At 42.0% G+C, this 144179-nt stretch overlaps 1 protein-coding gene and 1 non-coding gene across 2 annotated transcripts; one reads left to right on the top strand and one right to left on the bottom strand.

Moving 5' to 3' along the window:
- The first annotated feature begins 16405 nt into the window (after positions 1-16405).
- On the top strand, positions 16406-16478 carry Trnaa-cgc. Its single transcript has one exon. It is a non-coding gene; the product is annotated as a tRNA-Ala (tRNA).
- Positions 16479-67008: 50530 nt separating this feature from the next.
- LOC124620177 lies at positions 67009-135480 on the bottom strand. The gene is made up of 4 exons (XM_047146847.1): positions 135406-135480; positions 126046-126069; positions 86366-86539; positions 67009-67128 (listed from the first exon to the last, which is right to left on the bottom strand). The coding sequence occupies exons 1-4, from the start codon at positions 135478-135480 to the stop codon at positions 67009-67011; spliced, it is 393 nt and encodes a 130-aa protein (XP_047002803.1).
- Positions 135481-144179: the final 8699 nt, after the last annotated feature.

Below are 144179 nucleotides of genomic sequence, written 5' to 3'. Positions count from 1 at the left end.
TGATGCTCCCTAACAATTTTTATTTGCTCGCTAACAGCTTTCCAGCTTGTTAAGTCATCATCAAGTGACTACTGAGTATCATAACCGCAAATACAGTAAATCGTGGCAGACATGAGTATTAGGTGATGCAGCAGCGATGGTACTTAAAACTCGGTGCAGAAGTAATGACGTTTAAAACTTACGTTGATAATAAATACAAACTGCATACAAAAAGAAACTGTCACATTTAAAAAACGGATTTTGCTGTTGAACTTTTTTAGTGCTCTTATATATGTTTACATGAAAGTACTATACACATAGGGGGAAAATGGACAAACCGCTGATAGTAGAAGAAGCCGGAACTGGTTAGTGACCAAACAAAATTATTGTAGAACATCAAGAATGTGTGTATTTTTATTCTTATAATCATATACTACCTAACATTGACAGTGAAGTGAATGAATGTTAGTAAATTTTGTGTTCAGCATGTCGAAAATAGATATTTTAGTTGGGGGACGCTTTCATTGCTGTGCATTTGTTACCCTTTTCACGAAACGGGCAATTATTTGAACGAAATTAACATTGGTAGTAGAGGCCTTCGTCCATCACGTACTGGGTCCCCTAGGTTGCAGAAATTACTGGTTTCGGAATATCGTTTCCATACACAGAGGTTGGATAAAAATATGGTAACAACAAAAAGACTTTACCACGCCTAGTACAGTGTAGGAAACCCGGTGGAACTCAAAACAATTTCTATTTCATGCGGAATGGATAAATACACGTCCTGTTTGGTTTTCAAGGGAATCTTACACCATTCCTCCTGCAAAGCAGTGGCAAGTTGAGGTAAAGATGATGGAAGTGGATAATAAATACGAACCCTTCACTAAAAAGCGACCACAGATTATGGTGGCCAGGAATGATGCGAAAATTAATCCTCGTGCTCACAAAACAAGTCTTGGATGACATGAGATGTGTGAACAGGGATTCTGTCGTCTTGGAACACAGCAAACATTGTACCATGGAATAGATGTCATCAGTCAGTATGGTCATATAATCCTTTGCAGTAATCTGAACTTGTAGGGTAACCCTGGGGCCCGTGGAATACCACAATGTGGCTGTCCGTATCATCACCGCACCCTCGCCATGTTTGACTCTTGGGACGTAAACTCGGCTAGAAGTTGGAAACAGTGTGAAGCACTACTCAAACGACCAAATGACACTCTTCCATTGCTCAATACTCCGGGCTTTATGGCTTCAGCATCACATTTTCTGTTATGAGCATTTGCACCACTCATGTATGGTTTTGGAATTACAGCTCGCGCTGTCATTCGCCATATATGAAGCTGCCTTCGTGTTGGTTTGATGGTGTCAGGGTTCACAAATGCGACTTTCAGTTCTGCAGCGAATTTTACAGCTGTTACCGTCTTGTATTTCGTCACAATCTTCTTCAATGGCGACCCTCACGATCACTCAACACAGTTTCGCCAGCGTTGTGACTTAGCACATGATGTTTCTCCGCTACCCCTATGCCTCCTACAACACAAAACACTTCGGCTCCATTGGTTACGTAAGCAGCCACCGTAGGAGCACCAACAATTTGCCCACACTCCGACATAATGTACCCTCAGCCACACAAAACAAATCAAATGGCTCTAAGCACTAAGGGACTTGACAAAATGGTTCAAATGGCTCTGAGCACTATGCGACTTAAATTCTGAGGTCTTCAGTCGCCTAGAACTTAGAACTAATTAAACCTAACTAACCTAAGGAAATCACACACATCCATGCCCGAGACAGGATTCGAACCTGTGACCGTAGCGGTCGCTCGGCCCCAGACTGTAGCGCCTAGAACCACACGGCCACTCCGGCCGGCTGGGACTTGACATCTGAGGTCATCAACCCCCTAGACTCAGAACTAAGTAAACCTAACTAACCTAATGACATAACGCACATCCATGCCCGAGGCAGGATTCGAACCTGCGACCGTAGCAGCCGCGTGGTTCCGGACTGATCACAGCTACACAGTACACTGCTCTGACCACCAGTGGCAATTGCAGTATATTGAGGACATTGCACAGATGCCGTTCCTGCTCAGTTATAACATCGCAAACCTGGAAGCTTGGCTAGCATTTGCATTTTTCTTCAAGTGTGCACTTCTCGCCGTTTCTGTATTTTTGTCCATCCCCAGTACATCAGAATTTCCAGGAGCTTCTCGTAGCTAAGTTTCTCATCATCTACCTATATATATGCGACATTGCTATGATCCCAGTAGTTGTGAGTTTATCACTGACGGTAAAGACTGTGGTAACAACAGTGGAACAACACTTGAAACCGGAAAACTTGTGCATGCCTGTTTCTTAGAGTAAATGATCGTAAAGCGTGCAGCTCTGTTCGATACATTTTCTGCACACATTATGGTTTTATGCATGGATTACGAGTCATATTAGTGGCTCGTCATGTCGATCAGCAGTTACAAACATTCACTGTAGTTTAACTGTTAATTTTACTCAACTGCAGTATATTTAACGATCCCTCGTGACACTACCATTGTGGTTCAGGCACGTAACGTTTATGTGCGCGCAATTAAACCTATGGACAACGACGTGTGCGGTGAATTTTCGGCGGAACAATATGGCCGGTGTATTTAAAAATAGCTAGAGGCATGCATTATGTAAATGAAATGCAGGAAGCCATTAGGAAAATGAGAGGCTGCAAGGGGAGAGTAATAGCTGCATACTAGCAGATGTTTCCATAGCGAAGGGGAAAAAGTAAGGAAAAACTTGCTTCATATAGCACCAGAGAGTAAGTACGAGTATTAAATATACGAAAAAATTTATCGCCACTGTATAGAGTTTACAAAGGAAAAAAGAATGTGAACGCTAATAAACACTTGGTGTTAAACAACCTCTGACAATAAAGTTCGGGAAATAGTCCTGTGACATGAACATTGACGAACTATAAACTACAGTTACCTTACTGTCAATCGAAATAGTCACCTCCCATAACAATGCATCGCTGAGCTCTGCGATACACGTCCTGGAAACTTTGCAGGAAGTCTTGGGATGGTGTTCAAAAGCCACGTCATGTTTCGTTGGATGTCAGTAATATCGTCAAATCTCTTTCCTTTCACAGTGAGCTTGAGTTGAGGGAATAAACAGGAAAAAATCTGGAGGATTGAGATCCGGCGAGTATGGTGGATGTTCAAGTTGCACCACTCCCTTTTTGGCCAGGAACTGTTTGACGATATTGGCTGTGTGTGGGAGAACGTTGTAGTGAACACATTCTCCTCTTCCATAACTCCTCGCTAAGGATTTGTCGGACGAATTCACAGTTCATCTGTAGTTCATCCGCTATCATGCGCACAGTTAATCGACGGTCGTTCGTGATTAATGCCCTCACTTTCTCAATTTTTTCGTCACTGACGGCGATCAGCGTCAGAAACACTTTCCCGGCCTCCTCGAAAACGGGCGAACCACTCTCACACACGTGATCTCAGTAGTTATCGTACAGTATCGCGATTGTTCTCTGCCCTATGGTTGCCGAAGAAGTTCTTGCTGATATTTATGGAAGACAACAATTTCCATCTTCCAAAATCACTCAGAAAGTTAAGGAAACCTTCATCCCAGTTTCCTAGATTTTGGTTCACTGGTGCTTGAAATCTTTTGTCGCAAGTACATGAATCCTCGTGAAGTTTTGTAGGTGTTTCTAATAAGGCTTTTTACGAGACCCACATTAGGTAAAACGAAAGCAGACTTTTGTCCAGACAGTAGCTCATTCCCAACAGGTCATTTTCTCTCAAAATAATTGTGTTTTTTATGTCTCTGTTTTCCTGCTCGCACCAAAAGCACCAGCGCTTTTTATACCCTAACTGCATGCCGAAAAGAACTGCAATTATTTTAAGACCTCCACATGTACTCAATTTGTGTTTTTCTGACTATGTAGGTGGAAGCAGCAGTTTAAAGTTCTCCTAGGTTTCTGTCAGTTTAACTGCTCGAGCAATTGGAACAGAAGGAAAGTCATTCCCATTATGCAGAAGAACTACTTGTTGACTACTTTTTCTGGAATCTATGGAGTCCCGCGGTAGTAGAGTGTGGCTGCACAGAGCAGACGGTGGCTTGGCAGCTGGTCAGGCCCTGGTGCCGACCATGGAACTCCAGTCAGCCAGTAGGTGGCCCTCCAGCTGGAAGGCACAACTGTAAGAGAGAACTGGACTAAGGCGGAGGCAGTGCCTAGTAACAGCGGTCTGGATGAACCACGTCAGATCGATGACTGCCGTGAAGTATCTCTCAGAGTTGGCTGCATATGGTGACACGCACAGCATAGCTGACACGCGTAGTTCAGTTCTTATGGTGGCTTGTTCCACCCCTGTTTTGACAGGTTACCGTTCTTCATCATGTAGACCATAGAAACGGCACGGTGCCAGGCACCACGTGTGATAATCCTGATAACCGCTGCTAACGAACTTTGTTGTGTCGGCCACGAAGGAGCCCTGCCATCGGCGTCAAAGTTGGCCTAAGGATAACTCGTCTTGCTCTAAGGCGGCCATTTTTGCTGTGTCAGCGTGGCCCGCCTGTATATTCTTGAAGAAGAAAACATTTGCTGCTTCGCGTCTCCTTGGCCTGTCTAAGGCTTCTTGCGTCAACCCACAGGGACAGCCGGTTACAAATACCAAGCAGAGGTGCGACTTCCTGACAGCTGATTTAGAGATGTTCAGTTCGTCGCTCCATTGCAACTTGTGACAACAACAACAACAATGACACGCTACGGCCGCAGATCCACTACGTAACGCTGCCTGCTCACAACTGACTGATGGAATACACATCTGTTGTTTAGAATTGGTAATTGGAGCTGTCAACGTAGTTGCCGCTCGGACGACGCTTATAAGTCTGGAACATAATTAATCTCTTAATTTTTTGGATGGGCAATGTGCAAACACCTCAACGTTGAATTCTTTTATTCAGCGTGAGACCGACTACACCAAACATTCAGAAAGAGTAAATATGTCGAGAATACAGATGAAAATGTGAGAATTTTCTGACGAACCCAAATAACTGCATTTTTGTTTAGTGGAACTCTACAAGGTGTTTCAAAATTCCTGTTACAGACTTCTAGACGCTGCAGAGCGGGCTTAATAGATAAAGTTTTGATACGCAACCCACATCTGGAAGTTTGCCATTTGGATATGAAATAAGTTTTAAGATCGGATGACTTCCGAAACTCTCGCTTCACGGTACTCACACAAACAGATGAAGGTGCCGTCATCAGTGCCTGTTGTAATTACGACATCACACACCATCTTCGTCTGACTACAACAACGGCTGTGAGAAACTGGTACGTTTCCAACTAGCAGCGTTGACTGTGGTGCTCCAAGATGCACCGCTCTCTCAACCTCGAAGAGAATGTCCCTTGCCACATGGAAGGTAACTGGATGTTGAGTCCTCGAAGCACTTCCCAAGCTGAGAGCTCCTGTAGAGCGCACAGGTCAGAGCCTATTTTCTCCACTGCGCGTTTATCATGAAGTGGGGGATTTGAGAGTGCATCAATCTTCAAACTTATTTTACATCCAAATTGCAATTTCCAGAGATATATTCCATATTAAAACTATATACGAGGGTTGGAACTTTAATAGTGGCATCTATTTATTTGCACCTTGTACAAAATAGATACGTTTTTCAAAGTTTTACTGACCTTCAAAGTAGTCACCAGCATTGTGTATAACCCGTTGCCAGCGATGTGGAAGTCGTACGATACTCTTAGCAGTGCCAGTTGTGTTGATAGTTCGAGCGGCGCGGTCTATTGCACTATGAATTTGTAGCAATTCTGAAGTGAATGCCATGAAGTGTTTTCTTCAGTTTAGAAATCGAGTTAAACTTACGAGGGCTTAAGTCAGGGGAGTGCAGTAGGTGGTGTAACACTTAGCAGCCCCATCAGTCAAACAAATCAGTAACAGCTTGCACTGTACGTGCTTGAGCATTGTCCTGCAAAATGATGGTCAGGTCCCGCACGGTGTGGCCGAGAGCTTCAAGGCGCTTCAGTCTGGAACCGCGCTTCTGCTACGGTCGCAAATTGGAATCCTGCCTCGGTCATGGATGTGTGTGATGTCCTTAGGTTAGTTAGGTTTAAGTAGTTCTAAGTTCTAGGGGACTGATGACCTCAGATGTTAAGTCCCATAGTGCTCAGAGCCATTTGAATTGAACTACTCCTGAAAAGTGCTCTCCCGAAATTTCAATAGTAAATCTCTCCGTGATGCACAACATCTCTCTTTTAACGTCTGCCAGTGCAGTTTGTTTAACATCTCCGTAACGCTCTCTCACAAGCTAAACGATCCCGTGACGAAACGCGCCACTCTTCGTTGGATCTTCTCTAACTCTATCAGTCCTACGTGATAGGGATCCCAGATAGATGAATCGTACTCAAAAATCGGGTGAACAAGTGCCTTATAACCCATTTGTTTTGTGGATGAGTTACATTTCCTTGAGATTCTTCCGATAAATCTGAGTATGGTGTCTGCTTTTCCCACCATCTGTTTTATATGGTCATTCCACTTAAGGTCGCTCTGGATAGTTACGCCTACATATTTTACGCCAGTCGCTGTCCCAGCTGTTTGTCATCAATAGCGTAGCTGTACAGTAGTGGATTTCTTTTCGTATGTATGCGCAAGATGTTCCATTTATTTACGTGCAGGGTCAACTGTTTAACCAAATTGCTTTTAATTTCATTAAAGAAGAATAATAATTATTGCTTTTAGTTAATTAATTTGCCTCTCTTTAACTGTCTTCTGTAAGTACGAACTTTGTTGTAGAACCTCTCTCTTATTTACGTGTGGTAATAAAAAAAATTCACTTTCAAAAGAATTACGTACATTTAAGAATTACGTGAACTCATATTAGCTGATTAAGAATATTTAGTTGAGAATTAATTCCTTTACATAATTCGGCCTTGGCACACATTTTCTAAATGCAGTGGGTTTTTCTTTTGTTAAATATTTACTGAATTCTATACCGGCGTTAGCTATGGAACACAAGATTATCTCTATTAGCAGAAAATGGTTAATTATTGCCAAGCCGACATTTAATTATCACTGATCAAACCTACTTCGCTATACATTTAAGTTATTTGAAAGAACCAAAATTGTTAAATTTCAATGTTAACTAACATTAACTATCCGCCTACGAATGCACAAACGTATAATTAGTTTAAAATTCATCAGTCTCAGGATCACTGTAAAAGAAGAACAATTTCTTAATTCACTGTTAATTTTTATCTATCTGTTCCCGATTTACGGGTTTGGTTGATTCTTCCTTTAGCGGAACAATTTTTTAAATGTGCCGCCGCTGCAAATCGATCGGTCGCGGCACAGCCCAGCAACACCGCTAAAAATGCTGAAAATTCTTTAAAGAAATTTTATAGATGACATGGGCAAGCTAATTTACATTAATAATACACACTTTTGATAAATTCTGATATATTTAGATCAAACAATAATTGAACTCACATTAATTTGTAACGCCTCCTCTAATGGCGGCTAAATCTAGACAGAGACAAAAGAAGTCTACCTATTCATAAATCGCTTCGACACAGCTTCCTCTCGCATTCAGCTCTACACAGAGAAGACCAAAGAATACGCTGTACATGGTTCTTTTATACTACTGGTGACTATTAACATTTCTTTGTAATTTGACAATATTATTCTCCTCTGGCTAAATTTCACATCTCTGTTATCGCAGATACTGACACATTTCACAATCACATAATAAATATAGAAAAATTACTATCCTAAATACAGAGAGAATATTACTACAAAAATATTACGATAATAACAAATGTCTTTTACACAAAATTCAATAATATTTTTTGTTCAATAATTACGGTATATACAACTTGCTCAGAGCGGCTTATATGGTACAAATAAACTCTTGTTCATTAATAGCGTGAGTTTGCCAGGGAACGTTACATTCTTAAATGTACGTAATTCTTTTGAAAGTGAATTTTTTTTATTACCACACGTAAATAAGAGAGAGGTTCTGCCAGAGTCTGCACCGTTCATCAGTTCTCTGCAGGTCGTTCTGCAAATTCTTACTATCTTTTGGCGTTGCTATTTTAGTATAAACAACTGCATCATCAGCGAATAGCCTTAAAGAGCATCCGACGCTTTCTCCTAGATCACTTACACATATTGTGATCAGCAACGGTCCCATCACATTTCCCTGTGGTACTCCGGATATTACCTTTACCTCTGTCGATTTAGTTCCGTTAAGAGCGACGTGTTGAGTTCTATCTGCAAGAAAGTCTTGAACCCAATCGCTTGTAGTTTTTTCATTAAACGGCAATGCGGGACGGTGTCAAAAGCCTTACTGGAAAGGAACACGGCATCAGCCTGAGCGCCGTTGTCCATTGCACTGTGGATCTCATAGAGGAACAGAGCGAGCTGAATTTCTCAGAATCTCTGTTTGCGGAATCCATGTTGATTTTTATAGAGGAGCTGTTCATTGGCCAAAATGGTCATAATTCTTGAACATAGAACATGTTCCATAATTCTACAACAGATTGACGTCAGCGATATAGGTCTATAATTGTGTGAATCTATTTTACGGCCTTTCTTAAAAACGCGAATGGTGTGCGCTTTTTTCCAGTCGTTAGGTACCTTTCGTTTGCTTAAGCGATCTACGATAAATTACTGCTAGGAGCGAAGCAAGTTCTTTCGAATAATGTTTATAGAATCTTATAGGTATCTCATCTGGTCCTGAAGCCCTATACTTCTAAGCGATTGTAGCTGCTTTTCAATTCAGCGATCTGTTATCTCAATATCTACCATTTCGACGTTCGCACGACGATTGAAGGAGGGACAGTGTTACGATCTTCCGCGGTGAAACAACTTCGGAAGACCGAATTCAGTATTTCGCCTTCTCTCTGTTATCTTCCGTTTTGGTGCCGGTGTGACCGCTGAGAGAGTGAACAGATCATTTCGACCCACTTGCTGATTTTACAGACGACCAGGGTTTTACTCAGGTTGGTTGAGAACCTCTTACTTTCGAAATCATTGAACGCTTCTTTCATTGCTCTCCTTACGCTCATTTTCGCTTCGTTCATATTTTGTCTGTCAGCTAGGTCTTGAATCTCAGATGAAGTGCTCTTTGTTTACGCAGCGCTTTTCTAACACAGTTATTAAACCATGGTGGATCTTTCCCATCCCTTAAAACCTTACTCAGAACATATTTGTCTAGGACATATTGAACGATGCCTTTGAATTTTTTCGATTTGTTCTCCACATCTTCGTCCCCATCAGCGAATATTTGATGCTGACTGCTGAGATATTCTGAAATTTGTATCCTGTCACCCTTGCTGAGCAAATATATCTTCCTACCTTTCTTAACATTCCTTGTAGGACCCGTCGTCATAGGTGCTGTCGCAGCCTTATTATCACTGATACCTTCCTCTACGTTAACTGATGCGATAAGTTCTGGTCTGTTTGTTGCCAGGAGGTTTAAGACGTTATCCTCACGAGTTGGTTCTCTATCTGCTCATGGTAATTTTCGGACAAGACATCCAGAACCATGCCACACGGTTTCCGGTCTCTGGCACCAGTTTTGATGGCATAACACTCACAAGTGGCACTAGCAAGTGGAAGTCACCCCGTATCACAACGGCATGATCAGGAAAATTACTAATGATACTCTGCAAGCTCTGTCTGAAGCGCTCTACAACTACAGATCCTGACCCAGGTGGTCTACAAAAGCATCCGATCCCCATTTTTGACAGTTCTTTGATACTCAATTTCACCCGGATTAATTCACATACGAAATCCGCGAAAAACCTCGCTAGATATTATCGAATTTTTTACTGCAATAAACATGCCGCCACCATTGGCGATTAACCAATCGTTATGACAAACATTCCAGTCTGAACTTAGGATTTTGTTGTCATTGACGTCTGGCTTCAACTAGCTTTCTGTTCCCAGTACTATCTGTGCATTATAACATTCAATAAGCGATACTAATTCTGGGACCTTTCCTTGGATGCTCCAGCAGTTTACTAAAATCATATTAATCTTTCCTATCTCTGATCTGCGAGTAACAAGATTCTCTGAGGTCGCTGTGGCTGATTTAACAGGCAAATCGTGTTGGCTCCCAAGGGAGGGGTCCTCTAACCTACATAATATGCAGCAATATACAGACCACCTACTGGGGACACAGACATATTCATTAACCAATTATAAACACTGCTTAACATTCTTTTTACTGAAAGAGCCACTGTAGTTGTCTGTGGGGATTTCAACATAAATCTTATGAATGAAAGTAGGCTAAGAAATCAATTCCTAAATGTAACATGTAGTTTCAATCTGTTTCCACACATACACGAACCCACAAAAATAACATAAAATATAAACAGTCTTATAGATAATATATTTTCAAATATAAAAGGCGCAGTAGTAGAAGTAACAAATACTGATTGGGGATTATCAGACCATATTGCTCTTGTCCTCAAAATTTCCTTCAATGCCATTGCAAGTAAAACAGTGTACTTCATGTATAAAACAAAATTTTCCACTGAAAACTGTGTAGAATTTACAAATATCCTAACTAGTGAGTCCTGAGCTGAAGTTCTGTCCCTAACAAATACGAATGATACACATAATACTTTTTCTTCAATTTTCATGGGATATTTCGAAGTGTGCTTTCCAAAGAAACTGTCAACAAGCACATCACATCACAATACAAAGCCAAGTTCCTGGATCACAGCTGGTATCATAATTTCTTATGGAACCATAAAGAGACTAAATTCGAAACTGAAGGCATCTACTGATCCAGAGTTCATAGAATATGTTAAGAATTACAAGAGGGTATGTCGAAAAGTAATTGCCAAGGCAAAATTTAAGAATAATAACAACTAAATAAGACAGTCTGATAACAAATCAAAAGCCATATGGGGTATTGTGAAGATTGAAACAGGAAAGAGATGCGAAGAACAGGATATCATTCTCAAAAACACACAAAATGTCAATATTAAAAAAACAAGATTTGCCAAATTACATCAACAATTATTTCATAAATGCAACAACTTCATTAAGCTCGAAATTTACAAACCAAGAGAAACCTGAAATTCCAAAAGCTGCTAGTAGCATGAGGATAGATCCAACAGATGAACATGGAGTGTTCAAAGTAATAAAAAGCTTGAAAACTAAAATGTCAGCAGGAGTAGATGAGGTGCCTGTTTATATCATAACAATGACAGCTGCACAAATCGCAAGGCCCTTGACATACATAGCCGACTTATCATTTAGTGAAGGAGTATTTTCAGAAAAGATGAATATGTCAAAAGTGAAGCCATTATTCAAAAACGGCGACAAGCATAAGGTAGAAAACTATCGGCCAATATCCCTCGTTCCAGCATTTTCCAAAATAATAGAAAAATTAATGAAGCACAGAATCAACAAATATCTAAATGACCATAAGTTACTAAATAGAAATCAGCACAGCTTCCAGGCAGGTAAAAATACAGAAACAGAAATAATGTGCTACACTGAACAAATAATCGAAAATCTAGAAAAAGACAACAGCTTAGTAGGAATAAATTTAGATCCGTCCACATTATCTGACACTGTCAATCATGGCATTCTTATAGAAAAACTGAAAGCATTAAGTATTCATGGGACAAGGAAGAAGTGGCTTGAATCATACTCACAAAACAGAACCAGATTGTAAGTCAGTATTCTGGGTCCCTTATTGTTCCTTGTGTATATAAATGACTTTCAACCTCAGATGGAGCAGCAAAAAGGGTATATCATTTGCAGATGACACTAGTGTGATAATAGGTGCACCAAAGCAAATGCTGCAAACAACTACTGATCAAGTAATAAAGAATGTCCACACTTGGCTCAATGCAAACCGGTTGACATTTAATGCAAATAAAACAAATTATATGCAGTTTGGGAAAACATGTCAAAATATAAATCTTGATCTTTTGATGGGTGACAAGGCCATAGACAAAATTGCTCGGGACTCATGTAGATGAAAATCTTAATTTTAATAATCATGTGATGAAACTTGTGCAGAAACTTAACTCACCCTGTTTTGCTCTTAGAATTATTGCAAATGTTTGTGCTGTGGAGGGTGCCAGGATGGCATATTTTGGCTATTTTGAGTCTCTTGCAACATATGCAATTATATACGAGGGTTATTCCAAAAGTAAGGTCCGATCGGTCGCGAAATGGAAACGACTATGAAAATCCGATAAAGCTTTGCACAGATGTGTTGGGTAGTGTCTCTAGTATAACCCCAGTTAGCATCACGTCGCTCTTCTCATTTCTGAGCTCGCAGTGAGTGCGTAAAGATGTCTAGAAAATAGTGTCTGCCGCCAAGTACGAGGGCCTGGTGAGAAATTTCGCCTGAAGCTATGCAGCCAACATTACATAACTGTCGTGCTGTTTCGTCTTCACGACAATTCTCAGCCGCATTCTGCAGGGGCAATGAAGATGCTCCTGCATCGTTTTCAAATGGAAATGTTAGATTACCCACATTACAGTCCGCAATTGTCTCCCCCTGAGTTTCATCTCTGGTCACATGAACCACTGTCTTTGAAGACAACATTTTGACACAGACAACGAGGTGTAGGCCAGCGTGGAGAATTGGCGGAAAGCACTGGCGGCTGCCTTCTATGATGAGGCTATTGAAAAGTTGGTACAACGCTATGACAAAAGTCTAAGTCAGAACGGCGACTACGTAGAGAAGTAGCTGAAAGGTGTAGCTAATTGTTACAAGTAAAACATTTCTGATGTTCACTGTGGTTTCAATTTGGCAATCAATCGGACCTTACTTTTGGAATAACCCTCGTATATATATATATATATATATATATATATATATTACTTTTTCTTCAATTTGCATGGGATATTTCGAAGTGTGCTTTCCAAAGAAACTGTCAACAAGCACATCACATCACAATACAAAGCCAAGTTCTTGGATCATATATATATATATATATATATATATATATATATATATATATATATATATATATACTTTCTGGTGTTGGCAGTAAGTTGTAGAGTTTCTTTTCATCAATATGGCTCACGTGCCTTTGTGTGTGTGTTCTTTTTGTTCGCTGAGTATGGAGTCCTGTGCTATTTCGAGTACTCGATTGATAAAAAAAACTCTACAATACTGCCAAGTACTCGAAAAAGCACAGGACTCCATACTCAGCGAACAAAAAGAACACACACACACAAAGGCACGTGAGCCATATTGATAAAAAACTCTGCAACATACTGCCAACACCAGAAAGTTAGACGATGAAAACAGATTTAAAGTAGAATTCAAAGAATTTCTACTTGAACTATGTTTTTACTCAGTAAATAACTATTTAGGCCAATAAATAATTCTGATAATGTTTATATTAAGGCAAAACTGAAAACACTGTCTTCCATCCCCTAAAGTACCTGTTAAATTCTTTAAATCTGATCGACAGCTGTTGAGTGTGGTAAAATCTGTACTGAATTATTGTAGTGAATATAAGGGCTTCCTGTTTAGGGAAGACAAAAGTAAAGCCTTAGGGCAAACAGACTATGCAGTTACAATACTGTTAGTATACGTGTAGAAAAAGTTGTATTACTGTGTCTTGTGTGACCAAGTTTTATTCTTTGTACATTTTTTGTACAATTTTGTATGTGTTATTCTTTGTACTACTTAATGTAAAAATTTTTATATTCCTTTTGCACAAATTGTTCCCCATAAATTTACATGTACTTTCGGACAACATCCATACAATTTTTTTTTTGTCTACGGATGGACAAATAAATAAATAATATAAATGAAGTGATTATCATTATAAGATCACAGTTTATTTAAGCGCGAGATAAGCCATTGCAAATGTGAACAGCTGGTACATTAATAAGTAGTGTAACCGCCAGAATGTTGAATGCAAGCGTGCAAACGTGCATGCATTGTGCTGTACAGGTGCTGGACGTTAGTTTGTGGGATGGAGTTCCGTGCATGCCGCATTTGGTCGATCAATACAGAGATGGTTAATCCTGTTTGTGGATGACGCTGGAGATGTCGTCAGATGATGTCCAATACTCCAGTGCTCTATTGGAGGCTGCTCTAGCGATTGAGCAGGCCAAGGCAACATGCAGACCCTCTGCAGAGCATGTTGGGGTACAATAGCGGTATGTTGGCGAACGTTACCCTGCTCGAAAAGATTCCCTGAAATGCTAGGATGCTGTTTAAGAACGGCAGTACAACAGGTCGAATCACCAGACTGACGTACAATTTTGCTGTCAGGGTGCGTGGGATGACCACGAGAGTGCTCCTTCACTCATACGAAGTCGGACCCCAGTCATAACACCAGGTGCAGATCCAGTGGGTGTAGCGCGCAGACATGTTGGTTCCAGGTCCTCAACTGGTCTCCTTCTAACCAACGCACGACCATCACTGGCACTGAGACAGAACCAGCTTTCATCAGAAAAGGCAATAGACCTTCACCTGCACTTCAATGAGCTTTCGCTTAACACTCCTGAAATCGCACGAGATGGTGGTTTTGAGTCAGTGAGATCCACGCTACAGGGCATCTGGCTCGGAGGTGCCCTTGAAGTACCGATTTGTAACAGTTCATTGTGTCGCTGTGGTGCCAACTGCTACTCGAATTGCTGCTGCAGATGCAACACGATGCGCCAGAGCCATTCGCCGAGTACGATGGTGTTCACTCTCGGTATTGCCACGTGGCCGTGCAGAGCCCGCTCTTCATGAAACCGTACCTTCCCTTGATAATCGCTGCTAGCAATTATGTACAGAGGCTGCATGCCTGCCAAGTCTTTCTGCAATATCGCAGAAGGAACATCCGGCTTCTTGTAGCCCTATTACACGACCCCGTTGAAACTCAGTGAGGTGTTGATAATGGCGTTTCTTTCGCCGTAAAGGCATTCTTGACTAACATCAAGTCACCACGTCCAATCTCAAAGGCAATTAACGCTCACAACCGTTTCAGCACGTATTTAAAGCACACCTAGTGTGCGTCCTGATACTGGCGCTACTAGCGCAACTGTCATGCAGTTGGTACGAAATCTTAACAGACATCATCTTACAGGTGTAGAAACACGCCTACCAATTTTCGTTTACCTCACACAGCTCCCTCTTAGTGCTGCGATTTTTTTCCGTCAGTGCTTTAAGCTATCTAGATAGTTTTATTCAGTAGACACTGGACACAGCCTATTTTTTGTACAAGAAGATAGCTGGCGCTTGAAGATCTAATGGGAACTGCCGAGGGTATTTACTTTTAGATTCACTGGAGACTTTGACAAACTGTGAGCACTCGAAAGAATAGCCCATAAATTGGGTGGAAGTGAGAACTGTTATAAAAAAAAAATAGGCACACAGTAGTGGGTGTTACGTCGCTTGTTCGTTATTCTGATTTGTCTTCCATCAGCTGGTCGGCCATGCAGTTCCACTGACTAATTAACTTCTGTCAGTGTCCGCTGATTTTCTTGAATGACAGGCGAAACCAGAATTGTGCAGTCCGCGCCACAGTGAACCATGACCGATATTCGCGTCAGCAGACTGTTCTTGCCTGATTCTCTTATGATGAACAGAGCACCCACGATCATATCTGTGGCCGAATTGCTGCCACTTGCACCACGAAGTTCACTCTCAGTTTCGTCAGCAGACTCCTCACTCCAGAGATCGAGAATCATTTATAAAATATGCGTCGTCGTATGCAACTGCTTTCAGGGGAAAACATGAAATTATTAATGTACAATTCATCTTCCACCCAGGTGAAATCCACTGAGGTGCACAGGAAAATGTTTTAATTCCTCCCTTTCATGAAAAATATAAATTCGTAATACATTTGTTTATTTCGTTGTATGTGGCTGCATGTTAGCCGTTACTCCTTCCTATAACTAGTTTCTAATTCTCTAAATGTGATCTTGCATACTAAACAATGGCCGCCCAAAGTGGGGCTCATAAAAAAAATCAAAATATTTTGACTGGAAATTATAAAATGTCATAATAGTAGTCTTAGATAATAATTGTCAAATGATTGCTACCGAGCGAGGTGGCGCAGTGGTAAGCACACTGGACTCGCATTCGAGAGGACGACGGTTCAAACCCACGTCCAGCCATCCCGATTTAGGTTTTCCATGATTTCCCTAAATCACTTCAGGATTCCGCTGTTTGGTCCCCTTCCCCAAATCAACCTACCACATAACTGCCCTTTACAACAGTTTACAACAGGAAAGCCGAACGAAGTGGCCGAGCGGTTCTAGGCGCTACAGTCTGGAGCCGCGCGACCGCTACGGTCGCAGGTTCGAATCCTGCCTCGTGCATGGATGTGTGTGATGTCCTTAGGTTAGTTAGGTTTAAGTAGTTCTAAGTTCTAGGGGACTGATGACCTCAGATGTTAAGTCCCATACTGGTCAGAGCCATTTGAACCACCGAGCGAGGTGGTGCAGTGGTTAGCACACTGGACTCGCATTCGGGAGGACGACGGTTCAATCCCGTCTCTAGCCATCCTGATTTAGGTTTTCCGTGATTTCCCTAAATCGTTTCAGGCAAATGCCGGGATGGTTCCTTTGAAAGGGCACGGCCGATTTCCTTCCCAATCCTTCCCTAACCCGAGCTTGCGCTCCGTCTCTAATGACCTCGTTGTCGACTGGACGTTAAACACTAACCACCACCACCACCATTTGAACCATTTTTACAACAGGAAATAAGGTCCTTTAGCAACATCGAAAATGCTGTTTTCACAACGTGATAATATTGTTCACTTGATTAAATAATATCCAGACAGCACTGAACCCGTAAATCCCTGATTCTTTAAAGAATCGAACTCCCATGTAATAAACAGCTTCATTGTCTGATTACGATATGAGTTAATGTGTTAAATATTTGACTTTAATAACGTAAGTGAGAAAGAGTTTGGAAAATGTTTCAGATTAGCCTCAAAGTTTACTGGACGTCGTTAAGTGTTCTCATTATCAAACAATGGATGAATTCAATCTCGGTAAGTTTAAGCAACAGCTATTTTTGACCGATCTCAATGTTTATAATATCATGTTTCTCGAACTATGTGTCGTAAATTGATATAATTTTGCAGGTACATTCAGTGATATATGTGGGTGCTATCTGCAAACTGTGTTGCGAATAGCGTCGGTACTAAAGAAGTAGTAAGTTAAAACGCAATTTCTGTTGCTGAAGTGTTAGTGCACGTGCAGCGAAAAGTAGTACGGGATACAGTAATTTCCTTCCATCATTTTGTGAGGGGTTTCAGCGAGAACAAGTTTCATAGAGGTTTGTAATGACGTCTAAAATTTGTTGGACGTCACTAATACTGCATGAAAAATCCAGGTATCTGCGCACCGTCAGTTACTTTGCTTCAAGACACACAGTTTCTAATTGACGTGTGTTATTATATAGAACTTTCACCGTAAGGTTATACCTCTCAGTAATGGTCTCGGGCTTTTCTTTGACTGACGCTGAAGTTCTCGATTCCAGCCGCGGAATTGGTTGTCGTCTTTCTGGCCTTACCCTGGCCGTGCTTTTTGCACCGTCTGGCCCTGGCCAAATGGTGGTGTGAAAGAAATTTTACAGAGTGGCCCCCTTATCTTTTGCGTAAAAATCTGCGGAACCTCCAGCTGGATGGTGACTTCAACCGCGTGCTGTGTTCTGTTGTTCATCCCCCTCGTTTTAATTTTAATTGTGGTTTCTACGAATTGGTTCGCACAGTGTGTCTGAGGGGCGTTTGGGAACATAAATTAAAACGTTGGTGACACAGGTTTTTTTACTGAGACGTCTTGTAGCAGACTTGACAAGCTAGGTTTTATTTGTCCGATATTTGTGTCATCAGACTCTTACAGTAATTCCTGCGCCTTTCACTGATGACGATGCAATTGCAGCGACTATCGATCTCGCCCGACAACCAATGAAATACTGTCGTGCCCAGTGGGTGTTCGACGTTTCCCATCTCGCTAATAGGTCCGTTGATGCCGTGATTGTTGCTGAGTGGGAGTTTCGCCTCCGTTCGGAAGAGTGTGACTATCCTTATTGGGATGATGGTCCTGAGTATGCAAGGCCACGAATCCGTACAACCCTGGTATGTTATTCTGCTGCAAGGGAGAGAGACTTTCGGAACAGGTATGAGTTTTATTGTACCGTTCTTCGTGAATTATGTGCACGAGCAGACGACGCCCCTCTGAGGACCGCTGATGTTCGGTGGTTCAAGGTTAAGTTGTTGCTGATCAAGAAGCAACAAATGGAACAGTTGAGGGTGAAGTCTAAGCCACGTTCTCTCGTTAACAAGAAACTGACATCCTTGCACTACCTGTTTCGCCATCACAGTCTCTTATTTCCTTCCTCACCGCACATGTCGGCTGGCGGTACACTACTCAGGGTGATGTGACTCAAGCTTTATGTCAATACTTTGCACAGATGTATGCAGTGGGCCCCCCTTCCGATGCTAGTGTGGCTACATTCGGTGAGATGATTACGCCTCACTAGATAGTTACGATAGCGGATTTTAGGAGGATGAAGTGTCAGACTTTACTGCTAATTCACCCTCCTATGGTCCCGACAGCCTTCCAAAAGAATGTTATTTTCATTTGTGGCATCTCTTTTGTTCTACTTTTACACTCATTTTAAACAAGAGTTTGGAGCGAAAGTTCTGCCCGTGAGTTTCTAGGTGGAGAAAATTGTTCTCATTCCGAAGCATCACGGTCGTTTAATAGCGGCTGATTCTGGTCCCTCCACGAAACTCCGATTTGAGTACAAACCTATTGCACGCGCTGTGAAGAGCAGATTGTCCTTATTACTTGGTCGTGTGAGTGGTAAACATCAATTTTGTGTCCCTGGCTATGCAATTTTGGCAGAACATAGGGTTGTTGTTTGGTGGCGACACTTACATCTTTTCATTGTACATTTACCTTCTTAGATTTTCCTACGGCATTTGATAGCATTAGTCACGTGTATCTCGATCGCCTGTTGGAGATTTCTGGCAAGTGTTGTTCTCTCTAAGTTGTACAAAAACATTGTGGCGTCACTGGTGGTCAATGGACGGCTGACACCGCCGGTTGTTCCATGTCGGGGAGTGCCTCAGGGCAGTCCCCTCTCTATTTGTTTGTCCTGTATCTTGAACCGTTTCTGAAGCAAGTTGCTGATCTCTTATGAGGTTCAAAACTCTCAGGAGGGAACGTCAAATCTGGGTGTATACCGATGACGTGGTTTTCCTCCTTTGTCGAAGTGAGGAGGTCCCCTTTTTAAAAATGATAACTGATGGTTATTGTCAAATTGCAGATGTGCGCTTAAATGAATAAAAATGCAAATTCCTCAACTTACGCGGAGTCGAGGGCGCTATGCCTTCTTGGACAGGTTTTGTGCATCAGCATACGTGTTTGGGTGTTGTCGTTGATCGTTGCCCACTGAAGATGGCGGCTTTAAACTGGAAATCTGTCACTGATAAAATTCAGGATGGCGTTCTGGAACGTGAAAGACGGCTTGGTTACTAGTTTGCATGAAGTGCGGATTTTGGATACCTATATTTTGTGTAAGGCATGTTACATCACGCAGGCCTTATCCCTTCCAAAATGATAGTGAAAATATTGTGGCAACTGTCAGGCCGATTTATATGGAAACGCCACGTATGTAAACCATATTACGAGATTCAGACAAAACCGCGCGGAATGAGGTATGTCCGTCTCAGATGTCACATGCAAAGAGTAGATGTTGTATGTCCGATACATGATACTGACCATCACCCTCAGTAGCATAGTATTAACCTCGTGACTCTTTACTCTCGTACAGCCAGTGAGTCTTGCTTCGTTTGTTGACGTAGGTCGCATTCATTTCAAATTGCGTCACGTTCGGGAATTTTATATTTCGGCGAGCTATCTGGGGGACGAGATCTTGAGGCAGCAAGTGGTCACGACAAAATTTCTGCTTGCTCGCAGGGACGGATGGTGTGTCACAATACCGTCGAACGGCTATCACCTCTTGTTCGTTGGAAGATTGTAAGGATCAACACCAGTCTCGTAATTAACACGATGAAATTAGATTTCTCTTGGTACAGTCATTACTAACTTATTACCTATTAATGAAAATCTACAACGAGTCTGACTTAATGAGACTGCTTCATGTTGTCGGTGTGGTTCCTTGGAGACGCTCCACCGCAGATTTACCTGCACTGATCACCTGGTGACCTGCCTGTGGCTGCAGAGTCAACTTGTTTTCCCCACCAGGAGTTCTGTTACTGCTTAAGCTACCGACATTTACCGTGATGTGTTTATTGCTCATTTTGCACATTTTGTTGTTGCTGGTATGTGTGGGTGGGGGGGGGGGGGGGGGGGGTTGGAAGGAGAGGGATGATTTTTTGAAGTTCCAGCAGTACATGCTCACTGCACATTGGGACGCTTCGCAATTGCCACGTTAAAATGGTTCAAATGGCTCTGAGTACTGTGGGACTTAACATCGGAGGTCATCAGTCCCCTAGAACTTAGAACTACTTAAACCTAACTAACATAAGGACATCACACACATCCATGCCCGAGGCAGTATTTGAACCTGCGACCGTAGCGGTCGCGTGGTTCCAGACTGAAGCGCCTAGAACCGCTCGGCCACACTGGCCGGCTTGCCACGTTATCGAGATAATTTTGCTAACATGCTGAATCTCATATTTACCAGACAGTGTGATGGTTAAGGTGGACAGCGGGTGAGGCCCTTATCAGACAGAGATGTCAAGGTGTCCTGGCGGGGTATATGAACCTTATCATTTTTCGTTTCTATCTTTGGCAAGCTGTTTCGACTATTGTGTCCTCTGTTACATGTAAGGGGGGGGGGGGGGGTAATCACGTATAGGCAAGTGTTTCGTCTTTTAGCTGTTTGTTGCTGCAGTTTCAGATAAAAAAGTGGTCTGCGCACTATAGCTGAAAAAATCAATTAAAACGTCGTGGGTCCTGAGTTCGAAAGTAGCAGCTGCTTAATTTTTGACTGAAAATCATCAGTAGTGAAGTCCAAAAACTACCTGCATAAGGAGTCACTCTCGTTCTGTCTACGGCCTCGAAAAGTGTGAAATTTCGGACCATGGCTCAGGACACTCTCTTGCCTTTGGGGTGCGAAACCGCCCCGAGAAAGCGGAAGAATCAGCAATGGTTAGCGACATGAGGACGCAGAAGGCAACGGAAATCACTGCATTAAAGACTTATAATGTGTATTCGCAGGACATGTGGCTTGCAATAAAAAACAAATATCACGATGAACTCTGCAATGGCAAAATATTCCCGATTAACTCCTATTCGAATCTCCTGGAGGGGACTGCTAAGGAAAGATAACCATGAGAAAAATATGGAATAACCAACATTCTACGAGTCGGAGTATGGAAAGTCAGAAGTTTGAGCTTAGTAGGAAAGCTAGGAAATCTGAAAAGAGTATTGCAAAGGATCAGTCTAGATATAATGGATATCAATGAAGCGAAATGGGAAGAAGATAAGGATTTCTATCAGACGAATATAGGAAATAAATTAATTCCTAGTTAGTTGCAAAATATTTTATTTAGCTTATGCTGGTCGTATTTCTTCACTACATTCTTGTTTCCGCTACTGTGTCATTGTCAAGCGTAAGTGTTGATGTAGCTTACTTATGCATATGTAAGTTTCATAAAAAGTTGTTTTAGAACTTTATTTACGTCTTGGTGGAATGATGTTCGCAATGCATCTTGGAGCAGATATGTGTCTGATGACAAATTGTATGAACAGTGCTATTTTTGACAGATAAAATGACAGTTCTCATTCCTATGCTGCTTTATGTTTACAGTGTAATCGTGTCTCTGAAGGTCAGAAATGGTGGTTGTGTGTCACAGACATTAGAATTTCAACCCAGGCATAGCGCTCAAACTCTGCGAACCACACACAAAAACTAAAACATTGCTCACACATAAAGACATAACACTGAAAAGAAAAGACAAAGGGAAAATCAGACCAACATACACTACTGGCCATTAAAATTGCTACTTCGCGAAGATGACGTGCTACAGACGCGAAATTTAACCGACAGGAAGAAGATGCTGTGATATGCAAATGATTAGCTTTTCAGAGCATTCACACAAGGTTGGCGCCGGTGACGACACCTACAACGTACTGACATGAGGAAAGTTTCCAACCGATTTCTCATACACCAACAGCAGTTGACCTGCGTTGCCTGGTGAAACGTTGTTGTGATGCCTCGTGTAAGGAGGAGAAATGCGTACCATCACGTTTCCGACTTTCATAATGGTCGGATTGTAGCCTATTGCTATTGTGGTTTATCGTATCGCGGCATTGCTGCTCGCGTTGGTTGAGATCCAATGACCGTTAGCAGAATATTGAACCGGAGGGTTCAGGAGGGTAATATGGAACGCCGTGCTGGATCCCAACGGCCTCGTATCACTAGCAGTCGAGATGACAGGTATCTTATCCGCATGGCTGTAACGGATCGAGCAGCCACGTCTCGATGCTTGAGTCAACAGATGGGGACGTCTGCAAGACAACAACCATCTGCACGATCAGTTCGACGACGTTTGCAGCAGCATGGACTATCAGCTCGGAGACCATGGCTCTTGTTCGCATTGACGGCACTTTGAACAGTGGACGTTACATTTCAGATGTGTTACGACCCGTGGCTCTACCCTTCATTCGATCCCTGCGAAACCCTACATTTCAGCAGGATAATGCACGACCGCATGTTGCAGGTCCTGTACGGGCCTTTATGGATAAAATGGCTCTGAGCACTATGCGACTTAACTTCTGAGGTCATCAGTCGCTTAGAACAGAAGTAATTAAACCTAACTAACCTAAGGACATCACACACATCCATGCCCGAGGCAGGATTCGAACCTGCGACCATAGTGGTCGCTCAGTTGCAGACTGCACGGCCACTCCGGCCGGCCTTTCTGGATACAGAAAATGTTCGACTGCTGCCCTGGCCAGCACATTCTCCAGATCTCTCACCAATTGAAAACGTCAGGTCAATGGTGGCTGAGCAACTGGCTCGTCACAATACGCCAGTCACTACTCTTGATGAACTGTGGTATCGTGTTGAAGGTGCGTGGGCAGCTGTACCTGTACACGCTAATCAAGCTCTGTTTGACTCAATGCCCAGGCGGATCAAGGTTGTTATTACGGCCAGAGGTGGTTGTTCTGGGTACTGATTTCTCAGGATCTATGCACCCAAATTGCGTGAAAACGTAATCACATGTCAGTGTTAGTATATTTGTCCAATGAATATCCGTTTATCATCTGCATTTCTTCTTGGTGTGGCAATTTTTATTGGCCAGTAGTGTATATACCAACAACATACTTAGGCAACATTTCGAAAAAAAATGGACGAACTGTCGAAGAAAGTGAACATAAAACTAGCATTTTGCGGCCAACAATAATTTAAAAATAAAACTAAGATCAGAAAAGACAAATGCACACATTTATTCCAGTCCAGGCGTCTGCAAAATTTCATGTAACGACTGCACTAAGTTTTATATTGGGCAAACGGGTTGGTGCTTTACAATTCGATTTACAGAACGTACAAGAAACTGTGAAAGCAGTGACTAGAACACATCGATAATGGTTTAAAAATTCTACATGCAATCCCTAAAGGCCCTGCCACAATCTAAACGCGTACAATTGCGACACTCCCTCTCTCTTTTGGTATTCAGTGCAACAGCAGCGCTCCAAGTGGACAGAAAGGTTCATTTCTCAGTACGATATAGGACGAGTGTTAATATTTTTGTTTACATTGATTTGTAACGTAATTTTTTACAATGAGGAGCATATGTGGTACCATAAAAATCGGCACTAACTAAAAAAATCATTCCCCATTTTCTTTCACTTGTTTCTTAAGGACCCTAGAATGTATAAAACTATACGTTTCAGGATAGTTTATTTATGATTCTTTTGTAACATACAGATACTTACTGAAGAGTGTCGTTTTATTTTAAGAACGCCGGCCGGTGTGACCGAGCGGTTCTAGGCGCTTCAGTCTGGAGCCGCGTGACCGCTACGGTCGCAGGTTCCAATCCTGCCTCGGTCATGGATGTGTGTGGTGTCCTTAGGTTAGTTAGGTTTAAGTAGTTCTAAGTTCTAGGGGACTGATGACCACAGATGTTAAGTCCCATAGTGCTCAGAGCCATTTGAACCATTTTTTATTTTAAGAACAGAAAATGGATAGTAAACAACACAATAACTGACCTTTTGCAGAAAGACGTCTGATATCTACCCACCAAAGTAAAGTTTTGTTCGGTTCACTTCCATGCAAATCACTGAATGCTGAAAGTAGGAAACTTGTATGGAATGGAATAGCTGCATTATTTAACGCACCAAATAAGCCACCACAATTGCAGGCGATGGGAAAACCACACTGACGTGATAATAAAACGTCAAAATCAATAAACTGTTGCCGAGCAAATCCAAAATTATTGCTGCATGTGAGGCACAAACGGCAAGAATAATCAAAATATTCTCTTCTGAAGCAAAAATAATTACATTTACAATATTCCTCTATGTGAAAGTCGGGTGAAAAATAAGAATGTGCGAATCATTAGACCTATTAAGTGTCAAGGTAAGTGCCTATAACAATAAGAACAGACACCAAAAGGAATATACGCTTCTCATGGAGATGAACTACTTGTTTATATTTTGTTGCTTGCAAGCTGTAGTTACACACAAATTCGAAAGTATTTCTTGATGAATAAGCTGTAGTTTATGTCACTGAATCAGTCAGATTCGAAAGTTTTTACATTTCTTTCACGATCATTCATGTCTCTTGATAATTTACTAATACTTGGAACGCAAGATGAATAACTGTTTCCTTAAGTAACTAGAAAATTACGGGTGGTCTTCTCGCCGCTAGGGGCCGTAATGTCGTTTCAATTGTCAGCCGGTAACAATTACGAAGCAGTGAGTGTCGTGACTGTACTTGTCAGACTCTGGCCTTACGGCTTTACTACGAACATTCTGGAAGAATTAGAAATTTACACACGTACGATAAAATATCCCAACAACATCCTTAAACAGATTTGAAACACAAAAATTATTTAGAAATTTTTATTGAAAGTTTAGAAGAAGAAAATGAATAATAAACCGCATGCTACACAAAAACAACAGACTACCATACACAACAGTTAATTACAAAATTCTAGTATCTATGATTCACAACCACCATCTCTGAACTTCAGAGATACTATTTACTCTGTAACGATAAAACATCATAGAAGCAAAAACTGTCATTTTATCAGTCAAAATAGTATACAGACAAATTGACGTGATTCTTACACTTGTCACCAGCCAAATACCTGCTCCAAGTTGCATTATGAACGCCACTCCATCTTGACGCAGGTAGACTTGTAAAACAACTTCGTACGAAACATACATAGACATTCATAAGTAAGCTATGTTAATTCTAACATCAATAGGTAAACTTGACAATGACATACTAGCTGATACAAACTCGTAGTGAAGAAATACGACCAATGCAAGCTAAATAAAATATTTTGCGGCTAATTGGAAATAAATTTACATAAAAATCTTATGTTTTGACCTCGTATATGCTGCTGCTCCAGCAGAAAAGGAATATAATCTCAACGGCAGCAGAAAGCTTTATAGCGGGATTGGGATTCGTCATGGATAGAAAAGTAGGATAGAAAGTGAACTATTTTAAACATTAGATTCTACAGCAAACCAATGCCAACAACGATAGTTCAGGTATATGTGCCGACGTCACAAGCAGAAGATGAACAGGTAGAGACAATGTAGGAGGATATTGAAAGGCAGATGAAAATCTAATAACCGTGGGGGATTGGAAAGTGGTTGTAGAGGAAGGAATGGAAGAAAGGTTTAGGGGAGAATATAGTCTAATTAGTAGGAATGAGAGGTTATAGGCGCTTCAGTCTAGAACCGTGCGACCGCTACGGTCGCAGGTTCGAATCCTGCCTCGGGCATGGGTGTGTGTGATGTCCTTAGGTTAGTTAGGTTTAAGCAGTTCTAAGTTCTAGGGGACTGATGACCTCAGATGTTAAGTCCCACAGTTCTCAGAGCCATTTGATTTTAGACTAGCCACGAAGAATAATTGCGCAAAGAAGTGGGACAGAGAAGTACTGAGGACTGGAGGGACGCATTAGAAGATCGCTAAGTACGCTGATACTGCGATAAGGAATATCATAGTTGGAGGTTCAGTTGAAGAGGAGTGGACATCTATAAAAAGAGCTGTCATAGATGTTGACAGTCAGACATGAGTCGAAGTAAAGTAATAGGTAGAAACATTGGGTAACACAAGAAATACTTCAGTCGATCGACCAAAGAAATAAATACAAAAATGTTCTGAGAAATATCACTTAGGACTGAAATAAACAGAAAGTGCAGAGCAGCCACGGCGAAATGGCTGCAGGAAAAATGCGAAAAACTCGAAAAGAAATGATCATCGGAAGGACAGACATAGGATATGGAAAAGTCAAAACAGCCATCGATGAAATTAAAAGCGGAGGTGGTAACATTCAGAGTCCGATGGGGATTCCACTGTTAAACGCAAAAGAAAGATGGGACACATATATGGAATGTCTCTGTTAGGGCGTGAACTTGTCCGATGACTTTACAGAAGCAGAAACTGGTGTTTACAAGGAAGACATAGGGGATCCAGTATTGCAGTGAGAATTTAAATGAGATCAGGAGGCTAAGATCTAATAAAGCAGAAGAGGTAGATGGCATTCCATCGGAGTTTGAATCGTTGGGAGAAACGGCATCCAAATGACTGTTCAGGCAGATGTATAGAATCTATGACACTGGCGAGTACCATCAGACTTCCAATAGAATATCTTCCCCATAGTTCCAAAGATAACAAAGGCAGATAGGTGCAAAAGCTATGCCTCTGTCACCTTAACAGTTGATGCATGCAAGGTGCTGACAAGCGTAATATACAGAAGAATCGAAAATATTTGCTAAACAGAGACGTATCTGACTGAATCTCAGTGTTTTATGGAAACGAAACGTGGATGATAAACAACGCAGACAAGAAGAAAATAGAAAGTTTTATGAAGAACACTGTAAACTGGATTGATGTGTCGGATATCTAACTAAGAATGATTGAGGCGAATTGAGCAAAAGGAAATTAATGGCAGAACTTGACTAAAAGGCATACTGATTGATAAGGCATCAAAAAATAGTCAGTCTGGAATGGGTGAAACGGAAGTAAAAATTGTAGAGGGAGACCAAGGCATGACGACAATATGCAGTTTCAAATGGATGTAGTTGCAGTACTTATACAGAGATGAAGAGGCTTGCACAACATAGAGTAGCAGGAAGAGCTACGTCAAACCAGTCTTAGAACTGAAAATCATGATTAGGCTATGTCCTGTTAGGTCAAGTATCTGTCAAACTCCTTCATTGAATGCTGAGGGTACAGAGTAACATTTCTATGTACTTGTTATTATGTTACTAAATGTTATTAAATATTATCGGATAACATGAGTAGTCCTTTCCCTTATACACATTAGGGTACTGTTGTAATTCTTTGGAGACTGCATACTCCTATTAAAATATAAGCAGTCTAAAAACAACTTTCCTTTTTTTATTTTACTTGAGCAATGGTGCCGTAATCCTAAATCTAGGTCGTGTTTCTCTGTTTTTTGTAACTTGTTCTAACCCCACAATTAGCACCAGAGCTCTGCAATCTCAGAAATATTTTGTGACTTATTTACGATATGATTTTATTTTACAAAAATGCTAGTCTCTCATTGGTGTCTTGTACTCACTCTCATCTGCCGTAGCCGCCTCAGTGAACGGATGTAATAAAATTTTGTATCTTACGATGTTAATTTAGATAAACTGAACTGAAATAATATGAATATTTACTTTTTTCATTTGTATTACTTAATTAACTTCTTGTCCTCATTTAATAATTTTTAATGTTTTTCAGCAATTGTTCGCCGTTGGCTGTCTTAATATGATGATACAATGGATCCGCTGTCATCGTCGCAGCCTTAAGTGCTCACAGCACATTCCAGAAAACGAACCTACGTTCATTTAAATACACAAGAATGAAATTCGATGCCGATTTATAAGAGTAATTTTATAGCAAAGTTAATTCTCACGCACAAAATTAATTAATCATCTTTGCATAGTCACGCATCATAGCGTTGAAGAAAGGACTACAATAAATAAGGGCCTCACCGATTTTCGTCATTCATCTCATCATTATAACCCTTTCTTGCTTTTATGTACACTACATTAAATATTAATAGCTTGCTAAAGCGAAAGAGCGATTATAGTATATGCTGAATAGCATTGTTTCAGTGTAATATTCTACACCATAAGTGGACACTTATTCGTCCTATGTTTCAACCATTAGAGCAGCAGAAAGATGCCTAATATGTGTTGAAATGAAATATTCTATATTCCGTCTGCCATTTGAGCAGCGTATAGGCGTAAAATTATGATTGACTGAATGCTGTCAGACCTCTGTTGACTTGACGCATATTTTTCCGATTGGCTGATAATGGATGCTTGCAATGATTACTAATAGAATGGAATATCAGAACAAAAAGCGTATGTCTGTGTTAACCTGTAGTAGTTAAAACGTTTTTGATAGCATGCATGAACACATATTCAGAAAACAAACTCGAAACATCGATAGTGCGAACTATGTATTATCCTCTTTAATAACCTCGTGATCGACGGGAAGTTAAATTCGTTTATCTAATTAAGGAAGTCAGTTACGGTATTTATTGCCAATGATCATAAAAATATTGAATATCTATCTGGCAATGACAGGTGAAACAGAAGAAATATACACGCAGCGCCCGATTCGGCTAGAGATTTTTCTGTTACCTGAGGTTGAATCTTATTATTTGGCAACAAACACTAGCGTTAAAAACTGTTTATTCTTGTTAATGTTGTTCTAGATATTGGACTGATACTGAAATCAAAAATATGTAATTTCACCTGGTAGTTTCATTCCTATATTCCTTAAATCCTATCTTCTTCTTCTCTCTTCTCGTTCTCCTCCTTCTCTTCAAGCCGATGACTGGGTTTACAATGTGTTTATCTCAAAAGATAGCCGCTTTACTCCCTTATACCCTTTCCTATCTTTGATATCTTTCATGCAGTCTAGGCATGTTTTACACTTTTGCTACGTCCCTCTGTACTGCCTTCAAGTAGGCTTCCGGAGAGGGAACAAGTGCAATCCACGGTATCTTCAGCATTCTCCGACGACATCTCCAAGACCTATACTCTTTTCCTTTTTGCCACATTTGCCACTTACTTTCCAGCAACAACAGGGATTTTTTAAAAAATGCAGGAAGTGTTCTCAGCTCGACAATTGTTGTCCTTCCCGTGATGATTCCGCTCTTGTTCTTGTGACGTGGTGTGCGGCACAGCTCTAGATGTACTGACCTTTCCTCCCACAGATATGTATCTAACCTTCAGAACTTTTATTTTGTTTCTAGTTGCTTTCACATCTCCTGTATCACAAACTTGTTAATTACACGAAATGAGTCCTATACCTGTCTCTCATCTTTAGCTCATAGAGCAGTGTTAAATGTGAATATTTTCTCTTATCGATATGCGTTTTTTAGCTAAACAATAAATGAATGTCGTGTATCATCTGATGCGATCATTCGGGTTGACACCAGCTAGCTGACTTGCGTCTCTTTGTAACTGCTTGTTTAGTGAAGTAATTTCTCATTTGATCTCATTAAACTGAGCGGACTGTGTTCTAGACCTTCCACTGCAGAAAAACTTGAGGTAGGGGTCGAGAACAGAACCTAGGACTTCTACACAAGTAAAAATTGACGACAGTCGCTAGAAATTGCTGTCTGCCATGCCGCCTCAAAAGAAAAGAGGAATATTAGGGAAGAAAGTTCCGTCGGCAGTGGTGTCATTAGAGCTGAAGCCCAAGTTCGGGTTGGGGGGTTTTTGGAACGAAATCGGCTGTGTCCTTGCAAGGGACTCAGCGCAGCATTAATTTTAAGCGATTTAAGGAAATAATCGGGAACCTAAATCGGGGTTACTAGCGAACCTACGAGCTGCTGCCCTCCGAACACAAGTCCAGTGTCTTACCACCAGACAGCAGCCACTCCTGTACACATTTTCACTCGTTGCTGCCGATTCCGCCAAATGTGCCGATGCAGCTGGCACCAGCAATCCCTTCCCTTCCATCTCCTCCCCCCCCCCCCCCACCCCCCCTCCACCTTCAATTTACATATAAAGTAACCAGTATATCGCGGAAGAGGTTTATTGTTAAATTGACAATGAAAGTACACAACTTTCCATTCTCAGTCCTCTACGGGTTAAAAGAAGCTGAAATAAATAAATATATTTTTTAATGTTATTACATACATGATTAATAATTATTGTATTAAAAATGCTGGAAGCCACAGCTGTCTTTAAACCCGACGACGGTGAAGCTGATAAGGAATGTACTGCTATGTGCTTAACAAAAGAGTATGGTTGGGAAAGGATAATTTGAGGGAGGACTGGCCCAGAAATTGCTGTTGTTTTTTGCTTGGGGAAGAAAGAGGGGGGGGGGGGGAGGAAGGAGCTGAAAATTGGGGAGCAGTTATGTAAAAATGTTTACTTTCTGGCGGAAAATTTGGGTTTAACGTGCGTTCGACAACGAGGTCGTTAGAGGTGGAGTACTATCTCGGATTGGAAAAGGGAAGTAGGCTGCGTCCTGTTCAAATAATCCAGTTCGCATTTACCTTAATCCTTAAGCCGCTAGGAAAATCCCACAATTGTATGATTGGAAATGGATTTGAACCGCCATCTTTCTGAATACGAGTCCAGAGTCTTACCACCCCTCGGTTTTGTGAAACGAAGCCGTCATAACTACGATGGATGTTAACCACATCTACATCCACATCTACATGGATACTCTGCAAATCACATTCAAGTGCCTGGCAGAGGCACCTTCACAATTCTCTATTATTCCAATCTCGTACAGCGCGCAGAAAGAATGAACACCTATATCTTTCCGTGCGAGCTCTGATTACCTTATTTTATCATGGTGATCATTTCTCCCTATGTAGGTCGGCGTCAACAAAATATTTTCGCATTCGCAGGAGAAAGTTGGTGATTGGAATTTCGTGAGAAGATTCCTTCGTGACGAAAAACCCCTTTTCTTTTAGTGATGTCCATCCCAAATTCTGTATCATTTCAGTGACATTCTCTTCCCTATTTCGCGATGATTCAAAAAGTGCTGCCCTTCTTTGAACTTTTTCGATTTACTCCGTCAGTCCTATCTGATAAGGATCCCACACCGCACAGAAGTATTGTAGAAGAGGACGGACAAGCGTAGTGCGGGAAATCTCTTTATTAGATCTGCAACATTTTCTAAGTGTCCTGCCAATAAAACGCAGTCTTTGGTTTGCCTTCCCCGCAACATTTTCTATGTGTTCCTTCCAATTTAAGTTGTTCGTAATTGCAATTCCTAGGTATTTAGTTGAATTTACGGCCTTTATATTTGGCTGATTTATCATGTAAGCGAAGTTCAACGGCTTCCTTTAAGCACTCACATGGATGAATTCACACTTTTCGTTATTTAGGGTCAACTGCCAGTTTTCGCACCACACAGAAGTCGTATTGCAATTTGTTTTGATCTTCTGATGACTTTACTAGTCAATAAACGACGGCGTCATCTGCAAACAACCTAAGTTGGCTGCTCTGATTGTCTCCCAAATTGTTTTGTATATAACATTATCTTGGGGAACGCCAGAAATCACTTCTGTTTTGCTCGATGACTTTCCGTCAGTTACTACGAACTGTGACCTGCTAACAGGAAATCACGAATCCAGTACAGGCGATGTTCCATAAGCACTCAATTTCACTACAAGCCGCTTGTGTGGTACAGTGTCAAAAGCCTTCCGGAAATCCAGAAATGCGAAATCCATTTGAAATACCTTGTCAATAGCACTCAATACTTCGTGCGCGTAAAGAGCTAGTTGTGTTTCACAAGAACGGTGTTTTCTAAATCCGTGTTGACTGTGTGTCAATAGACTGTTTTCTTCGAGGTAATTCATAATGTTCGAGCACAATACATGTTCCAAAATCCTGCTGCGTATCGGCGTTAACGATATGGGCCTGTAATTTAGTGGATTCCTCCCTACTTCCTTTCTTCAATATTCGTGTGACCTGTGCAACTCTCCAGTCTTTGGGTACGAATCATTCGTCGGGCGAACTGTTGTATATGATTGTTAAGTATTGAGCTATTGCATCAGCTTGCTCTGAAAGGAAGCTAATTAGTATACAGTCTGGACCAGAAGACTTGATTTTATTATTTGATTTAAGCTGCTTCACTACTCCGAGGTTATCTACTTCTTGTTACTCATATTGGCAGCTCTCTTGATTCGAATTCTGGAATATTTAGTTTTTTCTTCTTTGTTGAAGGAATTTCGGAAGGCTGTGTTTAGTATCTCTGCTTTGGCAGCACTGTCTTCGATAGTATCTCCATTGCTATTGCGTAGAGAAGGCATTGATTGTGTCTTGCCGCTAGCATACTTCTTATGGATTTGAGCTCCTCCTGTCTATGCAAAATTCCACTAATGCTAAATTTTTTGCCAAAATATCTTTGGGGGACATTATTTGAGTCACCAGTCGGTATTATTTTATTCAAATCATCAATACGAGTCTTAGTGGAACTCTTACTGTTGGTCGTATAAATTGTCAAGGTTTGTTTCATTGTCCTTCTCATTACGTACATGGTCCTCCCATGGTGAAGGGGGAGCAAACACTGACTATGACACTAATATCTTGGAAAAATGTATGACCAAGAAATGTAACATAAGAATCTTGTAATTTGTATACATCGGCAGATCTCAGTTATCACGACCCTGTCGGAATTTTTCCAGGCTCGCTATATTAGGTCGCAGTGCTTCCTTACTTTTCCAACAAACTTTCCGTACAGCTAATCTCATTAAATATTCCCCAGGGATTCTATGATGACTGTTTCTAGTGAGAAAATCGATTGTTAAGAGGTCACGAATTAAAATTTATTCAAACACTCAGTAAACATGAACACTTTTGATAAAATTCAGATTTTCAGTCTGAATTTGCTACCGATCGTTTCCACAATGAAACATAAGCTCGACTGATCGCGGCATGGACATGGTGTAAAAGCTTTAAAACGGCTACCGAGCAGTGTCGACGAATGCACTGTCCAAGCTCAGCTCACTCCCTCCTGGCCGAGAACCTAACTGCAGCTAACTCGCACCACAACAATAATGGTCTTTTGTCAATAAGCAAAGATTAACACACTGGTAGCCACGGGTACAAAATGCTTAATGTAGAACTTCATCGATGACTATGTAATTAACATACGGCAAAACTGGAAAATGGAAATGATCGTATGGCATTGTTGGCCGGGAGACGCCATTCTGGGGAGTTCGGCCGCCGTATTGCACGTCCTTTGTAGGTGACGCCACTTCGGTGACTTGCGAGTCATTGATGATGAAGGACACACAACACCCAGTTCCGTGCCGGGAATCGAAGCAGGGCCCCCTGCGTGGTAGGCGGTAACGCTACCGCTACGCTACGGAGGCAGACTCATACGGCAAATATATTACCTTGTGAGGACACTGTACCCTCACACAGTTCCATAATTCGTTCTGCGAAAATTGTTGCTGACAGAGAACGTAGAAAACAAAGGGCGATTAAGTCCAACAATAATGGAATTTAGGGTAGAATGTAATAATTTGTTTCTATACCAGGTGCTAGAGCCTGCAACTGTCTTCTCGTCTTTAAAAAGACATAAAGTAAAGTACCAGTTCAAATGGATGAAATGGCTCTGAACACTATGGACTTAACATCTGAGGTCATCAGTCCCCTAGACTTAGAACTACTTAAACCTAACTAACTTAAGGACGTCACACACATCCATACCCGAGGCAGTATTCGAGCCTGCGACCGTAGCAGCAGCGCCTAGAACCGCTCGGCCACAACAGCCGCCAAAGTACCAGTAACTGGGATATTGCTAACTGCAGGAGTGAACTGAGGACTTACAGCGAAATGACTTATCCTTGAGTACCAGAGTTTAATTGTCAATTAAACGCAATAATTATAAATTGCCAGAGCAGCTTGCCACCTCCCTACACTGTCCCTAACTTCAACTTTTATCCCATTATGTGCGATATCGATGGTACATTCATTTAATTCAACATTTATGTCGCAAATATGTACGGGAATGCTGCTACGACAATCTGAGTGCGAGAAACCCTTGGCTTATGCAAGACAACAGTCAGGGGTGCTTCCTTGAGTTAACCCTCGCTCGAACTGTTATCCTCAGCTAAGTAGTTGAAAACCCTCTGAACCTTCAGTTTTGATGGGCGAAGCCGAAAATTACCAACGACCCGCTGTTGAGAAGTGAGTGACTCAGTCGCTTTTAGCCCTTTTCGACTGACGCCGCCGCTGCTGGCGCGTGAGTAGCGTCTCCATGTGAGAAGAGCCTGTGTCGCCATTACGTTCCCTTTTTTGCACAACCCAAGCTGTCAGCACTGGTTAGACCCTTGATAAATGACTACTAGGGATCTCTAGCTGTAAAACAGCGATTTTTTCTTCCAGTGGTTTCTGTAGAATCTTATATTTAATTTTACAGACAGACATCAATAATAACATTTTACAGAGATCCCCTCTTTGTGTTGAATAGATGCGGAAGGGATAAGACACGTTATTCCTTAAAATCACAGTAAACAGTAAACAACTATCAAATGTACAAGACAGAAACTCCTGTTGCAAGCAGGCAAAGGAGTCCAAATTATTTATGCAAGAAACAAATGATATTTATTGCCACTGATTGTGAAATAACTTCAGTATATAGCAACGCCTCCCAGAAGCATAGTCCGTCTCGAGGTTCCATCGCTTCCACTGTTCCTCTCCCTCGTGTCGCCACAGGGAAGGAAAAAGGAGGGCAGGCGGGGTATTGCGATGGGAGAAAGGCAACGTAAGTATAGCTTCCTCCCCTCTTTTGATAGTATTTTTTATATTGTACCTATACTGAACTGGAGTATTTATACACTTGCCTAGAATACCACAATAAATATTTTAATAATAATAATCGACCGTGTCGCCTTTTATTTGTGGGTGAGGCAACGCCTGAAGGTAATATTCAAGGAACAGAAAAATCTATCTGATTAGTAAAAAACATAAGACATAGAACTAGAAACTTATGTACTTTTTGTTACTCGTATTTATTCTTTGCTTCGAGCGTAACATCTGATTATACTTCAGGCACGCTCTCTTCTTAAGTGATACGTAAAATCATTTCAAGTATTTGTTTCAAATGGCTCTGAGCACTATGGGGCTTAACATCTGAGGTCATCAGTCCCGTAGAACTTAGAACTACTTAAACCTAACTAACCTAAGGACATCACACACATCCGTGTCCGAGGCAGGATTCGAACCTGCGACCGTAGCACTCGTGCGGCTCCGGACTGAAGCGCCTAGAACCGCTCGGCCACCGAGGCCGGCTTCAAGTACTTCCGGAACATCAAACAACAGTTATTACCCCTTATGTAATGGCGGATAACGATGAACAGCGGCGTTCGTTACAATAGTGACTGTTTCTTTCAACTACTAAATGTGGATTTTCTTTGGAATCTTCTCCGTTTTCGTAAAGAGAGGGACAATACTGAACACCAACAGAGTAAATTAAATCTCTGTTCAACACATCGTAGATGAGAATATCTTTACATGATAATACCTAAGGATGAGAACCTTGCAGCGTTTGAGGCACAAAATAAAACTGAGATATTACCTAGGACTATATTTGATAGAAGGCGTAAATATCTGGATCTGAGAGACAGAGACAGTTGCTGATCAAGTCCTAGAGATAGCCTAAATTATTTGTTTATAGCGCTTTGTTCACTGCCGTAGATATTTTATTTTGTAATGATGTTTTATTTTGTAATGGAATACCTGGATGCAATGAGAATGTACGTACACCCAAGAGACATATTGGAGGACAAAATGCACATAATAAAAATGTTTCAGTGTTAACAGTTTACAGGTGTACGGCACCCTCTGCAGCAAGACTACGCACCAGCACGCAGTAGCCGTGTTGCCCCAGTGTTAACCGGATTCCTTTTTACGTGCGTAACATCGATCCGCTTCAACCGCCGGCCGATAAATTCCGCAGGCTGCCGGGCGAATGTGTTCCCCGCAGTGAGGGCGACGGCTGCGGCCCGCCGCTATTGGCGCTGCATTCGCATTCCGGCTGATGAACTCGGCGCTGATAAAATATGGAGAGCGCGTTTGCAAATTAACAGCTCCGCGGGTGAAAGCGTGCGTGAGACCGCCGCAAATGGTCGACCGTAATTAAAACCGCGCCGCCGCTGGATAACGCTCGCACATCATTCAGTCACGTCATTGCGTTACGGATGAGAGCCACGCTTTCTATTTCCTTAATAGCCTCAAAAAATTTATATCATGTTACATTGCCAAGAGAGGAGGGGGCTGGGGAAGGGGAGGGGGGGAAGAGAAGGCAAAGATACCGGATGTGGCTGCAGCTGTTCAAATGTTGTAGCGAATCTGTAATGGCATCTAGTATCACTGGAGTTGTTTCCAAGGTAGGAAACGTCTGCAGAATGTTGTTCATACATTAGAAATCTAAACAGCTAGCTACAGATGCTAAGTATGTATTTGGACCGAAAAAATAACCATCAGAAAATTCGATGCCCATTATACGGCAGTGTTTCCGAACACAAAGTTGTGTGTAGGTGGGCTTTGTGGCTATGTACACTCCTGGAAATTGAAATAAGAACACCGTGAATTCATTGTCCCAGGAAGGGGAAACTTTATTGACACATTCCTGGGGTCAGATACATCACATGATCACACTGACAGAACCACAGGCACATAGACACAGGCAACAGAGCATGCACAATGTCGGCACTAGTACAGTGTATATCCACCTTTCGCAGCAATGCAGGCTGCTATTCTCCCATGGAGACGATCGTAGAGATGCTGGATGTAGTCCTGTGGAACGGCTTGCCATGCCATTTCCACCTGGCGCCTCAGTACGACCAGCGTTCGTGCTGGACGTGCAGACCACGTGAGACGACGCTTCATCCAGTCCCAAACATGCTCAATGGGGGACAGATCCGGAGATCTTGCTGGCCAGGGTAGTTGACTTATACCTTCTAGAGCACGTTGGGTGGCACGGGATACATGCGGACGTGCATTGTCCTGTTGGAACAGCAAGTTCCCTTGCCGGTCTAGGAATGGTAGAACGATGGGTTCGATGACGGTTTGGATGTACCGTGCACTATTCAGTGTCTCCTCGACGATCACCAGTGGTGTACGGCCAGTGTAGGAGATCGCTCCCCACACCATGATGCCAGGTGTTGGCCCTGTGTGCCTCGGTCGTATGCAGTCCTGATTGTGGCGCTCACCTGCACGGCGCCAAACACGCATACGACCATCATTGGCACCAAGGCAGAAGCGACTCTCATCGCTGAAGACGACACGTCTCCATTCGTCCCTCCATTCACACCTGTCGCGACACCACTGGAGGCGGGCTGCACGATGTTGGGGCGTGAGCGGAAGACGGCCTAACGGTGTGCGGGACCTTAGCCCAGCTTCATGGAGACGGTTGCGAATGGTCCTCGCCGATACCCCAGGAGCAACAGTGTCCCTAATTTGCTGGGAAGTGGCGGTGCGGTCCCCTACGGCACTGCGTAGGATCCTACGGTCTTGGCGTGCATCCGTGCGTCGCTGCGGTCCGGTCCCAGGTCAACGGGCACGTGCACCTTCCGCCGACCACTGGCTACAACATCGATGTACTGTGGAGACCTCACGCTCCACGTGTTGAGCAATTCGGCGGTACGTCCACCTGGCGTCCCGCATGCCCACTATACGCCCTCGCTCAAAGTCCGTCAACTGCACATACGGTTCACGTCCACGCTGTCGCGGCATGCTACCAGTGTTAAAGACTGCGATGGAGCTCCGTATGCCACGGCAAACTGGCTGACACTGACGGCGGCGGTGCACAAATGCTGCGCAGCTAGCGCCATTCGACGGCCAACACCGCGGTTTACTGGTGTGTCCGCTGTGCCGTGCGTGTGATCATTGCTTGTACAGTCCTCTCGCAGTGTCCGGAGCAAGTATGGTGGGTCTGACACACCGGTGTCAATGTGTTCTTTTTTCCATTTCCAGGAGTGTATTATGAAGTATATCTTTCAGTCACTACTGGTTATGTGGGGCTTTTTTAGAGTGTATCACTGATATACTTCTTACAAGTACCAATACTCCATGCATTTTACACAGTCCAGTCACTGTAATGTGACCACCTGTCAAAAGCCTGAATGACCACCTTTTGCAGTGCGGACTGCTGCGAGACATGCACGAAGAGAGTCAATGTGGTGCTGTAAGATACCGACAAGGTTGTGGACCCATACCGACTACAGTTTCGTGGACAGCTGCGGTGGGTTTGATTTGGTTTTTATCAGGGAAGCAAAAACAACATTGGTCAATCCCGCTGCTGCCCGCACCATAACAGAGTTTATTGTGCGATATCGTTCCCTGTTTCTCTAGTAAAGCCAACAAATACCGTTGAACAGTGCAAGGAGATCCTTTACCAGTGCTTTGCTAGACACAATTTCTTCAGGTCTGGTTGATCCGAATATCCTGTGTCTCTTAATCTCTAATGCCTCGCATTTCAAGATCAAACGTTATGCGGTTTCCTCGCCCACACCACATATCCCATATTTGGAGGTGTTTTCTGAAATTCCCATGGCCTCAAAATAGTCCAACCATGAATTTCATTTCTGTCCTGGTCAAGCCCAGGACTGAGAGACTTCGCTTAGGACATGGCTTCAGCATCAATACCTTGTAATGTTTTTTTCTTTTGGACCTTAGCTCAATATTCTACGTGTTGTCACCTTGTTCAGAAAAAAATGTTCAAATGTGTGTGAAATCTTATGGGACTTAACTACTAAGGTCATCAGTCCGTAAGCTTACACACTGCTTAACCTAAATTAACCTAAGGACAAACACACCCATGCCAGAGGGAGGACTCGAGCCGCCAGGAACAGCCGCACAGTTGTTCAGCCTCGTAGTTTTATTTTGATCATCGCCTTGGTGATTTTCAGGATAGATCCGTGTCCAATAAATGGTGTCATCGCCTCTATCCTGGCCAACCTATCGGCTTGCTCATTCCCACTAATCCCTGAGTGACCAGGCACCCACAATAGGTTTACCCTGTTGCTTTCCCCTCGCTGCAGAAGGTCTTTGTGACATTCTGCCACGATCTTTGATCTTATTGCAGAGGTTGCCAGCGCCTGCAAGGCTGCTTGGCTGTCTGAATAAATGAAAATTTACGACCTCTGTAGCACCTCCGAAAATTCTCCTCCACGCTCACTTTGATAGCAGATATTTGTGCTTGAAACACAGTGGCCATCTTCCCTACAGAGACTGCACTCTCCAGCCTTGGCTGCACTCCGTATACCCCGCCCCCTACACCTTGGTCAGTTTTCGGACCGTCAGTGAACCAGACTATGTCTCCACTACCGAGTCGAAATTTGTTCTCCCAGAGTTCTCTATTTCCAATTACTACATTGAAAGGCTTCTTCAAGCAGCTGGGAGTTGTTACATAGTCGGCCAGCATTTCGCCTACCATACCTATGTCTACCTCGCTCGGTATTTTAGTGTGAGATCCTGGATACCCCAGTGAGTTACAGTTTTTGCCAGTCTTTAACCTATGTGCTCCAGCTGCTGCCTCCATCTTTACCCACAGTCACAGGTGTAATGGGGGCTTGTCCAGCATTGTTCCCATCCCAGCAGTGGATGTGCTGATAATTCCGCCTGTAATGGCTAAGCATGCCAGTCTCTGCACCTTAGCAGCCTCCTTGGCAGCTACCTGCTATTCTGTCTTTTCCCACTACACTGTAGCCCCATAAGTGATCGTAGGTCTTACTACTGTGTTGTATATCCAGTACATACTCTTGGGGCTTAAGCCCCAGTTTTTACCACAAGCTCTCCTGGTACTCATTAGAGTACCTATACTTTGGAACAGGTGCTCCTTATGTGAGGGATCCCTGATAGTTTCTCATCTAGTGTTACCTCTAGATATTTCACTATCCCCTTCACTGGTAGAGTTTCACTGAGAATCTTGAGATTCCAGTACGTGTGTTGAATCTGCTTCCTCGTAAATGGTACTACAACAGTCTTCATAGCACTGATCCTTGGATCATGTTTCCTGCACAAATTTTGCACAATGTTCAATGATTCTCGTGCCATAGCTCAGACGGTACTTGAAAATTTGCCAAATATTAGTATGACAAAATCGTCTGCGTATTCCTGGCAAAAGAACTGTCTAGAGTTTAATTCTAAATTAGTTCATTCACCACAAGTTTCCACAGTATAAGGGACAAAAACTGGTTCAAATGGCTCTGAGCACTATGGGACTTATCTTCTGTGGTCATCAGTCCCCTAGAACTTAGAACTAGTTAAACCTAACTAACCTAAGGACATCACACACATCCATGCCCGAGGCAGGATTCGAACCTGCGACCGTAGCAGTCGCGCGGTTCCGGACTGAGCGCCTTAACCGCGAGACCACCGCGGCCGGCTATAAGGGACAGGACCCCTCCTTGTAGACAGCCTCTGGTGATGTGGATTACTATTTTTTCTTGCAGCATGGTGGCTTCTACCTTTTTACCTCTAAGGATGGCTCTAATCCACTTGTAAATCGTGGTCTCCAAGCAATACATCTCTGCTGCCTTAACCATGGACTCGAAGGTCGTTTTGCTTAAAGCCCCTCCGATGTCCAAGAAGATGCAGAGGGCTGCGGTGGATTTGTCGGTTGAGGATCCATAGCGCTAATAGATCCATCAAGGTGATTCCACAGATTGTCGACTGGATTTTAATCCAGAGAGGTTGGTGGCCAGAGGATTTTGGTAAACTCATCCCGGTGCTCTTTGAACCACGCACGTCCACTGCGAGTTGTGCGGAACTTTGCATTATTCTGCTGGTAAACACTACAGTGTTTAGGAAAAACAAATTACACGTTGGAGTGAAAATGGTCCCCCAAGATATACACTTCCGTTGATCCATTGTGCCCTCCAGGTCACTCGGGGAATGCCACGGAAGCATTCCCCAGACCATATCGTTCCATCCTCGTTGCAGGGTGTTGCCTTTGAGACGTTTCACGCAATACACGCCAACGGCCATCCGTCAGATGCAGAATGAAGTGTAGTTCATCTGAAAAGGCCACCTTTCGCCACTCAGTGGACGGCCAGTGGTGGTACTGGCTTGCAAGCTGCAGCTCTCGTTGCCGATGAACAGCAGTCAGCATCGGTGCGTGAACCAGGCTCCTGCTGCAGACACTCATACGCAGCAAAGTTCGCTGAACGGTCGTTGAGGAAACACTGCTGGTAGCTCCTTGGTTCATATGGGCGGTTAGCTGCTCAACAGTTCCATGTCTAATCGCCCCTGACATCTCTGCAGACATCGCTCACCCCTGTCATCTATTGCCGGCGATGCGCCACAGTTGCCATGCGGGCCCATTTTGGATAGAGCCATTTTGCCACGCACGGTGTACTTTAACCACGACGGAACGCGACGAATTTACAGAGTTAGCCTTTAGGAAATGCTTCTATCCTTGACCTTTTGGATGTCAGATAAATAGCTCGGTTTCAGAATTACGAGAACGACTGCTCTGTATTCTGTGACCTCGCAACATACTTAATATACCCTTGCAGTCTGTGAATGGATATTGCACGTTCTATGCGCGTCAGTGCACGATAAGTTATATCTGTATGACGAGGATGATTCATCCACAAGTGTTGTAGGTAATTACTGTATCTGAGAAAACACTACTGTCAGTGCAGCTGTATAGGCTTTTACATTTTGAATTTCATTTAATTATAATGTGTTACATTTTTGGATGCACTGAAGAATGAGCAGCGCTCGAAAGTAGTAGCACTTAAGAAAATAAAATCTTGAAACACACCTTAGTAGAAAGGTATCTTTCTTCAAAGGTAAATGAACAACTATCACACACCGCAAGGAAAGGAATGATTATACAGAGAATAAGAAGACGCTTTCCGAGCTGGCACCAGAGCGTCCCCTTGGGGTCTCTAACTCAATTTAAAAATGTTTATTCCAGGATATGAACAACGTGGGCCAAGTAACCACTTTACGACGTCTGACGAATAAAATGCTCGTGTTCGCTATGTAATGAAAAATACCTGGTATTATTTGAAGCCTATAAAAGACAATGAGGTTAAATTAAAGCAACGTGCATAAAAATTTGACTCTGATAAAAAGTAGTCATATTTAACTCGCTGCTAAAGCTTGGTCTTAAAAACTCTGTTTAGTCTAACAGAACCAGCCCTGATTACTTTTTACTCTTCTTTTCCTGCTCATTCAGTCGTTGTCGTTAACTGACATAAAAAAGGAAAATAACACTTCAGCTAGTATTGTGGCTGCAATCTTAATTTCTGCATTTTTTTTGTCAATGTGTTTTTAATATAATGTTCCGGTTTTGTTGTAGCGTACTGATTATCAGGCCCTCTTTAAACCTATTCTGTTTAGGCCTTGCATGCATTGCTGAAGTTTATGTACACTGGAAGCAAAAAATGCGACGTCAACAGCAAAAAAAGGTAGTCAGCTATGTTTCATTAACATACACTGCCAGACAAAAAAATTGAAGCACCTACTACAAGACGTGGTCGCATATCAATGTAACTTCTTACACGTACACACAACATCGCTGTGTACGGAAATGATTAAAGTTGCAATTCTCTGAGACAAGTAGGACCAGTATTTATCGTTATGTAGTGACACAAGGTACTCAGTAGTACGATTACGGCTCTTTCCGGCGGCAAGGATGCATGGAAAATTGAATTTACATTATTATGTCAGTATGACTTACAATGTATATGTTATGTATTTTGGATTATTCACATGTAACCACATACAAGGATGTTATTTTATTTGTTTCAGGGTCGGCAATTCTTCACGTCCGAGAAAGCATTAGTGCCACTGGACATTTTTCGCTATTGGTCGGCGGCCATAGGGGTGGAGAACATGCCGAGAGTTCCATGTCCTCGCTACGCTTTTTTTTTTTTGTGGCAACATAAAAGAATGAAAGACCTGAAGTGTACTGAAAAAAAGTGTCAGTCGATCTTGCGATCTTGAAATATCAAGACCTGTATTCTGACCTTGTTATCGAGTTACACGAGTCTGTACGTACTGTGCGTAAATAAAAACTTGTGTGAAGCTGTTGAAATTGATTGGAAGATATCAGCGTTCTGAATTTTTGTGAATAGTATTTTGTGGAGAATTGGTAGTGACTAAAAGTATCTTGCCATTTATAAAAGTTCATAATTAAAATAAATACGAAGTTCACATTGACACTAACGAAGACCAAAAGAATATCTCTGAATTCTAAAATTTGCCGAAATTTAGCAAGTGCACATTGTTAATTTGCTCTGCGACAGTACAAAAGTCTAATCATTAATATCAAAATATTCGTTAATTAGAGCACTCTTAACCGTTCAGTGAAGTGATTAGCGGAATTTCATTACAGTTTGCATTTTATTTGAAACAACGATTTTTTGTACCAGAAATTATGCAGTTCAGCTTCGCGGAAGTGAGAATGATCTCTGGCGAAAACTAATTATGGTAGTTATAACTAAAACGTGCAAAGGCATTAGATTATATGAGGTTATACACTGATCAGCCAGAACATTATCACTATCCACCTAATAGTCGGTACGTCCACCTTTGGTACCGATAACAGTGACGAGTCGTGGCACGGAAGCAATGAAGCACTGGAAGACGATGCATTCGTGTCATCCCATCGGTATGATGAAGAAGGTATCGAGATTCATCAGACCATGCAACGATTTGTTACTGCACCAACGTCCAGTGCGGATGGTCGAGGGTCCACGCCAGTCACAATCGCCGAAGTCGTGGCGTTAACGTCGCGTGGAGAGGCCCATCGTTAGGAGTGTTCGGTTCACTGTGTGGTCTGACATATTTGTACTCTGCCCAGTATTAAAGTCTGATATTAGTTTCTCCACAGTTCGCCGTCTGTTCTATTTTACGTCTGCCCAACGCCACGACTCTGGACGTGGTTTCAACTTGGTTTCGTCACGTGTTGACGACACTGACCACAAAACAACGTTTCTGATATGCTCGTGCCGAGCCTCTGAACCATCACAATCTGCGCTCGGTCAAACTCAAATAGATCGCGCCTTCCCCATTCTACATACGGACAGCGCGCTCACTCATATTACATGCCCCGTGCGTGTGACCGACTAGCAGTCATTCCTCGTCAGTTGACGTTGCTATCGTCTGGACGGGTGTATATCGATAGTAGGTCGATGGTCATAATGTTCTGGATGATAAATTTGGGCCCATTAGCTCTCCTATCTGGGAAGAACAGTAAACTTTGAATAGATAATGCCTAAGAAAAAATAAACGATCCAGTAATTACGTGTTAACAGAAAACAAAAGTATTACGATTATCAGAACTGATGGCTCGTAAAGAACACTGCAGTGAAACGATATCGCTGGGTCGGTATAGTAACATGAAAATCAACTAACCCGGTTGCAATGGATTTCTGCTTCGGTCTGGAGGAAAACCGAATTTATGCCTAATTAAATATGCTAAGGAGTACAAGAACGTGACAAAAATAAATAATGTTCGTGTTCCTGCGTAACGTCAAGCGCCGGCAAGATGGACAAGAACGTTAGAGCGGAGAGGGCTGTGAGACGACGTCAGCCAGTAGTGCGCTGACCGCCCCTTCTCTAGCACGGCAACGAGACAGTGGCGTCATCTACACGAAGACGACAAAGCGCCGCGCCACCTGGTCGCGGCCCAGTTGAAGAAGAGTCGTTCTACAAACGCTACAGAAGCGACTTAGGAAATGTATTTCTTCTCTCGTCTTACGAATTGTACGAGGTGCATTCAAGTTCTAAGGCCTTCGATTTTTTTTCTCCGGACTGGAAAGAGATAGAAACATGCGCATTGTTTTAAAATGAGGCCGCGTTCATTGTCAATACGTCCCAGAGATGGCAGCACCGTACGGCAGATGGAATTTTACCGCCAGCGGCGAGAATGATAACTGTTTTAAATACTTAATATGGCGACGTTTTCCTTACTTGAACAGCGTGCAATCATTCGTTTTCTGAATTTGCGTGGTGTGAAACCAACTGAAATTCATCGACAGTTGAAGGAGACACGTGGTGATGGAGTTATGGATGTGTCGAAAGTGCGTTCGTGGGTGCGACAGTTTAATGAAGGCAGAACATCGTGTGACAACAAACCGAAACAACCTCAGGCTCGCATGAGCCGGTCTGACGACATGATCGAGAAAGTGGAGAGAATTGTTTTGGGGGATCGCCGAATGACTGTTGAACAGATCGCCTCCAGAGTCGGCATTTCTGTGGGTTCTGTGCACACAATCCTGTATGACGACCTGAAAATGCGAAAAGTGTCATCCAGGTGGGTGCCACGAATGCTGACGGACGACCACATGCTTGCCCGTGTGGCATGTTGCCAAGCAATGTTGACGCGCGACAGCACGAATGAGACTTTCTTTTCGTCGGTTGTGACAATGGATGAGACGTGGATGCCATTTTTCAATCCAGAAACAAAGCGCCAGTCAGCTCAATGGAAGCACACAGATTCACCGTCACCAAAAAAATTCTGGGTAACCGCCAGTGCTGAAAAAATGATGGTGTCCATGTTCTGGGACAGCGAGGGCGTAATCCTTACCCATTGCGTTCCAAAGGGCACTACGGTAACAGGTGCATCCTACAAAAATGTTTTGAAGAACAAATTCCTTCCTGCACTGCAACAAAAACGTCCGGGCGCTGTTTCACCAAGACAACGTACCCGCACATCGAGCTAACGTTACACAACAGTTTCTTCGTGATAACAACTTTGAAGTGATTCCTCATGCTCCCTACTCACCTGACCTGGCTCCTAGTGACTTTTGGCTTTTTCCAACAATGAAAGACACTCTCCGTGGCCGCACATTCACCAGCCGTGCTGTTATTGCCTCAGCGATTTTCCAGTGGTCAAAACAGACTCCTAAAGAAGCCTTCGCCGCTGTCATGGAATCATGGCGTCAGCGTTGTGAAAAATGTGTACGTCTGCAGGGCGATTACGTCGAGAAGTAACGCCAGTTTCATGGATTTCGGGTGAGTAGTTAATTAGAAAAAAAATCGGAGGCCTTAGAACTTGAACGCACCTCGTATATACTGAAGAGACTGTTTATGTTTCATGTCGCCCTTTGCTAGCGACATCTCATTGTAAATTCACAAAGTTGAGTATTGTCATTTATCCTACTGTAATAAAAATCTATTAATACGATTTGCTTGAAGTGTTATCTAGCGATCCGAGAAATAGGTCTCCTAGGCATCCTATATTAGAAGAGTGCACAGGACACAGCACTTCGAACGTAGATGAGATACGATCTACGTGGGGAGTAACTCTAAGATGACGAAGAGTTGATACGTCACCTGAGATACGTCTTGCTAGCTAGCTTAAGAGGTTCTCCCTCATTGAGAACGTCGTATCATTGCAGTTTTCAGTGTTGTTACCAGGCCTGGTAACGTATAAAGGGACTGTGAACAGCGTCAGATGTTGAGTGACTGTGAAGGACACGGAGATGGCGCGTACTCGTGTAAGACAGCGTTATCAGCTTTCCTCGGGGACTCTGAATCTGGACGCATTGTGAGACTTCTGTTGGTCAGCAGGGTTAATCGAACAATGTCTGATTTTGTGGGTCATTCGGATGTGACAGTGGTCTGATACTGGGCTACATGGAAACGCAAGGCCAGCCATATTAGTCGTCAAGTGCCCGGTCGACCATGTCTGATCACTGCAAACGAAGATCGCAGCATTGTCCACGAAGCACATCATAACCTCTTTACGCCTGTGCCTGCCACCCGAGAACAAGTAATGGATTCCCTGAAACATTCTGTGTCACCCTGCAACATTGGTCGAAGACTAGTAGCAGCCGCACAACGGAAAAACCGTCTGATGCGTAGGCTGCCCCTTGAGACCACAACACAAACGACTGATTTTGGAATGGGGTTGTGACTGGGAAGTATTGATTGCTGATGAATGGAGTTCAGCGATAATCACGATTCTGCATGGCCCGAATGACCGTCATCATCAAGTATGGTGCTACCTGAGGAGAGGTCGCATTTTTCAAATGTTTTGGAGAGACACATTGGTATTACTCCTGGCGTAATAGTGTCAGGAGCCATCGGCTGTGGTTTCTGGTCACGCCTGATATTGAATGGGGGAACTCTGAAGGCACAGTGGTACATCGGGTACATACTGTGTCCTCTTATGACACTGTTTAGTACCATTTTTAAACAGTACAATGCTTGTCTACATATGCCATGTGACTCTATGAACTGAGTGTTCCAGAGAGGTCCCCAGGTCTGTCCCCGGTAGAAAATGTGTGGGATCAGCTCGGACGCCAAATCTGTGGCAGTACCAGTATCCAGGTTGTGAAGGACCAGTTACAACAGTTGCGAGACAGCTCGCCTAAGGAGAGGAAGCAAAGACTTTCTGATATTCTTCCCAACCGAATCAGTGCACTCACATCAGCGAGAGAGGGTGCACCAACATACTTACGAGTGGGCACATACTGGCAACTTCTTTGTAAATTTGACTTGATTTTGTAATCACTACAATAACATCACATAGTCTGTCGAACAGCGAAGTGTCGTTTCTTTTCCTGTTTCCCTTCAGGATGCTTGACTTGTCCATGAGGCAGTGTATATTTCCCCTTCTGTTTCCAGTTTAAGTGTGTGAAAACTTTCTATAGTGCTTCAGTTATAGTGACTTGTCTGTGAGGCACTGTATATTTCCTCTTCTGTTTCCAGTTTAAGTGTGTGAAAACTTTCTATAGTGCTTCAGTTATAGTGACTTGTCTGTGAGGCACTGTATATTTCTTCTTGTCTTTCCAGTTTAAATGTCTAAAACTTTCTATAGCGCTTCAGTTTTAGTCACTTGTCTGTGAGGCAGTGTATATTTCTTCTTCTGTTCCCAGTTTAAGGATCAAAAATCTTTATGTAATGTTTCAGTTTTAGTGATACGCATAGACGCAAATACTGTTAGCTTAGATCATAGGTGTAGCGTACCACAGTAGGATTTGGCCCTACTAGGTGAATAGTCAGCGCGTTGGAAAGCCACGCACAGGGGCCTCGGTTCGATTCCCGGCTGGGGTGGGAGATATTCTCCCGTCGGGGACTGGGTGTTGTGCTGTCCTCATCATCATTTCATCTCCATTGTCGACGCACAAGTCGCCCAATGTGGCGTCGCACTGAATAAGACTTGCACTTGGAGGACGAACTTCCCGCCTGGGACCTCCCAGCCAATGACGCCATACGCTCATTTCCATTTCCATTATCAGAATAGGAGATTCTTGAAGAACGCATCTTCCTGAAAGTTTAGGAGTCACAGTGGTCAAGATTAAATACTGTCAGGACACCATCTGCTGCGATGATAGTGTATAGGTGATCAACAAATGTGGTACGTGATTTAAGATTTTGAGTCTTTTTCGTTTTTTTAAATTTTATATTTCATTTCACCAATTACTGAAAATGTTCGCGTTACATTACAAATCATGAAGCGAATGTTTAATCACAGTTGTAAGCAGATTGCTTTAGCTATTCGAAATACGCTCAAGAGCCAAAGAAACTGATACAGGCATGCGTATTCAAATACAGAGATACGTGAACAGGCACAATATGGCGCTGCGGTCGGCAACGCCTATATGCGACAACAAGTTCTGCCGCAGTTGTTAGATCGGTTACTGCTGCTACAAAGGCAGGCTATCAAGATTTAACTCAGTTTGAACGTGGTGTTACAGTCGGTGTGCGAGCGATGGGACACAGCATCTCCTAGGTAGCGACCAACTGGGGATTTTCCCGTACGACCAATTCACGAGTGTACCGTGAATATCAGGAATCCGGTAAAACATCAAATTTCCGACATCGCTGCGGCCACAGAGAGATCATGCAACAACGGGACCAACGACGACTGAAGAGAATCGTTCAACGTTACAAAAGTGCAACCCTTCCCCGAATTTCTGCAGATTTCGTACTGGGCCGTCAACAAGTGTCAGCGAACCATTCAACCAAACATCATCCATACGGGCTTTCGGAGCCAAAGGCCCAATCGTGTACCCTTGATGACTGCACGACCGTTCTAAGTCTAGGAGACTGATGACCTCAGATGTTAAGTCCCATAGTGCTTAGAGCCATTTGAACCATTTTTTGAGGAAATAACATGGAGTGGATGGCGTTATTACGATTGTTATGGAGGTGGATATGGTCTTAGCCAAAGTCAGTAGAACTCGGAAATTCCTTGATGTAGTTGTATACCGAGAGACGAGAAAGTCCAAGAAAATTAACTAATCCAAGATGAATAAAGGTCATAAGAAATCAAAATGTGCAACATGAGTGTATGTAATGCATGGAAAAATTTGGAGGAGACCTTTATTCAGCAGTGGATGTTAAATCGATGCTAATGATGTAGCTCGAAATCCTAGTCCAGATATTCTGGAATTATGAAGCCAAGAAAATAACCATATATAACTTATATTACACTGGAATGCCTTTAGAGAGAATATTTTTTTAATAATTTGAGACGGATCCGTCAGATCCCTCTCATATCGATCCCTCTCATATCTCTTTACTTTTCTACATTTTTCATTGGCTTCTGCCACTTGCAAAATGTTTGCGAACTTAATCAACCTCTCGGAAAGAAATGTACCATTGTTTTCTTTAGGTATGCACGTTTGATAAATGATAATATGGTCTTCCGCCCCCCCCCCCCCCCCCCCCCCCTCCCTCGTGAAGAATGTACCTTGCCGTTGGTGAGGAGGCTTGCGTGCCTCAGCAACACAGATAGCCGTACCGTAGATGCAACCACAACGGAGGGATATCTGTTGAGAGGCCAGACAAACGTGTGGTTCCTGAAGAGGGCAGCAGCCTTTTCAGTAGTTGCAGGGGCAACAGTCTGGATGATTGACTGATCTGGCCTTGTAACACTAACCAAAACGGCCTTGCTGTGCTGGTACAGCGAACATCTGAAAGCAAGGGGAAACTACAGTCGTAATTTTTCCCAAGAGCATGCAGCTTTCTTGGGTAGTTAAATGATGATGGCGTCCTCTTGGGTAAAATATTCCGGAAGTAAAATAGTCACCCATTCGGATCTCCGGGCGGGGACTACTCAGGAGGACGTCGTTATCAGGAGAAAGAAAACTGGCGTTCTACTGACCGGAGCGTGGAATGTCAGATCCATTAATCGGGCAGGTAGGTTAGAAAATTTGAAAAGGGAAATGGTTAGGTTAAAGTTAGATATAGTGGGAATTAGTGAAGTTCGGTGGCAGGAGGAATAAGACTTCTGGTCAGATGAATACAGGGTTATAAATACAAAATCAAATAGCGGTAATGCAGGAGTAGGTTTAATAATGAATAAAAAAATAGGAGTGCGGGTAAGCTACTACAAACAGCGTACTGAACGCATTATTGTGGCCAAGATAGACACAAAGCCCATGCCTACTGCAGTAGTACAAGTTTATATGCCAACTAGCTCTGCAGATGATGAAGAAGTTGAAGAAATGTATGACGAGATAAACGAAATTATTCAGATAGTGATGGGAGACGAAATTTAATAGTCATTGATGACTGGAATTCGATAGTAGGAAAAGGAAGAGAAGGAAACGTAGTAGGTGAATATGGAATGGGGGTAAGAAATGAAATAGGAAGCCACCCGGTAGAATTTTGCACAGAGCATAACTTAATCATAGCTAACAGGTTGTATACATGGAAGATGCCTGGAGATACTGGAAGGTTTCAGACAGATTATATAATGGTAAGACAGAGATTTAGGCACCAGTTTTAAATTGTAAGAAATTTCCAGGGGCAGATGTGGACTCTGACCACAATCTATTTGTTATAAACTGTAGACTAAAACTGAAGAAACTGCAAAAAGGTGGGAATTTAAGGAGGCGGGACCAGGATAAACTTAAAGAACCAGAGGTTGTAGAAAGTTTCAGGGAGAGCATTATGGAACGATTGACATGAATAGGGACAGAAATACAGTGGAAGAAGAATGGGGAGCTTTGAGGGATGAAATAGTGAAGGCAGCAGAAGATCAAGTAGGTAAAAAGACGAGGCCTAGTAGAAATCCTTGGATAACAGAAGATCTGTTGAATTTAATTGATGAGAGGAGAAAATATAAAAATCCAGTAGATGAAGCAGGCAAAAAGGAATACAAAAGTCTCAAAAATGAGATCGACAGAAAGTGCAAAATGGCTAAGCAGGGATGGCTAGAGGACAAATGTAAGGATGTAGAGGCATATCTCACTAGCGGTAAGATAGATACTGCCTACATGAAAATTAATTAGACCTTTGGAGAAAAGAGGACCACTTGTATGAATATCAAGAGCTCAGATGGAAACCTAGTTCTGAGCAAAGAAGGGAAATCAGAAAGGTGGAAGGAGTATATAGAGGGTCTATACAAGGGCGATGCAGTTGAGGACAATATTGTGGATTTTTATTTATCGTGTCAGACTAAAAACAATATTAGATACATTACTACATACATACATACATTATGGTTTATAAATTAAACTAGTCAAGAATGAAATAAATGATTAGACACAGATTGTGTTGTCAAACATAAGGTAATTTTAATCTATACAGTGGACGCCCAAAAATTTGCAACGTCCAGTGCACTTTGTGTAGCGTTTACGAGGTCCTCCATGGTGCACACAGTTGGAGGTAATGTGCATTGTAGTAGATGTGTTGATGTCTGCACGGCAGCTCCGCAGTCACACTGGAGAGAGTCCACCCGGAAGCCCGACCTCTCCAGATTACTCTTGGATCTTGTGACAGAAGAACGCAGGCGGTTGAGTGATTTCGATGTGGACCATTTCTCTTTGTGGCCTGGGGGAAGAACTTCTTGCGGGATCAGCCACTCCTCCAGATGCTGGCATCTGACCTGCCATCTCTTCTCCCGGTGTTGATGTGGAGTGTCAGCGAGTGGTTCTGTACTGTGAAGGAAGCTCTTTCTAGACACAAGTCTTTGCTGTGCCGGTTGGTGGCCATGTAGTGGGTGGGCTTCGGATGTTAATGCCTTCTTCATGTCACTCCGTGCTGCTGTATCTCTTCGGATGTCCGGGGGGGCTATGCCGGATAAGCAATACAGTTTTTCCACAGGTGTGGCTCTTAGACAACCCGTAGTGATACGACATGTCTCATTCAGAGCAACATCAACATGAGAGAAGCCTCCACGAAGGGTGTGTCCTGACAACTAAGCCTTACACATCCGGGTGTCCCCTGGGCGTCTAGGTATACCTAGACGGCTGATTCTCTCACACCAGAAGCAAACAAACATGCGAATAAATATTGTGTAAATGGAAGAGGATGTAGATCAAGACGAAATGGGAGATATGATACTGCGTGAAGAATTTCACAGAGCACTGAAAGACCTAAGTCGAAACAAGGCCCCGGGAGAAGACAACATTCCATTAGAATTACTGACAGCCTTGGGAGAGCCAGCCCTGAGAAAACTCTACCATCTGGTGAGCAAGATGTATGAGAAAGACGAAATACCCTCAGATTCCAATAAGAATATAATAATTCCAATTCCGAAGAAAGCAGGCGTTGACAGATGTGAAAATTACCGAACAATCAGTTTCATAAGTCATGGTTGCAAAATACTAACGCGAATTACTTACAGACGACTGGAAAAACTCGTATAAGCTGACCTCGGGGAAGATCAGTTTGGACTCCGTAGAAATGGTTGAACACGTGACGCTATACTGACCGTACGACTTGTCTTAGAAGATAGATTAAGTACAAGCAAACCTATGTTTCTAGCATTTATAGGCTTAGATAAAGCTTTGACAATTTTGACTGGAATACTCTCTTTGAAATTCTGAAGGTGGAAGGGATCAAATACAGGGAGCGGAAGGCTATTTACAATTTACACAGAAACCAGATGTCATTTATAAGAGTCGAGGGGTATGAAAGGGAAGCAGTGGTTGGGAAGGGAGTGAGTCAGGGTTGTAGCCTATCCCTGATGTCATTCAATCTGTACATTGAACAAGCAGTAAAGGAAACATAAGAAATATTCGAAGTGAGAATTAAAATCCATGGAGAAAAAATAAAAACTTTGAGGTTCGCCGATGAGACTGTAATTCTATCAGAGACAGCAAAGGACTTGGAAGAGCAGCTGAACGGAATGGACATTGTCTTGAAAGCAGGATATGAGATGAACGTCAACAAAACCAAAAAGGAGGATAATGGAATGTAATCGAATAAGTCGGGTGATACTGAGGGAATTAGATTAGGAAATGAGACACTTGAAGTAGTAGATGAGTTTTGCTATTTGGGGAGCGAAATAACTGATGATGGTCGAAGTAGAGAGGAAATAAAATGCAGACTGGCAATGGCAAGGAAAGCGTTTCCGGAGAAGAGAAATTTGTTAACATCGAGTATAGATTTAAGTTTTAGGAAGTCTTTTCTGAGAGTATTTGTGTGAAGTGTAGCCATGTATGGAAGTGAAACATGGACGATAAATAGTTTGGACAAGACGAGAATAGAAGCTTTCGAAATGTGGTGCTACAGAAGAATGCTGAAGATTAGATGGGTAGTTCACATAACTAATTAGGAGGTACTGAATAGAATTGGGAAAAAGAGAAATTTATGGCACAACTTGACTAGAAGAACGGGTCGGTTGATAGAACATGTTCTGAGGCATCAGGGGATCACCAATTTAGTGTTGGAGGTCAGCGTGGAGGGTAAAAATCGTAGAGGGAGACCAAGAGATTCAGAAGGATGTAGGTTGCAGTAGGTACTGGGAGATGAAGAAGCTTGCACAGGATAGAGTAGCATGGAGAGCTGCATCAAACCAGTCTCTTGACTGACGACCACAACAACAACAATATAGTCCCACACTCCAGGCTTCCTTCCTAATCCAACTAATATAGCCGTCACGGTAGCTCAGCGTGGTCGGTCAGAGAGCCGGTTGGCCTCTGTAATAAAAAACTGAGTGGAAGGATCAACCACCGAACATGAACAGGATGTCTTGCGACGTCCGCAACGACCAAACACAACGATCAGTAACGAAAAAAAAAAAAAAATAGGAAAATTCAGTATGGTAACAGACGACAAAGAGTTACATCAAAGAGGTAGAGAATACTTAGGCTGTGACAAGTTTTTCAGCGCTCTCTGCGGTGCCACACCGTATTACTAGCCGCCATATTTTGGGTAGCGCTTCTGCAGTTGTTTGGAAAGTTAGGGAGTTCGTATACAGCTTTGTAAATTACGCAGTTGTTGAATTTCTTTTCAGAATTCTGCCTGACGCGTGTACAGGGAATAAATACATACAACTATCTCTAAAAAGGTTGACGGGTGGTGTACGTATTTTACATACGGTCTGTAACTGGCCCGTGTCTTGTGTACATTCATGTACTAGTTAACTTGTCCAGTAAAGCTTGTTTCCTCCAAGTACTTCAGAGCATATGACTTAAGCAATAAGATATTCCGAGAATTTTGTGACGATGCATAAGCCTGAAAAGGCTTGCATCAAACTTTGTAACATTCCCGAGACTTCGGGAGCATATGATGCTATGCTCTTGTTGTGACTGAAATCTTATGTGCTAGAAGGCAGGTATGGTGAATTACATCTTTCATGTATTAATATTGTAAAGGATGTGATTCGGGTTTTGACAGTAGCAACACGCATTTTTCCAATAATTGTTTTTGTTGCTATCTGGAAACTTTAAATGCTTTCTCACGTGAGAAACGTGGTTTACAGACAGAAGGGCCTGTGACTTACTGTCATGGACTGTGCGGCTGGTACTGGCGGAGGTTCGAGTCCTCCCTCGGGCATGGGTGTGTGTGTTTGTCCTTAGGATAGTTTAGGTTAAGTAGTGTGTAAGTTTAGGGACTGATGACCTTAGCAGTTAAGTCCCATAAGGTTTCACACACATTTGAACACATCTTTCTTATTTCCTGTGAGCAGATAACTACTTGTTTCAAAATTATAACTTCAAATTATAGTAGGAGTACTTTGTATGCAAAGTAAAAAGTGGAAATTACTCTATGATACAATCTTGGTGTGTTTTTGCACGTACATAGTCATTTTGCAGAGGTTGGATATATATAACGATCTGATGAGAAACTAATTGTGACGAAAGCTATTTGATAATGGCAGTGTGTCATATTTTAATTCCATAAACTTACGATCAGCCAACCACTTGGTTGTATATTCGATTGGCTGAATGGGCTAGGTAGTAATATACGTGATCTGTGAGTCATAGTTTACGTATTTGATCCATATAACTCACTGTTAAATTCACTTAATACAAATTCAAATACAAACTTAATGATACGCTACACGCAATTTAAATTAAAAAAATTTCTGTAGAATTTTTCTCTTAACTCTTTCCTCCGGTAATTATGGGTTACTCTTGTTTCCAACTGATTACGGAATTTTTATGTATTGGATGTGTCTTACGTCTAGTGAAGGACGTAAAAAGACTGATCCTAAACTGAATTTTGCAGACTATGGCTTTTTCTTCTGAATATCACGCAATAGACCATTTGGGACTGCATTAACACTAATTGGTAAAAGATTACTCATATCAAGTGTTCGTCAGTCATAATCTGGGGTAGTTTCACTTATGACAGTAATTACTAAATATTTGGATGTTATTTCGTAGTTGTTTGAGAGTTTATCTGTCTGTATTCAATATCACATGGTGGAGGGTTGTTGAGTTTGCTTCACTCCCGTCACGCTGTTGCCTCTCTATGATATTCCATTTCTTTGAGGTATATTGTTAAAAGGAATGTTAAGAACCTGGCGTGCGTCTCACTACTTATACTTTGACCGAGACATACGTGTCCCGCGATAAAAGTCGGTTTACACCGGCTTCCACTATAATTTCAGTGTGAGCCAAACAAAGCAGAAACAACTGATTAATGGTGGAGACATGTCTCTCGCAGACACGATGGCTCCAGAACAGAAAAAAAAATTGAGAACCGATACTCTTTAAGTAGGCTGTTTAGGTTTTTATGTCGGTAACGCCACGTAGCGGTCCGTATGAAAATCACTGACTGAGGTGTGTGCAGTCTGTGGCTGATTTGCATTGTTGGAATATTTGCTTTTGTAGTGTTGGGCAGTTGGATGTGAACAGCGCGTAGCGTTGTGCAGTTGGAGGTGAGCCGCCAGCAGTGGTGGATGTGGGAGAGAGATGGCAGAGTTATGAGAGCGGACGATCCGGACGTGTGTCCGTCAGAAAAACGAAATTTGTAAGACCGGATATGTTATGACTTTTGAACACTATTATGGTAAATACATTGTTTGTTCTCTATCAAAATCTTTCATTTGCTAACTATGTCTATCAGTAGTTAGTGCCTTCAGTAGTTAGAATCTTTTATTTAGCAGCCAGTATTGGCGCTCACTGATTGCAGTAGTTTGAGTAACGAAGGCTTTTGTGAGGTAAGTGATTCATGAAAGGTATAGGTTATTGTTTTTTACTGTTGATCAGAATAAGTAAAGAGAGAAATGTCTGAGTACGTTCAGTTTTGCTCAGATGTTTGAAAATCAAATAACGTAAGAGGTTTTCCAGCAGGGTAATTCATAAATTTTTCTAAGGGGATGTTTCAACTCATTTACGCCTCCAAGCGCTAGCCTGACGTCAGCCGAAAGTTGACAGACTGCTGATTAAGTAGGCATTTACGTCCGTGGCAGATGTATCGACGCCAAAGGTGTTTACCAAAACCGTGGTAGAGTTAAGACACTTTTGAAGAATAATCAGAACGGTAAGGGGAGAAACGAGCATTCGCTCAGGTCTCGTAGGCTAACGCCAATACTAAAGCTCTCATTGTCTGCCAGTATGTTCTGTGAATCCCAATGGGGCTCGTAAGACAAGACGAGTGAAAAATTTTTTCACTTACAATTGGTAAAACAAATAAGCACGAGCTCTGATTGGCTGACACATGTTTTTGGTGGATTATTTTTGGCGAGACGCAGAGATAGAGAAAAGAAAAGTACAGAGAAGAGTTCGGTTTCATAGAGTGTCGGAGAAAAGATTCGGATTTGGAGAGCATCAGAGAGAACTCTTGATGTCAAATATCGGCGGATGCCAGCAGTTTTCTGTTTCTGACGATGAAGGAGAGCAGCTGGTTTCGTTCGATATCTAAGGCGGCAGCAAGAATGGTGAGTATTCGTGCCGCAGTGTTAGGATTTAACTGATATCAGCATCGTGTAAAGTTTAGGAACTTTGTGACCAATTTGGGGTCGCTTCATAGTCGTAGTCATGTTTCTTAATTTTTCGTTTCAATTCTTTGTAATTTGGAACTCAGGGCTAGCTACAGTGTAACTTTGAGTTACCATGACTTGCTCGTTAACTCGCCTGGTGCACATATTAATTGTGGTGCATGTCTAAGATCTCCTTGGCTGATGCGGTGATTTCTGTCACATCATTTAAAGTCGATTCAGACACAATCTCTGGAAGTACTGCTTATTTTACACTTTGTTTCCTAGTAACTTGGAGATCCACCATACGCGCATTATTTGTAACTGAGACTTCATGTACTTCTTGTTAATTTTGAACGAAGACATTTGCCATGTTCAGGGTTTTCCATATATGCAGATATTTGTAACAAATGCGCAGTAATCGAATTCCTCTGGATATCATTTCGGTAGTTCGTCAATTCTAGGTTACTTGATTAGAGATTAACGAAGGCCATGAGCCGTTAAGTACATGGAAGGGACATTATTTCTTACAACAATTCTGATGTGAAAATCTTCTTGAAAATAGGAGATAGCTTCTGATGAATCTATAGGCCATAGGATATATTCCTTTATTTCGTATTCGTCATTGCTGCTCAGGCATTTGGCAACCCTCATGTTGAGTCATGCATAGAAACAAACAGCCACAGTCTACTTACTTCTCTCACATATTCTTCAGTTTCCGACTTCTTTCATTTATCTAACCCTGCCAAGATATTGTGCCTTATTCATACAGTACTAGGCCTCTTCCATATTGTGTGGTTTTAGTGCAGAAAAAGTGGGGATTACTGAAGATCATTAAAATGATAAAAGAATAACCTGATTGGATAGAGTCAAAACTTAGCTGGGCAGTCAAGAATAAGGACACACACACACACACACACACACACACTTGTCGAGTTTTACAGAATGAGAGCAAGGAAAGATGGATAAATGTCTACAATATCAGACCTTTCTCCGATTCCTGATGTGAGACAGGGCCTACTTAAATTTCTGCCAAAAATTATTTCACGACAATTAGCGAAAATATATAGTCTAATTCAACCTGGCCCTAGGTACATGTGAAGCGAAAACCAACAAGCCGCCCAGTGCCAACGCACTAGTGGCACATTACCAGGATATGAAATACACTAAAATACTCTACTAAAAGGCGAGCTTACCGATGTTCCGTTATTCTTGCGCCTAGAAAATCGATACTGGAATTAATTTTTAATAGTTTGGGTGTACTGCAGTGTTTTTAATGCTCATATATGATGGTAACATATTAGGCGTTTTGGTTGAAATCCTACACAGCTAGATATTATTTTATTAACTACCACCAACGTAGCTATGATCCAGACGAATAATTTAAGTAGAGGGGGAATTTAAGTAATTTTCATGTAACGAATTAGTTACCTCCAGTAAGCACAGGTAATACATTCATTTAATTGACTGAATTCGAGTTTATTACTTTCGTTATTCAGTCTGAGCGTAATTTGCCACACTGAAGTGCGCCATTTATAATTAACAAATTTTATTGCACTGAACTCGCTTCATAATCTGGATGTCTTAGTACATCAACCGCTACTTAAATGATTTGCCTACAGTTTTCTTAACGAAATACACTGCACAAGTGTCTTCTCAATAAAGTAATGAAAAACTGATAACCGTTGGCAACAACTGTATTACAATAAAGGCTTACTGTGTTGATACTTACACAGGGTGCGAGGGATACTGATGACACGTGAACCTGGTAAGACGTGCATCGTTGCGGAGTACCTTATCGAATCGGACACATATTTTTACAGATGACGTTGATAAGCACATAGTTGGAGTAAATAAAAGGAATGTATTGATTGCAGAATGAGATTTTCACTCTGCAGCGGAGTGTGCGCTGACATGAAACATCCTGGCAGATTAAAACTGTGTGCCGGACCGAGACTCGAGCTCTGGACCTTTGCCTTTCACGGGCAAGTGCTCTACCAACTTTTTTTTCCCTTCATTTTGTTCGTTCTTGATCGTTGTGTTTGGTCGCTGCGGAGTCACATGACATCCTATCAAGTTCGTTTGTTAATCCTTCCACTCAGTTTTTTATTACAGAGGCCAGGGAGCTCTCTGACCGACCACGCTGAGCTACCGTGCCGGCTCTCGGGACCTTTGCCTTTCGCGGGCAAGTGCTCTACCAACTGAGCTACCCAAGCACGACTCACAACCCGTCCTCACAGCCTTGGAGCGAAAGACAAAGGTTCCGAGTTCGAGTCTCGGTCCGGCACATAATGTATTGATTACTTCAATAAGCGGACTAATGAAAAATACTACTAAAATACACTGCCGAAAAAAATTAGTACGATTGGAAAAACAACATTGATTTCGGTCCGACGACGGCATGTGCTACCTGGGACGAGAAGTGACTGGTATGACTCGTCAACCAACAACTCTTACAGAGCTACGAGAACATGTCGAGCAGGCGTGGTATAACGTATCTCAGGGCAGCATTCGCCATCTGTACTACCGACGTGATGCAGGAGTCGCCTACATTGCCGCCTGGGGAGGCTAAACCACGTACTAAATTCGGAGGTTTAAGCGTGAGTCGATACCTGGTACGTCATAACGGCTTGTACTATTGATCTGTAGCTGTAATCATTTCATGTAATCCATATACACTGTTGCAAAAATAAATCTTGAGTGAATTGGAAACATCTAAAAGTGTGTACTACTAATTTTTTTCAGCAGTGTCGAGGAGACTGTAGCGGTCTGAAGACAAGATGGTCAAGAAGCCTATTTGACGATAACAGGATTTTCGTTTCACCATGAAAGGTAGGTACTTTTTTTTACTCGCATATTCTCACTACCGATAGTCTGCTTCTCTAATTTTGAAGCATTATTTACTTCGCTTGTGCCCATCTATTTCGGTAAGGCTTATTCTTGTTCTTTCCTATAAATCAGTAATAAACTACGTGCCCTTATCTCCACTACCAAATTGACAGCTCTGTGACGACTCAGTAAGTGTGCTACCAGCTGATACTTTCGCTTACTCAAATTGTACCACAAACTAATTTCTTTTCCAAATCTGCTCTTTAGGTTTTTGGTCTACCAATGTAATAATTAATGTTCTTCTGTAGCACCACGTTCGAAAAGCTCCTATTCAATTGTTGCCTGAACAGTCTATCATTCACGTTCCACTTCTGTACAATCTACACCACCAGAAAAAGACTTCCTAATAGCAGAACTCATCCTCTAGTTTTAGTGTCCCATTTCTTAATTTAATGCCCTCAGCATACATTCAACATAGTCCATTATCTTTGTTTTACTTTTGATGATGTTTATCTTACAACCCCTTTTCGAGGCATTATGCATTCTGTTCAACTGCTCATCTAAGTTCTTTATCGTCTGTGACCGAAACACAATGTCATTGCAAACTAAAAAGTCTTTAATTATACTCTTTGAAATTTAATTCCCTTACAATATATTCCTTGGTTTCCTTTACTGGTTACTCAGTGTCACCGTTGACTAGTTCGTAAGATAGGCTACAACCCTGTCTCTCTTCTTTTTCAGTTAATGGTTCCCTTTCATTTCCTTCGACTCTTACAACCGCAGTCTGGTTTCCGTACAAGTTGTAGATACACTTTCGTTCCAGTATTTAATCCTTGTAATCTTCAGAATTTTAAACAGTATGTTCCAGTCAACTTCGTGAAAAGTTTTCTCTAAATCTACAAACGCTATAAATATAGGTTTGTTTTTATTCTCTAAATCTACAAACGCTATAAATATAGGTTTGTTTTTATTAAGTCTATCTTCTAGGATAAGACATTTGTATAAATAATTTTGTGTTCACCAGACCAGAGATCCTGTTCATCCTTCACCATAGTTTACTAATTGCTACTGTATCTGACGTCAACCAATCCGTTACACTGAAACTTCCTGGCAGATTAAAACTGTGTGCCCGACCGAGACTCGAACTCGGGACCTTTGCCTTTCGCGGGCAAGTGCTCTACCATCTGAGCTACCGAAGCACGACTCACGGCCGGTACTCACAGCTGTACTTCTGCCAGTATCTCGCCTCCTACCTTCCAAACTTTACAGAAGCTCTCCTGCGAACCTTGCAGAACTAGCACTCCTGAAAGAAAGGATACTGCGGAGACATGGCTTAGCCACAGCCTGGGGGATGTTTCCAGAATGAGATTTTCACTCTGCAGCGGAGTGTGTGCTGATATGAAACTTCCTGGCAGAGTAAAACTGTGTACCCGACCGAGACTCGAACTCGGGACTTTTGCCTTTCGCGGGCAAGTGCTCCAGAATTCTGGAAACATCCCCCAGGCTGTGGCTAAGCCATGTCTCCGCAGTATCCTTTCTTTCAGGAGTGCTAGTTCTGCAAGGTTCGCAGGAGAGCTTCTGTAAAGCTTGGAAGGTGGGAAACGAGATACTGGTAGAAGTAAAGCTGTGAGTACCGGGCGTGAGTCGTGCTTCGGTAGCTCAGATGGTAGAGCACTTGCCCGCGAAAGGCAAAAGTCCCGAGTTCGAGTCTCGGTCGGGCACACAGTTTTAATCTGCCAGGAAGTTTCATATCAGCGCACACTCCGCTGCAGAGTGAAAATCTCATTCTGGAATCCGTTACATTCTTTGACCTCTCTACCTGGTTAAGGGATCCAATATACCCCGCACTGATACTTAGAATGCCAGATCCGTTTCTCCTGTTGACAACGTCCTGATTAGTGTCCACCCGGAAATCCATATGGGAAACTCCGACGTAAATCATCATCATCCAGATGGGAGAGAATTTATTCCTGGAATATTTAAACTGGGAGAATGCCATTATCGTTAAGCTATACCAAGTGCCCTTGGGGAAAAAATTAGGGCTGAATTTCCCCCTTGCTTTCAGCTGTTTGCAGTACCAGCACAAGGACATAACAGTCATCCGGACTGGTGTATGTGGAGCTTCAGGAATCTCATGTTTGTCTTGCCTCTCCACAGGTACCCCTCCGTTGTGGTAGCATCAGTAGTGTGGCTGTCTTTGTTGTTGAGGTAGGAAGAGATCCCATTTCGGCATGGCCCATTGTTCATAGGGATTTTTATTGACCATAGTTGTACAGTCCATTAACATATGAGGAGATTGTTCATATTATTTAGCTAAGCATGCACATCATCATAAGGCGATTTCCAGTGTTACTCGCATCACACAGTAAGTATCTACAGGTTGTTTCGGAATTCTCATTACAAACTCCTAGGACTTGTAGAGGGGAGAGCATACATTATATTTTGTGCAGGAACACGCGTCCAGAACTACACCGTTTCTGTTCTATGACGGTTTCAGTTCAGATGTGTAATATATCCACATCTGCTGAGGAAAAGAGAAAAGTCTGAGAGTTTCCTGTCCTGGTATGCCATATGGTAGACAGGATGACGTGTACTACGTCAGATGGTCACCTGATGTCACCTAACATCTACCTCTCTGCAAGACCTATCTCATGCCCGTGCATATCCGATGCACTAAAGATGGTTCAGTACACGTTTTCAGAATACACAGACATACCTCTTGTGAATGGCGAAGCTAAGGTTAACAGAAGAGCTGCTGGTCGGCTGTATCGCGAACGTTTTCCGCAACGTAGCATGCCATCACACAAACTTTTTGCCCAAGCTATGCAGCGGCTCTGGGAAACAGATACCTTCAGCGTGAGGAGGTAGGACAGTGGGGTTCCACAGCAATGATGCGCATCCAAATGTGAAGAATATGTACTGCATTGCGTTGAAAAGAACCTGTCAATGAGTACTCGAACAGTTGTATGGGCAGTGGTTATTAGTCACACTATAGGCTGGAACGTTCTGCATGAGCAACAGTTACAAGTGTACCACTTAAGAAAGGTACATGCTTTGGATCCAGCCAATTTTCCACAACACGTTGCCTACTGCACGTGGTTCCTGCACTCTGGCACCGACGCACCCCTGTTTCCACACTGAGTACTGTGCACAGATGAATGTAATTTTGAGCAGTGGCATGCCCCTCTCTCACTTTAACAACACTGTCAGTCAGATTAACATTCATATTTTAGGTCATGATCTCGGTGTTCCCCAGTAGTTCATTTGTTATGTGAGGTTTATGACAATTTTACGGGGGGGGGGGGGGATTATGGGCAGAATGTTCTTATAACTGCACGTGTAGCCCGTTGAGAAATCATACTCGAGAGGCCATAGCAGAGGCGATGGAGAACAGGGAGAGAGCATCTGATGGCCATAAATGCTGAGTGCAGCGACCTGGCCGTGTGAGAGATTCTGGGAAGCAGTGCACAGTGAATTTTACCTGCTTCTTGCAGAAGCTCCCTCCTTCTTTCACTTAGCGTCAGAGAGAAGGGATGACACAGACAGAGTGGCTGGTGTACATGTTTAGTGGAGGCAGAACTGAAACCCCCCTGACATTGATACAGACAGAGGGGCTGGTGTACGCATTTAGTGGAGGCAGAACTGTTATCCCCCCTGTCCCCTGACGCCATGAAGTCGCCAGGTTCTTTTAGCTATTGGTGAAAGCATATTTCACAGGCAAAAATGGAAAACTTTTCAGCTTTCTTTCAGAAATTGGAAATCATTGGCTTGGAAAGACTAGATCACTCCATAAATGAGGAAAAGTGGTCCTGTCCAGGTAGATGTTTCTTGCCAAAACATGGCCATCCTCACCATGAGAACGACGTCTCCCTAATCTAAAACCATTTTTTTCAGATAAGAGAGATTTGGAATTGCTGATTGGCTCCTGTTAGGATATGCAAAGTAGGAGCTTGTCCCCCCTCCCCCCAACGTCGGAACTCCAGTGCTGTGTCTGGATTGGCTACCAGGCCAACAGAACAGTCAAAAGGGGAGATTCAATTAGATGATAGTTTGATTGGTGGCAGCTACATTTTTGCTGATTCGGCTCCCAAACTGAGGGTTGGTGGAAGGTGGTTTGCTTTCTCCATCTTCTTATCCTCCCCTGATGGAGAACTTCAGGTCATTCCCTAATGGGTGAGAGTCGTGATCTGTATCTTTTGTGGAGAAAGAGCCAGTGGCAGTTTCCAACTGTACCGACAGTGGAACTGTATATCATCTTGGAGATATCATGTGTCATGAGTGTGGACTTATTCGTCCTGAGTGGGCAGTCTGACGTTTGACGATTCCAGCACGCACCGTTGTGCTTGTGAGTCAAATTGATTTGGCCAGACCAGCGAACGAGTACACCTCACACTGAAATCCGCCGGGATTTCAGGGCTCTGATAGGAAAAGTTTCACGCGTTCTGATAATCAGAAAGCCAGGAGGCGTAATTTGTATATTTTCGTCGATGCCTCAGAACATACAGCTGCCGCAGTGCAACGCTCCTTGCCCACAGCGCGACTTCTTCTGCTGCCACCTCATTCGAGGTAAAAAGGTAAAGTATTGCTGCATTGGAATAGGGTTGTTAAATGATAATCACAGTTCTCTGTTCTCAGGTGAACCATAGCTTATGGTATATTTGATCATAGTTGATCCCATCTGAATAGAGTTGGGCCTCACAGTAGATTAAATTTTAAAAAAATCTGATTGCATTGTGAAAGGGATTAATTCATTGGAGAATTAATATAGCTTCCAGCCAATGTATGCTTTGCCTTTCAAACACACTTTCTTAAGTTATCTGTGTTAGTCATTTCTGTATAAGATTTATCAGCTAGTTCTCCAGAAAGTTGTAGTTACTAAAGGTTTAATAAAACTTGTCTTTATTTGTAAACTTAAATACGCCACTGTTCTCATTCATAATCCCTCAGCTATTCATTGTTTTTATTTTATTGTGGTGGTACATGGGTACAACAACAATTTAAGGTTCATTCTTATTAAATTAGTTAATTTTATCATTAATTTGAGTTCTGAAAGCAACCAAAATGCCACGAGTAAATTCACTAATTTATTTATAGAAATTAAGGATGTACCACACGATTTGAAGGTTATTGCCAAGATAATATTTTTCTTTATGAAAAGATAACATTTAGCTTCACTAAGACATATATTTATGATTAAAGCAAGTGACAGCTTACACGTTCACTAGGGGCTGGGTTCTGGATTAACGAAACAGCCACGTTTCGGCAGCGGAAAACCTGCATGCCACGCATGTTCAGGGATTTCAGCACCGGCTTGGTATTAACAAATTGGCAGTTATTCTGGACGGTCAAGTGACTGGGACGTACCGTTGAAAGGTGGCTACACTGAGTCACAGCGCCAGAGATTGCGCCAAAGATTATTATTCCGCCGCCTCCACTGGTGCAGTAGTAGTTCAGAGGTTGCCGTGGGCAGTTCTTGTTGAGAGGTTGTCGAGAGCAGTACTAGTTCAGAGGATGTCGAGTGCAGTTGTTGTTCTGTTGGGCGAGAGAGTAGATGCTGTTCGGTTGGTGTAATGTATAGATGGAAGATGTTGCAATGATCACAGTGTATTTTTCGTCAATATATATGGAGGTAAAAAAAACCACACACAGAACAGTTACACTTGTGCTTTGTTGTTTCGTAGCTTTTATAGTTGCAGGGGACTTAATTAATCAATTGTGTTAACGGAAATTTCTTGTCGTTCTTTATTGTTATTTTATGCAGTCAGATTGCGTACTAATACTACTCAGAGCCAACCGGTTACGAGACATCGTAACCGGACACACAGCTACTAAAATTATTGCATTTTAATTAAGCCCCCATGCACCTTCTTCCACTCAAGCTAACTTGTCCTGCGTACTTGATCTTCCTGCCCGTTCTTGGAAGCTGTGCCACTGAATGTCCGTCAGGAAATGTGATTTCAGAATGGTGGTGCACCACGTGAATTCTCAAGTGCGGTTCGGAGACATATCAACAGGCGATTTGGTGAACGATGGATAGGTCGAGGTGATCCAACCATGTGGCCTCCGCGATCGCCGTATTTAACCCCTATGGACTATTTCTTGTGGGTCCTATGCAAAGTTTTATTTGCAAGATTCCTGTAGAGACAGAGCAATGTCTATTGACTGAAGTTCTGGCCGCTGCACTAGAAATTAAAGAGATACCAAGTGAGTGGAGGGTGTGTACCAGAATATGTTTCGTGGGTACAATGTCTGTAACAACGTCGGTGGTCGCCACATCGAGCGGCTGTTTTAATGTGTCGGTACCGTTCTGTATGTACAGAGTGCGGGGTTCTTTTTTGTTTTGGAATAATGGGAAAACATAATGTTTAAATTTTAATACTTAAAAATGTGCTTAAGTAATAAATGGATGTTTCTTTACGTTTCCTTTTGAATTGTTATCTGATAATTGTACTGGGCGATGCCAAATTCAGTTTCCCAAGCAGAAGTGAATGAGTTAAACTCTGCACTGAAACCATCGTAGAAGAGACACAGTACGTTTATGAACATGGGTTCTAGTTCAAAATGGTATACACTGACACCCTCCTACAAGTCCTTGGAATTTGTAACGGGAATTTTCGAAAACCCTTTTAATGAGGGCCACCAGCACGGAGAGTATTCTAAGCACTATGGTCGCGCCACGCTGCAGAGGGACGAGCGGCACGGCAAGAAGGAAGTGCCCAATGTGCATCCGTAAAACGCGTAACGAGCTTCTAACGGCAGATATCACTTATCTCACGGTTAGCGAGGTAAGTGAATAAATGTTTGTAGTTCAGACTACAAAGTCGCTACCAGCAGACAACCTTCGAACTGCTGCGACATCTCCTGTGGCACACATATAAGATATAATCAAAAGTACTGATAAACGTAGATAATTTTTTTTATAAACGAGTACACAGAACGGACAGTGGGAGACAAGAGCAGAGGGTCAGCTGGAGCGCTTGCAGAGCACGGCGATGTAGCAGAAGGCGCCGCAGCGCGGCATGGGCTGGTTGGCGAGGAAGGCGCCGCCGTCCGGGGAGAGCGCCTGCACCAGCGGCTCCGGGGGCTGCAAGCCCGCCCCCGCGCCGCTCCCGCCGCCCCCACCACCGCCGCCCGCTCCCGACGCCTTGGACGTCAGGCCGCTGGAGCAGCCGCACACACCCTTCGCGGACTCCTTGTCGTCTCCTTCTGCGTCCAAGTTGGCGCCCGGCTGGACACAATCCACCACATGTCGTATCGGTTTTGTGTTCACGCTGTAGGCTAGCACACTATATAATTTGGTTCCTTTTTATAGTTCCGTCCCTCGAACGGTAAAAACCAACCCTTATAGAATCACTTCGTTGTCCGTCTGTCTGTCAGTCCGATTGTTAAAAACCCTTATTCTCAGGGACGGGTAGACCTGTCAAGTTGAAATTTATATCACATACTAAGGTATATGGTTCCTTTGTGGTGTAAAACACGTGTTCTTCTAAGTCAATGAAGTCAAAAGATTCGGCCGTTTATGCCACATGTTTTGATATTGCAGATTCACTCATCAAAACTGATAGCCTTCCCGTTGGCCTAGAATCATGAGATTTGGCAGGAAGCAAGGTTTTACAGTAAAAGTAAATGAAAAAATACGAAAACTGTTAATTTATAATCAACTCACAGGAAAAAAAATGTCAGTTGTTATCCGACTGTTTGTCCATCCGATGGTTAAAAAACATTTATTCCAGGAACAAGTAAACCTATCAAATGGAAATTTATGTCACGTGTTAAAGTCTATGGTTCCTCGGTGGTGTAAGACACTAAATTTCGATGCCAACGCAGCCGAAAGATACGACAATTTATGTGACATATTTTCATACTTGCAGCCTTACTCATCAAAAACCTACAGCGTATTTCCCTGTGACCTGGAATCATGAAACTGGGCAGACAGCAAGGTTTCACAGTACAAGTAAAAGAAAAAATCCGAAAACTGTTAATCTGTAATTATCTCACACGAAATAAATTTTTTTGTCTTCTTTTTATCCGACTGTGTCCGTTGACCCCTGTTTCCCATTAACGGTTAGACCTATCCAGTTGAAATTTATATCACATACGAAGGCTTATAGTCCCTTGTCAGTGTCCAAAATGTAAGCTTCTATGTAAATGAAATCAAAAGATGTCACATTTTTGATGTTTGAAAACTCACTGATCAAAACCCAGAGTGTACTTCCCATTGACCTAGGATCATGAAACTTGGCAGAACCAAGGTTTCAAAGGACAAGCAAAGAAAAAATTCAGAAAACTGTAAATCTGTATTTATAGCACACGAAAAAATGTTTATTTCCTCATTAGTTATCCGACTTCAGACGTAACACTAAAACATTTTCGAAAGACTTGGAATTCTCGGGACCGATAGCATGCCATTATCAATGTCGATAACAGGCAAAAGGCGTCGAGAGACTCTGTTTCCGGAATGGATGCTCGCACATGGCCAATTTTTATGTCATATACTCGCTGGATACTGCAAGTGGTTTTGAACTGAACATTGTCTGGTACACAAAACCCTAGAAATTCTGATCAAACGTAAAGGCTGTCAGTGATACTAAATTTAGGGCCCACACACTCATAGCTGGCACACATACTAAAACTGAAGGCAGTAAAGCAAATACTTTCTGAACTCCTTTCCAAATTTTCGTTTGCTAAGAGAGATACAAAGGTACTGCCCCAGTATTACTTTTGCACCACTGCAAAGATACAGATATTAGTGTCATAAATGTTGAGAATCAGATAAAATCGCTATAATGAAATAAGGCTGGATGGAATCTTGTCAGTTCCTACACAGAATGTGCAGCTGCGTTAGCATCCATTTTAGGGGTAATAAACCGTAGATCTCTTGAGCAAAGTTACTGTAATCAATGATTGGAAGAAACGCACAGGTAACACTCGTCTACAAGAAGGGCAGGAGATTAATCCACAATTCTATTGTCCAATCCATTGATGTACATATGTTGTAGAACCCTAAAAAGTATTCTGAGCTCAAGCATAATGATGTATCTTCAAGACAATAACATTCTCCATGTCAGCTATCATGAATTACAGAAACATAGATCAGGCGAAATCCAACTTGCTCTTATTCCTCATGACATCAAAGAGCCATAAATTAAGGAAATCAGATAGATGCAGTTTTTGCTGACTTAACGAAAGCATTTGACTCGGTTCTACACTAGCAATTATTAACATACGTGGTACTGTACTCTGAGGCGACAAAAGTTATGGGATAGCGATACGCAAATATATAGATGGCGGTAGTATCGAGTATACAAGGCATAAAATGGCACTGCATTGGTGTAGCTGTCATTTGTACTCTGGTGATTTATGTGAAAAGACATCTGAGTCATTATGGCCACACAGTGGCGATTAATAGACTTCGAACACGGAACGGTAGGTGGAGCTAGATGCATGAGACATTCAGTTTCGGAAATAGTTATCGAATTCAATATTCCGAGATCCACAGTGACAAGTCCGACAACAGCAGATTTCAGACTTTACCTCTCACCGCGGAGACCGCAGCGGCTGACGGCCTTCACTTAACGACCGAGTAGCGGCGTTTGAGGAGAAGTTGTCAGTGTTAACGGACAAGCAGCACTGCTTGAAATAACAGCAGAAATCAATAGGGACGTAAGACGAATTTATTCCTCCGGACGCTGCAGCGAAATCTGCCGTTAATGAGTTACGACAGCAGACGACCGACACGAGGGCGTTTGTTAATAGCACGACACCGTCCGCAGCGCCTCTCCTGGACTCGCTGGACAGTTGGAAAACTGTGGCCTGGTGAGATCAGTCCCGATTTCAGTTGGTAAGAGCTGATGGTAGGGTTCGAGTGTAGCGCAGGCACGAAGCCATGGACCCAGGTTGTCAACAAAGCACTTTGCAAGCTGGTGGTGGCTACAAAATGGCCTGGGCTGTGTTTATATGAAATGAACTGGGTCCTCTGGTACAACTGAACCAATCATTGACTGGAAATGGTTATGTTCAGGTACTTGGAGACCATTCGTAGCCATTCATAGGCTTCGCGTTCCCAAACAACGATGGAATTTTTAGGATGACAGTGCACCAAGTTGTTCACGACTAATCAGATCATTCTGCACAATTCGAGAGAATGATTTGGTCACCCAGATCGTCCGACATGAATCCCTTAGAACATTAGCAGGATATACCGAGCGAGGTGGCGCAGTGGTTAGACACTGGACTCGCATTCGGGAGGACGACGGTTCAATCCCGCGTCCGGCCATCCAGATTTAGGTTTTCCGTGATTTCCCTAAATCACTCCAGGCAAATGCCGGGATGGTTCCTCTGAAAGGGCACGGCCGATTTCCTTCCCTAATCCGATGAGACCGATGACCACGCAGTCTGGTCTCCTTCCCCAAACCAACCAACCATTAGCGGGATATAATCGAGAGGTCAGTTCGTGCACAATATCCTGCGCCGGCAACGCTTTGGCAACTATGGACGACTGTGGAGACATCAGGGCTCAGTATTTCTGCAGGGAACTTCCAACGACTCGTTGAGTTTTTGCCACGTCGAGTTGCTGCACTACGCCGGGGAAAAGGAGGTCGGACATGATATTAGGAGACATCCCATGACTTTCGTCACTTCAATGTATAGGGTTGTTGTTGCTGTTGTGGTCTTCAGTCATAAGACTGGTTTGATGCAGCTCTCCATGCTACTCTATTCTGTGCCAGCTTCTTCATCTCCCAGTACTTACTGCAACCAACATCCTTCTGAATCTGTTTAGTGTATTCATCTCTTGGTCTCCCTCTACGTTTTTTACCCTCCACGCTGCCCTCCAATGCTAAATTTGTGATCCCTTGATGCCTCAGGACATGTCCTACCAACCGGTCCCTTCTTCTTGTCAAGTTGTGCCACAAACTCCTCTTCTCCCCAATTCTATTCAATACCTCCTCATTAGTTCTATGATCTACCCATCTAATCTTCAGCATTCTTCTGTAGCACCACATTTCGAAAGCGTCTATTCTTTCCTTGTCTAAACTATTTATCGTCCATGTTTCACTTCCATACATGGCTACACTCCATACAAACTTTCAGAAACGACTTCCTGACACTTAAATCTATACTCGATGTTAACAAATTTCTGTTCTTCAGAAACGCTTTCCTTGCCATTGCCAGTCTACATTTTATATCCTCTCTACTTCGACCATCATCAGTTATTTTGCTCCCCAAATAGCAAAACTCTTTTACTACTTTAAGCGTCTCATTTCCTAATCTAATTCCCTCAGCATCACCCGACTTAATTCGACTACATTCTATTATCCTCGTTTTGCTTTTGTTGATGTTCATCTCATATCCTCCTTTCAAGACACTGTCCATTCCGTTTAACTGCTCTTCCAAGTTCTTTGCTGTCTCTGACAGAATTACAATGTCATCGGCGAACCTCAAAGTTTTTATTTCTTCTCCATGGATTTTAATGCCTACTCCGATAGGGTATGAAACAAAATTTCTGACTGGGTTGGTGAATTTAATCTTGGATGGAAAGTCATCGACAGAAGTACAAGTAGCTTCAGACGTTCCCCAAGGAATGTGTGCTCAGACCCCTGTTGTTCATATTGTATATTAATGACATAGCAGACAACATTACCAGAAACTTAAGATTGTTTGAAGGCGGTGCAGTTTTGTATGCTACTAAAGTGCTTTCTGACAAACGGTGAACAAATATCCAGTCAAATTTTGATGCAAACGTTGGCAACTTATTTTAAATTCTCAGAAATGTTATACTGCGTAAAACGCAGAACAACGGTATCTTACGACTACATCAGTGTTTCACGATTAGAATGGACCGTCTAGGAAAAATTTCTGGGTGTGAGATTTCGTAGGGATCTAAAAAGGAATGACCACAAAGACAGAACTGAAGGTGAGGCAGGTGGTAGACTTCATTATAGCGCCGGGATACTTGCAATAGCAGTCAATCTAAAAAAAAGAACTGCGTCTCATAACAGAATATTTCATAAGTTTGTGGATCCCAGTCAAGATAGGACTAATAGTGGACACTGAATGTAGGTTATACAATGAATGGTCATGTGTTTAACTTACGATAATAACGGATAGTTTGTAAAATCTGAAATGGCAGACTTTTGAAGAGAGACAAAAATCATCCCACGAAAGTCTATATAAAAAATTTCTAGGGCCACCTTAAGTGAAGAATCTGGAGATATTTTTCATCCCCCTCCCTACGTATAGCTCAATTAAAAACCTAGCCGACAGGATTACACTCATTACAGTATGCGCAGAGGGGTTTAAGCAGCCATTCCTACCGCGCTCCATATGAAATTGCAACTAGAAAAAACCAGAGCATGTGCTACCACCCCAAGTACCCTCTGCCATGCAATTCACAACGGTGTAAGAGTGTTTGTACCTGTACATGTAATCTAGCTACGACCAAGTAATACACGGTCCAGTAACGTTAATGTGACCACCGCCTATATCCGTGTCAACGCGCTGTAACAACTCATAGACAGCAGTTGGCAGCAATTGCAGTCGAGGGTATATAAAGTGATTTGGGGTGGCACGGAAAACGGTGCAGTCGATGTCATAATTCGGAAACGGAGAGATTTACCTGATGTCAAAAAGGGGATAATCATTGACTTCCGGGTCAAGGGTGAAAGAATTTCCGAAATGACTAAGTGTGTACACTGTTTGCTTGCCGACGTGGTTAGAGTGTACCATGCGTGGCAGTATAGTGCTATCCAAAACCAGCGCTGAGGCAACTATAGCGCACCAAGGGGCATAGCTCACACAGGTGAACTACGGCTGCGAAGATGTGCACGGGTGAATAGATGTGCAACTGTTGAGTAACTGACCGCCCAGACGAACCGAGGGGCTACCAACAGTCTCTCCTCAATGACTGTTCAGCTTACGTTGCTGCGTATGGGCTTCCGCAGCTGGTGCTTGGTTCAGGCACCATGCTGACTGCTATTCATCGGTGATGAAGGGTGAAATGTGCACAACAGCAGAGCAGCTGGACGTACACCGAATAGCGACAGGTGACCTATTAAGAGGAAACACGTTTTATGCTCCATCGGATAGATGGCACTTGGATCGTACAGCGTGAAACGTCTGAGAGAAAACATCCTGCAACAATCCTCGGAAGGGTCCAGGACGAAGGAGGGAGTGTTGCGATCTGAGGAATGTTTTCGTGGCATTGCCTGGGTGATTTCGTAATTATGGAAGTGTGCACCTATCCTTTGGGACCATGTCCACCCCTACATGCAGCCTGTTTTTCCTCAGCACGGACGCATCTACCAGCAAGACAATGCAACGTGAGACACAGCTCGCAGTGCCTGTGCGTGGTCCGTAGGGGAACAAGGATGAGTTCACCGTGCTGCCCTGGCCATCAAACTCCCCGGATGTAAACGCAATCAAGAATCTGTCGGACCACTTCGATCCAGCCGTACACATCAAGAATCCTCAACCGAGAAATATAGCGCAGCTAACTACAGCACCGGAGTCGGCGTGGTTCCACTCCCCTGTTGATGCTCTCCTGATCCATTGACTCTGTTCCTGCACGCCTCGCAACGATCCGCGCTGCAAAAAGTGATTATTCAGGCTTTTGACAGGTGGTCACATTAATGAGATTGGATAGTGTACGTTGGAAACTATTATTTAAAAATATAATTAATTCCTTTTAAACGTTTTTAGTGACATTATTAAGTGAAATAATCATATGGGACAAAAATTAGTCATCCTTAGGGCAACTCACGTTAATACTTCGTAACCCAGCCTGTAGCCTTGATAATGACCACAATTCTACGAGGAAGAGAGAGAACACAATTTTCTTCAGGTATGTCGTGTCCATCTGAGGGCACTCATTGATGATCAGATCAAGGGGAACGACCAGACTGCAGGCAAGTTCACTGAATGTTATCCGCTGTTCCAAAAAGATCCAGACATTTTCTGTATGACTAAGATCGGGAGATATCGCGCTCCATTCGAGGTACGATAAGGTGCCTGAATACTCGTCAAATCAGGAGCGCATGCATGCAGCCCTGAGAACATGACTCTTGCCATCTTTGAAAACGTGAGCGTCCACAGCATACTTATCTCATGAGGTAGATAAATGGGCAACATTTCGTAACCGATAATGTTGAAACAGACATCCTCGCTCTTGTTTACGGCAACCTTGAATGAATAGGCGCAAGCTATGACGCGAGAAACAACCGCAAAAGTCACGGAGCTGCTTTTAACCTCAACTACATTCTCCACTCACTGCGTGTTAACCCTCTGAGTCTCTACAATATAACTTTAAAATTTTTCACTTAAGTAATCTTTATTGTTATGGTAAGCAACGAACACGAGAAGAAACTGGCAATAAATGTACAATCAGTTGTTTTAAGGAGGTGGTTGCACTCTGGAACATAAATGTAAAATTTTTCATAAAATTTACCTTTATTATCACAGTAAGCAACGAACGCAATATGAAATAGGCAAAAGGTAAATAATCAGTTTTTTAAGAAAGTGTCTTCACTTTGGAACCACTGGGACATGCAGTTTTCACGTGTTATATATGAAGGTAAATTCGCATTTTTCCTATACAAAATCCCACATCTCGAAATTTCCATGAACTCATAACACCGAAAACAAATTATCCTAAATAATAACCAAAAATGGGCCTAAAACTTAATAAATTTTGTATCACAGCTAAATACTGTCCCAATGGTTTCGTTTCGATAATAGTCATAAAGGCAGTACTATAAAGTCAAATTTACGTTACAATAACTTAGATATACTTACTGTCGCTATCAACGATCCCCTCAATATGGCCACTACAAAAAACCGCGTGTCAGAATCTCCTACAATCGCATACGTCAATCTCAGCGCCGACTGTTGCTTTGAACGCTATAGGTGAGTCCTACAACGCACTACATTCGCAAAAGTACTTCAGTATACCACTAAAGTCTCTGTTTTGCAATATCATCGGTTGTTACGTGCGAAAGGCCCTGGTACTTTAGGCTGAAACCATTGGGGTTCGAAGTGTTAAACGCTTCTTTGTACTTTCGGTGCACTCGACGCATGGTAGGGGAGCGAGGGGCTTGTTGTAACAGGGGTAAGCTGTAACAGGCTCTTTTCACTAGGATCTTAAACTTTATTAGCGTATTTCTTTGACTCGATTTGACCTATAAACCGCGCCGCATCATGTTGCAGTAGCCAGTGTCCCGCCGGCCGGCGCAGTGAGCGGAAGTGTGCAGGCGCATCACTTTTGCCAGGTAATATAAAATTGTACTGTCGTAACATTTTGGCTTGTGTTATTATTATCGACTAATTGCAAACTTTCTACATCTTATTTACATTCAAATTTATCTATCGCTGATAATATGTAACAGGTTTTCAGATTGCTAAATTGTTTAAATAGTTATCTTGATAAATGTTAAAAATCATACCATGGGGTTAGTTGTAAAAAAATCCCGGGGCTTGTTGTAACGTGTTACAACACGCCCCACGTTATGATGTAGTTACCCATTTTTTTCCTTTCTTCTAGAATGAAGGTGTATAAAAGAAAGTCAGAGCGGGCAACACAAAGCCAAGAAGTGTAGGAGTTAGCGGCAGCTGAAGTTGTAGAAAAAAAATGCAGTATTCCCAAAGCTAGTCAAGACTTTCGGATTATGTCACGTCTCTCTTTATAGATACATACAGAAAAAGAAGAATAATGAATGTTTAAGAGTTGGTTATGTTAAGCTTAGACAAGTATTTACTGCGGAAGAAGAGGGTAAGATGGCTTCCTACCTACTCAAGTGCGCCGAAATGTATTTTGGACTACTTCCTTTAGAAGTAAGGAAACTAGCTTACCAATGCGGTGTGCAGCTTAATGCTAAAAACATTCCTCCTTCTTGGCATCAAAATAACATGGCTGGTACTGACTGGTTCCAAATTTTTATGCGCAGAAATCCACAGTTAGCTTTAAGGACACCAGAAGCGACGTCGTTCAATAAGACTAATGTTAATTCATTCTTTGCAATATATCAACAACTTCTCCAAAAATATCAGTGTAATGCTTCTCGAATATGGAACATTGATGAAACAGGGGTCACAACGGTTCAAAAATCTAAGAAAATAGTAGCTGCTCGTGGCCAAAAGCAAATTGGAGCTATCTTATCGGATGAGAGGGGAACTCTTGTAACACTTGCTTGTCCCTCTAACGCTGCGGGTAATTTTATCCCACCGATGTTCGTTTTCCCAGGCTGAAATATAATGAAATGTTTATTCGTGGTGGGCCTCCGGATTGCATTGGAGCTGATAATTCCTCTGGATGTATGACCGAAAAAGAATTTATAATTTTTATGGATCATTTTATCTAACACGCCAAACCCACCAAGGAAGAGCCAGTTCTATTGCTACTTGATAACCATAGCTCACACGTGAATATTGGAGTTGTTGAAAAAGCCAAAGATAATAATGTCATCATGTTATCGTTTCTCCCGCACTGCTCCCACAATTTGCAACCTTTAGACGTAGGAGTGTACGGCCCTTTTAAAAATTACATAAATAGGGCACAGACAGCAAGGATGCACAACAATCCGGGGAAAACGATGACAATATATGACATACCAGGTATTGTGAAAGAGCTGTTACCGCTTGCCTTAAACCCTGCTAATATGATGATTGGATTTAAAGCTTCTGGTGTGTGGCCTTTGAATGCTGATATTTTCCAAGACTCCGACTTTGCGCCATCTTATGTTACTGATCGTCCAGATCCTACACAAGAGCCAGACGTCGTAAATGTCACAGAAAATTTATCATTGAAACTTGAAAATCCAGAACCATTAGATTCTGCACCTGAATTAGATATCAGCACCACGGAAATTATAAGCCAAATCGAAACTGCGAACAAAAGAACTCCGAGTTGCTCCAGTCTACAAAAACCTTTTTCGCCATCGAAGATTAGACCTCTACCAAAGGCGCCACCAAGAAAACCTAATACAAATAGCAGACGCAAAAGAAAATCTACAGTATTGACGGACACTCCTGAAGTAGAAGCTTTACAAAAGGAATATGAGGAAAAGATGAAGAAAAAACAGAAAAAAAGATGACAAAATTAAAGGAAAAGGTAAAGGAAAGGGGAAGGGGAAGGGGAAAGGCAAAGGTAAATCAACAAAACATAAAACAGGAGCGGACAGAGTTAAAAAAAAGATTTTATGTTCAGAATCAGAATCTGAATCAGAAGAGTGGTATTGTCTGGTATGTGGTGACGCTTACACAGATTCAATTAAAGAAGATTGGGACGAGTGTTGCATTTGTAAGATGTGGGCACATGTAGGATGTGTTACAGGAGACCCTATATCTTTTATTTGTATTAATTGTTGCTCAGATGAAGACTGAATTTAATTATAATGAAACCCACCAAATGTTGATTCGTATATAAGTGCAATCTTTGTTAGATACTAAAAAGAGATAATTACGAAGCATACCTTAGATGTAAATAATTTAATTACTTACTGTGATTTAAAAGTGCCATGATGATTATATGCAGTGTTTAACTAAATAAAACTGTTAATTACTTAATTTTTAGGTGTTGATTACTTAAAAACTGTATTAAAGTTGATTTTTGATAATAATTACATAATACCTACTTTAGAAAGATGTCAATTTTGTTAACAATAAACAAAGAATAAATGATTAGAGGTATTATGGTTTTTTTTTTTTTTTTTTGTTGTTGTTATGACTTGCCCTGGTAGACGTTACAACTTGCCCCAAGCACGAGGTAAGGTGTAACACTGCACTTCTTCTAGCAAATAATTGATTGTAAAATGATGACCAATAGTTATGGTATTATTTTTACTTGATTTGGTAGAGGAAGAGTTACAGCATCCATCCATCTTTATTTACTAGCAATTTCATCAATGGATTTCAAGATATATTAGTTTTCATGAAAACTGTTACAACAAGCCTCTCGCTCCCCTACTATTTCAAAAGAGTCAAAATCGCAACTCGTCACATCATACTACACGCTTACAGTGAACTACTATCCAGGCTGGGTTGTGTTTGGCCCATGAAGAAGCGCAGCTTTATGCTTTGCTTTGGGAAATTGCCGTTTGACAGGTACACGGCTCCAAATACCACAGCACACTTTGCAGTGTCCGCTCGGAAACTGTTTCAGGTACACACGAATCCACTGAGAGCAGCAATAATTCCTATCGGGTTTGAAAGCGACTGTCGTTGAGAAGACATGAAAGTCGTTTCCTGACGCTACCATTTATGACCTGTTTACGACCACTGTCCTTATGCTGAGTTACACGGTTGCCAATCGTACCCACCATTCTCTGTGGACTCGTCTGACAGTCCGTGCTGGTACACCAACAAATCGTGCAACTCCATTCACTATGTGTTCATGGGCACACCCTAACACGAAGTCTCGTTACTGACGTTCTCTCACGTGTCCACCTCGACCCATGTTACTTTGCTGATTCCATACAAACTACTGGCTCAAACACACCGCTTCACTGCCCTGCTTTACTTTAAAGGTGGCGATTCACATGGTTGCTTGGTACCAGTTCTACACTCTCTAGAACGTTCCAAATAAGCGGTGTGCTCTTTTACGGGTGTGGTAACTATTTTATCAGATGAGCCTATCCATTGTGCTTATAGAAAATCAATTGTGGAGAACTTTAAAGAGACGTCACGGTAGTAATACTTAGGAGATACGGATATGGTTTGCTACGTTACACAGGAGATGTGCTCCAAACGCGACAGAGTTACAAGTGAATGCCGTAAAAGGCAGATGAGTTCACACTGCTGGGGTAAAAGATCTGAGCTCGATATGACTTTACTCGCTGGGCTGCTAAGACTTTCACCTGCACCTATAAAATGGGAGGATATGCTCACTTTAGATGGATGAGAGTCAACAGGGCGACGAATTTTGACAATATGTGAGATGATAACGTCGTATCGTCTCTCAAGCTATAGCTAATCCAATATTAAAACTATATTTACCTTAATCATTTATTTAGAGTTAACTTATGATTTCCGGAATAAATTCAAATTAACTTCATTTGTATGTTCACAGAACTATATTGTATCTAGTCGTAGCTCCTTTGTTCTGTCGCTGGACCAATCGTTTAATAATCCAGGACAGAAAGAAGGTCAAAATCTGCCGTAATATCATATGTCTTTAGACAATGGAGAAAATAACGCAGTCCATCGCAAAATCCGTCGTTTTATGACAGTGGACGTAGATTTCAGCTATTTTCCGTTACTGCGGATCTATATTTCAGCTAATTTTGCATTTATCATCAGTGCTTTATAGGCAGTCATGTAGAATCAATGTAATTACAACGACATATATTCCCATATAACTTAGACATATACGAGCATTAGTCAAACTCAATAATATTTTCAATGCTGTATAACCGCACATTCCCCAAGGAAAGTACAAATTTCAGAAAAGTTTGATTTTATTTGCTGTAGCACAGTATGAGACTATACATATTCATTCGTATTTATTGAAACTGATGTTCATAACTGCTATTAAAATATTAATATTGTTAGTGTTTCAACGGCCACACTGCCGGAAAAAAATGGAATACCCAAAAGGAAAATGTCATTTTATTGACAAATTGGGTGACAAGTAGTTCATCATTTTAAGAGAATATGATAAGAAATTCAGATCGAAGGGAACACACGTAACACCGTGAAGAATGCCCAAACAGTCGCATCAGTCCACAGTGTATCCCGCTCTGGCGGCAATGCAGGCTTGTGTTATTGCATGCAAACTGTCGTAAAGGTGTCGATTGGCTTCCTGTGATAGATTGTCCCAAGCATCTTGCGTCTTTTGTTGCAATTTGGTACTTCTACTTGCAGGCCCTGTAGAACGAGTACATTCCCACTTGATCATGTTCCACAAGTGTTCAGTTGACAAGAAATTTGGTGATTTTTGTTCGTAAGGGCTGTTGTTGTGCACCATGAAGAACAAGTTGCGTAGCAGCAGCCATATGTGGACGTGCATTGTCGTGCTGAAAGAGCACGTATCGTTCCCGTGAGAGAAATGGCGGTAGTACGGAGGTAATAGTCTATGCAATATAACAGACACTTTTTACATAAATGTGCAGAAACACCAAACGTGACTACGAGTTGTAACTGACGGCTCCCTACACAATGAAGCCTGTCAAAATACACTCCAGAATAGGCAGCTATGCCATACACGTGTACGTTCATCACTTGCATATAGACACAACCTACTCTCATCATCACTCAAGACACCAGAGCGCCGTTCCACCCTCCAGTCGACCATTTCCCGACACCAGAGTAAACGTGCTTAGTGGTGTCGTGCTCTTAGTGGTAGCCTTGCCAAAGGCACATGTGATCTTAATGCTGCTTTAAGCAGGCGGTTCGCCATGATCTCTGATCACATAGCAAGTGCAACATGTGTCAGGATTGTTTCCGCTGGATGATGTTTGGTCGATCACCTCTGCTCACACATTGCGTCAGTCTTGACGTGCGTCAGTAGTACATGGACGTCCAGCACCTGGTCTACGACGTGCGAATGTTCCACAGACCACTGCTGAAAGAAGCAACACACCAGCAATAAACTATGCCCAACATTTTCAGCAGTTCGTCGGTACGTTCGTCGAGCTTCCTACAGGCCCATAATGCTACACCATTAAAATAGCTGAAGGTCTTCAATGGGAGTAAGTAATTGTCGGTGAGGTGTGGTTTTTACACTGGAATGAATGTTGCAAATGCTGTCCACCTCTAAATTCTGCACAGTTACTACCTGCTGAGTCATCACAAAGGGTATACAGACAGTCCTCCTCAGCGCCATCTAATCGCCGATGATTGTGATAAATGAATCATTATCACTACCAACCCTCAGCAAACACGTATTACACCCAGGTGCCAATCCTTGAGGATGCTGCATTATTTTCTGGCAGTGACTTCAGGCAATTTCAACAATGACTTCAAAAGTGGGTTTCACAATCAATTATTTGCTTTCCTAACAATGTGTAGATCTGCGGTGTAGATCTGCGAGTATTGGCAATTCCGACGATGGCTGAAAAAGTGGGTTTCACAGTCAATGATTTGCTTTTCTAACACTGTGTAGATCTGCGATATATTATTTTAAGAAGAAAAGACTCCCTTTGTGTGTGTTTGTGTGTGTGTGTGTGTGTATGTGTGTGTGTGTGTGTTTGTAAAGGGAGCTAAAATGTCTTAGCAACTGTGTGTGTAAATAATTTCATTAATACAGTACAGTGGTGGTTGATCCAGGATGGGATTATTGCCTAGTTTTTACCAGGGAAATACAATATCCTGTATTGGTGGAGGTACTTAGATGACATCCTCTGCTTGACAGATCAACCAGAAAATAAAATAGGAAAACATGTGGACATAAACACATTAGACAAAAGCATAAAGTTCCCCTTAGAGACAGAACAAGCAGACAAAATAAACTTCTTAGATACATCCATTAAAAAGAAAAATAGCCAACACTTATCCAGCATTTACAGGAAAAATACCATGAAAGACACAATATTACATGGATCATCTAAGCACCCAGAGACCCAAAAAGAATCTGTCCTAAGATACATGCTCCAGAGACTAAACAAATTACCATGTGACAAAACAACCATGATAAGGAGCTGGACATAATTATGCAGATAGTATAAAATAACAGATACCAGGAATTCCCTGTAAAAAACTGAACAAGAAAATTTATAAAACATAAAAATACAAAAGAGCACACAAATTCAGAAACACACAACATCCACCAAAACACACACACCTCCATCACCACCGCTGCACAACAAGGGCACCACACAGAAACAGAAACACAGAAATAACACATGTACGGTGAAGAACAGGAAGAATGATGTAAACAACAACAAAAAAGTGAGTAACGACAAGAATTAATACTGTTTATAGTAGTAAGTTAAAGTATGAGAACTGTTCATGATCCTAGCAAAGAAAATTGTAAGAGAAAACAAGAAACATATTGTTACAGCGGCCACTGAAGAGGCCCTAGATCAAAGCGAAACGCATTTCGTAATAATAAGACTTGCATAAGACAGTATTTAATCTTTACAACTTGTACAATGCGGAGCTCTCAGGCCGTCAGAGAATTTGTCTTCAGCAGTGCAGAAAACCATGTAATGTTCCCAACCTACTCAGTGGAAGTGAAACTGCATCTGAGCCACGAAGCTGGCGAGGCATGAATGCGTTTCCCTGAGTTCAAAAGAGTAATACATATGCAGAGACTGCCATTAATATTCGATCACTACATCATTTCTAGCAGTGTGTGTTTCATTTTCACACATAAATTTAAAAACCTAATGTATGTCCAATAAACGAAAAATGTGTTCTCTTAATAAGTATAAATTGTGGCATGTACTATCTACTTAATAAGACAATATTTTCTTAAATAATATTTCACAGCTTAAATCTGTAGTGTCTTCAATATTCGGTCACCAAATAATTGTTCTTGAATACAGGAGTGATATTGGAACTCAATGCTTTGTGGGATATCTCTTTTTGTTTATAACTACTTTCAAACTGTCTTGCAATTTTCCAACATTTTTGTGACATTTCTCAAACCCAATTATTATCAATTCGCCTCCACTTTTTTAAGGTCTTTTTCGAGTTTATTGCACTTCTCATGACCTTTGTGTCGAATTCGTCTCATAAAGTCTCTATTGGATTCACATCTTGTGTGGTGTCTCAATAACTTTAGAACATTAATAAAGAAGTCATTCTTTTACAAGATGTGATGCATGCTTAGAAAAATATCTATGTAGATTTAGTCCCCAATATTTCTGTAATCTCTTCCATATTTACTTTCTGGATGGCGTGATGTACCTTTCTCTTTAACGCACTGCCAGTGAAAGTAACCTATCCCACGCTGTATGACGAAATTCAAACCCACACTAAAGTCCTGCCGTATTTTACAGTGGGTTGAAAATCTTTGCCTTCAGTTAGCCTTCTGTATTTCGACACACCATAGTTATACCGCTTCTTGAAAAGAAGTTGAAATCGCTCTGATAAGCAATTACATCATGCCAACATATGACCGTTTATTGAGTAAATACAGTCGTGGTCTCGTAGAAGTTGTTACTTTTTATTTGTGGAGGACAGATTTCAATCTACTACAGAGGTCATCATCAGATCTACGTACCTTGGTAATAGCAGGAATCGCTGACTTGGAGCAGTCCCACGTGGAACAATGCCAGTACAGATTGCCCTGCTCCATGTCAGGGATTTCTACTACCACCAGCAAAGGAATGTAGATCTAATGATGATTTCTGTAGTAGATCGAAACTGATCATCCTCGAATAAAAAGTAACAACACATACATGACCACGATTATGTTTACTAAATATTTATAATACTATTAGGTGGCTGTTTCCTAGAACAGTGGTCTAAAAAATATTTTATGTGACCGTTTATTGCGGTATTCCCTTGCGAACTGGAGCCTTTTGCCTCGATTAACTTTGTTTATGCCAAAAATTCTTCCTCGCCGCTCTTCTGTTGTACCATTTTCACTCTTAATCCTAGTCGCACCTCTTGCTTGCCAGATTGTTGCAGCAGCTAGAGCTAAATTATAATTATACTTAATAGAGGTGCGTTAAACGTATTTTCAGTTTAGAATATGAACAACCATCAGCTGTATAATGGAATGACGACAATAAAAATTTGTACCAGACCGGGACTCGAATCCGGATTTCCCACTTATTACGAGGGGTCGCCTTACCCTTTGGCTACCCGAGCACGACTTACAGCCACACGCAGACTTCCAAATGTCGTCAGCTATGTGTCTGCAACCTGTACTGATTCATCCATTACGTATATTTAACTTGAAAGTCCCTTCCCCATTGTCGGTGGATAAATTCGATATTGCAGTACCTGTGTTATTCCGAATTAGGATGTAATGTTTCTTCGGACATGTACGCACGCACAGGCACTGCAATATGACACTTAATAGACGATTGTGCTCAATCTTCTATATTCCATGGACTAGCAGTATAACTTTGACTGGAACGCTTCACATGGTGAAAAGAGTTCTCAGTGTCCTAACTCCATTTAATTTCCATGCATTCCATTGCCATTTTGTAGACTATGCGGCAGGACATATGATACTACGTTAATTATGTTAGGGTATTAAACTACAAATTAAAATAAAAACTCTTCCGGCTTACATATGCTTTCCAAGATCATGTGAGACTGAAATTACATTATCGACATTCCCTCTGTTCAGGACTCTTTTCAGCATGCCTAAGTTTTAATGCTATGCTTTTCCAACTGCAGTTATTGGAGGTTACCAAGACGGAGGTGACCGTTAGGTAGGCTCCTCGGTTTGAAAAAAGATGCCAGATGTGAGGGAGTACTTTCCAGGAAGGTGACTGACTGTTGGGACCAGCCGAGTAATGCCAACCTAATAGATCTGCGGAGTTCCCTGTCAGTTCTTTTGTAAGACAGCTATAGCTTTTTGTAGGAACGGCCATTTTTGGTGGTAATAGAAAATTGTGCCTACCCCAAAAATCTTTTGTTTGTTTGCAGCAACTGAGCAGTACTTTTATCAGTGTTCTGGCGCAGTCAACACGTGGAGTCTATGTAGTTGGTGTCCATTATAGACGACCTCGTGGTAGGCGCCATGTAAGCGAGAGTCTGGCTCTAAGGCATCACACTTGGGAGTAGTAGAAGCCTTTGAAAATCGAGTACGACGTTTATAACTCTCCAGATGTAATAGTGCTCTTGACTCACGATATCGGAAAATAACCGCCGGGCGCTGTCTACAAAACGTGGCAATATGCTACAGGCTACATGCTAGGTGGGACGCTATCAGGCTCCACTGTTACCCCTCATTGCTAGTATTTCCCTCACGCTTGTCTCAACCCAATAGTGGCCTCCTGAATATCATTACATCCGCCCCCTGTCCCCGGTAGCTGAATGGTCAGCGTGACGGATTGTCAGTCCTCTGGGCTAGGGTTCGATTCCCGGCTGGGTCGGGGAATTTTCTCCGCCCAGGGACTGGGTTTTGTGCTGTCCTCATCATCATCCTATCACCCTCATCGACTGCAGGTCGCCGAAGTGGCGTCAAATTGAAAGACCGGCACCCGGCGAACGGCCCGCCCGACGTGGGGCCCTAGCCGTACGAATAAATAAATAAATACCATTATGTAACCTCTATTTTTAAATGATGCTTGATCACATGAGAAATCTGATATTCAATGCCAGTGCTCTCATTCCTTCCGATTTCAGTGTTTAATATTTGTTTTTCTATTTGTTTGTTCATTTTAAATGCAGAATATATTTCAATTATAAGTCAAATTTGGACTCATTCCATTGTTATGGTTGTGACATGGCCCTTCTTATTTACCTGTGTCCCATAATAATCTCTGATGAATCAATGATCAAAATGACTGATTCATTTACATCTGTAATACGATTGAGCCAAATACTTCCAGCGCCACAAGATATGACAGCACGTGTTAGTGGCGGACAGGCGAAATGTCCACCAGAGAGGGAACGATAACAAGTAACCAAGCAGAAACAAACATACCACACACAGTGCACATTTATACAAGTCATTCACTTATGCTACCGAATGTGAAAGATCCTGTGGTATCCTGTATCAACCCCCAGAGGTGTATTTAAGTTGGCAAGGAAATTTAAGTTTCCGACTGATACCAATAGCAGTCGTGCGGATCCAATGATGCGCGCCCACTGAGCTGTGCCTCCAGAGGCTCTGGAATACGGGCGTCCACTGCAGCCACAATGTAGGACAGCCGGTGGCAGCCATAAGGCCAGCTTGCTCTTGGAGCCTCTTCGCTATGTGATGCTAAGCAGACATTGCCTAGCAGATGTGCCTCACATTTGTTGCTATTGTATGAGCTGACCTGTTATTTCTTGCTGCATTATTTGTAGTGAGTCTTCGTACTTTTGGAGAAATACAAGTTAGGAAAATCTTCTGTTTACTGTGTTGACTTGTTCTCTTATCGTTTATGCTCCCGTCCAGCTTTCCTACGACCCCAGTTGGCACGCCACTCTGTAGCCTACCTCCCCATAGCGTTGTGTACGAAGATCCGTTACATCAAGACCGTTCCAAATTAATGAGTTTCAAAAATGTGCTTTTCTTAAGATTTTATGGCGATTCAATGACCCTCAGTTATTTAACAGTTATCTCTCTATTGATCTGGAGTATTTTTGTGCAATTTTTAAACGTAATCATCTGAATGACATGGAAAATCGTTAGAAACAGTGCCTGTTCGTATATTACTGACAGCCTGTGAAGCAGATTATACTTCTGCCTTGAGCGTAGCAGTAGTGCTGTGTGTACTCACGAGCATGTGCGCCATACAGGTGAGGGGTACGTCTGGCGGCGGCGAGTCGAACGGCGGGCACAGTTCCCCAGCGCGCAGGCCGTTCACCATGTGGTACATGAATTCGTTGCGCAGCTTCAGGTCCTCCAGGGTCTTGTTGCACGATGACAGTTTGTGCAACCACTGCAGAGCCAACTTGCGATCTGAACACACCATAGACTGACAAATCAATGTTGTACCGTCCTGAAATTACGTCTCGAAATAACAATTTGAGTAACAGTATGATAAAAGGTTGACGACAATACCGAATTTCTAACGGGACAAAACAGATAGAAGTCGAACACTGTCGCTTGCCATTAATGAGAAATATAACGTCTCAAACAAGGCCAAATAATATCGGAAACTGGTGAGGATATGGTCAATAGTACTAATTACATTTAATGAAAAACACAATATCGTGTATGTTCTACAGCAGGGCTTCCCAACGTACGGTCCGCGGACCACTTAGGGGTCCGCCGGCCCTTTCTAGGGGGTCCGCGGCCACCTTTCACCAAATCGTGTAAAATAATGAGTAAAATTATTGAATAAAACTGTGAAAATCAAACTCATCACTATTTTTTTTTTCCTGTGAGAAACATGTGTATAGCACTCGAAAGTTGGCAATAACATTCGATCTTTGGCAATAATATTTTACAGTCGGCAACACAAACCAAAACATTGGTGCGGCTCCCGCTGTCGGAGGCTCGAGTCCTCCCTCGGGCATATGTGTGTGTGTGTGTGTGTGTGTGTGTGTGTGTGTGTGTGTGTGTTGTGCTTAGCGGAAGTTAAACTTAGGTTAATAGTGTGCGAGACTAGGGACTGATGACCTCAGCGGTTAAATCCCATAGACTTTACATACATTTGAACATTTTTCTTCGGATTTCACGAAAAACCACACACACACACACACACACACACACACACACACACGACTGTTACGAAATATGCATCCTCCTTACACAACAGTTGCCAAACAGTGGAAGTGAACAGACCACAGGCGGCAGCTTGTCAACAGCGAACAGTTTGGACGTGACGTCGATTGCTCTTGGAGGAAGGCAGGTCCAACGTGTGAAATGTCAATTACCAAGTAATATTTTTCAGGCTATAGTGTGTTGAACAAAGGGAGTAAATTTACTAGTAAGTGGCAATTCAAATTGGATCGTTAATTTCAAGTTGTTTTCATTCATCTCTAAACCAAAGGCTATTGATACTTCGATGGAGGGGGGGAGGGGGGGGGGGGGAGGGAAGGGGGGTCATTGGGAACATGGCACTTGCATTAAGAAGCTTTCAGTTCCCATGGGTTTTGCTCTGAAATTTAAAGTTCCTGTGCTCTTGACTGACTAGGGGTCCGCCATGGATTTTCGACTGAAGAAGGGGTCCGCCAGCTGAAAAGGTTGGGAGGCCCTGTTCTACAGTGTGAATTTGTTTTGCTATGCGGCTCTCAGCTTGCAATCTAGTGTCGATACTTTTCATTCTTTACACTAACGTTTGTGCCAACTGTGTCACACAGAAAGATCATACAGAATGAGACCAAACCCAATGGAACGGTGGAACATTATATGAGCAGTTAACGATTAGTTAGGCGTAAAGGCGTACTTTCTTGACAGACCAGAAAAGCCTACTTTACCTGAAGTCTATACAGGTAAGGGGTCATCAAACGAAGCTGAAACGTGAAAGAAAATGCCAGCATGAGTCGTCGACGACAATGAACGCAGTGTGAACGCATGAATTCACATGGGACATAATGATAGCTGTAAAGGAAATTTACTTATCATACCACGACGTTTGAGCTTGAATTGCACTAATTTTAAGTACTACGTTAAAGTATATATTTCATCTTGTGAAATTTGTTGTAGATAATCCATTGAAGATCAGAATGAATAATGACACCCATAATTACAACTTTAGAAGAAAATTGGACTGCGTTATTCATAATTACCACAGAAGTGTATGAAAATGCTGCTACCAAAATATTTGATCGCGATATTAAGTGTTTGATCGGCAGAGAAATAAAATTTGAAACAAGTAGAAAAGGTTATTTCCTTGCAACTCTATTCCACAGACGAATTTTTACGTTTTAACTAGGACCTTATTTCGTACAAAAGTGTCACATACTTACTTGTATAAGTATTGTGTAAACTCATTGGTTTCACATTATTACCATCATCATGCTACATGTACCTAACTAACCAACCAATTGACTTAAGTTTGAAACAATGAGCTCGATTGCTTTTCGGACTGAAGGATACCAGTATAGCACAGTAAGGAAAGGGCAAAGCGTGCAGAGACGACTCCATACTGCAATGAATGTATTCTTGTTTAATGATGCTCCTTTGTGCTCAGTGTCATTATTATTGTTATTATTGCTATAACAATAATAGTAATAATTATTATTATTGTTATAGCAACGTGTCCTCCAAATATCAAACACACTCAAAGTGATGTCAGAATACAACTTCTTTCAGCTTGAGAATTAATATTATCAGTGAAGCAATAGTCTCCACACAGAGACCTCAGTATCAGCACCCTAGATAGTATGAATAACGACAAAAAAAGTCAGACACCTACATGAAAACTTTACTAACTTAATGTGTCTAGAAAAAAATCTAAAAAGAAATAATAGTTAAATTTAATTCAAAAATAAACATAGTGATCTTTCGGGAATTCTTGCCGAAATACACAATTTACAAATTTTTGGGTATTCAATTGAGCTGACAATTTTACTATCTCTAATCTTTAAGTAAGTTAGTTAATAACTTACTTAGTTAGCTTTATATTTTGTTGATGACTTATAGGATTGACTGTAATGATCTCGAACTAGTCACTTTACATTCACATCATACATTCATATGTAAACGTGGCTACATGCAGACCACTTGCATATTTTTTAATGCAGTTGTCAGTAATTCCCATACACCACCTTTTACACATTACAATAACTGAAATTCTTGTACAGGATAGAAGGAATTGTCAAGTAGAGACCCTTCTGCTTTGATTTCACATTTACTTTTGCCATCTGTCAGCATTTTATGTCATTGGGTAAGTGATCAAAAATTTTGAATGCAACAGTGTGCACCCCTTTTTGTGCTTAAGACAACCTTAATGTGGTATAATGAATGTAATTATTCTTCTGATAATGTAATTATGGACATCATTGTTCATTTTGAGCTGCAGTGGATTATTTGCAAAAAATTTCACGAATATATTGTAAGGCAATAGTCAAAAAGCTACTAAACAGATGTGGAAAGAAGATTGCAGGTGTGCATTACATATTATTTTCACTGCATTTTTTTTGCTGAATATGAGTTATCCTGAAACATTTCTCCTAACATTATTGAATGAAAATATGCGAAATTTGTCAACTTACTGATTTGTCTCTCCCAAACCTTTGCAGTGATTTGAAGTGCAAATATAGCTGAATTAAAATTTTTTTCAGAGATCCAAAGAATGTTTTTTCAGTTTAAATGCTCATTAGAATGGACACCTGAATGTTATGAAGCACCCACCCTATTTATTATTTCCTTGCCATCTGTTACACTTGTCATTGGTGTACTAACTCTAGATGTGTAGAACTGAATAGCTTGTGTCTGTTTGAAATTCAGAGTTGGACCATAAGCATAAAACATTCAATGACACTTTGAAGAACACTGTTTACCATTTAATCTGTTGCCATATGTACGCTTGTATTGTATACTTGAATACAACTAGTGCATCCAGAAAAATAACTAATTCTGCTTGTTATATTTTAGATGGAAATGTATTACTCATACACGAAATAATAGTGGACCTAAGATTGAGCCTTGTGGAACCCCAAAGTGTTTTCCTTCAATCAGCAGAATCTCCCCCAACTGTATTGGTTGAATTATTAAGTATAACTGCTTGCATTCTTTTGGTTAGATATGGCAATATCCAATGCATGGTTATACCATCAATTACATACAACATCAGTTTATCCAGGGGAAAATCGTGATTCACACTGTCATATGCCTTAAATAGGTTACAGAAAATGACATTTGGCGCTTAGTGGTTGTAAAATTTGGTGAGTGCATGTGTAAAGGGCTTGCCCAATTGAGCAACTTTTCTGAAATACAAATTATTATTTATTGAGGATATTATTGTTGCTCAAGTGGTAAATTGTTCTAGAATATGTGACCTTCTCAAATATTTTAGGAAATGATCTCATTAATGACAGGGGCTGCTAGTTGTTGACGTCTGTCCTATCACCTTTCTAACAGAGTTGTTTAACGATGGCAAAATTCAATCTTTCTAAAAAATGCCCAAAGTGATGCATTTCATGTTTCATCAAAGACGGTGGTTATTATATGAGAACCTCTTCAGTACTTTTTGGGAAATACCATCGAATCCACGTGAAATTTTATTTTTCAGGGAATACGTAAGTTTCTTCATTTCAGAAGGAGAAGTGGGTGAGACATTCAAATGATTGAATTTTATATAAGTTGCTTGTTAACACACTCTTTTGATTCTTCTTGGACCTGTTTTACATCTACATCTACGTACATACTCTGCAAGCCAACGTATGGAATGTGATGGAGGGTAACCTGTATCATTACCAGTCATTTCCTTTCCTGTTACACTCGCTAACAGAGCGAGGGAAAAACGACTAACTGTATGCCCCTGTATATGTCCTATTTTCTCGCATCTTATCTTCATAGTCCCTATGCACAAAGTATGTTGGTGGAAGTAAAATCGTTCTGCAATCAGCTATAAATGCCGATTCTCTAAGTTTTCTCAGTAGTGTTCCTCAAAAAGAATGTGGCCTTCCCCCTGGGGACTCCCTTTTGAGTTCCTGAAATATTTGCATAATATGTGCATGTTGTTTGAAACTACTGCTAACAAATCTGGCAGCCCGCTCGGAACTGCTTCAATGTCTTCCTTTAATCCAACATGGAGAGTACTCCAAGCACTGGGCAGTACTCAAGAATAAGTAGCACTAGCGTCCTATATGCGGTCTCCTTCACAGATGAACCACACTTTCACAAAATTCTTCCAATAAACCTAAGTAGACCTCTCGCTTTCCCTTCCAGTCCTCACACGCTAGTTCCACTTCATACTGCTTTGCAACGTTATGCCCAGATGTTTAAACAACGTGGCTATGTCAAACAGGACAGATCGAATATTACAGGTTCGTTTTTCTTACTCATCTGTTTTAAGTTACCTTTTTCTACGTTTAGGACTATCTGCCACTCATCACACCAACTAGAAAATTTGTCCAAATCATATTATATCCTCCTACAGTCATTTAATGACGACACCTTCCCATACATCAGAGCATCAGCATCATCAGTAAACAGCCACAGATTGATGCCCACACCATACACCAGATCATCTGTGTATACAGAAGATAACAGCACTTCTATTACATTTCTGTGCCAACGGCCTTGCCACAGTGGTAACACCAGTTCCCGTCAGATCTCCAAAGTCAAGTGCTGTTGGGCTGGGCCAGCACTTGGATGGGTGACCAGCGCCGAGCGCTGTTGGCAAGCGGAGTACACTCAGCACTTGTGAGGCAAACTGCAGAGCTACTTGATTGAGATATAGCGGCTCTGGTCTCAGAAACTGACATACGGCCAGGAGAGTGGTGTACTGACCACATGCCCCTTCATATCCACGTCAAGTGACTCCTATGAGCTGAGGATGGCACGGCGGCCGGTCGGTACCGTTGGGCCTTCATGGCCTGTTTGGGAGAAGTTTATTACATTTCTGTGGGCAACTCTGACAATACCCTTGTATCTGATGAACACTTGATGTCGAGAAAAACATACTGGGTACTATTACTTACGAAGTCTTTGAGCCACTCATATATCGAGGAATTTATTCTATACACTGATACCTCCATTAACAGTCTCCAATGGAGCACCATATCAAATGCTTGTCAGAGGTCTCGAAATGTGGAATCTGCCTGTTGCTCTTCTTCCATACTTTGCAGGACACCATATGAGAGAAGGCCAATCTGAGATTCACAAGAACGATGTTTTCTAAAACCGAGCTGACTTGTGGACAGAAGCGTTCCTGTCTCGAGGAAATTTATTATATTTAAACTGAGAATTGAAGAATTCTGCGGCAAACCAATGTTAAGGATATTGGTCTTTAATTCTGCGGGTCTGTTCTTTTTACCCTTCTTACCCACTCTTCTCACCTACTCTTCTTACCTACTCTTCTTACCTGCTCTTTTTTTTCATTCACTTGGAACTTTGTGCTGGGCGAGAGGTTCGCGATAAATGCAAGCTAAGTAAGGGGCCAGCGCCGTAGAGTCCTTTTTGTAAAATCGAACTGGGATTCCATCTGGTCCTGGTGACTTACTTGTGTTCAACACTTTCAGGTTTCTCTATACGCCAGGAATGCTATTACTATGTTGTCCATATGGGAGTCTGTGTGATGATCAAATGACGGTATGTTTCTATGATTCCCCAGCGTGAACTATTTTTTAAAAACGATATTTAAAACTTTTGCTTTCTTTTGCTACCCCCTATTACCACACAAGACTGGTCAACGAGTGACTGGACAGAAGCCTTAGACCCACTCAGCGACTTTACATAGAATCACAATTTTCTCAGGTTCTCGGCTAGATCTTCTGATGAGGTATGACAGTGGCAGCTGTTGTATGCTCCGTGTACAAAAATTTTCACTTGGACACTAATCTCTACTAACCTCTACTTGTCATTATTTGCACATTCTCTTTTGAAATGAAAGTGCAACAGCCTTTGCCTGCTCAGAATTATTCTGGATATCTTTGTTAATCCACAGTAGTAGAGTGAAGGCGATCCTACTGCATTTTGTTTGTGCAGATTACCTACAATCAGAGACAAGCATATATTCAAGGTCAAACCTATTGTTCTGTTAACTGGTTTATGAACCCCTCACGCTTCATTTATGACACCCTGGGGATAATACATCCTCCTCCCTGACCCCTCTGGAAGATCCCCACCCTCCCCTCCCCCTTGTTGATACAAGCACACTTTTGATATCAAGTTGATTGACTAATCTATTAAATCGATCCTTTAATTAAATCTCTCACTCTGGGAAAGCATGTGGCCTTCCCTCCCATTCCCCACTTACCCTCCCCATCTGGAAATTGGTTAGCAAAAGACTCAGTCTGAGCTGGAGAGGAAGGATCTCATGACACAAAATTTAAATCGATGTCAATAATAATAATAATAATAATAATATATTGATGGATATTCTTTATGTAATCAGTTTGCATGAAATAGGACTCCCCCACACGTGTAGAGCTCACATCTGCCCCATTTCCCACGAGGTATTTACTATAAGCACTGAGGAATGGAATGAAATGTGGTATATTAGCCGCCATTTTGGGTCACCTCCTCACGTATCTGCAGGGTGCCGCCACACCCGCAATGTCCTAATTACAGCTACAAGTAAATGCGCCATGAAGGCTGAGGCAGTTTATAGGCCATGGTAGAATGAAGTATCTCATGCTAGCTGTTCTGCAAAGCAAACTACAGCTCTCCGTCTCTTTGTATGCAACGATCTTTTTTTAAAGTGTATTTCGAGTCACCCTGATACTAGTTTTGTGACATCATTAATTTGTGTGTGTGAATTAGCGACAAAATTCCACCTTATATTCCCAAAATCATGATCATGTGACTAGAAATGAATTATTTATTAACTTCAGCACTATTTCTGTATCGATTCCCTGTCAGGTATTTGCTTTGGAAGGAGGGTGTCTCTCTCACCCTCTAGTAAAAATGGTTCAAATGGCTCTGAGCACTATGGGACTTAACATCGGAGGTCATCAGTCCCCTAGAACTTAGAACAAACCTAACTAGCCTAAGGACTTCACACACATCCATACCCGAGGCAGGATTCGAACCTTCTACAGTAGCGGTCGCGCGGTTCCAGACTGAAGCGCCTAGAACCGCTCGTCACCCTCTAGTATCCGACAGGTTGGTCCATTCAGACAGCCCACTTGAGATAGCGGTGGACGCTGAGAGCAAGTGTGCTCTTGTTCGGAGAGGTATTAGCTCAATGCTGCTTATGGCGGCCAGCACAGACACCTCCGGTTCCATCCTCCAGCGCACAAGCCCTCACCACGCTGCTGCACAGACCTGCACAGTGAGGCAGCCGACAGCCATCGTGGGTTCTGGGTTGCATGGCTGGGGCAGCCTGTGAGCATGGCGAGACACAGGGATGCTCTTCAGATGTGTTTAGCAATCTGTGATAGTGTAATTACGTGTTCCCTTACACAATCAGAAAGAAAAATGCGCTACAATTGTTTAAATATTCCACACACTGCAATCGATTTCCTGATAAGTTCTTTAAGTAAACTATATTCCATACACCACCTTACATTCCGTTAATTTTTTTAATAAAAAAGATCCCACACATTGTCTACATTGTTTAAACAATATTTCATACACTGAAATCGATAAATCAATATTACCAGAAGGGGGAGGGTAGGCAAGGAAAACTAAGTGATTCGATTTAATTAATTAACTAATTAAATTTATACAGTGGTAGGAGGAGGGATATTCATATAACTTCAAGCAGCTCACGAATACTGCAAGTGTCAGAATTGAGCTACTTCCAGCCAATTTTTTTCTATCGATTTAATTAATTAGACAATCGCTTTGATATCAGAAGGCACGCTGGGTTTCTGAGAGGGTGTTGAGGGTGTGGGTGTGACACATAGAACTACTTAACCCAACAACAGATTAAGGATGGATTATGCCCATTATGTCATAATCCTTCTAGCAGAAAAATAGGTTTGCCCCTGAGTGTGTTTCCCTTGAATGTATGAAACTCACACTAACAAACTGTACTGATGCCAACTCTTTATCCACTTATCAAGTATACCACAAATAAACTGTATAAAACACACGCCCACTAACAGGTCTGAGCAGATGCATGGTTCTAGAAAAATAACTCCCTTAGTCAATTTTATTGGGACTGTTGCAACAATATGTCTGCTTCCCACAGTGTCCAAAAGTCTTGTATCCTGGCCTGCAGACAACTAGTGAGTGATCCTAGCACCACAAGCAACATTGGTGGAAACTCATACAGTGTAAGGTTTCACGGCCGGTATTGTCTTCACTTAAAACTTCCGGGCTGATAGGCCGTGGTCGAAGTATAAAACTCTCTCCTGACGTTTCGTCTTCGACTGCGGGCGACATCCTCGGAGGTAAAGCGGCGAACTGCGAAGAGAACTCGACGAAGCGCTGATTATATAGGCAGTACAGAGGGCGCCACAGTCGATCACGTGGCGTCGGCTATGAGATTGTCTCTGGTAATGCCAACATTCTCGATTGAAAGTAATCGATCGTCACGCTTGCGGTGCAACGCTGACATCCAAATTTTATCCAGTTTAACACCTTCGTCTTTCCTGTTAAAATTATTACGATGTTTATCAATCTCGATAGCCTCTCTATACAAGCGTGCATAATAATGTGAGGTTTTTGGTATGACGCTCGTCTCGCTGAATTTTATTTCCTCATCACCTTCCTGGTAAACATGTTCCGCTACGGCCGATTTATCCGTGTGACCCAGGCGGCAATTCCTCTTATGTTCAACAAGACGGGTGTTCACACTTTTCTTCGTGGTGCCGATGTAAACCTGTCCACAACTACAAGGAATGTTATATACCCCCAGTGTAGCCAAAGGGTCTCGTGCATCTTTTGCCGACCTTAAAAATTCTTTTATTTTTCTGGTGGGTCTGCAAATAGTTTCCACCTCATACTTGCCTAAAACTTTCCCAATGTGGTCTGTGACCCTACTGATGAACAGAAGAATAAAAGAATTTTTAAGATCGGCAAAAGATGCACGAGACCCTTTGGCTACACCGGGGGTATATAAAATTCCTTGTAGTTGTGGACAGGTTTACATCGTCACCACAAAGAGAAGTGTGAACACCCGTCTTGTTGAACATAAGAGGAATTGCCGCCTGGGTCACACGGATAAATCGGCCGTCGCGGAACATGTTTACCAGGAAGGTGATGAGGAAATAAAATTCAGCGAGACGAGCGTCATATCAAAAACCTCACATTATTATGCACGCTTATATAGAGAGGCTATCGAGATTGATAAACATCGTAATAATTTTAACAGGAAAGACGAAGGTGTTAAACTAGATAAAATTTGGATGTCAGCGTTGCACCGCAAGCGTGACGATCGATTACTTTCAATCGAGAATGTTGGCATTACCAGAGACAATCTCATAGCCGACGCCACGTGATCGACTGTGGCGCCCTCTGTGCTGCCTATATAATCAGCGCTTCGTCGAGTTCTCTTCGCAGTTCGCCGCTTTACCTCCGAGGATGTCTCCCGCAGTCGGAGACGAAACGTCAGGAGAGAGTTTTATACTTCGACCACGGCCTATCAGCCCGGAAGTTTTAAGTGAAGATTGGTGGAAACTTCTGACTGGTGATCACATCACAAAGAGTGATGAGATCCATCTCCATGTGAATAGACAGACAAAAGTAAATCAAGTAATTAACTTTCAAAACCACTCGATATTTATCAGGGTTTATGTATGCAGAGGCATTTGAGAACACAAGCACCCCCCTCCATATACTGCCCCGAACGCACATGATCAGGAAGGCGGCGAAACGCATACTGAGCAGTAGCTCACTACTCACCTGCCCAGAGGGCACCTCGAGGTCGCCACCTGCACAGTCCAGCGACCATAGAGCCGAATTCGACTTCCTTTGATACTTGATACCTGGGAAACCACCTCTACTCTCTTTCTCAAGTGGCTACTGAGGCATAGCTTTAAGTTCTTCGGAATACCCCCTTGTTCTATATGTGGTTATTCATTGTAAGCCATAAAAATGAAACATGCAGTTCCCAAAGATTTGGAGGTCATCATGACCACTACCTGGAACACCATAACAGAGATCACATAACTGACTGCAATGTGCATCAGCAGTGTGATGAATCAGTGCTCTTGGTCTCTTCAAAAATGGAACACTGAGACATCTGCTACCCTGCCACTGTGGGACATGAGTTTAAATGTAGAGGTCTTCCCTTTGGAGAGCTGTTTGGAAATGCTCCTCAGTGCTGCACACTCTTCCACTTTCCATATGTTGGGATGTCTTCCACATTTTTGTCCATTCCTCCATCTTTTATTTCAACCATCCTGTGTGTTGTAAGAGGAACTTACATTACACCAAGCGTTGTCCAGCTGTTTGTGAGAGCCAATGGGTCAAAACATTTTAGTATTGGTTTAGAATTTGACACAAACCTCAGAGTCATGGTAGGAAAAGAACATGTAAGCAAGTGTACAAAGCTGTAGTCATACACTGCTTGGATGTGTTACAGCAAAAAGAAAAAAAAAAATTAAACTGCTTATGGAAGAACAATACAGGGAACCTCTCTTGAGACTTGTAGTCTGTGGGAAAACAATTTTTCCTACAGCACAACCAAGAAAACTTCTCACAGGTCTGGGGAAGCGACTTTGTTCGCTGACCACCTGCTCCAATGGACCATATACAGGGTGTTTCAAAAATGACCGGTATATTTGAAACGGCAATAAAAACTAAACGAGCAGCGATAGAAATACACCGTTTGTTGCAATATGCTTGGGTCAACAGTACATTTTCAGGCAGAGAAACTTTCGAAATTACAGTAGTTACAATTGTCAACAACAGATGGCGCTGCGGTCTGGGAAACTCTATAGTACGATATTTTCCACATATCCACCATGCGTAGCAATAATATGGCGTAGTCTCAGAATGAAATTACCCGAAACCTTTGACAACGTGTCTAGCGGAATGGCTTCACATGCAGATGAGATGTACTGCTTCAGCTGTTCAATTGTTTCTGGATTCTGGCGGTACACCTGGTCTTTCAAGTGTCCTCACAGAAAGAAGTCACAGGGGTTCATGTCTGGCGAATAGGGAGGCCAATCCACGCCGCCTCCTGTATGTTTCGGATAACCCAAAGCAATCACACGATCATCGAAATATTCATTCAGGAAATTAAAGACGTTGGCCGTGCGATGTGGCCGGGCACCATGTTGCATAAACCACGAGGTGTTCGCAGTGTCGTCTAAGGCAGTTTGTACCGCCACAAATTCACGAAGAATGTCCAGATAGCGTGATGCAGTAATCGTTTCGGATCTGAAAAATGGGCCAATGATTCCTTTGGAAGAAATGGCGGCCCAGACCAGTACTTTTTGAGGATGCAGGGACGATGGGACTGCAACATGGGGCTTTTCGGTTCCCCATATGCGCCAGTTATGTTTATTGACGAAGCCGTCCAGGTAAAAATAGGCTTCGTCAGTAAACCAAATGCTGCCCACATGCATATCGCCGTCATCAATCCTGTGCACTATATCGTTAGCGAATGTCTCTCGTCCAGCAATGGTAGCGGCGCTGAGGGGTTGCCGCGTTTGAATTTTGTATGGATAGAGGTGTAAACTCTGGCGCATGAGACGATACGTGGACGTTGGCGTCATTTGGACCGCAGCTGCAACACGGCGAACGGAAACCCGAGGCCGCTGTCGGATCACTTGCTTCAGTAGCTGCGCGTTGCCCTCTGTGGTTGCCGTACGCGGTCGCCCTACCTTTCCAGCACGTTCATCCGTCACGTTCCCAGTCCGTTGAAATTTTTCAAACAGATCCTTTATTGTATCGCTTTTCGGTCCTTTGGTTACATTAAAGCTCCGTTGAAAACTTTGTCTTGTTGCAACAACACTGTGTTCTAGGCGGTGGAATTCCAACACCAGAGAAATCCTCTGTTCTAAGGAATAAACCATGTTGTCCACAGCACACTTGCACGTTGTGAACAGCACACGCTTACAGCAGAAAGACAACGTACAGAATGGCGCACCCACAGACTGCATTGTCTTCTATATCTTTCACATCACTTGCAGCGCCATCTGTTGTTGAAAATTGTAACTACTGTAATTTCGAAAGTTTGTCCGCCTGAAAATGTACTGTTGTCCCAAGCATATTGCAACAAACGGTGTATTTCTATCGCTGCTCGTTTAGTTTTTATTGCCGTTTCAAATATACCGGTCATTTTTGAAACACCCTGTATGTGTATTTAATCGGATCACCACATATGTTCTGTATCAATATACAAACAGTATTGGTTTTCGATATAATGGAAGTGATGCAGTAAAATTTTATCGAATTCTCTACCAGGAGACATCACTGAAGGAGATAAGGACATTACATGGGGATATTTACAGACAATCATTCGATATCATTGAAATGTAGGTGTTATACTTCTGAATTTCTTTGTGCAATCCACCTACATTCTGCATGGTTACGAATTTCCTGTTGTACGTTAGTATGCTATGTTTTTCGTTTTGAACGCTCTCTACCTGTCAGCCTGCTAACCAATGGAACAGTACTGTTAGAGAATGACGGGACTTCGAGAGAATAAACAGTGGTCCGTAACTTGGCGGGGGACCTCTCTTATTCATCGAAATAAGGTGGATTAAAATTCAACATATCAAAGACTGGAAGATTCGTTAGAATATGGCAGGAAAGAGATGCTTTGATGAAAGGAAAGTTGAGAGGTGAGCTCTATACCGTTTCTTCTAGGTATTGTGGGCAAACATATTAAAGCTGTCACATACATCCCGCGAAGTGACTGAAATGAGAAAACTAGGGGCTATTACGAAGGTTTCTACAGAGAGATATTCAGCAGCCGAAGCTTCATCTTTTGTTCTGTCGATAAATAAGAGACAGTGAGTTTTGTGTGTCTATAAATGGATGGAGTAACACCTTAGCAGTTAGACTACATATACATTTACAACTATATATTCACTTAGCAAGCCATCATACAGTGTAAGATATCCTGTATTACTAGTCATCTCCTCTCTTGTTCCCCCGCAATTAGAGCAAGGAAAAAAGACTGTCTTTATGCCTCTATATGAGCGCTAATTTCTCGAATCTGATTTGTGAAATGCATGTTGGCATCAGTAGAAACTTCCTGCAGTCAGCATCAAATGTCGGTTTCTAAATTTTCTCAATAGTGTTTCTTGAAAAGAACATCGTCTTCCCTCCAGGGATTCACATGGCGGGTGTAATCCAACTGCAGAAAAAAGTTACCATGTAAAGCGACTCTCATGATCAATTTAATTAATTAGTCAATCAATTTGATATCAATAACATGCCGCCAGGTGGGTGGAATCGGAAGCGAGAGTACCACAGACGCCAACTTCTGCACCGCAGTCGCTGTACCGTCCAGGTGGCTACGCTCGAGACGCCCTCTGGGTGGATGAATAGTGAACTACTGCTCAGAATGCGTTTATCTGCCTTCGTGATCATATGTCTTGTGGGAAACAAGTGGAGGAGGGTGCTTATGTTCTCAAACGTCTCTGTATACAGGGCCTTCGATATATGGCGACTGTTTTTGAAGTAAAGTTACTTGATTTGCTTTCAGAATTACGGAGAACAGCATCAGCCATCTTTTCCTTTCAGGCTTTATTAAAACTAATCTAGATTTCGGTTAGATACGAGACATTATAAATGCTGAAAGAATACAAGAAATACTTATTCAGGTGATAGTACAAAAAATTACAGCTCGTGGGATAACCTATGTCGCTTGTCCATTAGATTACCTACCGGTATTTCAGAGTTTCTGTACATGTCCTAGGATCTCAGTCCCCTGTTGTTCGGGCCCCTGTCATAGTTCATTCAAGATTACTGTATAATGAAGGTAGGCTTTGCAGCAGCCTCTATATGAACTACATAATGCATAACATTCCTAGTAAAGCAGTGCTGGTCTCTAATAAAACTTAAAATTTGCATAGAAATAACACAAAATAAAATAAAAAGCACAATTATTGACGTTGCTGTCTGACTTCCTCCCACATTTAATTGTTAACATTGTACGATGAAAAAAATCCAGATTCGCTCTGTGTGAGCTATTTGGTTTGTTATTCTTTAAAAACACAGAGGTAACTTCAGATTCATAAAATCTTTTAAAATATTTACAAACTATCGATCATGCTGATGTGTGGCGCCATCTATGAACTATTCAGTAAGTAAGAGGAACCAAATTCCCCATCGGCCCGATTAAATGTAGAGAAAATAGCACAAAAGCAAAACTATTGAAATCAAATCAATTCTAATAGTCGCAGCATTCATCATAAGCCTCCTAGTGTTTTGTAAATATTTTAAAAGATTTTATGAATCTGACTTTACCTCTGTGTTTTTATAGAGTAACAAACCAATTGGTTCACAAGGAGCGAATCTGAAACGTTTAACATCATTTAATGTTAACTGTTAAATGTGGCAATAAGTCAGACAGTAACGTCAATAATTTTACTTGTGTTTTATTTTGTGTTACTTCTATGCAAATTTCAAGTTTTATTGGAGACCAGAAGCGCTTTTCCACGCATTACATAGTTTATACAGAGGGCGCCATACAGCTAACCGCTGTGTTCTCTGCAAAGCCTACCTTCATTATTCAGTAGTCTTGAGTGAACTGTGACATGAGCCCGAACAACAGGCGATTGACGTACTAGGACATATAAAAAACAGTGACATTCTCGTACGTTATCTAATGTACAAGCGATATAGGTTATACCACGACTTGTAATTTTTTGTGCTGTCGCCTGAGTATGTAGTTCTTGTATTTTTTAGCACTAATAATGGCTAGTTACTAGCTCAAATCTGGATTTGCTTTGATGAAGCCTCAAAGGAAAGGACGACTGATTGCTGCTCTCCATCATTCTGAAAGTTAAGGATATTGGTGTATAATTTTGCGGGTCCGTTCTTTTACCCGTCTTGTATTCTGGAGACACCTGCACTATTTTCAGTCGCTTGGGACTCTGTGCTGGGTGAGAGATTCGCGATAAATGCAAGCTGGGTGAGGGGTCAGTGCCGTAGAGTACTCTTCGTAAAACCGAACTGGGATTCCATCGTGACCTAGCTATTTATTTCCTTTAAAATCTTTCACTTGTTTCTCTATGCCAGAGATGCATATTACTATGTCGTCTACGGGAATCTGTCCGATGCTCAAATGATGCTATGTTTATATGATTCTCCTACTTGAACGATTTCTTGGACATTAGATTTAAAACTTCTGCTTTCATTTTGCTGTCTACAACTGGGGACAGAATGGAAGCCTTAGACCCGCTTAGACATTTTAATCGGGACTAGGATTTTCTCAGGTTCTCTGACAGATCTTTTGCTAAGGTGTGACGGTGATAGTTGTTGTACGCTTCGCGCATAGATTTTTCACAGAGGCGCGAATCTCTTCTAACCTTTGCTTGTCGTCATTCGTGCGTTCTTTTTTGAAGCAACAGCCTCAGCTTTCTCAGTACCTTCCAAATTTCGTTATTAATCCATGGTAGGTATTTTCCATCCTTAGCCAATTACTAGTCACGTAACTCTCCAGATTACGGTTCACAATCTGCTTGAACTTTGCCCATAATCCCTTCCATTTTACTTGAAATAAGTGACGTCAGGTCACTCTCTAAGTGAGATGCTAACAACTGCTTATCTGTTCTATCTAGCCTAAACACTCTCGTAGCCTTCTAGACTGATTTATTGACTTTCGTAATCATACATGCTACAATGACATCATGATCGCTAATCCCCATTTCTATACTGACATTGTCGGTAACATCCAGCCTATATGTAGCTACTGGATCTTAACTATTTCCATTACGTGTGGGCTGCCGAGCTAGCTCCTCAAGGCGCTTTTCAGGAAACGTGTTCAAAAGGATTTCGCACGACTGAATGTCTGTACGCACCGCAGTGAATCCATCCCAGTCTGTACTTGGTAGGTTAAAGTTGGCTGCAACTAGTAGTGCATGATCTGGATATTTAAGCGCTCCTGGCCGTAGACTTCCTATGGATGACTCTAGAGCTGTCACAGTGGAATAGGGTGGCCGATGAAAACATACAACAATTAACTTGGTTTCACCTACACTTGTTTACACGACCAGATAACTTCACTGTCGCACTCCACTTCCACCTCAATAGAGACATTTTTATCAACTGCAATAAAGACTCTCCCTCCTATGGCTTCTAATCTGTCTCTCCAAGATACGTTCCACGACTCACTGAATATCTCAGAGCCTTCCACTTCAGGTCTCAGCCAGCTCTTGATTCCGAGAACAATTTGAGCTCGGGAACTTTCCTGGGGGGCAGTAAATTCCGGAATTTTGTTATAAATACTTGGACAGTTTACTGATAAAATTTTTACAGTCGAAGTCTCTTTACTCTGAACTCAGTCTTACTTCCCTTGCTGCATATCGACCGGCGAAAGTCCATCAGAGTACTTCAAACTATCATCTAGCTATAACAACTGTCATGTGCACTCCACAAGTACTCTGCTACCCGAGTAGCTGCTTCCTTTGTGTAGTGCACCCCATGCCAATCAATGGGAGTCCTGCAAATCCCCACCTGATAACGCAGGTCTAGACATCTGCAGTCAAGACCGTCACAGAGTCGACGAAGCCTTTCGCTGAGACCTTCCATTCGGCTCCAAACCAAAGGTCCCTGATCAACTCTGGAAACAATGGTTCAAAAATGGTTCAAATGGCTCTGAGCACTATGGGACTTACCTTCTAAGGTCATCAGTCCCCTAGAACTTAGAACTACTTAAACCTAACTAACCTAAGGACATCACATACATCCATGCCCGAGGCAGGATTCGAACCTGCGACCGTAGCGGTCGCACGGTTCCAGACTGTAGTGCCTAGAACCGCTCCGCCACCCCGGCCGGCCTGGAAACAACGCTGCAAATTGCGAGCTCTGGTTGCACCCTGCTTGCAGTCTTCACCACCTCCACCAGCCACCTGTATAAAGTGAGGATGAGCCGGCCGCGGTGGCCGAGCGGTTCTAGGCGCTTCAGTCCGGAACCGCGCGACTGCTACGGTCGCAGGTTCGAATCCTGCCTCGCCCATGGGTGTGTGTGATGTTCTTAGGTTAATTAGGTTTAAGTAGTTCTAATTTCCAGGGCACTGATGACCTCATATGTTAAGTCCCATAGCGCTCAGAGCCATTTTAACCATCTCAAAGTGAGGATGGCCTTAGAAACCATACGACAGACTTATTTGGTGCTGACGTGAACCACACCTTGCAGACGACTGCAACTTGCATGCTCGATAGCCGCAGGGAGGGCCGACTTCACATCTCGGATGAAGCCTCCTGGGAGACAAACCAAGTGCACGTTGGCGTTCTTTCCGGCCCTGAACGCTATCAGTTCAGGGGACTCCGTAACACGTCTAACTTTGTAACTCCCAATAACTAGTAAACCCCTCTCCCCCATGGGCCTACTCGAAGGCTGCTAAAGCAGCGGTCACATGTCTTCTCACAGGGTGAAAGGCCAGTTTCCATATTGGCCCTCAGTATCGAGCGACGGAAACGCATTGCCACTCACAGCTCACCCTGTGGTGAAGGCATATCCATATGAGGTGTCTCGGCAGCAGAGCCTGTGGGCGAAACAAGCTTCACCTGAGGTGTTCCACGTGACATGCCAGACTCACTGCTACTGGCTAAACCCTGAGGCAGCAGTCTGAAGGTGACTGACTGTAGCCAAAGGGTCTTCAGCTATTTGCGAACTGCAGCCATCCCATCCTGCATCTGTACACATTATGCACAGATCCCAAACATCCTAGTAAGTCTAACTGAGGAAGTAAACTATAAAAGTAGACAGAATCCAAGATATGCAACTTGCTAACCTCCTGATGTGTCAGCAATGGACACTGATACATTAATAAACCATGTTGCTGCCTGTTCAGTGAACAACTACTGCACTACAGACTGAATGAATTTACCATTACAGATCGCAAGGTTAATCCTCTTAAACACAACAGCATTCGCGAAATTTAATAAATGTGTTTCGAGGAAAAGACGAAAAAGATAGACACTTAACATACCTCTCTGTAGATGTCAAAAAAAGTGGCGGAACCTAATGCTTTGTTTAGGACTGCGACATAAAAGGAGGCTGACATCGGATCTGTGGTCGGTGGTATTTAGTATCATGGTCGCAGTTCGTTACATTTCTCAATGCTTACAGTTATTACATCATAGGAAGTGCGGGAAAACGTGAGATGTATCCAGGTGGGGGAGCCCTGTGTACCACAAACTGATTTAATAAAGAATAAGCGTCAATATATTATTAGTACTGACACTGATTTGAATTTCGTCTCATGAGATCATTCCTCTCCAGTAAAGACTGAGTCTTTTCCCTACCAATTTCCAGATGGGGGCGGAGAAGTTGGGGAGGGGAGGTCTGGAGATTTCCCAGATGGGGAGAGATTACTTAATTAATCAACTTTATTAATTAGTCAATTAATTTTATATCAACAGTGTACTTGTACTGAGGAATGGGGTGGGGATTTCCCAGAGGAGTGCGGGAGGAGGAGTTGGAGGGCAAGGTGTGGGGTGTGAGATTTTTCAGAAGGATATAACTTCCCCAGGGGTCATAAATCAACCATTAAGGGATCATAAATCAAGTAAACAGAACAATATATTTGCCTCTTAATATATGCAAACTCGCAGAAACAAAATGCAGCAGGCACAGCTTTATCCTAGTACTAACCACTGTGGGCCTTTCTATCCTTAATCCACTTACTAGGCACATACTACTCCAATGCATGATTTATAACCCTTTTAAACTACTCCCATAATTCCTCTATGTCCATCACACTGGAACTAAATGATGCCAATTCTTTGTCTAAGTGAGACGCTAACATTTGCTTATCTTCGTTCTCTAGCAGAAACCCTCTTCTAGCCTTAACTTTAGTAAACATACCTCTAATGTCTGCTACTGTACTGATGCCGTTGATGACGTTAGGCCTACTTGCAATAACTACATCTAATATATTACCGTTCTGTGTGGGCTGGAATGTTCGGTCCTACATTTTCTATAACAATTAAGAAATGATTATTAAATACATCTGTTACCTGTGATTGATGATTTATGGCTCTTCTGTTTACAGGGAGACCATTATTAAACTATATAAAAAAGTAAATTATTTATAAACTATTGCTTGAACACACTTTATTCAACATGTAAACGTCACTACAGGTACTCGGATTTAGGTTATGACATGTTCGATATGGCTGCCAGCATTAGCGATGATGTGGAGCAGAAGAGTAGCGAAATTCTGCAAGACCGCTGAAGTGTCGGAACATCTATGCAGTCGATGGCCTCCTGAATGGCTATTTTCAGCTCAGCAATGGTTTGGGATTAATGCTGTACACCTTGTCTTTAATACAGTCCCATAAAAAGGAATCGCATGTGTTCAGATCTGGAGAATATGGCGGACAATCGAGACCCATGCCAGTGGCCTCTGGGTACCCCAGAGCTAGAATGAGGTCTCCAAAGTGCTCCTACAGGAGATCAAACACTCTTCTGCTTCGATAGGATCTAACTCCGTCTTGAATGAACCAGATATTGCCGAAATCAGGGTTACTTTGGATGATGGGGATGAACTCATCTTCCAAAACCTTCCGTACCGTTTGATAGTCACCGTGCCATCAAAGATTATCGCACTGATTATTCTGTGACTGGATATTGCACACCACACAAAGACCCGTTGGGGGTGAAGAGACTTCTTGATCGAGAAATACGGATTCTGAGTCTCGCAAATGTGCCAATTCTGCTTATTGACGAACCCATCCAAATGAAAATGGACTTCATCGCTAAACCAAGCAACAATGAGCATACTAATTCCCACCATGGCCTGCGGTCAAACGTGCAGTTTCAACGTCCTACGCAAACCCTCTAGAAGTTATGACGATTTTATATAATTGTCATGCTGTAAATAATTACTGGTGTTATCTATTCTGTGGCTTGCTGTCTTGTCTCTCGTTTTACATGTAGTTTTAAGTCTGCTTTTGGGATTACTGGTGTCTGGCATTAAATGCACGTTCCTTGATTTTTAATAGATTTTCTTTGTAGTTTTGAGTATTTTTGTAGTATGCAACTACTGCAGGATCTTTATTTGTTCTTTTTTTTTACCTGACTGATTAACGTGCTTTCTGATTCGCACCTTATGTTGAAGACGTTTTAAAATAGTGAGATGGATTTATTAAGGAATTAAATTCTATGCCGATATTTGGTCAATTATAAATTGCACACCCGGTCATGTCTTGTAAACTATTCCTAAAAATATTTGCCCTAGAATTATCACTTATTCTAACTGATTTTCACTGAGGCATAACTATACTGTAAGGCGTTATCGTATTTATCTTAATTAATGTGCATCACAATTAGAGAGCATTTGTCCCTGGGTATACAGGTGTCCCATTTATCTTGACCACCCTAAATAACTGTTTGTCCAGATGCAAATTACAAAATGTTTCAAGCAAATGTTCTTTAGCCGTCAGGGGGACATCAATTAGCATGATTGCCTTTGTTGCAGCTTTGTTTTTTACAAAGATATGTTCAGCGGTATGACTTTTTTAAATGACAACCTGTATTTTTTAATCGGTATTAGATTTCCTCTCCTAAAGACCTATTCAAAACTTTATCACAGTGTACCATTCACTGAAACACAAAGTTATTAATTACATAACACAACATTGCGCTGACTCTCCCAGCGCTTAGTGCAGGTACTCGGGGTAATGGAACACAACCATGTGCTGACGTTGACACAGGACAAATGTAAACATAAGTAGAATGCACATTCGTCATTCCGTCATCCATCGTCAGTTGAAGAGTTATGAGAGTAGAATGTACACCAACGAAGAGAAGGTAGAAAGGCTACTCATCTATGGGGAATGTAAGTTAACAGAACAGTAATTGCAATACTGTTCTCTTACGTACGGGTACATTCAGTACAGTAGTTTAGTCCTTTTAAATACTGTTGTGTTGAGCAGGCATACAGTAAAGGCTGTCCTTCCGACAAACTGCATCGACATAACGTTTCTTTCATTGTTGTCGTTGTTGAAGGTAGGCGAAATGCTACGCAGGCAGCGGAACTGTACAGAGAGCGATAGCCTGACAAGAACCCACCTTCCCGACGGATATTTTCTCTTCTTGTTGCGACGCTTCAGGAAACGGGAAGTTTCAACCCACGACAACGCAATCGTACTAGCATTCGCTCAGACGAAGCTGCCGAAGTTACTGTTTTCGCTTCCGTTGCTATGAATCCAATTGTGAGCGCACGACAGCTTGAACACGAGATTGGCATTCCTAACACCAGTGTCGTTAAATGATGATGGCGTCCTCTTGGGTAAAATATTCCGGAGGTAAAATAGTCCCCCATTCGGATCTCCGGGCGGGGACTACTCAGGAGGACGTCGTTGTCAGGAGAAAGAAAACTGGCGTTCTACGGATCGGAGCGTGGAATGTCAGATCCCTTAATCGGGCAGGTAGGTTAGAAAATTTAAAAAGGGAAATGGATAGGTTAAGGTTAGATATAGTAGGAATTAGTGAAGTTCGGTGGCAGGAGGAACAAGACTTGGTCAGGTGAATACAGGGTTATATATACAAAATCAAATAGGGGTGTTGCAGGAATAGGTTTCATAATGAACAAAAAAATGGGAGTGCAGGTAAGCTACTACCAACAGCATAGTGAACGCATTATTGTGGCCAAGATGGACACGAAGCCCATGCCTACTACAGTAGTACAAGTTTATATGCCAACTAGCTCTGCAGATGATGAAGAAATTGATGAAATGTATGATGAGATAAAAGAAATTATTCAGGTAGTGAATGGAGACGAAAATTTAATAGTCATGGGTGACTGGAATTCGAAAGTAGGAAAAGGGAGAGAAGGAAACATAGTGGGTGAATATGGATTGGGGCTAAGAAATGAAAGAGGAAGCCGTCTGGTAGAATTTTGCACAGAGCATAACTTAATCATAGCTAACACTTGGTTCAAGAATCATAAAAGAAGGTTGTATACATGGAAGAATCCTGGAGATACTAAAAGGTATCAGATAGATTATATAATGGTAAGACAGAGATTTAGGAACCAGGTTCTAAATTGTAAGACATTTCCAGGGGCAGATGTGGACTCTGAACACAATATATTGGTTATGACCTGTAGATTAACACTGAAGATACTGCGAAAAGGTGGAAATTTAAGGAGATGGGACCTGGATAAACTGAAAGAACCAGAGGTTGTAGAGAGTTTCAGGGAGAGCATAAGGGAACAATTGACAGGAACGGAGGAAAGAAATACAGTAGAAGAAGAATGGGTAGCTCTGAGGGATGAAGTAGTGAAGGCAGCAGAGGATCAAGTAGGTAAAAAGACGAGGGCTAGTAGAAATCCTTGGGTAACAGAAGAAATATTGAATTTAATTGATGAAAGGAGAAAATATAAAAATGCAGTAAATGAAGCAGACAAAAAGGAATACAAACGTCTCAAAAATGAGATCAACAGGAAGTGTAAATGGCTAAGCAGGGATGGCTAGAGGACAAATGTAAGGATGTAGAGGCTTATCTCACTAGGGGTAAGATAGATACTGCCTACAGGAAAATTAAAGAGACCTTTAGAGAAAAGAGAGCCACTTGTATGAATATCAAGAGCTCAGATGGAAACCCAGTTCTAAACAGAGAAGGGAAAGCAGAAAGGTGGAAGGAGTATATAGAGGATCTATACAAGGGCGATGTACTTGAGGACAATATTATGGAAATGGAAGAGGATGTAGATGAAGATGAAATGGGAGATATGATACTGTGTGAAAAGTTTGACAGAGCACTGAAAGACCTGAGTCGAAACAAGGCCCCAGGAGTAGACAACATTCCATTAGAACTACTGACGGCCTTGGAAGAGCCAATCCTGACAAAACTCTACCATCTGGTGAGCAAAATGTATGAGACAGGCGAAATACCCTCAGATTTCAAGAAGAATATAATAATTCCAATCCCAAAAAAAGAGGTGTTGACAGATGTGAAAATTACCGAACTATCAGTTTAAGCAGTCACAGCTGCAAAATACTAACGCGAATTCTTTACAGACGAATGGAAAAACTGGTAGAAGCCGACCTCGGCGAAGATAAGTTTGGATTCCGCAGAAATGTTGGAACACGTGAGGCCATACTGACCCTACGACTTATCTTAGAAAATAGATTAAGGAAAGGCAAACCCACATTTCTGGCATTTGTAGACTTAGAGAAAGCTTTTGACAATGTTGACCGGAACACTCTCTTTCAAATTCTAAAGGTGGCAGGGGTAAAATACAGGGAGTGAAAAGCTATTTACAATTTGTACAAAAATCAGATGGCAGTTATAAGAGTCGAGGGGCATGAAAGGGAAGCAGCGATTGGGAAGGGAGTGAGACAGGATTGTAGCCTGTCCCCGATGTTATTCAATCTGTATATTGAGCAAGCAGTAAAGGAAACAAAAGAAGAATTCGAAGTAGATATTAAAGTCCATGGAGAAGAAATAAAAACTTTGAGGTTCGCCGATGACATTGTAATTCTGTCAGAGACAGCAAAGGACTTGGAAGAGCTGTTGAACGGAATGGACAATGTCTTGAAAGGAGGATATAAGATGAACATCAACAAAAGCAAAACGAGGATAATGGAATGTAGTCGAATTAAGTCGGGTGATGCTGACGGAATTAGAGTAGGAAATGAGACACTTAAAGTAGTAAAGGAGTTTTGCTATTTGGGGAGCAAAATAACTGATGATGGTCGAAGTAGAGAAGATATAAAATGTAGACTTGCAATGGCAAGAAAAGCGTTTCTGAAGAAGTGAAATTTGTTAACATCGGGTATAGATTTAAGTGTGAGGAAGTCGTTTCTGAAAGTATTTGTATGGAGTGTAGCCATGTATGGAAGTGAAAAATGGACAATAAATAGTTTAGACAAGAAGAGAATAGAAGCTTTCGAAATGTGGTGCTATAGAAGAACGCTGAAAATTAGATGGGTAGATCACATAACTAATGTGGAGGTATTGAATAGAATTGGGGAGAAGAGGAGTTTGTGGCACAACTTGACAAGAAGATGGGACCGGTTGGTAGGACATTTTCTGAGGCATCAAGGGATCACAAATTTAGCATTGGAGGGCAGCGTGGAGAGTAAAAATCGTAGAGGGAGATCAAGAGATGAATACACTAAGCAGATTCAGAAGGATGTAGGCTGCAGTATGTACTGGGAGATGAAGAAGCTTGCACAGGATAGAGTAGTATGGAGAGCTGCATCAAACCAGTCTCAGGACTGAGGACAACAACAACAACAATAACAACACCACCAGTGTAGATCGTATTCTTAAACGTCACCGGTTACATCCTTACCATTGTACAGCTACATCAAGAACTGTATGGGAATGATTTCCAGAATCGTGTACAGTTCTCTCAGTGGGCACAGCAGCAAATCTTCGCCAGCCCGAACTTCTTCTCCAATGTTCTGTTTACCGATGAATGTTCCTTCTCAAACAAAGGACAGGTAAATACAAGGAACATGCATTATTGGTCCAGCGACAACCCACGATGACAGGTGGAACATCAGCGCCAATGGAGAGATAACGTCTGTTGTGAGATGCATGGTTCTACAATTATTGGTCCTTATTTCATCAGTGGTAGTCTAATCGGCATAGCGTATGCCAACTTCCTCAGACGAATTCTTCCTCCTCTTCTGGATGAAGTGCCGCTAAGAACCAGAATACTTATGTGGTATCATATGGTTCAAATGGTTCTGTGCACCATGGGACTTAACTTATGAGATCATCAGTCCCCTAGAACTTAGAACTACTTAACCTAACTAACCTAAGCACATCACACACATCCATGCCCAAGGCAGGATTCGAACCTGCGAACGTAGCAGCAGTGCGGTTCCGGACTGAAGCGCCTAGAACCGTTCGGTCACGCGGTTCCAGACTGAAGTGCATAGAACCGTTCGGTCACAGCGGCCGGCTTATGTGGTATCAACACGATGGATGTCCAGCACATAGTACCTTGCGTGCACGTCGTGTTCTGAACCGAAGGTATCCTGCCAGATGGACTGGTCGAGGAGGAACAGTTTCTTGGCCTGCTAGGTCTCCTGATTTAAATCCTCTGGAATTTTTTGTTTGGGGATGCATTAAAGGCGTTGTCTATCGCGATATTCCAATAACTCCCGAGGACATGCAGGAACGTATCGTGCTTGCTTGTAATTCTCTTCAGCAGGCAACATTGGGAGCTGTAAATAATTCTTTCACTCAACGAGTGCACCAGTGTATGGGTGTCCAGGGTCACCACTTTGAGCACCTTTGAATTTTCTACTCCTGGTCAGTGGTACAGGAGAGTCAAAGTCAATTTTGTATTATGTTTTTGTTTGGTTTTCATTTGTTTTCTGACAACTCCAGCAAGTGGACGAGTTTGTGATCCCCGGCTCAAAGTCAATGGTGTGTTATGTAGTTAATAATGTTGTGTTTTAGTGAATAGTACACTGTGATATATTTTAGAATAAGTCTTTAGGAGAGGAAATGAATTAGCGAATAAAAAATGCAGTGTGCCATTTAAAAAGTCATACCGCTGTTCATATCTTTGCAAAAAACAAAGCTACAACGATGGAAATCATGCTGATTGATGTTACCATGACGGCAAAAGAACATTTGCTCGAAACATTTACTAATTTGCATCCGGACCCTGTATAGTGTGGAGCAGGGATTTAGTAGCTCGCTGTTTGCACTCCAATCAAACTGTTTATCGGAACACACTGCTCGCCTATCTAGCGACTGTTTCTCGTCGCCGTCAAAGAGAAGAACTGGCTCACAGAAATTAATGATCAATCAGAAAGCTACTCCAAATCGTAAAAAAACGTTACAAATCTGGAAATATCGCAAGACGACACGCTTTACATACAACTATTCTGGATTTCCGGAAGAGTTTTTATACGGTACCACACAAGCGGATAGTAGTGAAATTGCGTGCTTATGGAATATCGTATCAGTTATGTGACTGGATTTGTGATTTCCTGTCAGAGAGTTCACAGTACGTAGTAACTGACGGAAACTCATCGAGTAAAACAGAAGTGATTTCTGGCGTTCCCCAAGGTAGTGTTATAGGCCCTTTGCTGTTCTTTATCTATGCAGGGTGTTACAAAAAGGTACGGCCAAACTTTCAGGATACATTCCTCAGACACAAAGAAAAAAAATATGTTATATGGACATGTGTCCAGAAACGCTTACTTTCCATGTTAGAGCTCATTTTATTACTTCTCTTCAAATCACATTAATCATGGAATGGAAACACACAGCAACAGAACGTACCAGCGTGACTTCAAACACTTTGTTACAGGAAATGTTCAAAATGTCCTCCGTTAGCGAGGATACATGCATCCACCCTCCGTCGCATGGAATCCCTGATGCGCTGATGCAGCCCTGGAGAATGGCGTATTGTATCACAGCCGTCCACAATACGAGCACGAAGAGTCTCTACATTTGGTAACGGGGTTGCGTACACAAGAGCTTTCAAATGCCCCCATAAATGAAAGTCAAGAGGGTTGAGGTCAGGAGAGCGTGGAGGCCATTGAATTGGTCCGCCTCTATCAATCCATCGGTCACCGAATCTGTTGTTGAGAAGCGTGCGAACACTTCGACTGAAATGTGCAGGAGCTCCATCGTGCATGAACCACATGTTGTGTCGTACTTGTAAAGGCACATGTTCTAGCAGCACAGGTAGAGAATCTCATTTGAAATCATGATAACGTGCTCCATTGAGCGTAGGTGGAAGAACATGGGGCCCAATCAAGACATCAGCAACAATGCCTGCCCAAACGTTCACAGAAAATCTGTGTTGATCACGTGATTGCACAATTGCGTGTGCGGATTCTCGTCAGCCCACACATGCTGATTGTGAAAATTTACAGTTTGATCACGTTGGAATGAAGCCTCATCCGTAAAGAGAACACTTGCACTCAAATGAGGATTGATACATTGTTGGATGAACCATTCGCAGAAGTGATAGTGCCTGCACACGCTGTACATGGTACGGAAACAACTGGTTCTCCCGTAGCACTCTCCATACAGTGACGTGGTCAACACTACCTTGTACAGCAGCAACTTCTCTGACGCTGACATTAGAGTTATCGTCAACTGCACGAAGAATTGCCTCGTCCATTGCAGGTGTCCTCGTCGTTCTAGGTCTTCCCCAGTCGCGAGTCATAGGCTGGAATGTTCCGTGCTCCCTAAGACGCCGATCAATTGCTTCGAACGTCTTCCTGTCGGGACACCTTCGTCCTGGAAATCTGTCTCGATACAAACGTACTGCGCCACGGCTATTGCCCCATGCTAATCCATACATCAAATGGGCATCTGCCAACTCCGCATTTGTAAACATTGCACTGACTGCAAAACTACGTTCGTGATGAACACTAACCTGTTGATGCTACGTACTGATGTGCTTGATGCTAGTACTGTAGAGCAATGAGTCGCATGTCAACACAAGCACCGAAGTCAACATTACCTTCCTTCAATTGGGCCAACTGGCGGTGAATCGAGGAAGTACAGTACATACTGACGAAACTAAAATGAGCTCTAACATGGAAATTAAGCGTTTCCGGACACATGTCCACATAACATCTTTTCTTTATTTGTGTGTGGGGAATGTTTCCTGAAGGTTTGGCTGTACCTTTTTGTGACACCCTGTAGAAACGATTTGGGAGACGATCTGAGCAGCCGTCTTCGGTTGTTTGCAGATGACGCTGTCGTTTATCGACTAATTAAGTCATCAGAAGAACAAAACAAACTACAAAACGATTTAGAAAAGATATCTGAATGGTGTGAAAATTAGCAGTTGAACCTACATAACGAAAAGTGTGAGGTCATCCGCATGAGTGCTAAAAGGAGCTCGTTAAACTGCTGTTACACGATAAATCAGTTTAATCTAAAAGTCGTAAATTCAACTAAATACCTAGGTATTACAATTACGAACAACTTAAATTGGAAGGAACACACAGAAACTGTTGTGCGGAAGGCTAACCAAAGATTGTGTTTTACTGGCAGGACACTTAGAAAATGCAACAGACCTACTAAGGAGACTGCCTACACTACGCTTGTCCGTCCTCTTTTAGAATACTGCTGCGCGGTGTGGGATACCTACCAGATAAGACTGACGGAGTGCATTGAAAAAGTTCAAAGAAAGGCAGCACGTTTTGTATTATATTTTGTATATATTTGAGAGAGTGTCTCACAAATGATACAGGATTTGGGCTGGAAATCATTAAGACGAAGGCGTTTTTCGTTGCGACGGAATCTTCTCACGAAATTCCAATCACCAACTTTCTCCTCCGAATGCGAAAATATGTTGTTGACACCGACCTACATAGAGAAGAACGATCAGCACGATAAAATAAGGGAAATCAGAGCTCGCACAGAAAGATATAGGTGTTCTTTCAGCGCGCTATACGAGATTGGAATAGTAGAGAATTGTGAAGGTGGTTCGATAAACCCTCTGCCAGGCACTTAAATGTGATTTGCAGAGTATCCATGTAGATGTAGAACTAAAGTTATCCTCGCAAAGAACTTTCACACCGAAGAAAAATTTTCGAAAGAAAGAGGTACCTTGAAGACAGATCGAATGTGTTCTATATCACAAATCAACACTATGTGTAGAGAGAAACGACACTCAAGAAAAAGAAGCGGGAATCGCAAACCTCGTGTGCGCTGGTGCCACTTTTGCCGGGATCAGGAGAATTCTTTCAAAGTATGGTTTCCAATGTATATCAATCCCTTCAACGAAACTGAAAGATGTACTTGCTGGTAGAAAGATAATCTACTGATCAACAAACCGGATGTGTAGCTCATACGATGAGTATGCTTCTTGAACTCAAATGGGAATTCCTGGTGGAAAGACGAAGTTTTTTTCGCCAGGCACTATTGCGGAAGTCTGGAGAACCGGTATTTGAGCCGACTGCAGATCGATTTCTACAGCGGCTAACGTTCATTTCGCCTTAGGTCCACGGAGATAAGATGACAGCAATTAGGGCTCGTACGGAGGACTACAGATAGTCGTTTTTCCCTCGCCCTATTTGCAACTGGAACAGGAGAGGAAATGTCTAGTGGTGGCATGCACTCTACGGTGGCTTGAGGAGTATGTATGTGAATGTAAATGTAGATGAAAAACGTGGGATGCCCCATGTTGGACAGAATTGTTAAACAAAGATCTGCAGAAAAGAATACAAGCGTTGTGTCTATTCCCTCCCCCCCCCCCCCCCCCCGCCCCCACTCTCCCCGATTTGAAGATCAGATGTAAAACAGCGATACTAGCATTGTGGTGCAGGCAGCAGAGTAAGAAATCCGAGTAGCGGACAATTTAAGAGAGACAAAGGCTTAATTTAAATAAATTACGGGTCTACTCTCAGTTTACTTAAATCACGTCAGAAAACTTATCGATGATCCCTCCCTCTCCCCCCCCCCCTCTCACTCTCTCCCTCTCTTTGTCTCTGTCTCTATCGCTGCCTTTCTCTCTCTCTCTCTCTCTCTCGCTCTCTCTCTGTCTCCCTCTCTTTCTCCCTGTCTCTATCACTGCTTCCCTCTCTCTCTCTGTCTGTCTGTCTCTCTCTCTGTCTCTCTCTCTCTCTCTCTCTCTCTCTCTGTCTGTCTCATAGAGAAGTGCTCATTAATACATTTTTGACGAAGCGTACCGCCGTAAGGCACTTCCTTTATTTATAACATTTGCTTACGGTATGTCATGGTTGGTTGTAACTTTCTGTGGGACTGCTGGATTCCTTGAGAACACGGCGTGGTGTGTGGTGTGCCCCTTTTACAGTATGGCTGAAACCCGAACAGAGAGCAACGAAATCTGTGCTCGACACCTAAAGAAGACAATCAGGGATGTTGCTGAAAAGTCGTGTAAAGAAAATGACAGCTCAGATAGAAATCGAGAAACATGTAAATCAGAATAAGTAAGACACATGACCTTGAAATTCATACTAGATAAGGAAAAACGAAAATCCTTCTAGAGATAACAATCACAAAGGAAAGCCTAAATACTTGTTCAATACGTGCTATAAACCTGTACATGGCAACGGGTGAAAATGGTAAAAACTTTTCTTATATTCTACTCCCATCATTTTGACTCAGGCAGTGGCTTGAGCAGTTACGTAAACTACTCCGCAGTACTTGTGGCTGACGCCCACGCTCTTACGCTGAGCTAGGCACACTACCACAGTATTGCTGAATGAGAGGCGCCAACTTTCTGCCACAAACCAAATGAGAGGACCTGGCGCCGTCACATGAGATACTCAAGAGGGTCGGCGATGTAGCGGCCATAACAGCGGGTCGCTCATTTGCCTGCCAGCTTCCTTACTCTCTGGACGTGTCCACCAGTCCTTGCTATTGAGGGCGAAATGCTCTTCCCATATCAAGTGCGGTTCACTCCGCGGCCGTAGACAGTTTTCATGAACATTACATCCCTTAATGGTAGTTCTTGGGAATAAAACCCATTTTTTCCTGAATCCTGGCATTTATCATTTTATGTGTAGGAAAAACACCCCGGACGCCCACCTGCTACCATCCCGACACGCACAAACCTTCCTCTATAACAAGCACAATATTATTCTCCACATGGTATCACCCGTACAGTCAGATCATGGTGCGCTGAGATGGAGTCCTTGTTAAATAGGATAAATAAGACTGTACTTAGCTAGTGGTATTATGAAAAGGAGACACCGATAAAGAAACAGACAAAAAAATAAGTATTTCACAACGCAGACTGTACTTAGCTAGTGGTATTATAAAAAGGAGACACTGATGAAGAAACAGACAAAAAAATAAGTACTTCACAACACAATCAAGAGACAGAGTGAATTAAGAAGAAGATAGAGATACACATACCTACATTGACGTAATTCTAAAGAAAACACGATGACATACACACTTAAAATAACATGGTAATAAAGTCTCTATATTGTGTACAAAATAACGAACACTCTTGAAGGAAATGTAGAGAACCAAACATCCTAGTGACTCAAATACCGCCGGTCGGAGTGGCCGTGCGGTTCTAGGCGCTGCAGTCTGGAGCCGAGCGACCGCTACGGTCGCAGGTTCGAATCCTGCGTCGGGCATGGATGTGTGTGATGCCCTTAGGTTATTTAGGTTTAATTAGTTCTATGTTCTAGGCGACTGATGACCTCAGAAGTTAAGTCGCATAGTGCTCAGAGCCATTTGAATCATTGACTCAAATACCAGGGATGAAGTGTTTACCAACACAAATGCCCAACCAGCAATGCATTGTAAGCAGTGACGTAACTAGGGTATGGCAGCCGAGGCGCATGCCCTGAATGCACGCATCTTTTTGACATGAGGAAAGGAAAAAGAAAAGGGAAAGGGCGACGGTGAAATAGGAGTGGGAAAAAGAGTATAATGATGCAGTAGAAGTAGAAGAAAAATAATAAAAAATAGGAACTGGAAGTAACTAAAATGTGAAGGAGCGGAGATGTAACAAAGGAAACCAGGAGCAGGTTCCGAATGGACTGTATTCAGCAACAGTGCCCTAAGACCCGCCTCTCTCTTGTACTGAGATGCTTGTATCTCGATTTCTGTCTTTGATATACGGAAAATCCTGTTATGCCAAGACCGAGGGAGGTCGCGCAGTGGTTTGAACCAGGTCTCTTATTCGGTAAGACTACGGTTCAAACCCGCGTCCGCCCATCCAGGCTTTGATTTCCCGTGATTTCCCTAAGTCATTGCAGGCAAATTCCGGGATGGTTCCTTAGAAAGGGCATAGCCGATTTCCTTCCCCATCCTTGATACAATCCGAGCTTGTGATCCGTCTCTAATGACCTCGATGTCGACGGGACGTTAAACCCACCCTTCCGTCTGTTACGCCAATTAATCAACGTAATGGAAGTTTTAAGAGCATTTTTGTAATTTCTTTCGTTGTTATAGTTTTAAATTGATTGGAAGTGAAACAATTAGAAAGGAATCACTGTATTGCTGCAGACAATGCAACTTTGGATTTTTTTAAATTGTATCTTAACAAGAAACAAAATTACTGACGTATATACGTTCTACGTAATCGTGAATACATATTGATCACAATAAGCGAATAAACAGGTTAAACAGCAATGCGGATTAAACAAAAACGGGAAGTTGTCGAGCTGGGGGAGGGGGTGGAGGTGGAAAGTCGAGGTTTGCCCTTGGTTCCAGTTACCCTAGTCACGCCACTAACTGTAAGTGGCAATGACAAGCAGATAGTTTAGTACAAGATATGACGAACATGTCAGATGTCAGATATTGTTATCAGTCATTATTTACTAGTAGATAATTTAAAACAGCATAGTTGTTACCCATAAAAATGGAGCAAAGTATGGATATCATCACAATAAATCATTATAACAAATATCCCAATGCATTGTTGTTAAGCGTCCAAGAAGCAAGCAGCAAGGAAATGATAAATTATTAAGCAACAACTCACAGCCAAATAAATCGATAACACTAGTCTGCATTTTAAAAATTTTTGTCAGATGATTGTTGAAAGTAGGTGTTCTTGAATTAATTTTTTATGCTGATTCTATAAATAAGTACCGTTTTTATCTATCACGTCTGATTTTTACACAAAATAAGAAGCAATATTTTGACGATTTTCACTTTTGAGCCCACCAATATATTCTAACACCATTTCACACAAGGTGGGTTTTTAACCAAAACACATTTGAAAACAAAATACATTTAAAAATACTGCTCAGGACTTCTGTAATTTGTTTCGTGACTACCTTGTATAAAAAAAGGAGTCAAAAGTGTTCCATTAATTTTTAAACTTACTCTTCTTTGATTTCCTTGCAGATACTTGTATATAATGACTATCCCTCTTCAACATCCAAGTAGTCGGCCATCACAGGTGCTGAACTGTGCAGCTGGTACCGCCTCTCCATCTCCTTAATACATCGGTGAAAACGTTCACTGTGCTCTTCAGTACAATGTCCCAAATTTTTCGGATAGTAGTCGATAGTTGAGCGTAGAAAGTGCACTTTCACACTCATGTTACAACCTATCTTCTTCAAATTTCGCAATTTTTTCAACAATGGCCTTGTAATTAGGATCTTTGTTATTCCACAGAAAGTTCTCAGTAACTGGTCAGAAGGCAGTCATGCACCTTTTCTCTTTTCTTCATTATCTTCTCAGAATCCTCATCCTTCATCAATATCTTTGAGGACTAAAAAAAAATTCCAGCTTTTAATTTGTCTCGTACGGTGAAGGGAAATTTCTTGGAAAGGTGCTTGATGCAGGGTCCATCCTGTGGTAGAGCCTTTACAAATTACTTCATCAAGCCTAATTTTATTTGAAGGGTTGGAAGCAAGACTTTTTTTGTTCTACAAGCGGTTCGTGCAGGATACTTTTAGTTACAGGCACAAAATTTCTCCGCTCTGACCAAACTCATACGCTCCAGTGTCTTTGCCTTAACCGACTGTCCGATTCGCAAAGAAAGCAAGGCACTATTGTGAACCCAGCTTGTCCCAATAGTATCCTGATAACTTTGAAGCCACTGCAGATTAGCCAAGTGTATTCCACATACTGGATACTCGTTAAGATTATCTTCATGTTCTCATACGTCGCTTTCATTTGAATGAATGGGCCACAAGAACGGAACCATACACGTTTCCATTGTGCTGTAACACGCTTTCAGACTCCTCGTTGACGAATCTAGAAAAGGCTCCACTGAGAAGGATCACGTTTAGTGCCATGGAAGTGCATTACATCGTTTACGGTATTGCAGTAAAGCAATGTCTCGTTCTGTGAAAATAGATGAACTAATTCTTTCTCTCTACGTCTGAATGATGAGTCATTGTGTTCCTGGCTCCAGTACATTCTTACTTTTTAGCTGGGAGCCAAGTAGTTCCGTAGATTCCTTAAGAAACTTCAAATCTCGTACGTGAGCATTAAGTTCACTCTGAGAGAACAGTTGTGGAGCAGAGTCGCCTTCAGGCTCATGGACATCACTATCGTCTTCGGAAATTGCATCAACATCATTTTCTTTATCATCTTCTGTCACGTTCTCTGTACAGCAGCTGGAGGAAGAGGAGTAATCAGATCTTTTTCATGTGCATACTGGCCTAATGCCTGGATCAATGTTTGGATGCACAACTTATCTCTTTATTTTTCGAACTGCAGCCCCGTACATTAGCTACGCAGAAGTAAAAGTCATTAAGGTGAGTTTTAGGCTCCCTTCACAACACTGGCTTAATCTTTCCATACAACAGCGATAAACTGCCTCTGACGCCCATCCCTTGCCCTGCTCGCCAAGTTTCATTTTAAAATGGCTTGGTGAGCTTTTTACACAAAGTCTGCTTAGCCACTGTATTATTCCCAAAAATGGAATAAAAAATATTTATGTTCTCACACACTTGCGCGTTGATATTGTCGTAACTATCAACAGTAGGCAAAGAAATTTATTAATACCGTCTTAAATATACAGAATAATCACAATGTAGCATTGGTAATCCAAGCCTGTTAGATAAGCAACACTTTCAGCGTCACAACTAACAACTAGCATCAACAGGTGTAACAGCCTAAAGGTATACAGGCTCGTATTGACAAATTTCTCTCCAACAATACGCCTAACCTTCTGACACGGCAATATATCTCTAAAGTCAAACTGCGGCAAAACCGTACGTGATAGGAAAAACTGAAAACGGCGTAAAAAGTTGAGGTAGTATCACATATTAGTTTTCAGCCGTCTGATGCCACGCAGACTAGTGTAATCGTACACTTACGCACGCGCATGCACACACACACACACACACACACACACACACACACACAAACACACAGGCACACACACACACACACACACACACACACACACACACACACACACACACACACACACACATCTAAAACACTAACGATATACAACGTATCAATCAAGTTAACAGCCTGCATCTCGTGGTCGTGCGATAGCGTTCTCGCTTCCCACGCCCAGGTTCCCGGGTTCGATTCCCGGCGGGGTCAGGGATTTTTCTCTGCCTCGTGATGGCTGGATGTTGTGCGCTGTCCATAGGTTAGTTAGGTTTAAGTAGTTCTAAGTTCTAGGGGGCTGATGACCATCGATGTTGAGTCCCATAGTGCTCAGAGCCATTTGAACCATTTGAATCAAGTTAACAGTTGGTATCGGTATAGAAAACAAAACTTACTAACATAGCCAAGTGTGTAAACGGTTTGCATATTGGTTATCGAATGGTTGTAGCACTTCTTTAGAATAAAAAGAACCACACCTGAAGTGGAACACACCAACACACATTACAAGTAATAAAACGTACACTGAGATACAAAGTGCCACGTCCACGACTGTTTATCACCTACAGCTACAATGTCAAAATATGCAAGTTAAAAGTGCCACATCTAAGTGAAAAAGTGGACGTATTAGGAGGCAAGAATTCTTCAGAACAAGTTGAAGCAAAAGATGTATGACGAGGCATAAAAGACAATGATTCTGTTTCACACACACATAAATCCAAACCCATTAAGAGAAAAAATGGCGTAGACATAATTTTTATGAGCAGCCTAAAAGACAGACACCTTTTGACTGAAAAGGTGCTGGGAAAGATTGAAAACTTTAGTTACCTCTGTCTACGGTCCAGAGCACGATTCAGAGGGGCACATCAACATTCGTTTTGGCGAACCAGATGTCACACTGACATCCATGAGAAGAATGGTAATAAAATGTGTTCCCTCTACAGAGGTGATCACATACAGAATACCCGTCCAACTATTTTTGAGTACCGTTCGTCACTCCTCAGAGGGAGTTCCTGTTGGGGTTTTTTGAGAGGGTATTTCCAGTTCTGGGATTTTTCGTACAGACAAGAGAAACATCCACGAAACCCTTGGGAGACAGGGAACTATTTAAGTGCAATACTGTGGCACTAAAGCACAATTCAAAAAATTGAAAGTGTAGTGCATGTGAAGGTGTATTTGTTTCTGTATACGAAGAGTAAAGTCGGTAAGTTTTCCGATTTGTCTAGTATTTCTGATGATTATAGCCAGCGAATATTTATACGATTTATACTCTGCAATGTTATGAGTAACTACGAGAGCAGTAAGCTATTAACATTTTAATATCTAACAATTCTGTATTTACGAGAAATAAAAAAAAATTATAGAAAACAGAGGCAACTGTATGAACACCAAGAGTACTTACGAGAAATAAAGAAACCATTCGAGAAAATAGAGACAACTGTATTAACATCAATAGCTCAAATGGAAAGCCTGTACTAAGCAAAGAAGTGACAGCTGAAGGATGGAAGAATATGCACAGAAAAGAACGTTGAAGACAAAATCATAAAAAGAAAGGAGGGAGTAGATGAAGATGAGACTGGAAGTGTGATACGGCGAGTAGAATTCGGAAGGCACTGAAGGACCTAATTCAAAACAATTCACCAAGTCACTTGGAGCACACGACATTCCTTCAGAAGTACTAAGATCCTTGATAAAACCAATCATGACGTAACTGTTCCACCTGGCATGCAGGATATATGTGATAGAGAAAATATTCTCTGACTTCAAGAACAATGTAATAACAACAGCCGGCCGAAGTGGCCGTGCAGTTAAAGGCGCTGCAGTCTGGAACCGCAAGACCGCTACGGTCGCAGGTTCGAATCCTGCCTCGGGCATGGATGTTTGTGATGTCCTTAGGTTAGTTAGGTTTAACTGGTTCTAAGTTCTAGGGGACTAATGACCTCAGCAGTTGAGTCCCATAGTGCTCAGAGCCATTTAAACCATTTAATAACAACAGTACCGAAGAAAGCTGGTGCTTTCATATGTGCATGTTGCTGAAAAGTTAGTTCAATAAATCGTGATTGCTGTGTACTAACATTAATCTTCTACTGACGAATCGATTGACACATTGAAGCCGGACTGGGAGTGGATCGATTTAGATTACTGAGGAACAATATGGATCCTACGACTTGTCTTACAAGATGGGTTTAAAGCATACAAACCTATATTTATAGCATTTGTAGATTTATGGAAAACTTTTCATAATGTTGACTGAAATATGATCTTTGAAATAGTATCTGGAAGAAAATAGAATAAGCAGAAGGTTGTCTGCAACTTGTACCGAAATCAAACCACAAACACAAGAGTCGAGGGGCATGAAAGGAAGACAGTAAATGAGAAGGAAGTGTCACTAGAATTGTAACCTACCCCCCTTTATTATTCAATCTGAACAACGAGCATGCAGTGAAAGAAACCCGGGAGAAATTTTGAAATCGGATCGAAGTACATGGAGAATAAACGAAGATTTCTTGGTTTGCTGATGACATTGCATTTCTGTCAGAGACGGCAAAGAATTAGAAAGCTTGGTTGGATGGAGTGTATAGTGTCTTCGAAAGAGATTTTTAATGTGAATATGGGTAATGGAGTACAGAGGAATAAGTTAGGTGATTCTGAGGGAGTAAGCTTGGGAAATGAGACACTAAAAGGAGAAGATAGTTTTGTTGGTTTGGCTTTTCTGAAATACATTAACATCTGTAAGTGAATCTGAAACGAGGACGATAAATGGTACAGGCATGAGGAGAACAGAAATTTTTGAAATGTAGTGCTGCAAAAGAATACTGTAGATCAGGTAGGTGGATCGATAAACTAATTGTTATGTACTGAATGAAAACGGGGAGATTAGCAATTTATGGCAGTACTTGACTAAAAGTAGGGATAGATATTCTAGACATATGCTGAGGCAAAAATTAACTTAGTAAATGAGGTATATGTGTGGGAAAATTGTAGGTTTTGATTATCCTTGCCCATAACTACTAATTTAGTCCAGAAGGGGGTGAAAGTGTGTATTACAAGGACTCTGTAAACTGAATTCATATAGAGCCAAGGAGCGAGATGATGTGGTTGTTAACACACTGAAACCCGATTTAGGTGAAGTGCAGCACTAATCCCCATTCACCCATAGTGATTTTCGATTTACATGATTTCCCTAAATCGACTACTGAGAATGCCGCTATTGTTTTCTTGTAAAGGCTACAATTGATTATAGCCCCAATCCCTGTTCAGTCAAAGTCTGTACTTCAACGTACTGTCCTCGTTACCTACCTTCCAAGAACATGACACCTCCCTGAGAATTACTGGGAAGTTGGATTTACGAAGCTGTGCATGTTGGAGAGTTCTACGTACGACGTTTGCTGCCTGGACAACCCGTCTCGACTGGACAGACTGTGTGGACCCTCAAAAGTAAGGATTATTGTTTGTCCCAAATGGAGTCAAAATGTTCAGATTCGCTTAATTTGTATGCCACATTAGATGCTGTATTTAGTCCTGAATATACTTGGTACCACGCAGTTGAATTTGTAACATCGGAATTTTTATCTTCCAAGACAAGAATTTCCCACATTCATCAGGTTACATTCTTCACGTTGGAAAATTTGATTATTCATTACAGTGTTGACAGGTTGGAGTCAAGGTGCAACCAAAGATTCCAACGGTGAGGTAACAGGACACTCACTTAACATTATTCAACCTCCCTCAGTTTTGAAACTTCCTGGCAGATTAAAAATGTGTGCCGGACGAGACTCGAACTCGGGACCTTTGCCTTTCGCGGGCAAGTGCTCTACCAACTGAGCTACCCAAGCACGTCTCACGGCCCGTCCTCACAGCTTTACTTCTGCCAATACCTCGTCTCCTACCTTCCAAACTTTACAGAAGCTCTCCTGCGCACACTCCGCTGCAGAGTGAAAATCTCATTCTGGAAACATCCCCCAGGCTGTGACTCAGCCATGTCTCCGCAATATCCTTTCTTTCAGGAGTGCTAGTTGTGCATGGTTCGCAGGAGAGCTTCTGTAAAGTTTGGAAGGTAGGAGACGAGGTACTGGCAGAAATAAAGCTGTGAGGACGGGGCGTGAGTCGTGCTTCGGTAGCTCAGATGGTAGAGCACTTGCCCGCGCTAGGCAAAGGTCCCGAGTTCGAGTCTCGGTCGGGCACACAGTTTTAATCTGCCAGGAAGTTTCATATCAGCGCACACTCCGCTGCAGAGTGAAAATCTCATTCCCTCAATTTCCTTCGCCACTTGCTTCTCGTCCTAGCGGTAGGTTACCTGAGGTCTACAGTGAACGCCACGCATCATCCACGTACCAACAGAAACATGAGTCGTCTGAACAGGTTACAAGTATCTGTTTCTCATCATCTACTGCTGCTGTAATGGAGCAAATTCGTCATGTAGTGTGGGCAAGGTTCTGTAGCCAGGAAAGTTGCTACGAAGAGTAACGCGTTACAAATTCTTCCAAATTGTTAGTTGTCAGAAAGGTACACTGTTGACGTATTACACAGCTTTGTACTTTGCACGGAATGAAATAATTGAGCCTTGACATAAAAGTAAGTACTCGGTCGTCCGCCGCCACAACCGTGTTTCGGACGCAGTTGCAACGTAAATTCCTTCTAGACCCACACTGGAAGATCTCTTACAGCCTTAGCCTCTAAATCAGGACTGTACTCGTTGACACGCTTGAGAAATTCATCCCCTATTTCAGTGGCTGATATTGACACGACGGATATTTAGGACCTCCTTTTGCCACTCCACCATATCGCTATTGCGTCCTTATTCTAGACGGAGAAGACAGGGGTACTCTGCAACATGTTCGGGGATTTTTGGATGAGTAGTGAACAATCCTCAGTAGCTGCTACCAATTCGACCACATTCCGTCAAACACACTGATGCCTGAAGTTCGTATTTAGTACTACATGGTTAAATCTGTGAAAAGTACACGGAAATAACGCTGGAACATTTCCTTCCGATGCACAGCGTTCTCCATTCCGGCTGCACTTGCATGTGGGCGGAGAACTGCAAGGGTGGGGGTCGTTTGAAATCAATCGCACAGCCCAATGGCAGAGAACAGTTAGCGTCAATCACAGTCCGAAAAGCCGAAGGCTGAATAGAAAAATCGCGATTACCAATTAAAATCAGCACCTTTAATTTCATTATGGAAAGTTATGGATGTGCATCGTGGCTGCTAATCAAAATGCAAATAGAAAAAAGATGGTGTATTTGTGATACGCAAACGTCGAGAGCAGTCTCATCATTTCTGTGGGACAGCTGTGACACACTCAGCCTCCCGACTCTCATAATATGAAATGCGATTCCGTGACAATTGCGGTGAAAGATTATAATTGGCTGTGTCGAAAAAACCGCCCTCTGTCAATTAAAACGCAATACCTACGTCGCTGAAAGCCTGTTTCTGGCACATCGCTTGCTATCACAAACTGAAACGTGCGGATCAGTGGTCTTCAAATGAATAATTAATTTCATAGCATCCACCATTTGGACTGTTATTTACGGCCCGAGAAACATTTACCAACGTTTATGAAGTGACTAACGGATGACCATCGCTCAGTTTGTTCAAATAACTAACGGGAATGTAAGCGCTTGCACCATTGCAAAACCAAAGATGAGCGACGTTAGAAGTTATCAGTTGTGAAAATTACTAAACAACGGGTTTTTTAGTCTTGATTATGTCCATCTATTTCTTTTAATTTCTTATTTTTTTAACAATGGGAAGAGCAGGGTTCCACGCAGAATTTGATCAAAACCGTTCATCTCTATTTACAAAGTTACGAGCTAATTTAATCTCAACAGCTTCCTAATAACACTATCTCTACAGCTAGAAGTGCATGGTAGAATCTCGGTGCTGTTATATTCCATAGGATAATCGGTGCCAAGACAGTGTTCTGTAATTGCTAATTTTCTCGGCTGTTGTAAGCGTGTGTGACGCTTATCGTAAGTACACAGGTCCTTCACGGGCCTGACAGTCTGACTAATACATGGCATGTTACAGTTGTAAGGAATACGATAGATTTCCGTCTTCCACAAACCAAGATCATTCGAAACGGAATCTAAAAGGATCATAACCTTGGATGAAGATCGGAAACTACACTTCAAATCATATTTCCGCAAAATACGACCAGTCATGTTGGTTATGATCCCTGCGTAAGGCAGGAAGGCTGTAGACCTTGGTGCCAACTCGGTATTATCATCACTCATCCGGTGGACGGCTGGTTGACAGCGCAACGCACGTCTGAATCTGTGGAATACCTACTAAAAAGAAACAAAAATAATTTTAAAAATCCACATACGACTTTTCAGCCATCTGGCACACAGATTTATGTTCACCCGGAATCTAAAAGGCGCATGCTGCTGGTCTACTACACTGTGCTACAACGCTACATCACAAATTTTGTAATTTATAATTCTAGATTTGTAATTCTAGACTACACTACACTATACAACACTAGAATACACTACCCTTCTATACTTGGTATCAGAACGAAACTGGATTTACTCATTTATCTGGATAGATTGCCCCTGGTGTGCTGAGGCGCACAGATCAGGTTTCACAGGAACTTTAGTATGGTGCTACTCAACGTTGAAGACATTGAGAGATGGCTGTCACGTTCTCAGTAAATCCTTCCTGGTCTCCCGAAGGCCTTGGTGCCTCCGGAAGGTTGTTGTAGGTTAATGCTCTGCCTTCGTGCGTCTAGTTGTCGTGATGCATTGCCTCTTCTTGGATGTCTCACAGTCATGTAGGTTTTCAGCTGATAAGCTGATATTTTGGCTGTCAGCAAGTTCAGTTTGTGTCAAAGCTCCTAATTCCTCAGGTGTACTGCCAAAGACGTCCCTTTACTGGTCTGTAACAATTTGTCTACTGGCATACTCACAGGTGATGTGGTCTGGAGTACCGATTATTGAGAAACTACCTGCAATATGGACCATATCCCGACAGGTTGTGAACAGCTCCGTCGGTCGAAAGGAAACATGACATTCTAGATCTCTCCTTTACGTTAGGAAGGAACTGGTAGGTTCTCCTCTCTGTTCCTGAACTGTCCCAAAAATCTTTCCATTCTTTACAAACACATGCCCTTATTTGCTTATTTGAGTGGCTTTTGTACCCAGCATCTCTGAAGCGTAGAGGCTTGTATCGACCTTCTTTTGGGTAGGAGTCATGCTACAGGAGTCGTACTCTTTGGTTTCTGGCTGTTCGCGTCGTCTAGGTAGTGCGCGGCGACGGCAGGAGTGTTGTGGCGAGTACTGGCGGCTAGAGCAAGAATGGACGCCAAGTCAGAAGAGACACGCACTGCTTCTCGGTACGGCCGGGAAGTTGAATTTGGCATTTGCTTGGCCATAGTGTGTTGTGCCCAGCCGCAAGGTGGTCCTGCTGTAGTGTCTTCTTGAGCGTTGCAATCCTATGGACGATGGTTTGGTGCCGCCTTCACCTTGGACAGTGAGTTACTTCTTGGCTAACTGGAAAGTCAAGTGTTTCGTATTGAAAAGCTGGCGTAGTGTATGTGGGTAAAATCTCACTCCATGCTTTGCAATTGCGTCTGCTTTTACTTGTGGCGGTGTTCATTTTGTGCTGTAGAAAATGCCTTTTAAGCTGTTGTATGAAGTTCGAGCCTCGATATGTTGTATGTTACCACCTTGCTATTAAAAAAAGAAAAGGGGAAAAACATTGGCTAATTTCCTTGTGAGTATTATTTAAGCTGCCTGTTGAGCTGGCGTAAACTTGATTTTTACGTGGAAGGATCTCTTTCTATGATACTGAGAGTAAATTGTGTGCTAACATATTTCCTTTCTTTCTAATATTAAACCTTTTGCGTGTTTAAATTGTTGTACTTTGAACGCCGAGAGTCGTTGTGTGCTGGGGCACGGTCTGATTGCGGTGTCTGACTTTCTGGGCATGTACTTATTTGTACTCATCAGTGTATTGGGTGCAGGAAAGCAGGTTGAAAAATCGAAGCAATTTTGGTATTATATGTGGCACGCCTCTATGGGCCTTTGGCTATTTAAATGCTGCTTATTTTAATTTCGATGTTTTAGCTCCTCTGATGGCTAATGATAATTCGTAGCGCTAATATTATTAGAGGTGTTTGCTTTGAATAGCACAGGGTGTTTAATTATCTGTTACATGAAATTGCTCTCATTGGTTTGTTGTGTCGCTAAGGCAATGAATTTTGAAATACACTACTGTTATGTATATTATCTGCTGATAATTGTCATTAATAGGTGATTCAAGAAGCAGGTTGTACTTAGCCCCACCCTGATTCATACACCGAGCCACGCTGTGTAGCCGCGCGGTCTCAGGCGCCTTGTCACGGTCCGTGCGGCTCCCGCCGTCGGAGGTTCGAGAACTCCCTCAGGCATGGTTGTGTGGGTTGTCCATAGTGTAACTTAGTTTAAGCTAGATTAAGTAGTGTGTAGGCTTAGGGACTGCAGTTTGGTCCCATAATACCTTATCACAAATTTCCAATTTCCATACACTGAAGCAACAAAGAAAGAGGTATAGGCATGCATATTCAAATACAGAGATATGTAAACAGGCAGAATACGGTGCTACGGTCGGCAACGCCTATATAAGACAACAAGGTTATGGCGCAGTTGTTTGGTCGGTTACTGCTGCTACAATGGCAGGTTATCAAGATTTAAGTGAGTTGGATGTGGTGTTATAGTGACGTATGAGCAGTAGGACAAAGTATCTCTGAGGTAGCAATGAAGTAGGGATTTTCCCGTGCGACCATTCCACGAATATAAAGTGACTATCAGGAATCCGGTAAAACATCAAATCTCCGACATCGCTGCGGCCAGAAAAAGGTCCTACAAGAACGGGACCAACGACGACTGAAGAGAATCTTTCAACGTATCAGAGGTGGAACACTTCCGCAAATTGCTGCAGATTTCAATGCTGGGCCATCAACAAGTGTCAGCGTGCGAGAAAACACAGCGTGAGATTAGCAGACGAGACAAAAAGTAGGAAACAGGAATAGGAAGACATAAGAAAAGCATAGAGAAGGAGGTTATGCCGATGATAAAAAATAAAGCTTTAAAAGATAAACGAGAAGCCAATCGATTAAAACTTTGAAAGGTATTTTGATTAAGTTTTTGCTTTAAACTTATGTTTGCTAATACATCAAAAAATAGCAGACCCCTTCTTTCGTTAAGCGAATATTTTATGCAAGTTAATTATTGAAAAGTTGAAATCGATATTACAACTGTGAGCATTAGAGAGTCTGTGATAATCCTAAAATGCCCTCCAGAACAAGGCCCTTGTGTTAGTTGTCGTTTTCTTCGTCTGGTCTTTTGCGAAACGTCGTGTGTATACGTATCGCGTGACTGATGGTGATAAGTGCTTGTATAGTGTAGTGTCGTATTTTTTTTATGAACGTGTGTATAATGAAAAGCAGGACGAGGGTGAGAGTGTTAGCACATAGTCTAACAACGTTGAAAGGCTCCATGGGCCTGTCTCGTACGTAAGTTCTACATTCGACTGACGGATCACCACCAACAGTGTGAATTGCCCTTATTCCAAAACACATTGCGAACTGGTTTGGAGTTTAACGCAGTTCATTATGCTGCTATTCTGGGCCCAAAATTAGCGATGAAACTTTGTACTACGACGAGTATTCAACCATGTTAGCTGACGCTTCCGTCGCTTCTTGGGAGAACAACACAATAATAAATGAAAATCACTATATTGCGCATGTTCTGCAGGATTAATTTATTCAGTTAACCGGTATTAGAGGTTTAATTTATTCAATTTAATCGGTATTCGGCTCAGAAGGCCATCATCAGACTTTAAACCTGTAGAACATACGCAATGTAGTGCTTTTAATCAATAAAGAGTATTCAACCCGTTGTCTCAGATTGATCTATCGTCTGTTGGAAGCGTGGGAGGGGTTGGTGGGAGGGGGAGGAGATATAGGAGGACGAAGGGTGAACTTCAATGGGAGAAACGAAAGCTGTGAGATACTCGTCACTCTGGAACAACTACCCTGTAAAATACTGCGAAAATGAGAGAAAATGGTCTAACGGAGCTTGAATGTGGCTCCCTATGATGATATTTTATGTGAAGACTACACTGCCGTGTTATGTGAAATGGTAATGACTGCGGAAGGAGAGTGTAAAGCTAGGTGAAAATCCATATCAACTGTCAAGGCAGTATGAAGGGAAAGATAAAACTTTAACTTTTGGATTCATTATTAAAAGAAAAGAACTTCTTCATTTCAAGGAAGTCTCAGGCTTAAATTTTCATCTTAGTCCCATTATCAGAATATTACTAGAGATGAATATAAACTTCCTACCAGGAGAAGAGTTGTTTGTGACGAGGAGTAGTGCAAGAAAGGTGTAGGTAGTATGTATTGTACACTAGTTTGGTCTAACCGAGTTTTAGTATCCTATTCAGATTTCGCACATTCACGTCGTAGAAACTGACAACAAAGTTGTGGCTCATAACAGTATTTAACGACCCTTGAATGATATTGCCACAAAAACAGCAGCTAAGCTGGACAAGGAAGGGGAAAGGGAACCGCCATGGCCCGTTAGAAGAACATGTCCATCAATCCCCATAAAGTGATATCATCACCTCGGAGCTCTAAATCAGGATGTCCCTACCGTACCGAGTCTCCGAAGCATTCCTCCACGATACTACTTCGGTGCTTTAACTATCCCCTTCAACAACTTTCATCACGACACTTTTATTGTGTCCTGAAGTCAACGCAGTTCAGAACCAAGTATATTTGAGAGCCTCAGTTTATCTCCTCTCATAATCAGATTTATCAGTGTTTCCTTCACGTATTCAACCCATAACGGAACTCCTCTGTTTATCGTGCATTTTCTTTTTACCGATTCCCGACAAACCTGCCTCAAAATTCGACTGCTTTTCCGACAGTTCAGATTCCACTGCAAGATAGCTTTCCGTTCCAGACTAGTGAACACTACAAAACCCTTTTTGTAATGATAAAGCTATCATACTATTTACACAAAATGAAAAAAAAACATCAATTTCTAAACCCAATGAAATAGTTTGAAGACCCACGTTTATTAAATCACTGTTATGTCACTTGAAAAAAAGGTGAAAGTATTATCTTTTCTTGAATCGCACTAATTAATTAGTTTCAATGTTGTAAGATCACATTAAATATTTCCACACTTATTGCGAAATAGTTAAACGTGCCCTGTGAACATTTGTTTACTAACTGATGGTAAAACCTCCAAAACAGTTTGCTTCGATGCTACTGTAACATCATTATCATAAGCAGCGTTGTCATAAACAACAGCTACCAAATATTTGTCGCGTAGGGGATGGGAGCACACAGTTACTACTTAGAGAAAGTTTAAAAGTTCAATAAAATCAGGCAATACAATTAAATGCATGTCATTATTACTTCTACAAAATTCAGAAGCAAAAATATCAAAGGCACACACGGAGGGTCACGAGAAATCAGATACATGCTGTTCGCCCTTAGTTGTTATCCAATTATAATCTGACAAGCCCAAAACTGTTAAACGAAAGAATAAACGCAACAAAAAATTTTTAAGTCGGAGTTTCATTCAAGAATTAATGTGCTGTCTTTATAGAAGTCGAAGGCACGCAGTTCAGAATTTGCCAAGGAGTCTCTTAACCCATAAATGGCATCTTCCGTCAAATTCAATGCATTCACGCAAGTACGAAAATATTCTACATTTGAAATAATAATACTGATCTTGAATGATAGAAAGAACGATGTATACAGTCCACAAGCCTAATTTTAAAGATGACATATCCCACAAATGCCAAATTTTCGCAGTAATTAATATTAGTTCATGCATATATTTGCAAGATGTAAAATAAATTCAGTTAAAGAAGTTATTACAATACATTATTAACGAGAAGCAGACTTTCTACTCAATAACCCGTAAATATCTCTTGTCTGTCAACGTAGATAAATGTATGTTGTTTCTCACCGCGTAGTTCTTTCGACAGCCCTACAGTGGGAGAAATAAATATCAGCTTCCGTAAAGAGAACGCTAAGGCAAGGCGACTTTGTAGCACTCAATCGTAAATATTCGTTTAGTAACTGAAGGTAAAACAAATTTCCTCTCCTGAATTTGGCCAGCTACAAGATGTGCAGTGGCTGTGTACAGTTCTAGTTTGGCAGGTGTTATCGATGAGTGTTTTAAAACCCTCTGACGTATATTATGCAGTTAAGGATTGTTAATTAACATTTGTTCGCTAGAGAGACAGGTGAGCTTGGAAACCACAGTACTCAACTCTATAAAATATGCTTTACTTAGAAATATGTTACACTTTTCCTCTTGTTTGACAAGCATTACACACAAACGTCCTCTCTACATGCAGTCGACAGTCACATATGTTGAACAGTTTCAGTATATTTAAGAGATAGCAACTACAGAGGACAAATAATTTGTCAGCGCCTGTGAAAAAGCACAGATTATTTTCAGTCCGAGACTGGATAACGTCACAGGGCTTTTCTAGGCAACTGTGGCTACAACTGCGTCTTCTTTTACTTGACTTAACTATGAAGAATCTGACATAGTTAGTCGGTGTCTCTTTACAAAGATAATGAGTATTATTTTATGCGATTTACATCGAACGTGAAGAAGATAAGGAAAATTTTAAGGAAAATGAAAACGATTTTCTTATTGTTCTTTTCAATAAGTATGACAAAAATTATCAGTATCATTAATTATGTGAGAAAACATATAAACAGACACAAGTCAGCCTACTTCAGTAACGAAGTCGAAAGTGTAAAAGAATAACAAATAAGTTTCTATCTCCAGAAAATAGAGAATATACATCATTGAGCTTATCCATCATACATGATTCCTTCTTTGATATTTTGTTATGTTACTTGACGATAGAAATACACCCCCTACCGAAGATTACACGGTTAAATTACAATATCGTCTGACATATATAACATTTACTTTTAATGCATTTTTCAATACCTAGTACTGACTCAAGAGCAAATGTAGCCTAAGGACTATGACAGCCACTAATACAAGAACATCAGGAAATTCTCAACAACAGCTAGATTAAAGGTCCGGAATTCTTTGATTAGATGTCTGGAAATATTGATCACAACATAATGCAAATTAAGGTATCGTAAGACCAACCTAACGGACTACGCCATCTAGGAGAGACATTATGCGCAGAACACTACGTCAACGATAACTCATCCTCTTTACAACCTCGCGGGAAAAGTACAAACATTGCTACGTATGTCGTCAACATAATGAAAAAAAATTATTAGTCAATGACAAATCGTATAGCCTAGTCCTGCCCAGATAATTGTAAGAACAGTATTAACCAAGTGTGTCACATACATTGTAGACTACGTTTGTGTAAGAGTATTAGGACAATCGAGCCCAAAAACATCTGTTACACGGCTATATAATTATAAATAAACATACCTGCAAGTGATTCTACACTCCGAAGAGCATTTTTCAAGATGAACATATTGTAGTTAAAGTCATAATTGAGGTCCTCCACGAGTTCGCGCATCTCCATTTTCGATGATCGTTGGGCCTTCCGTTTTCGCAGTTAATATCTTGCCGTGAAACCATGAAACAGCAAAGGTGGAAAGTGCATCGAATTTAAATGTATTGCGTTCGTAGAGATGCATCACAAATAACAGTTTACAAAATGTACATTTTCTTCGTGACAGTCACATTTGTTATGGATTTTACAATGAAGAAAGTGTTTTCTTCATTGTGTTATTTACTGCGGGACATTAAGAAAGTCGTAGAAAATTTTCAACACCCTGAACTTAATCTCCTTTCAATTGTTTACTGTTGCTGACGCCCTGACGTCTGAGACTACGAATAAAACATGTAATGTGGCTTGTCTAACAATATCTTTGACAGCACAGTTTATTTCTTAGCATCCGTGGGTAGCGCTCAATGATCTCTATAGACTCCGTCTGTACTGCCTGGATACCGATCTTCAGCCGTCTAAATGTGCCGGTCAACGATGCTGGTATTTCGTTTCTAACGTAATTAGAACATGGCCGCCACGAAATCTCAAGAGAACGCAACATAAAAACACTTTTCGATTCTGATCCCACATCAGTATATTACATCGCATACTGATATAAAATTGAAAGCCAGAAATAAGTAAAGAATTCCTTATCCCGTACATACCGGTGGAAGTTTTATTGTCTGGCTACAACATGGTGGACTATGCAGATGACAAGAATCTCCAGGCACGTCGAAATTCCACGCGCTGAGATCAGAGATCTACACCCAAGTAGTACTGAGATTAGTGGTAGGTTCAGTGATTGATATGTGTGCTTCGAGCTTTGGAATTCAGATCGTTAATTACGTTTTATAACTTAAAAAATCTGTACCTTCAAATCAAAAGTTAATGTAAACCTCGCCGTGCTTTAGTAGACGTTGGACACCGTACGTCCTTGCCATTGTACAATCTTTGACGAACCAAGTGTGTTACAGAGGATCTACATTTTAATGTGGTGCAGTTATGTGTTACAGTTAACAAATCATTGACGGAGTGAAAGAAACGATAAGCGACAGAACAGACTGTGACACCGGGTTTGGGAGGAGTCTCGTGCGCGCGCGCCTGTATGTATGTATGTGTGTGTGTGTGTGTGTGTGTATGTATGTGTGTGTGTGTGTGAGGGGTGAAGGGGGGACGGGGGAGGAACTATGGGACTATCGTTCCTCATTATCTCATTCTCTTTAATCTACTCTTTGCCCATGGAATGCCATTTTATCTACACTACTGGTCATTAAAATTGTTACACCAAGAAGAAATGCAGATGATAAACGGGTATTCATTGGACACATATATTATACTAGAGCTGACATGTGATTACATTTTCACGCAGTTTAGGTGCATAGATCCTGAGAAATTAGTACCCAGAACAACCATCTCTGGCCGTAATAACGGCCTTGACACGCCTGGGCATTGAGTCAAACAGAGCTTGAATGGCGTGTACAGGTACAGCTGCCCATGCAGCTTCAACACGATACCACAGTTCATCAAGAGTAGTGATTGGCGTATTGTGACGAGCCAGTTGCTCGGCCGCCATTGACCAGACGTTTTCAATTGGTGAGAGATCTGGAGAATGTGCTGGCCAGGGCAGCAGTCGAACATTTTCTTATCCAGATTACATTTTCACGCCATTTAGGTGCATAGACCCTGAGAAATCAGTACCCAGAACAACCACCTCTGGGCGTAATAACGGCCTTGGTACGCCTGGGCATTGAGTCAAACAGAGGTCGCATGGCTTGTACAGGTACAGCTGCCCATGCAGCTTCAACACGATACCACAGTTCATCTAGTAGTGACTGGCATATTGTGACGAGCCAGTTGCTCGGCCACCATTGACGAGACGTTTTCAATTGGTGAGAGATTGCTGGCCAGGGCAGAAGTCGAACATTTTCTGTATCGAGAAAAGCCCGTACAGGACCTGCAACATGTGGTCGTGCATTATCCTGCTGAAATGTAGGGTTTCGCAGGGATCGAAAGAAGGGTACAGCCACGGGTCGTAACAAATCTGAAATGTAATGTACACTGTTCAAAGTGCCCTCAATGCGAACAAGATGTGACCGAGACGTGTAACCAATGGCACCCTGTACCATCACGCCGGGTGATACGCCAGTATGGCGATGACGAATACACGCTTCCAATGTCCGTTCAACGCGATGTCGCCAAACACGGATGCGACTATCATGATGCTGTAAACAGAACCGGGATTCATCCGAAAAAATTACGTTTTGCCATTCGCGCACCCAGGTTCGTCGTTGAGTACACCATCGCAGGCGCTCCTGTCTGTGATGCAGCGTCAAGGTTAACCGCAGCCATGGTCTCCGAGCTGATAGTCCATGCTGCTGCAAACGTCGTCGAACTGTTCGTGCAGATGGTTGTTGTCTTGCAAACGTCCCCATCTGTTGACTCAGGGATCGAGACGTGGCTGCACGATCCGTTACAGCCATGCGGATAAGATGCCTGTCATCTCGACTGCTAGTGATACGAGGCCGTTGGGATTCAGCATGACGTTCCTAACAGTCATTGGATCTCGACCAACGCGAGCAGCAATGTCGTGATACGATAAACCGCAATCGCGATAGGCTACAATCCGACCTTTATCAAAGTCGGAAACGTGATGGTACGCATTATTCCTCCTTACACGAGGCATCACAACAACGTTTCACCAGGCAACGCCGGTCAACTGCTGTTTGTGTATGAGAAATCGCTTAGAAAGTTTCCTCATGTCAGCACGTTGTAGGTGTCGCCACCAGCGCCAGCTTTGTGTGAATGCTCTGAAAAGCTAATCATTTGCACATCACAGCATCTTCTTCCTGTCGGTTAAATTTCGCGTCTGCAGCACGTCATCTTCGTGGTGTAGCAATTTTAATGGCCAGTAGTGTATTAAATGAAGTTGTTTCAAGTAACTGTCCAAATAAATAAATATGTTTAAACACTGTTAAATTCAGATTTAAAAACTAACTTCTTACAAGCTTTAGTCACAAAGTTTAATAGTCATAAAGTTTCATATCATCTTGATAAAATCTACCAGGACGTGCTGAAAAGTAGTGCCTCCAATTTTTTTAAAACTCTTAATGCTTTTTAAATAAAACAAACGTTATAAGCATTCTACATCTTTATTCTTCATGCGGCCCTCTGCCGCTAGAGGATTTCAAATTATAGCGTTGAACACGGCTGTGTGTAATGTAACTACGACGTTAGTGAGAAACAGCGTGCTGTAATCGAGTTTCGAATTCAAAGAGCTCGTCCACACGTTGAGTACCCGCTCTTCAAGCGTAACAGTGGTAGACCACAAACGAGTCCTGCGACATCTGCAGCATTCCGACTCCTTGGGTTTACTATCATCGTTCATCCTCCATATAATCCCTACTTGGCCCCGTCCGGGTTTTGTCTTTTCAGAACGAAAAGAACATCTTCGAGAACTTCACTTTCATAGTAGCGACGCGGTGCGAGTAGAGGCGATGTTGTGACTCCTTCAATAGACTCGTACACTTTACTGTGACGGTATCAAAAAAGTGGGGTCTCTTTGCGAGAAATGTGTTCTTCGCTAGGGTGACCATATTGTGAATGAAAATGTACACGTGAAAAAAAAAAGAAGTAGAGTGTTTTTAACGTTTGTCTTATTTAGAAAGCTTTAAAAGTTTTGACATAAAAATTTGGAGGTGTTACTTTTCAGCACGCCCTCTTAGTTGCGACCGTGGAACCTAATGGCGGTGCTGGTCCTTCTTTATACTATATTCACTGTTCAGTGCGACATCTTGTCAAGAGGCCTTGAGAGCGAAAGTCTGCATTTTGGCTCTGCGGGACACGTTCTACTTCGAAATTCACTCAGCCGTCACTCTGAAAATACCTGTGACGGGAAGAGGAAGAAGTCACTTGATGACCACTCGGGAGAATTTATGTCTTGTGCACAATGAGCTGGGAAATTGTCGTGGAGTAAAAACATCATCATGGGCAGCTTCCTAGGACGGCCTCCCTTCATCTGATCAGAAGATCATGGTAGCAAACTCCTGTGACGGTTGACCCCTTCTATGCACAATCTGTTAACGTCACGGTTTCTCCTGGCCTCTTGATGGTAGGATGTTCGCCTCTTTCACCGTTGATAAATCCCCATGTTTCCACTGCTTGCTTTGTTCCTTAATAAGGGGGCCGTTATAGTATGTCCAGTATCACCTGTGGTGATTAGCCGACTAAAGAAGTCGGGACTGGCCTGACATAGATGTGTATTTAGCGAGATTTTTGATAGGGCGTGAGTAGTCTTTGAATCTAGCGGGCGGCAATCTAACCCAAGTTCAGAATTTCGATCAAGGTGTTGGAAACTGATCTCTGACTGGTTTTCAGTTTTTGCAGTATCGTCTCGAGTGTGATACGCCGGTCGTCGGAACCAGAGCCTGTCATTCGGACTTGTTTGACTACATTGGAAGCGTCAGCACCACCTAATCACTCTGTTATACGAGGGTGCGTTAATGCGATACACTTTCACTACCTCAACATGGACTGTAGCAGCGTAGTATTGTTCTAAAGTACAGAAAACGAATTACTGCACGATACTCCATGCGACGTATTGTATCAAGGCTTGTTCAAAGTACTACAACACGCACACAAATTATTAGTAATTTGCTAAGATTTGAACATAGCAAATGCTTATCTTTGGAGACAAGCAATTTTCACGCAGATGACATGAAATTCATGTTGTCTCTGACACTTATAACATTTAGCACTTCACTACAGAACGATAGTTTCAAATCAGAATCTAACTCTTTTTAACAAGACATAATGTTGGTATAAATCTTCCAGTTACGCGCATATGTACTACGACGATACTGTCATTGTGGGCGATGATTACAGTTGATCGCTGATCACATAGAGAGTGGGCTAACAAAGGGACCGTACGAACTTCCCATCAGCGATTCGAGTCATATTGACAGACTATCTACTCTCATCCGTTTCCGAGAAAATCGAGTTTTAACATTTTACGCGTGCTTACATACTTTGTAACTAGATACTATCGCTAGTAACCAAGGATTCTGCAGCCAAGTAAGCAAGCACTTAGTTTCATAGGCACGAGGTCTGTGAATCGACTTTCGTTTCCGGTAATCTTTCTTTATTTCACTCCCACGCAGTTGCAACAGCAGATATGCGTGGAACGCCGCGAAATTGTGTGATCACCCAGAACCGCTTACGAATGTCAGTTTGTTTTGCAACAGACACACTAGAAAAACCACGGACATGCAAAGATTCGGTGTTCATTACAAAAGCTGTGAGTCACAATAATTACTGTTTACCATGCTTCTATGCTCAGTATTGTCCTATTTCGTACAGTGCTCCATATGTTACCCATAAAACGTGTCACATATGTAGATGAAGTAATATAAATAAAACGGCTATACGGATTTGGTTGGAAGTTCTTGTGTATCCATTTTTTCCAGTCTCATTACAGTTTTTCCTTATGAAAATAATAAATGGATCATTCAGTAATGATAGTTTTCACGGTCATACTAATTGCATGGAAAGAAATAAACAAGTGCAGGCAGGGAAATTCGATCCATAGATCTCCTGCTTCCGACACTAACTGCTTAACAGGATTTTTCTTTTCTTTTCTTTTATTGATAGAAAACGGTAGGTTCATTTCCGATTCCACAAAAACGTTAACAAAAACTGATTAGCTTACAATGAAATGACATAAATAAGATGACAGCTAATTACAGTCATAATTACAGTAGCACATGTGAACAAATTTAACAGCGTCCTGCATTCGAGAGGCATCTTCAGTGTCACAGTGAAAGTTCAGCATCCACATTTTCTTCCTCTGCAGTCTGAGGCTCCTTTATATCAGTCCCCAGGCTCATTCAGTAAATCCCTGATGTATGCACCTCAGTCTCCTCCAGAGTAAATTATAGGGACAGAAGAGCGGTCTCGAACACCAGCAGCGCAAAGTCCCTACTGTCTTGTTATTTCTGTCAGTTTCATCTTTCTAACAGTATCCTTACAGAATTCAAGACCTTCCTTTGTGACTGACATCAGATGTTGGCCGTTATAGTTTTTTATGTGCTGTACTACTGATTTACTTTTCATATCTTCAAAATCAAATATACAAAAATCAAAACCAAATATACAAAATCAAATAGAGGTAATGCAGGAGTAGGTTTAATAATGAATGAAAAAATAGGAGTGGGGGTAAGCTACTACAAACAGCATAGTGAACGCATTATTGTGGCTAAGATAGACACGAGGCCCATGCACACTACAGTAGTACAAGTTTATATGCCAACTAGCTCTGCAGAGGATGAAGAAATTGATGAAATGTTTGATGAGATAAAAGAAATTATTCAGGTAGTGAAGGGAGATGAAAATTTAATAGTCATGGGTGACTGGAATTCGAGAGTAGGAAAAGGGAGAGAAGGAAACATAGTGCGTGAATATGGATTGGGGTAAAGAAATGAAAGAGGAAGCCGCCTGGTAGAATTCTGCACAGAGCATAACTTAATCATAGGTAACACTTGGTTCAAGAATCATGAAAGAAGGTTGTATACATGGAAGAATCCTGGAGATACTAAAAAGTATCAGATAGATTATATAATGGTAAGACAGAGATTTAGGAACCAGGTTTTAAATTGTAAGACACTTCCAGGGCCAGATCTATTGGTTATGAACTGTAGATTAAAACTGAAGAAACTGCAAAAAGGTGGGAATTTAAGGAGATGGGATCTGGATAAACTGAAAGAACCAGAGGTTGTACACAGTTTCAGGGAGAGCATAAGGGAGCAATCGACAGGAATGGGGAAAGAAATACTGTAGAAGAAGAATGGGTAGCTCTGAGGGATGAAGTAGTAAAGGCAGCGGAGGATCGAGTAGGTAAAAGGACGAGGGCTAGTAGAAATCCTTGGGTAACGGAAGAAATATTGAATTTAATTGATGAAAGGAGAAAATATAAAAATGCAGTAAATCAAACAGGCAAAAAGAAATACAAATGTCTCAAAAATGAGATCAACGGGAAGTGCAAAATGGCTAAGCAGGAATGGCTAGAGGACAAATGTAAGGCTGTAGAGGCTTATCTCACTAGGGGTAAGATAGATACTGCCTACAGAAAAATTAAAGAGACCTTCAGAGAAAAGAGAGCCACTTGTATGAATATCAACAGCTCAGATGGAAACCCAGTTCTAAGCAAAGAAGGGAAAGCAGAAAGGTGGAAGGAGTACATAGAGGGTCTATATAAGGGCGACGTACTTGAGGACAATATTATAGAAATTGAAGGGGATGTAGATGAAGATGAAATGGGAGATACGATACTGTGTGAAGAGTTTGACAGAGCTCTGAAAGACCTGAGCCGAAAAAAGGCCCCGGGAGTAGACAACATTCCATTAGAACTACTGAAGGCCTTGGGAGAGCCAGTCCTGATAAAACTCTACCATCTGGTGAGCAAGATGTATGAGACAGGCGAAATACCCTCAGACATCAAGAAGAATATAATAATTCCAATCCTGAAGAAAGCAGGTGTTGACAGATGTGAAAATTACCGAACCATCAGTTTAATAAGTCACAGCTGCAATATACTAACACGAATTCTTTACAGACGAATGGAAAAAGTGGTAGAAGCTGACCTCGGGGAAGATCAGTTTGGATTCCGTAGAAATATTGGAGCACGTGAGGCAATACTGACCTTACGACTTATCTTAGAACAAAGATTAAGGAAAGACAAACCTACAAACATCTGTAGACTTAGAGAAAGCTTTTGGCAATGTTGACTGGAATACTCTCTTTCACATTCTAAAGGTGACAGGGGTAAAATACAGGGAGCGAAAGGCTATATATATTTTGTACAGAAACCAGATGGCAGTTAAGAGTCGAGATGTAGCCTATCCCCGATGTTATTCAATCTGTGTAATGGAATGTAGTCGCATTAAGTCGAGTGATGGTGAGGGAATTAGATTAGGAAATGAGACACTTAAAGTAGTAAAGGAGTTTTGCTATTTGGGGAGCAAAATAATTGATGATGGTCGAAGTAGAGAGGATATAAAATGTAGACTACCAATGGCAAGAAAAGCGTTTCTGAAGAAGAGAAATTTGTTAACATCCAGTATTGATTTAAGTGTCAGGAAGTCATTTCTGAAAGTATTCGTATGGAGTGTAGCCATGTATGGAAGTGAAACATGGACGATAAATAGTTTGGACAAGAAGAGAATAAAAGCTTTCGAAATGTGGTGCTAAAGAAGAATGCTGAAGATTGGATGGGTAGATCAAATAACTAATGAGGAGGTATTGAATAGAATTGGGGAGAAGAGGAGTTTGTGGCACAACTTGACAAGAAGAAGGGACCGGTTGGTAGGACATTTTCTGAGGCATCAAGGGATCACAAATTTAGCATTGGAGGGCAGTGTGGAGGGTAAAAATCGTAGAGGGAGACCAAGAGATGAATACACTAAGCAGATTCAGAAGGATGTAGGTTGCAATAAGTACTGAGAGATGAAGAAGCTTGCACAGGATAGAGTAGCATGGAGAACTGCATGAAACCAGTCTCAGGACTGAAGACCACAACAACATGTGACTTGTGGGAAAGGTTAGGGTCGTAAACACACCGCAGAAGAAGTGGGGCCTGTCCGCGACAATGCTGTTGCTTAGAGGCCCAACCTATCCCCCTCCATGATGATGCCAAGTGTCCCTACCCATTCTGTTGAAGACAGTTATGAGCATGT

Source organism: Schistocerca americana, chromosome 6 (genome assembly GCF_021461395.2).
Source record: "Schistocerca americana isolate TAMUIC-IGC-003095 chromosome 6, iqSchAmer2.1, whole genome shotgun sequence".
NCBI lineage: Eukaryota > Metazoa > Arthropoda > Insecta > Orthoptera > Acrididae > Schistocerca > Schistocerca americana.
Note: the sequence above shows the minus strand (reverse complement) of the source record. Positions and strands in the feature narration are given on the sequence as shown.

Bases quoted from the DNA above. Each gene is read 5' to 3' on its own strand.
- LOC124620177 (XM_047146847.1), bottom strand. From the start codon at position 135,480: ATGCGCGAACTCGTGGAGGACCTCAATTATGACTTTAACTACAATATG. The intron at 86,540-126,045 runs GTCCTCACAGCT...TCAGATCGCAAG, and splicing joins CGAAGCACGACTCACGCCCC to TTGGCTCTGCAGTGGTTGCA. The intron at 67,129-86,365 runs GTGAGTACACAC...GCGGGCTTGCAG, and splicing joins CCTGTATGGCGCACATGCTC to CCCCCGGAGCCGCTGGTGCA.